This window comes from Ostrinia furnacalis, unplaced genomic scaffold, assembly GCF_004193835.3.
Source record: "Ostrinia furnacalis isolate ACB-3 unplaced genomic scaffold, ASM419383v2 OfSCF4915, whole genome shotgun sequence".
NCBI classification, from domain to species: domain Eukaryota; kingdom Metazoa; phylum Arthropoda; class Insecta; order Lepidoptera; family Crambidae; genus Ostrinia; species Ostrinia furnacalis.
Genome location: NW_021135154.1, coordinates 1,015,186 through 1,159,364, shown reverse-complemented (window position 1 = coordinate 1,159,364; position 144,179 = coordinate 1,015,186). Strand labels below are relative to the sequence as shown.

The 144,179-nt window shown below is 35.6% G+C and overlaps 2 protein-coding genes and 1 long non-coding RNA gene across 4 annotated transcripts; all 3 read left to right on the top strand.

Annotated features, from left to right (window-relative positions):
* Window positions 1–49,491: 49,491 nt before the first annotated feature.
* On the top strand, window positions 49,492–51,555 carry LOC114360271 (segmentation protein fushi tarazu). The gene is made up of 2 exons (XM_028314901.1): window positions 49,492–50,559; window positions 50,694–51,555. Exons 1-2 carry the CDS (start codon window positions 49,605–49,607, stop codon window positions 51,119–51,121), a joined length of 1,383 nt encoding a protein of 460 aa, XP_028170702.1. The 5' UTR covers window positions 49,492–49,604; the 3' UTR covers window positions 51,122–51,555.
* A 19,320-nt stretch (window positions 51,556–70,875) lies between these two features.
* Scr (homeobox sex combs reduced) lies at window positions 70,876–116,588 on the top strand. Its single transcript, XM_028314841.1, has 3 exons — window positions 70,876–71,144; window positions 74,878–75,785; window positions 114,591–116,588. Exons 2-3 carry the CDS (start codon window positions 75,023–75,025, stop codon window positions 114,893–114,895), a joined length of 1,068 nt encoding a protein of 355 aa, XP_028170642.1. The 5' UTR covers window positions 70,876–71,144; window positions 74,878–75,022; the 3' UTR covers window positions 114,896–116,588.
* A 5,149-nt stretch (window positions 116,589–121,737) lies between these two features.
* LOC114360215 (uncharacterized) lies at window positions 121,738–142,413 on the top strand. 2 transcript variants are annotated; one of them, XR_003656487.1, is made up of 5 exons: window positions 121,738–121,819; window positions 132,812–132,859; window positions 138,014–138,067; window positions 139,726–139,760; window positions 142,127–142,413. It is a non-coding gene; the product is annotated as an uncharacterized LOC114360215 (long non-coding RNA). The 2 variants fall into 2 exon arrangements; XR_003656488.1 differs by lacking the exon at window positions 121,738–121,819 and adding an exon at window positions 132,473–132,521.
* The last annotated feature ends 1,766 nt before the right edge of the window (window positions 142,414–144,179 follow it).

Below are 144,179 nucleotides of genomic sequence, written 5' to 3'. Positions count from 1 at the left end.
CACACACACACACACACACACACCACAATAACAAATCCTAGTGTTCCTTTTCCTTTTTTAATTANATCGCGTTAACTTAGAAGTTTGATTTTTTTACTTCTTAAAGGGACAATAGATCTAGGTATTTGGTATAAATTTCAATTTGATACCTTTATTCGTTCGTGAGAAATAAGATAGTAAGTTTCATTTTATTAAAATATTTTTATTATATTATATAATTAAAAAAATGAAATTTTCGCAATTTTTCCTATATTTGCATTATATGTCAATGCTTTATGCCAAATTTCAAGATTCTGAGTTTACGGGAAATATCCTGTAGGTTTTGATTCCTTTGCGAGTGTCGAAAATTTGTTGAAAATATCGACATAATCGGCTGTATCTTTTGATTGGCTTGGCTTAGAAGTTTGATATTTTCACAGCTTAAAGGGACAATAGACCTGAGTATTTCATGTGAATTTCAGCTTGATACGTTCACGTGTTCTTGAGATAAAGGGTCTTGACAGAAGGACGGACGGACAACAAAGTGATCCTATAAGGGTTCCGTTTTTTCCTTATGAGGTACGGAACCCTAAAAATGGTAGAAAGCTGAAGGAAACGGAAAAAACTACATAACATATTGTTTGCAATTTTAACATCTATATTTAAGCTATACAAGAAGGTACCTAATATGGCCTATGGCCCTTATTATGAAATTAAAATTGTATAACAATAAAATGATTAAGCAATCACAGGCTACGAGTACATATAATTTTAGTCGTTCTATTAATGATGTTTTCGTACATATAGTGAATTTCATCATTCATTCATCGTTTTTACCCGCTTACAAATTGACAAATTATGGGCATTTTTCTTTTAATTTTGTAAAAAATATATTTTTATAGCGGGTGAAAACGATGAATAAATTGACAAACACGACAAAAAATACATTCTTTCACGTAATTAAGGAGAATGGGCGTAACTGAACACTCATTAAATGGAAATTATACATTTACAGCGTCAATCATTTCCATCAACTACACTTACTACACCATACTTCTGATTGCGTGATCGATACAAATTAAACGCTTTTAATCAACTCATTAAGTGTTTTTGCGGACAATAAGTTAATTGCGTATAATAACTTCATGAAGTGAGGAAATATTGCGTCTATAATTTGAGTTTCAGTAAACTCGAAAGCGGAGTTTTTAAGGTGAAACAGTTTACATAATAATGTCTTAACAATACGTGGAGAACTAATAAACAAATAGGTCATTTTACCTACTACAATTATGAACTAGTTCCTCACACTAACATTTGACTTCCATGGGAGACAAACCCGCCAACTTAATTAGAGTTTAGTCTACACGCAGCTAACAAAATTAATGAAGAAGTAGAAGTCTAGACTGAAAAACAGACTTATCGAATACTTTTAAAACGTAGAATGAAAGAGACTGAATAATAAAACAAGGTTTTGCTGTTGCTACTCGCTTAGTCCGTACAAACACTTCAACTGCCTATGTAACCTATGTAAGTACGTAGGTACGAACACTAGTATTTTTTTAGTACAAAGCCTAGTTCAGTGCGGCTCTCAAACGCACGTAGCGTCGGCAAAAACTCCCTTTGTTGCCGCTCGGGCGAGCTGATTTCTTAAATAATGTTGGTTTGTGTAGGTAGGAGGGTTCCGGCCACATATAGGGAGACCATTGAGTCACTCATATTTCGGATAAGTTGGACAAAATTAGCTTGGAAAAACTCAGAATAAGTTTCACGAAGACGATGCGACGAGGTGATGTAATTTTAAAAGCTAGTTTTAACAGATTTATTTTTATACTTTGACTTTGTTTTGAAAATAACATAGTCAAAAACAATAAAATAATCTTTAGATTTATTAAAATAAAATATGCAAGTAATTTAATACTAATCTTGTACTCAGATACCTTTAGGTTGCTAAATGCAGGAACTCTACGTGATCCTTCAAATTATTTGTTGTAACGTTACATTTTTTATAAACTTGTTAAATTGTTCCGACTGCTAGGTATGACCGCTCGGATCATAAAAAATACAATCCCCTGGAATTTGAGAATACATTCAAGATCATTGAGTATTTTCAGTATTTGTTTGAATTTTTTATTGATTGTATATTCATTCATACTTGTAATTTTTCAGTAGAAGCTAAAATTTTGGACAAACTCCAACCCCGAATCCCGGTTTATCCTCCCATTCCCAAACCGCTGGGCACCTCAGCACATAGCAGGCAGGCATAGGCGAGTTCGCTGCAATCAGTCTTCCTCCGCGTGGACGCGCCTCGATTAGTCAACGCCTTCTGCAGAGACACCGTTCCCCTGCCTCCTCCCGTATCGATTATGGTTGCGCGGTGAAAAGTATCGATTGTTGTAATTATGGAGGTGGATTAGCACTGTTTTTGGGGTTTCAAATTATGCGTTAGGAATTAACTTTTAGGGTTAATATTCCATTATTTTTGATTGAGGAATTTGACTCCAGAAAAATCTGATGAACATTCATGTCTCTATCTTATAGAGCTAATGCACGCAACTTCTCGCTAGCTATTGTTAGAGTGTCCTTTAGTTAAGTAGTTATGAGAAATTAGGTCAAGGCAAAATCCGTGGATCGGGGTTTCATCATACCTAGTAGTCATTTAGTAGTTTTTGCCCGCGAGATTTTCCGCGAAGACTTCCGTGAAAATGTCTTCTAACAACACAAAGACACACTCGAGTCCATTCCTTGGCTATTATTTCTAACCAGCCAGCAACTTAGTTACATCCTCTGAAAAAAAGAAAACCACCAGATTCAAATTCAAATTCTTTGGAACATGATCACAAAGATTCCAAATTGTCGCTTTGGCAAAAAAAAAATTCAATTGTTTTTTACGGCTTTGAATATTATCTTCATCCAACGCCACAAAACAAATGAAAAACGTTTCTGCAAGGGTTTTTAAATGCACCTACTTTTGCTATGTATAAAGTTTTTAAAGCAATTGCCCGCCACGTCGCTATACCACGAGGTCACAACCAACGATCAAGCTAAAAGCACGGCTGAGGTACCTACAGCATTATCGGACAGTCGCCATAATAGCCTCAGCATGGACAGCAGAAAATTACTGTGGTTGAGGGCTAAACCTTAGACGCTATAAAGACGTTACAATATGGTGACGTAGATGATTGCAGTGCGCCAGGTACGGGCAAACAGATTTTATATTCTAGTATCTAAAGCGAATTAAGTTAAATACAGTGGTGTAAGCGTTTGAGTTTATGATAGTATCTATGGAAAAACCAGAGAGAAATATTATATTAGGAAATCCAAACACAATTTAAAAATGCCGATAATACAAATGTCAGACTTAGGACTGATTTTTAAATCGTCAGATAAATTTTAACTGAAGAATAAGTTTGGCATATTGACAGTTTCAGTATGGATAATATTATTATGTCAAAGTGACAAGGTTAGAAGTTATCTAACGAATGAAAATTGATTGAAAGCTTTGACAGTATTGTAATTGTTATAATTAAAAGCAAAACACTTAGACGAGCTCATATAACTTTACTATTACTCACCAGTAGCTTTACATCGATGGCATGCTACATTTAGCACATTCAATATCACCGCCCGTATCTTCGTTAGCTAGAAAATAATAAATTCCACGATTACCATAAGTGTCATGAACTATGTCTTTGTCAACGTATCCATTATCAACTGCTATCAGAACTCGTTTCCCACTTTGCGGTGTATTTAATTTATCTAGTCGAGCACTTCGCTCACCTTTATCAAAATTCATTACCTATATTTTATTCACGCGCTCATCTGTTATCGCGAGTTTTCTCACTGTGGCATTATAATGAAGAGTTTAAATTTAGGCGTAATGGTTGACCAATAAGATAAAAGCGAGAGGGCTACGCGTGCCAATCTTAGCTTGCAGTTGTAGTCAACTCTAAGGATACTGCTATAGGGGTCGTTTTAGAAGATGTCGGCGAAGGAATAAGTTGGGTATCGGGTAATGACGGACGCCTGGACGGCCGCATACAAAGCAGCCGGCTACCAGAATAAAGTTATCTCTCGATACATCCCCGAATTAATGGCCAACTCGTTACTTGGGTATTGAGACGTTTGGACCCGATGATTGGGAGTCATCGAACTTTTGAAAATAAACACGCCATGTTTCGCCAAAGGTAATATTGGTAGCTGAATTTTGAGCCAAATCGGCTCATCAGTAACGGAGTTTTGGTCAGGTAAAACATTTTGGGCTAATATTTTTCATGTCGGGTACAGCACTTTTTCGATGAGGTCTTAATTTTCTGAAAAGTCTTCTCATATTTTTTAGTTTAAAAATTCTGGGAGGTAGCATTTTAAAGTTTTAATGTTGAAAAACTTTATTTATGATTCGTTGATCAACTCACAATGCATTCGATATTTTAATCATTTAAGAAGAAGAAGAAGAAATAATATTTATTAAAAATAATAATTTATTGTGTAACAATGGTGTTTCAGTAATCTTGTAAATAATAATGCCTAAATATTCCTGATTATTATTTATTTTAGGATAATAATTATCATCATCTACATCATTAAAATAATCTTCATGCGACAGCGCAAACTGGCGCACTTGTGACTGACTGATATAATCCAAGATTGACATCTGTAATTCTTTAAATTACAGCTACGAGTCAAGGCCAATTGGCCGCATATCACAGATAATAATATCACATTTGGATTTTTCACGTTTTAAAATTACCTTACGAGTCTTTTACTTTGTCCCGCTAGACCATTATTTGGCCCAATTCGGCCAATCACGCACCGGCCACAAACACGTTTAACTGGTAAGACGTGTTGGTATCCCCGGCCTTACGACTAATATACTAGGCTGACTTTAAAATAAGAAACAGGGTGCTTTATTGGATATAAAAAGGTTCCAGCTCTTTCTTTGTTTTAATGTTTGCGCATCTCTATTATCCATAACATATAAGCTGTTGGATATAAGCTTATTCACCTAGGTTTCTCTCACTACTTAATTTCTTAAATCAGTGTCTTTTTAATTAAATTAGAGTCTTGAAATAGATACGGTGGACTATTTAAAATTCAAACAAAATGAAAAACTGTGGTAATTTTTGTAGATTTTCCGGAGTTAGCCCACCGCGCACCGTTCCACAGTCTGTCTGTCAGAGATTTTACATTTACAAATCAAGTTATCGAGCACTTAAACTAAAGTATATAAAATATTCATAAAGTAGTTATTATAAATAGTTACTTCCTCATCCCGGCCAATTTAATTCTGAAACTTATAAGGTCCGTCGTGTAATGGCTGGTTTTTTACAATAGTCGTACAATCGCCGATCGCTCGTAACCGCCGACCGCGGCCAACACTGTAATTTGCCAGTTTTCGCCGCCTAGCTGCAATTTCACAACCTCGCTTGAAGACTTCATTATGATTTAAACTTTTTGCCCTTTTCAACCCGCAATCATCGGCCTTCGCTTACGTAACCACACATTCACATGTAAATAAGACAATGTTTGGGCTGTTTATTCTACATTCAAACCTAATCTGGTAACCAAATGTTTATTCAAATGCAAAACTATTGCGATGGCTTTAAAAAATCACTATGGGCGAGCGGTCGAAATGTGCAAAGCATAAGTCGTGGCATCCAAATGAGGCATGACTCATAAACGTCAAAGAAATGTCATATAAATCATAAAGGCGTATAGACAAAAGCTCCTGCAGTAGTCCGAAGACATAATAAGGTCAGGATCACATGTGCTCCCGCGCCTTATTGTGCAATCTTCCGGGTTTCGCGGCGCTATTGTGTTATTAGCTATGCAAATTTTTTTGGCCCGTTGTTTTCGAAAAGATGACATTGTTCTGTTTTTGTCGCCAGGCCCTTAAGCGTTTTTGTTACGCCCACGTAACTTGCTTTAAAGCTAGATCTTTTGTCTGAATATAAAATAATAATATTTTATTTTCATTAACTCAGACGTACACTTTTCAAATTAACATTACCTTAATAAGTGATTTCATTTGTTATATTCGTATACTTACCCAAAATTTACGTGATGTCTTTGTTCCGAGTAAATAAATTAATTATAAGTAGAACAAAATCCCTTTGCACCTCATAAATTATGTGACTTCTATTCCAAATTGTGTATTTACATAATTATGCAGTAAGATTATTAAGTTTTATCATAATTATAATACAATTTGATTATGAAAATCTCATTACCATATCCTTNTTTTTTGGACCGTTGTTTTCCAAAAGACGACATTGTTCTGTTTTTGTCGCCAGGCCCTTGAGCGGTTTTTGTTACGCCTTCGTAACTTGCTTCAAAGCTAGGTCTTTTGTCTGAGTATAAAATAATAATTATTTTATGTTCATTAATATCAGCTTCAAATGTAAACTTTTCAAATTAACATTACCTTAATGTGATTTCATTTGTCATATTAGTACACCCAAAACTTACGTAAATAACTTTAAAAACAAAATCTCTACACCTCATACATTACGTGACTCCTATTCAAAATTGTTTATTTACATAATTATGCAGTAAGATCATTAAGTTTTATTATAATTATAATACAATTTGATGAAAATCTCATTACCATATCTTTAAATTGCATCACAACACTAAACCGAATTCGTGGGAAGTCGAACGCGTCCGTCCGGACAAATCACCGTGTCACTCCATCCATTTACTTGCAAATTTCGCGCAAAACTCGAGAAAAAAGAACCCAAGATAAAGGTACAAAAGTGTTCTATTCTAGTCGCCAAATGAATAATTACCTTTCACGTTTCTCCTTTCAATCTGCTCGGGGCGATCGATCAGCGTCCGCGAACTCTTTCAGACACCCTTGCCACTCACAGGTAAGACGCAATTAATCTGTAACATCCCGAATCAGTTTTACATTAAAAACCAAATAAAAACCCCGCAGCCTGCTTTTTTTCGCCGGAGCGTTTTCTTTTCGATTCAGATTTTTTTGACAGCACGAAAAATGAGACTCATTTATTTGACTCGTACACAATGTAGGACTGTTTGAGTACGAGTATTTGCTATAAATACGCATTTTTCTCTACATCTCCTTTCTCCGTGGGGTGAGCATTAGGCCCGGGTGCGTAGGGAGACTCACGTGTTCCCTTTGTTCGATTTGGAGATTTTAGGGGAGTACTGATGGCAGGATTCTCAGGGAATCCATCAAAATAATCGCATGCTCATGTATAATGGATTCTGGTGTCAACAAAGTTTCGTGTGATAAACTACCGTCTGAATCAAAACGGCATGAAATATCTGTTTCCACTTATAATACCTAAACAGGTAAACAGATCAATCTTGCGACGCGTCGCTCTACGTCGCGAGTGATGTAAGTATACATTTGTGAAAACGTAGCCAATTAGCTAATTAATTCTGAAAATATTTGTCGGATCTACGTAAATAACATATTAGGCACATAGTTTGATTAAAATTCCTTATTGTAGAGTCAGTAAAAAACTTAAGAAAAAAATTTTGTAGAGCGCAAAACCTTAATTTTGTGATTTTACAAAAAGAAATCCGCAAGACCGAGTTAAATGTCCTTCTTAATTCAAAAAATATTCCTGCACTTGGATCTACGAGTACATAGATATTGAATTTCCACTTCAATACTAGATGCTCCATAAATATTCACGCGGTACATTACCACACACATAAAAGGCAATTGTTTCTTTATATTTTAAGTGCCTCTTTTGTTTTACTGTGTGGCCTGCGAGGCTATGTCATAGTTTTGTCGCGCCGTCATTTGTCACGATTCACAAATAGTTTTTCTGTGCTTGATTTTAAAAGTGTGCTTTTGTTAGTTTTGTACTCCGGTCGTCCGAAACATCGTGGCTTTGTTTGATAAATTGGAGAACATAAATACAGCATTGTCTTTGCTCATTCAGTTATAATTAGGTAGCACAATTTGCTCTCGTGAATCGTTAATGAGACGGTTGTGGGCTGAAACAATAATGTGGTAAATCAATTTTACAATATGTTTAGCGTTTTTACGGTTTGAGCACCGTGCAGGACGAACGACGTGTGAATGTAAAAATGAGTTGGGCACTGTTTTACTATCCGTAGTTTATTTGATAGCTTTTGTACGAGTTGTACGTTAGCCGCATGTTAAAAACTTAAATTTGTTTACTCTTATTGATTATTTGACACACAATTAGACATAACACATTGATGAATTAATTTGAGTAATAAAAAGTTCTGGTGTCCATGCTAGGCTTAATTTTCTGAGACAAACAAGAGAGATTGATGAATTGAAATACGTTTAATACCTAAGTATTACCTAAGGTTTTAGTATTAAACGTATTTCAATAGAGCTAAGGTCTAACGTAACTACACGCTCTTCTTCTATTCTTTCAGTTTTTTCAATAATGAAAATATTTTCTCATATTTTCATCAATATTTAAAACAGTTCTTTATTGAAAATAAATTGTAAGATTNTCTAAGATATAAGAATCCATATGGCATACGTCACTCATGCCCTACATTAGATAGGCAAACAACCAGATGTTGGACCCATCCGTATCAAAATCAAGTTATCAATCAAGCTCAAAGACATTTGTTGCAACCTCCGAGCGATTTGTCCAAATGAAAAATTAATTTCGCCGATGATTAATATAATGGCAGGCAATAAAACGTAATCGTTGTTTTGAACTTTTTACATCTTCTTCTTGTCTAAACTAATTTGTTCGGGAACGGATTGTAAGCGATGCCCACGCGGATTGCGATCGGTGTTTCGGTGGGAAAATTGTTAATGTTGATTGATTGTGCAACAGTAATTAAGACTTCATTAACGTGAATTTTAAAGTGAATGATCGCTTCATTCTCACATATATCTCAATCTACTTGTTTAGATCTCATGATCATGACAAAACCTTTTGAATAATCATTACCTGAAAAAACTGTAAATCTAGAGACATTAAAAGCATTATCAAAATCCGTCGATTAGTTTTTGAGTGTAAGAGTCACAACATCATCTATTCTTACAAACTATCGAGTTTGATTACCTATAGTTGTAACTTAAATATTTTTATAATGATGTAGACTTAAGTATCTAAGTAGTATAGACTTTGTAAATACGCCTGACGTTTTTAAGCTATCCCAGCTAGAACTAGTCTGAACGAATCCCAACAAACAAATGTCTTGTCACAAACACTAGCGTAAACAGTTTTGCCGTAAACAAGATTTTCCATCTCACATAATCCGCACAATTCCAGCTCTGAGGACACCGCCATTGAAACCTGGCCCAAACAATCAGGTGACAGCATGAGATATGACGTTTCGTAAAACAATGAACGGGATCTCCCTTAATAATGGGATGAAATATCTGTGGTAACAATTTATATTCTAACACTGGATTCAACTTGACAATTTATTAATCAAACCGATTACCACCCCTGCAAACCCGGCCTATTGTGAAAATATTGTCGGGCAAAACAATCCTGTGAATAATTAAGGATTTAAATTTTCATACAACAAAGGCATAAAACAATACTCTTCAAAGTGGACAAAGGAATATCTGCGAGCGGCGTTTTGGTTCCCTTGGTGTTTTTAATTCGAGGGTCCGACTCCGGCCGCTTCTGCCAACTACACGCATTAACACGTGCTTAGCTTAATACTTGCGGCATTCTTGACATTGCCAGTCAGTGCGTGGATATTTATAGCTTGTTTGGTGCAAGGTTTATGTTTGCGCCGCCTGTAGTGATTGTGATATGTTCTGATTTGCCGCGATACTCGGCGTGAGTAAACGCTCAGATTTTAATGTAGTGTTTAAAATTACGGTTGTTATGTCGTTGAGTAAGGGCGTTTTTTAAATTAAACCCGTTAGCTGCGTAAACTTAAGGATTTTGTGTGACCAGTCAATTATTAATTTTAATGCATTTTATTTTGTTTTGTTTACATTGGTGTGTTTCTGTCGGCCGTTTGGTGTAGTGGTTCAGAACGGACCACTATGCCGAGAGGTCCCGGGTTCGATTCCCGGCCGAGCAGAAATTGAAATGATGAATTTTAATTTCTGTGACGGGTCTGGGTGTTTTCTATGTATAATATGTATGTATTTACAAAAAAAAGTATTTAAGTATGTTTATATCCGTTGTCTAGTACCCATAGTACAAGCATTGCTTAGTTTGGGGCTAGCGACGCAGTGTAAAATGTCCAAGGATATTTATTTTATTTATTTATTATTCAAATTAGTAAAAAATATTTGACCCTATTCCACAATTATTGACACAATTAATTCCTGTCAGTCTCCCACGGCTCGACTACGAAATGTAATTAAAGTGAGAACTTAATTTCTTGTTTTATACAGAAATCAATTAGGGCCACCATCGGTTTGGTTACGTCTCTGACACATGTCGGCCCCACTTCCCTCAGCTTTTTCCATAACGACCTGTGAGCCCCTCCCTTCTTTAGAGAGAAAAGCATAATCCATCACCGTACGTCACCCCTATTTTGGCATAGGCCGTCTCACGCGCGCGTACCGAGCGGGGGTATCGCTCTCCCGCTCGCACCCGCTAGGGGTAGTTTCTCTCAGTCGCCGCTTGACGGGTGATCATTTTTCTTGTGGCGCTCTCAATCATCGCGTCACTATCGCCCTCCCTTTTCGTCAAGGGCCTGTTTTGTCGCCGTCCCGTTCGCACCGGCCCTTCCTGTCTTTCTGTGTGTCCCTTATTTTCTGTTAGCGGTGCGTGCTCCACTACGTGCCTGCCGACCAAATATGGCGTCTTTTGTATTTGATTTTGACGTTTTAATTTTGTTAATAAAGTGTTCGGCCTTTTAGTTGCGAGGCATTTGTAATTTACATGCGTTGTCCATTGCGTGATTTTGAGCGAACGTTTAGGTACGTATAAAATTGTCTGAGTCACAGAGATCGTTTTCCAATACGATATTAAGCGGTGTTGTCAATAAGAGAATTAAGTTAGTACGAGGTAGGGCGTAAATCATTACGATTTCTATCAAGGCGTAATATTAAAGGACGGATCACACCACATTAATCTACTCTCATAGGTACCCAGTTCAGGAACGTATGCAAATGCATTGAATGTGCTTAACGTCTGTAGAATATGCAAAGTTTTGACATAGCGAAGACTACATTTTATGATAATCTGACTAAGGTTTACTTAATATTTTTTATTTTGATTGTAAAACTTGTTCTGTATTTTGTCTCTTTTTATACTCGTTTACCCATTTTACTGACAGTTAAATAAATCACTGAAAAAGACAATGAAAATTGCTCTCTTGTTCGCTCCGTCCGTTTACGTTTCGATCACTACGAACGAATGTTCTATAGTTACATTATTATGTATTGAGTACAATATTATTTGCCAGACGCTTAATTTAGAAGTTAATGTTTAATATGCGTTTTCTAAACGGCTTGCTAGATAATTACTGCAATAAGTATAAATAAACAAAATGAAAACTCTTTTACACATTTTTTCTTAAAAAAATCCTTGCTTTATTTTCAATTATTACGAGAGTACTGGTTAGCGTTCGAACTCTTACATTTATTAATTTTCAAGTTTTAAAACAGTAGAAGACACTGTTGTATCTACAGTTCAGAGGAACTAAAGAGGAAATTAGAACTCTACAATAGTCCAAAACATAAAATTAAAAGTTAAAAATTCTCTTTCACCAACTACTATAGCAAAAAACACGCAGTAAAATATGTCTCTAAACAAGCATCTTAGTCTTTCCCATATACTGCAGCCAGGATGGTCCACGCGGGGGCAGGACCGCCCGGGACCCGGTAGATTGACTTGTCGGAATATTTGAATTTTAATCCTGCGCATTACATAAACACTTGCTTATTTATTCATGAGCCTATGTGAGCTTTGTTCGGATTCGGTAGGGAGTTCTGATTTTAATTGCTTCGAAGCGTTTTGAGTTACGACTAGGTGCAAGTAACCGGTTAGTATATTTATTATAGAGTCACGCGTCACGTAACTAGTAAAATGTTTTATGTTAACTCAATCGCAATAAAACATAAACGTGAAAAAGCGCCAAGTTTGGTGAAAAGTTGCGTATCAATAAAAGAGTTAGATCTGATGGACATCAAGTGCCATTGCTGTTTTTAATAACAGATGAAAAATAATGAGTCCAGAGGTGTAGTTATTAGAAATTTATGCGACGCAAAAATTTATATTTTTAAAATAATTTTTACTTTACTTGACAAAAACGTAACAAAAACTTACTAATCGCTGTTCTTATTGACTCTACAAACTTGGCCCATACGCGACCGTGTCTACTATTTTAGTTAGTGTGTAGGAGCAAAGAAAAATAATTGCTGCCAATTATGTCGATACTATCTGACATAATTATTCAATGATAAATTACTCAATTTATGAGTTTATTTTTTACCGAAACACCAGAGCGATTCTTAGAAAAAACTTTTTATTGTTGAATAAATCCATCAGTAATGTGATGGTTAAATAACTAAAAAAGCATTATAAAATGGACGTCGCAAATTATACTAATCATGTTACTTGATTCTATAGATAAGTGATAGCTATTTTTTGCGGAATAAAAAGATGTAAAAAATGTACGCGCGGCACAATTTTAATTAAAATCAAATTTAATAAATACGATATCGGAGAGCAAAAACATGAGCATGAATACTGAACGATTGCATTTCACCTCGGGCGTTATAACTTGCCAGCCAGTTTGCAGCGAATACTTCTGGGTATTATGAATACGTATTCGAAATTCAAATTTTGTAATACGAATGATGTTATTATGATTTTAAAAAATGGAACGCTCGTGAATCACCCATCGGTAGTTGAAGGGTTATCAATTTAAGAGGGGTCGTGCAAGACTCATATTTTGTTTTATTTACAGATTTGTCACGATCAACCCTCGAAAATGGAATGATGGAGTCTAGAGCAAGATTTATTTTCTTTGACTGTTCGAGAAGCAGTATTTATGTAGTAAGTTTTTTTTTATAAAATAAATGACTCCGTTCAGATAGATCCCGTTGTTCCTACGTAGAGGTCGGATTTACCAATGTTTTATTAATTTCACGTGCGAGATGTGGAAGACCATTTTATTTTTGACAAAGAGTAATCTTAATCGTTTCTAATAAGACTCCTTTCTTATTTCAAACTTATTTGAAACATAAAGGAAAATTAAGGTATAATTTTTAAATGGATTTATCATAGGCAGTTTTTTTGAATTAGGGCAATTCAAATAAAGTTCAACTTCACTGTAACAACATTCTAATAAGTCGACAAGCGCGGTGTCAAAATGCATCTCATAATAAAATCGAGGGGGCCGATTCTTCACTTAATGAAGAAGACTGTACGGGAAGCGAGGTGTCCAATTCTACATTAACTTACGCTGTTGACATTTCTTATCCACTTGTTGGAACAAGTATCCCCCCTATATACCCCGTAATCAGGCCACGGGTCCAATTCTGTTTTTTGCCTTTATTTTGATAGATACCAACGGCGATAGTGGAGGCCATTAGTGATACAAGAGTGACTAAGGAGCCGACACCAGTTGTCGGGGAGTATCCTACATAATATAAATATATAAATATTCAATGGCGTTTGAATATGTTAATACAACGTCTCCTCATTGGGTTGTAGATTGCGTCCTCGTTTTTATCTTATACGACATTTAACTCCGTAATTCAATTTACTTTATTTGCATAATGTCTTGCTTTCTGATGTAGGTGAGTACGGTAATTTTTTGGGCTACGTCGATGCTGTTTTTTTGCTCTACGAATGATAGAGCGGTGTTTTTGTTTTGCCCACGATTCTTTTTAGGCTGCAGGGTTTATTATTTTCAAGATAATTTATGTCATTCTAGGTAACATTTGCTTTTTAATGCAAATAAAAGAGAGATTTATTCTCTCTTATTCTATCAAATATTATATTCCAACATATTAACGGATTTGAGAAATCTTTTGTTTTCAATCAACTAACAAATGGTATGCCAAGAACAGTTACGGGCATTAGCTTGATTAGAAATCAAGAGTAGGTACTCAGAAATCTTAACCGTTCATTTCGGAATATTTGATGACCAATTAGGATCTACCCATTTGCCTAATGCAATTTTATACCTTTGACTATAAAATATGAAAAAAAAAACTTTATTTTCGAATTAAGAACGCGGGAAGGACGAGCCCGCTCGTCAAAGGGTCATTAACATCTAAGTGCGCGAACTCAATTGAACAACGGCAACCCACGCCCGTTGTTGCCGCCATCAAAAAGGTTTCATCACGCATAGGCAAATGGAGATATCTAGAATTAATCGGCTCCAGCGCGCACAAAGCCGTGAAATATGGCTCGTTCCTCGCTCACAATGACTACGTCTTCATCATGGGCCTATTGTTTTTTTTCTTAAGCACCACACGCGGGATTGTTTTCTTGCGCGAGAGTTGGGAAACGTGTCTTTGTCTCTGTGCCCATTTGTCAGGCGCTTCGATGGTGTGGAGGTAAGAGTACTCTTAATCTTTGCCTTTGCTACATCCGTTATTGGATTATTCGATAGTTCGTGTTGGGTTTAACCAGTGTGGTTAATAACCTTTCCTATAAGTATATGAGTAGGTACTTTCGCTATCAATCAAGCTTCGTTTGAAATATTCTACTCCTTGAAAATTATCTTTGATTGTTCACAAAAACGATCGAATAAGTACATCTTTCTAAACTGTTAAAACATTATGTTACTTAGATACAGATTCTATGGAATAAAAAGTGTAAATCTAAGATACACCTGAAATAGGTACGGATCTAAGTTCAATCTATAAAGGGTAGATAAACAAACTCATACATTTCCACCTAATCCACCTGCGAGCGTACATTATACCCACACAAAAAGCGTCACAATAGAATGGCGCTCTCCATTCCCGTTATCAATCTACCATGATGCCATCTGTGACGCCGCCATTACTCAATTTCCTTTCCCGCCAAAAGAGCGGCTAAAAAGAATTCGAGGAACGAATTCAAACAAGCGTTCAGGATTGAACAACTCCAAATAAAGATGCTCTGTGACGTTTAACGATGTTATTTTTGAAATTCGAACGCTTCGGATTCGATTATAATTTTAATTGGCTGGATGAGGCGGTGCTGTTTTATTCCTTTGCCTAAAAAAAGAAAAAGAAAAATCTTCTTTTCAATTTCTAATTCAACTTTTTTTTCCATTGGCAGTGTAATTAGATTAGTAAACTACTGCAATTAATGACTTTTATGATGAATTATGTGTGTCCGACTCCATGTAGAGTCAGATATAATTATGTATCATTCATAGGTAGGTACCGTCAAAAATGAAAATTGATAATTGGGAATTCAGTTTATTAATTTTAGTAAAATTCAAATCTAATAAATATCAAAATTATGAAAATAAAAAGCATTGCATATTAAAAGTTTAATTTAAAGATTTATTTCTTCGTGTAATGGAGACGATTAATGAACGTCCATTAAATTGTGCACTTGCATAATCTTTGAGTGTCTAACGTAGCCGTCCTGTGACGAGCACCCACACAATCCCAATTTTGGGCACTGTTGCAGTATGTTGGAACCACTGAATGATAATTTAAATTCATTCTCTCCGCCGCCCGCGCCATCATTTGGACAAATGCTACGTCATTTGTCTAAGGGAATGAAACGCGGCGCGGGGAGGGTAAACCTCCACAACACAACACAAAAGTAGCTTTTATCCACAAAATAATAAGATACAATTCACTTCAAACCTCTCAGATCAGATTCCAAAAACTTCTGTTGTCGTCACGGCACGCAACATGAGTCTCTATCTTCAGGAGAAAAAGTTTATTTGGGCTTGCATCCGCGGAATCTCATTTTGTGAGCTTCCGAAAACATTTTCACAATGAAAAATGATACTTAAAAAGTATGTGCCTCGGTCGGTTTTTGATCGTCAAACTTCCCTTTCAATGACTATTGAATTAAAACTTACCGTATTTGTGCTACGTTACTAATTAATTAAATTATTTATCTCATTGTGAGCACGTTTATTCAATACACAGCGAAAACAAAATAAACATTGATAGTTTTTGCTGTAGGTACGTCTCACAATTTATATTATTTTACTATTATCTTTCTGATAAATATGAAACATATTCATATCCTGATAATTATAAACATTATTGTCAATAACAAGCTAATCTCTTGAACATTATAAGTAATATTTTACCCTTTTAAAGAAAGAGTATTCTAGCAGATCGCATGCGCATCTTTCTTCGAGACAAACATTCAGTGTACTAAATAAAGTTTATGCTTGGCAGATTACTCTAGTATTATCGTACTAGTTAGAACCTTTATCACGGACGAACTGGAGATATACCTACCATCATTAGGTAATACAATACATTTCAGTATAGGCTGGTACGTGAACATCTTAATACCTAAGCTGTTCATCAAGTCATGCAATGCATCTAACAAACAAATCATGAAATATTATTAACCAATGAAAAATATGTAATTTTTCTTTGATGAATAAAAGTGCCATACATGGAAGTTACACGCAGGCCAGCGCGGGTTAAAATAATAGGATTCCGGAGTAAAATGCTGTATTAATGATCGCCCATTTGTTCAAGTGAAATAAATTTGATGAAATTAAAGCGAAAAAACAGTATGAATAATGATGCTCGCGCAACCTCGCTTCGTTGTGTGTAAGGATATTAACGTATATAATGTACGCGAGAATATTTAAAATATTGACGAGTTATATAACTTATTATCCTTCTAAAAGTACCTAATATTCTATCGATTTTTCATTCGATTCAAAATTAAATGCAATCTTATGTGAAATCATTAGATTTTTGCTACCAATGCTACGAATTTTGCTACGTATGTGTACGACTACGGTCAAGAACACGTAGCGCTACGTCAATTCACACCTAATGATAATTGAATTTGAAGGCATTTTCGTAGAAGGGGCGTAATAAGTGATGGAAAAGTGATTGAAAATATGGCCAAATAGCATTAAAGCATGGTGCAGCCTTAAAACAAACTGAACTACGAATCGCGATCTATAGAAAAATGTAGTTATCTAGCTTCTATGTATTATTTTTCACAAAAATAAATAGAATTAATTTTGTTTATTTAAAAGATTGTTTATAGTACTAATCAGTGCACTGCTGTGTAGTGTTGTCAGTATCTTAAAAATATAAAGTTGTAAAATTAAAAAATCAAATCTCAAATAACCCCAACTTTTGACTTAATAGCCAAAATCCTTTGCGGCGTTCGACGATTAAAAAACTTTTCGCCGCTGCCCCGTTCGCCAAAGCAATCTAGTCGGGCCCGGGGATTAGCTGTTTCTTTTTTATTTCACCTAATTGTGCCCGCGATGCCCCAGAGATGGGGTGATGTGTCGCGAGGCTGGCTGGCCCACGCGGAAACCAATTTCAAAAGACCCAGAAAAGGGACAGAGACGGGTTGATGAAGGTTTTTTGAGGTTAAGAAAAACAATTGACGGTGGAAATGTGGCTGTGTGGATAAACATGCCTCGAATAGCTAATTTCTCATTATTTTTTTAATCGGTTAGTAGCTTCGATGGATAAAACTTTATTTTGTCATCATCATGGTCTCCATTGTATGAGCACTTCATCTCTAATATAGCAGAGAGAAATAGAGAGTTATACATAATTTCATAACTTGTGAAATAATTAACATTTGAGTAATTATGGCATAGCTAAGCAGCGATTACTTTTGATTTAAGAAAAGGCCATTTGTATCTTCTACGTAGGTGTATGGGGCAGAGTAATGGTCAGAGTTGCATATCAAATAGATTCAGTCAGTCATTATGTCCCCTAATGTACTCGTGTCATTGTTTTGTTACTGCTGAAATCAAAGAAACTCCTTCCCAAATTGGTTGTGTTCCTTACTTAACAACCGAAAAAGCATGTATCTAAAATCTGATTACAACCCGAAATAAAATTCATCATGTGACAAATTAAAAATCCACTCTCCGATGACTTTATCTGGCACGTATAAAATCAAACATTCCCCACTAGCTTCAAAACGCCGATTTACATATAGATACGTATCTAAAACCGAATAGGGAAAATGTTATTCTGAAAGGATACCGACCTAGCCCGGCCCTGTGCGAGTGGCGCCCCCTGCCCGCGAGTGACACTGACGGATCGCGGCACATTAGTCATAGTCGGGACTCCCCCGCTCTCCCGACCTCCTATATACCCTGTTTATTTACTTTTTGTAGCGGTATTGATGTTTAATTATAGAGCCCCTAATGTAAAATCTCCTAATTTTGGCGCGTAATGTTTTCGTTGTAATTTTTCATTGCGCTTTGATGTGGAAACTATTTCGAGTAAGCTATTTGTGTGATGCTTATTTTTGTTGGGTTTATTATAGAGTTTTGGAAACGATGCCGTATCCTGGCCGATTTGTCTTACTCTTTACCATTGATGGTCGACGTTATTTTGGTCTATGATTGTATACTGCTTGACATAAGTAAGCCGTCAAAGACAAGAAGCACTACAAAGCAAGATCTCCCACTTTTTTCTTAGAGCCTGTCTTAAAAAATAAAATCTTCTAAAAGGTAAATCTTCAAAATGCTCATTCCTAATTTATAAATTTCCTCAATAATTTCTAACTCTCTCACTAAATCCATAACCGTCCAACAGTTTTCACCTAACCCAGTTTCATTCAAAATGAATCCATCACCATCATTAGGTATATGCCGATCACTCCCATTCGTCATCACCGTACCGTTACCTGCCCCTTACACCTTATCAACCAGAGACAAGACAAACGACTCGCACCTATGTGTAAATTAAGATTTTTTTCAGATCTTTTCCTAAACTGTCCAATTTTCTTGACCTAACCCAGTTTCATTCAGAAAAAGATCATCTGAAAATGAATCCATCACCATCATTAAATCCCGATCAATCACTCCCATTCGTCATCACCGTATCGTTACCTGCCCCTTACACCTTATCACCCAGAGACAAGACAAACGACTCGCGCCTATCTGTTAATTAAGGTTTTTCCAGATCTTGTCCTAAACTGTCCAACTTTCTTGACCTAACCCAGTTTCATTCAGAAAAAGATCATCTGAAAATGAATCCATCACCATCATTAAATCCCGATCAATCACTCCCATCCGTCATCACCGTATCGTTACCTGCCTTACACCTTATCACCCAGAGACTAGACAAACGACTCGCGCCCATCTGTTGATTAAGACTTTTCCAGATCTGTCACTAAATCATAAACTCTCTAATTTTCTTGATCTAGCCCAGTTTCATTCAGAAAATGATCATCTGAAAATGAATCCATCACCAATTCACCATCATTAAATCCCAATCAATCACTCCCATCCGTCATCACCATATCGTTACCTGCCCCTTACACCTTATCACCCAGAGACAAGACAAACGACTCGCGTCCATCTGTTGGTTAAGACTTTTTCTGATGTCACTAAATCCTAAACTCTCCAATTTTCTTGATCTAACCCAGTTTCATTCAGAAAACGATCATCTGAAGATTAATCCATCACCTTCATTAAATCCCGATCAATCACTCCCATCCGTCATCACCCTATCGTTACCTGCCTTACACCTTATCACCCAGAAACAAGACAAACGACTGGCGCCTATCTGTTAATTAAGATTTTTCCAGATCTTTTCCTAAACTGTCCAACTTTCTAGACCTAAGTTATTTTTTTAATTAGTAAAAATGATCATCTGAAAATGAATCCATCATCATCATTAAATCCCGATCAATCACTCCCATCCGTCATCACCGTATCGTACCTGCTCCTTACACCTTATCACCCAGAGACAAGACAAACGACTCGCGCCTATCTGTTAATTAAGATTTTCGCAGCTCTCACGTGGAAACGGATGCCGGCAATTTAACTTGAGTTTGAGTTAAGTGACGAGTCGCGGTATCAACTGTCGAGGAATTTTTGAGGCGACAGATCCGTGTTTGTGAAATAATTAAATCGGCGATTTTGATCTTCATCAACTTACATAAAGTGCTGGGACACTTATAGGTAACTGTTTTGTAGTTTTGAACTCAATAAATATTCTATAAAATATAAGTAAGCAGAACTTAGCAATTGTTAAATTCCTCTACTAAAATTGACATCATTTTCCCTTTACTTTAATGTTCAGTGTAGTCTTTCAGTCCCTTAACTAAAATACCGTATAGATCTTGTTCGTTTGTCTCTATTTTTATCCGAAAATGAATTTTCTCTTAGAATATTTCTTTCTTTCTGAAATGAAATAACATTACCACGTGGTTACCGTTTGAACAAAAAACTTTTTATTTAATTCGGTAACTTTAGATTCCGCAAAGACTCAAAACATGTAAGCTCTACGCCAAAGATGCAATTCTGCATTAAAAAAGCATGCCCTAACCGTATCCCGCTATTTAGATCAGAGCACAGATACAAAAACGGTTTGTTTATCTTTCGTCCAGAGTCACGAAGACTATCAACCGCGCGATAGTTCGCCGATCGCCGATAGAGGGCGGGGCGCTCGTTTGTCAGGCTACGGCTTTGGACTCCGGGGGATTGGCCGGCAGTCTAGATCTGGATGCAGCGTTGTCAAGTTTTTAAAATTGTAGTTAATTTTCGTTATTAATAGGTTGAATTGATAGATCTTATAATGGTACACCACATAAAACTGTCAATTTACAAGATAATAAACAAATTGTAACTGCACAATTTAGGTCGAAGGGCCACCTCATCAGGTTCATCTCTTTCATTTAACCTAGGAAGTACAGTTATAATGAAAACTGCTAAGAGTCAAACGCTCTCTATGAAAATTAATAGCTACTCGTACCTATTCATCTGAAAATTTCTAAATAGTCTAGTAGACTGGTTGGTTAAGTCAAAACTTTCTCATATAAAAATAGAACCGTTTCAGTTACATAAACATCATTAATTCATCATTATCGAGATTTTTTCTTTTCTTCATTCTCTGCATTTTTTACTGACATTCCTTGATGATCATTTCATGGAAACTTCAGCTGTAATCATATCGCAATCTAGTACAAAACGAAATCCGTCGGGGCACGATTATAACAGCATTACCTGATAGATACAAACTTATCGCGACCGCCAATCAGAAACGAGAACTCGAAATAAATCGGTGTTACATCCAATCATTACTCTATGTCAGGATCGACTCAATTAAAATATCGTTAATGTTTCAAAACTATTCGAAAAACAACCTTATTTCGAACAAATATATGGTGCATATTTGCGTTGTACGCTTTTCACCTTGCAATGGTCATTATGGTAAATGTAGTATAGTATAAAACCACGAAATCGCCGTGTCGGAATCGGCATAAAGGTAAAATAAACAGTTCGTAAAACCGCGCCTGACGTTTAAATAAAATAAAACGGTCATTATAAAAATATCAGGCCCTGTGGACCGCGAGCCTACTAAAGCCTTAAATGTACAACTACCTTATTCGGCGCTATGTATGGCGGATATTTATTGACCTTTTTATGCGTCGGCCCACCTGTGTAAAAATATTTTTCTCACGACTTATTTTACATTAACACGAATTTTGGGAAAACTTTTTGGATTATTTCGAGAATTGTACATGTAATGAACATGACTCGATGACACGTTAAGTATATGCCTGAGGCCATAGTAGGACTTATACCTAAAGTTTCATGATTCGATTGCTTAAAAAAAGGCTCTATGTATCTAATTTTCTAAAAATTTAACATTTAATTTCTTAAGAGGCGTAAATATTTTTTAAAATAATTTTCAGCTGGTGGTACTTACCCAAACAAAGAGTAATAGCCGTGCTATATTTTTTAAAATATTTACACCGGGACCGCTATGTTATCCTGTGTACGAGGGATAAATTACTTGTAATTTTGTACTCGGGTGATACCTGAGCTCAGTGAAAAAACACCAGACATAGACGTCTTGGTGCGACGTAAATTACCGTCATCATCTTCTCATCAGAGCGTGGGTACGCGTTGATGTATAGGAGTCGAGCTGGAGGGTACGGGGGCAAAGAAGTTCGAGACTTGAAGTAGGGTTTTGTGCCTATGAGACGCAAGACGCTGGGAGACTTAGGTTGTTTGTCAGCAAGGGGAAAGTTTAAGTTTCTTTTATGGTACTTAATTTAAAACAATGGTTGTAGCAAGAAAAAGGAGACAAGCTTGACAAACTAAACTTACTTAAAGAGATAGGTATTAACTTCTAAGTTCTGACTTCAAGCTTAATACGACTACCTTTTTAGAAAACATTTTAATTGTATGTTATTAGTCTTTATCTATACACTGTTTAAATGTATAAGTTCACTATTACATGCCGTGGAAACCTATAGTTAGGGCAGCACTTAGATTAAGTTTAAATACGTTGTAAATATTTATTGTCTTCTAGTGTATGTCTTGTTGGTTGTCCTATTAAATAAATAAATAAATCATTTTAAACTTAGGTACTGTCATTCCTAAGGGCTAAATTGCTACGGAGAAAACCCTAGCTAATAATTATGTAAGTTTATGAACCACCATGCATTTAACATAGTTTGAATCTTTCTAGATACTAATTTAAAGTCTCTACATAAAATACAATTCATTATTTTAATTTCAAGTCAAAGAACTGAAACTTCTGTAACGTCGTTAAATTTTCTTTATTCTATGGCGTAAATATGAGCACCTCTGTGTCAGAGAGAGTTGGCTAAATCGTAAATGGGCGTTCAGTGTTAGGTTTTAAGCCCCACTAAAGTTCAAGCCACGCAAGAAACAAATTACAGGGAAATGGAATATGCTGTAACGTGCATTACAGATTACAGAGAGGGTTACATCATGTGTGGTGTTATAAAAGAGTTTGTGGGAGTTTACGGTACTCGTAATTATTCTACAATTGATTTCCAGAAAGAAGTAGGTATCTTGATACTTTTTACTATAAGTACTTTCAAAAGTGATTAAAAATTATTTATTAAAAAGTGGTCGAAGTTAATTTAAAGCTCTCCATAGATTAAATGTCAAAACTGTGACGTCATCAGGCAGTAAAGTTGATTGACTGATATTTATTGACTTCAAAGCTAGTAAAAATCAAATTTTAACGAAAATCATAAGTTAGTTTTCAGGTCTTTCAGGGCTGAATTGTAGTGTTTTTTTAATATTTTGTGCTTTAAAATATTGGTTGTTGATGTCAATTTTACAATAGCTTAAAATGCATTGTTGATCAAATTATCTTTGCAATGCCTAGGCCTAGTAGTAGTGATGTAGGTGAAGTAGCAGTGATTTAAAGAAACGTGCACACCGATTCGATATAACGGTTTTTTAACCGTCATATACTCGTAAAGAAGCGTGACACAGACAAATGTACCGATTTACATTTGAAGTTTAACAGATATTAGTTGGCGGTAGCGGGTGATGGGTGACTGTGACCGATTGCTGCGCATGCGCGTCAAATTGAAACGACGTGAAACAATCGCGGGTAGGAAGGTAGGCTTGATGAGAGGTAGATTCTGGGGTGGGTTCCGTAGATATGCGTCGAAAAAGTAGAATAATTGAAGAGTAAACTTATAAAAGCTTACTTACAAGGTATTTTTTTTTTATAAATTCCTCCATTTGCCTCTGTTGAATTGGAGGAGGTAGTTATGCATCCGTCAGCTCCCTCTGCTCTAGACTAAACAAGATAAGTCATCACTTTCCACTCTACAGTGTAAGCATTCGTAGAATTGTTATTCACATAAGAGATGTGTCAGCAGAACTAAATTGTAAACACCGTACTGGACGACTGCGATCGGCCACAATATTAAATCATTATTAAATCGCCTCCAACTCGGCGAGGACGTGATCACTTAGTTTAATTAAATATAATCCTTTTTAAAAAGCTTCCACCCCGCTCCCGAAATCTGACTGGCGCAGCCGTTCGGATTTATTGCTGCAAGTTTTCCTAAAGTTTACGCGATTGGTGTCAAAATCCGCCGTTTAAATTCGTGATACTACGGGAAACTAATAAATCCGCCGAACCAAATAAATTTGTCATCGAAGTACGGGTGGAACGAGTATGCAGAGAACGGTCGGTTGGTGAGTAGAACTTTTCGCCAATCCTTCCACTCCTTATCCTCTGTGTATTTTTCATGCTTTTTAAATCGTAGGGAAATATTGCTACTCCGGGATAGAACTTCTCCCAGGGTATCGCATTTTGTGTTTTCGTCATAAAACTTTATCGTTAACACTTTTCGTTTAGATTTAAGTGAATTAAATATTGAAACAAAGTAAAGAAAATAAATTGAAATAAAGTAAATAAATTGAAATAAAGTAAATAAANAAGTATCAATCATGGTATACCTACATAAATATTAATTCGTCCTAATAAATAAGTAGGTAATTAGTAATTATTTTTCTACTTTTTAGTGTACCTAGGTTTTTTGGAGTCGGTTTTATTTTTTTTAATAAAATTTTACTTATTAATTTTACTATTAATACAGGGAGTGAAGGTCTATAAATTCCTCCATTTGCCTCTGTTGAATTGGAGGAGGTAGTGCTTTTACTAGAGTAGTAGTAGAGACTGAATGATCTCATGATGATGATCACAATTCTCTCTAGTCTTTCAATCACCTGAAATGCGTCGTAGCCTCATTTCTGGTTAAGCTATTGTTTAGGACAGTTGAGTATTTGTCGTCAATGAGATTCTAGTAATTCATTTGTTTTTGTAGCAGTTAAAAAAAAATAACGTGGAGTCAGCTACGGCTAAATCCAGGTTTGTTTCAGCCCACAGAAAAAGATTAGCTTATGGGTAAATCATAAAATAAGTTCTGTAAAATGATAGTGAACTTATTTAATTAATACTGAACCGTTTTTATCCATGAAATCGTTGATGACCCAAGGTTTTTATTTCCTGTCATCCAAAAACCTTTGATTAGCCCATATTTTAGCAAGCTTTAATTTTTCGGTGAATTAACCACTTTATGTCTTATATAAAAAGCAGAATTTATACGCCGATCCCTGAATCCGCCCAAACCTAATGTCTAGTTTTTACGCGGCGCGGTAGTTGCGTAGAAAAACGTAAATTACAAAAAAGATTGACGGTGAAAAAGTGGGCCGGCCCAGCAGGTCATTAGTAGCAACCAATGGTCGTTACCTAAAAGTCATTAGCGTCAACTTTTACCGTAATTTGAGGTTCTGTATGTACATAAACATCCACGAGACGAGCATTCCCATTATAATAATTTATGTAAAAGAACCAATTTTCTGTTATTAGTACGACTCCAGATGATCGCTCGGCGGCTGATTGCGAAATTGAGCTCCTTTTGATAACGCTTTAAAAACATAATTTATCCGCATTTTCATAAGGTCTAAGAGGGGCGTGTTTTAATCACAATTTATATGCATTACAGTATTTAATGCCAGCTTTGATGTGTAGTAATTTGATGCGTTCCGCAAAAACTTAATGAGTTGGGAAAGTTATGAATTTCAATGAGTTTTGAAACGATAAAATGACAACAAATAACAATCTAACGTAGCTGCGTAGGTAGTTTAATAGTGGAAGGATATAACTATGAAGTAATGTAAGTTTAAAGGCGCCATTTTCAGTCTAGTTTTTCGAACATTCGAGAACATCACCTCTATCAGAATCAGCTAAGTTTTACTACATAGAATGTATATCTCACTCGTTTTCACAACATAATCAAATGTAATTCCACAATGCCATTTGGGTTAAGATTAGCTGGTGATGACTGAATAAATGAAATATTCAACGAAATATTTTAACAATACTGATTTTGAGTTCAACATGTAAATAGTAAAAAATCATCCCTTGTTTCTCAAGCATAAGCTAAGCCCTGACTCTTCATTTTAGCTTTTCAGTACAGACCCCCAACGCGTTAATTAAATCTGTTCTCGTCTAATAACTCAACGTGCATTCGTATCTTTGTTCCCAGTTTCTAGCATTTATTGAGCGCCTCCGGACGACTTTTTGCGGCGATATTGCGTTCAATTGTTCTAATTACGCGGTTCCATTACCGTAATGCCTTATAATCATAGGGCGATTTGTAACAGCCGTGTCGGCTCTCAATGAGGTGTGGAAATGCACCGTTTTGTGGTGTGCGCTGAAAGCAAGAAAATGTGGGCTGAGGCAGAGGCGGTAGCGAGAACGGGGATGGTATCAAAAGGCGTTCATTTGCAATATAAATTGATAATGTACATTTTTGTTCAATATTACCTATGTATTTTTCTATCGACTTTTTATTAATGAACTTACTTACTTACTTACCATAGAACATTTATTATTTTCATTTAATCCAGAAATGGATCAGAAGAATATTGAAAATCGTTAGCAATATGAATGAATGATGGAAAAGCAGCGCAGACTGAAAGGCGACGGCAAATTATTCTGCTATTATTCATAAATGAAAATGCTGATAAATCATAAAACGAGACTCGAATATTTAACAAATGTAGAGTCGACAATATAGCTAAGCCTGTAACTGGGTTTGAGCAGCGCAGGACCAGTCGTTGCGGAAATCCTTGAGGAAGGCCTTTGTCCAGCAGTAGACGTCATTTGGCTGCAACAACAAACGAACTGTAACTGGACTAAATACTGAGCTAATAGCACATAACCGAAATAAAGCCTTGAACACACGTACCGAGTAAACGGGCGAGACAGTAAAATGTTTACTCGGTCGAGACAGTTGGGTGAGCGAGTCACATACTCGAGCGCTCGGCCGAGCACTCGGCGTAATGTTCATACACACCGAGTCCTCGGCCGAGAGCACTGTCTCGCCCGTTTGCTCGGTACGTGTGATCAAGGCATTAAGCGTTAGTACTTCAGAATACGATGCCGACTGCTTTTTTCTCTCATGACTTGTACCACTCGTGAAAAGTGCATTATTGTTATATTGTCGACACCGCTGACGGTCAGTAGCCGCGTGCGGTTTAGAAATCGATGCAATGCTCATTTAACTAATACGTTTCCTGTAACTGAACTACGGTGATTAGTTCTAGTTAAATGTTCCACGAATTTTTTACTGTTGCGCAGTCATTCGAAATGATCACCTTTTTTGTGTCAACCAAAGTATACAGTGTGAGTCACGTTAAAGTGTACATATGAAAATAGATGAAACTAGACCTATTTTTATCGACAAAAAAGAGGTCAAAAAATTTTTGAGATTTTTTTTTAATTTTTTATAGAATTATTTTTCTTCCAATTACTTATTGTAAAGAAAACGTAATAACTTTTAAACTAAGCGGTATATCCTGATAAAATAAAATCAGCAATAATGTTAAATAACAGGCGATACTAAAAAAATACATAAAATACACAAAAAAGGCCAAAAAATAATAAAAAATGATACTTTTTTAAAAAAATCTGCCTTTATATTCGTGTTTTTTTTATTATTTGATAAATTTCTCCAAAAAATGCCCCTATAACCGATGGTTTTTATTGCTTTGTATTATTCCCTATTGTATTACCTTCGTAACACTAAAAATCGCATGTCTCTATCTCTATCACAACGTTTGCAATGATCGTTTGAACTAAGCCTCTCCGGGCGCGCCATTCAACGCTTCGTTAACAACGAAACTGAAAATGGCTCTAGATTTGTTATTTTGATAAAGACAAGTTAGATTTCAAATGAAAACAAAAGATTTCGAAGTAAAATAAGCATTTTAGTTAAAATTAAAATTGTCTCTAACTGTAGCGGAGAATAATGTTGTGGCAGGCCTTTGTTCAAACGATCATAGCAAATGTTGTGATAGGGATAGATACATGCGATTTTTAGTTTTACAAAGATAATATAATAGAAAATAAAACAAAGTAATAAAAACCACCTGTTATAGGGGCATTTTTTGGAGAAATTTATCAAATAACCAAAAAAACACGAATTTTAAGGCAGTTTTTTTTTCAAAAAGTATCATTTTTTATTATTTGTTGGCCTTTTTTGTATATTTTATGTATTTTTTTAGTATCGCTTGTTATTTAGCATTATTACTGTTTTTATTTTATCAGGATATACCGCTTAGTTTAAAAGTTATTACGTTTTCTTTACAATAAGTAATTGGAAGAAAAAATATTCTATAAAAAATTAAAAAAAAATCTCAAAAATTTTTTAACCTCTTTTTTGTCGATAAAAATAGGTCTAGTTTCATCTATTTTCATATGTACACTTTAACGTGACTCACACTGTATTATAGAACAGGATATTGAGAGATATTAATAATAAATAAATAATAAATCTTTTGGACAATTTCACACAGCGCCAGCTAGCCCCAAAGTAAGCAACTTAATGCTTGTGTTATGGGTGCTAGCTTAACGGATATACTACTTATATACTTTTTTTTTATTTAAATACATACATATTATACATAGTCACACCCAGACCGGTCACAGAAATTAAAATTCATCATTTCAATTTCTGCCCGGCCGGGAATCGAACCCGGGACCTCTCGGCATAGTAGTCCGTTCTGAACCACTACACCAAACGGCCGACAAGACAATATTAATCGAGATACTTTTATTTCGAAAACAATTGTTGATTTCTATCAATACCGTTATTGCTAATCTTAACTATATTTGATTACGTAAGTTAATTAGGTTCATTCCACATTCTGAATCATTTGTTTCCAGTTTAAGTATATTATTGGTTCAGTTTTTGAGTATGTATGCTAGATAGGAGTGAGATCTAACGGGCCTATCCGGCAGTTGTAGAGTTGGGCAGTTTGCTTTTCGTTTCAGTCAAATCGCGCTCACAAAGGTTTCCCCCAAGCATATCCACAACGGCAGTTAGTTTACTGCCGATTATTTATTTCAAGCTTATTTCAAAATGTTGGTTCGTACTTGCACAAGGATCTTATTTCGGAGCCACGGCAACGAGTATGCCAGTTAAATGCCAACTGTCCAATATCAATCCTGACACATTTGGCAAGAAAGGAATGCTAGCTCGAAGTATGACTCAGAGCCAAAGCACACGATGCGTTGCGGAGCCACACTGCAAAGATTTCGTCGTAGATATTTCTACGTAAGACGACGCAGCGACACCGTTCCGGCGTCGCACCGCCGCCGCATCGCATCGTGTGCTTTGGCTCTCAGTCTGCCAGTGATTGATGCTCTGAAAAATGAGATCCGCCTGCCAGCGATGAGAGTTCCTCATCTCAGGGCTGACAACAAGACATGTAATAATTATTGTGCGAAAGAGTTGCGGCGAACTTACTTTTAAGCTAGGGTTGTCAAGCTGTATGATTTTTAGTAGTTCTATTGAGTCTTTTTTCGAGGTTTTCTTCTTCATAATCTGTATTATTTTCTATTTCATTTGAGGTCGATCTTTCTCGTTCTAGGGCGCCAAGATATTTACCTAGAAATAAAAAAAATGAAATATTTGATATAAAATAGTAAGCGACCACGTCTCATCGTGTAGGTAATGTCGTTATCTCGTATGTCATTACTGGTATAGACACCGGTCAAAGACTTTTGTCTTCAGACTCTGCGGTACATTTCCGAAGCTGCCCAGCCGAGTTCGGTTCAACAATTGACCTCTTTCTCGCAGTTGGACCTACCTAACTGGGCTGTTTGCCCAGGCAACTGTCAATAATTATTTTCGAGTGTAGAGTTCAACCTTCAGAGGAGTTGATGCAGCACAGATAATGTTTTTTTTGTCTTGTCTTTGTAATTTTATGTGTTGAGAGAGGCTCTATTGAGGCTATAGGAATGCTATATAGCATAGTATGTCAATCAACGTGTTTAGCAGAAATGGAACTTAAACATATAACCATAAAACATAGAGTTAATACAATTTCATTATTATTTTATGTAGCAGCCCTAACAAGCAAGCAAGGGTTGTCACTAACGAGTCGACAGTGAGCGCCCGTTAGCCAAATGCGGGACGACCCGAAAATCCACTTAGCCTGCTGCGGGGTACGAGTTGCATGTAATATGAAGACGGGTTTATTTAATTAGGCCGGGTTTTGTTAATTAATGTAAAAAAAAGAAAAAATAATGTTATCAAAAGGTATATTTTTGAGTCGGAATAGTTACGTTTAGAAACATAATTTTCGTCACGAATTCACATGTCTCTAACTAATTACTTGCCAAATTACAAAAATCAAGAGTTAGTGTGACCCAGAGCAACAACTCTTTAATGTATACACAGAGATTCCTTGAGTAAGCATCCCTCTGAAAACTAGACTTTTTAGAGGAAATCAATGAGATGTTCAAATATAAAGGAGTCAAATCGAGTCGAGGACTAGTAAATTATATTTTAACACAGTTTCCTACGTCAGTACACTGCTTACGTAATTAATTTCATTTAGGTAAATCTTGAAAATAAATCAGCGTTGCTTAGGGACTGTTTGTTTTCATATGAAATTCCTACAGTTCTTACATGGAATTCAACGTCAATTCTTATCATCCCTTCTTAACCCGTTAATCAACTCGCAAATCAACCCAGGTCACGTACAACTAATACCGGTTCAACCAATCGTCGCATCAAAATGCTAATCACCGAAGTGCTAGAATAAACTACATTACGCTCGGATGTTCAGCTGCTCAGCTCAGTTCAGTTTTACAGCGTAACAATCCGCGCCAAGGGAGCGCGCACAAAGTTTTAATTGGCGTGCCATTAGGACGGACGGGCACACTAAACGATTTGTGGTGTACCGTGCTCTCCGAGGGTTTTAATTCCTCAAACACCTTGGGTACGGGTTACTTTATGATCCCTGATTAATGGTGGCTGACAGAAGTTTTGCTGACGCATCTTTGAGAGGTATGATATCGGTATTATCTTGGCATTATCACTCTGTTGATGTCTGTACGCTTTGATACAGATTTTTTATCGTATGGCAATCTACTTAAGACTAGCAAACTTGTTTTGTTTAAAGGCTCTTCAAGTATTCCTTGCCTAAACTATTTTTACTCTAAATATTTATTATTTCGTGAGGTGAATCTGATCATCTGATGAATACATCCTAATGGGTTCTAACTTTCAAAAACTTAGTATAATTTCCCATAGTAAATTATCGGTTTCTTTCTCACTACCAAGTGTTACGATCAATACTAAATATAATTCAAATAAAATCTCCAGCTCATAAAAGGTCAAGTTTGCAATATGAGGACTATCAGAAACGTGGAAACTGTCCATGAATAATGGATGCCAGATGAGAAGGAAAGGATCTGGTGTACCCTCAAAGGATTTTATGTGTCCTTAGGTATTGCTGCTTAGGTACTCCAGAACCTTTACATGAAGGAAATATGTAGAAGAACTTAAAAAGCATTAAAACCGCAAATTAGTACTTACTTACCTATTTCTATTGAATAAACTCGTACACCTACCAATGCCAGATTTTACATTTTAAATCAAAATAAAACGTATCACAGATTTTAAATCTATATAAATAAAAATGAATTGCTGTTCGTTAGTCTGATTAAAACTCAAGAACGGCTGGGCCGATTGAGCTGATTTTGGTTTTAAAATGTTTGCCGTAGTCCAGGGAAGGTCTAAACGGTGATCAAATAAGGAAAAATTGCGATGGCTTATTTATTGCCTTTAAGGCGGAACAGAGTTCGCGGGGTCAGCTAGTTAGTAATAATGACATTGACACACAGTTTCTAATTGAATGTAGAGCAAAATCAAATGTAAAGCGTAGTAATCGTTGCGTAGACGTTATAGTAGTACAATGAAGTTCATGAATAGTTCTAGTTAGAGGTATCAAACTAATTGTCTTATAAGAATGTTATTAGGCTNGTAGATATTCCTCGAGTATATCTCTATCTAAACTAAACTCTCTCGAGGCACAATTTATTAAGATTGCCAAATCAAAAGGAGTCAAATTCAGTCGAGGACAATAGTAAATTATATTTTAACACTTTTTTCTATATCCCACTTCTTTTATTGGGTAAATCTTGGAGTGGTCGCCATGGCCGAAATCGGTCGGATGGATCATCATCATCATCAAATCTTGATAATAAATTAGCTGCTGGGATACCATTTGTTATCATACGAAACTATTAATGGTACCTACAGTTCTTACATGGAATTCAACGTCAATTCTTATCGTCCCTTCTTAACCCGTTAATCAACTCGCAAATCAACCCAGGTCACGTACAACTAATACCGGTTCAACCAATCGTCGCATCAAAATGCTAATCACCGAAGTGCTAGAATAAACTACATTACGCTCGGATGTTCAGCTGCTCAGCTCAGCTCAGTTTTACAGCGTAACAATCCGCGCCAAGGGAGCGCGCACAAAGTTTTAATTGGCGTGCCATTAGGACGGACGGGAACACTAAACGATTTGTGGTGTACCGTGCTCTCCGAGGGTTTTAATTCCTCAAACACCTTGGGTACGGGTTACTTTATGATGCCTGATTAATGGTGGCTGGCAGAAGTTTTGCTGACGCATCTTTGAGAGGTATGATATCGGTATTATCTTGGCATTATCACTCTGTTGACAATACTATCTGATACTGATTTTTTATCGTATGGCAATTGTAAGTTTCACTGGCATACTTGTTTTGTTTAAAGGCTCTTTAAGTATTCCTTACCTAAGCTATTGTTCAAAACCTTGACCTATAATTCCCCACAGTAAATTATCGGTTTCTCACTACCGAGTGTTACAATCAATACCTAATAATAATTCAAATAAAATCTCCAGCTCATAAAAGGTCAAGTTTGCAATATGAGGACTATCAGTGTGCTTACCATGAGTTTACGTTAGGTGTGCTCGCTAGCGACTGCGTAAAAAATGACATTACTTGTATGACATATTGTTCAGCGCCCCTAGCGGATACTTTCAAGAAACAAGAGATATCATAGATCTTCATAGAGATTTTTGACGTACTCGCTAGCGAGCACACTTATTGTAAACTCATGGTAGGTACACAGAAACGTGGAAACTGTCCATGAATAATGGATACCCGGTGAGAAGGAAAGGATCTGGTGTACCCGCAAAGGGTTTTAAGGAACCTTAGATATTGCTGCTTAGGTACTCTAGAACTTTTACATGAAGGAAGTACCTACATAATTATGTAGAAGAACTTTAGAAACACTAAAATCGCATACTAACCAATAATAATTCATATTTAGTATACATTTCTACCAATGCATTTTCTGTGAGTCAAAGGGCTTGGATACATTCCAGATTTTACATTTTTAATCAAAATAAAATATGACATTGATACACATTTTCTAATTAATTGTAGAGCTATCAAACTATTTGTCTTATAAGAATGCGATTAGGTTATTTACGGAAAGCTAAATTGGACCATTCTCAAGTGAAATTAATATCTACAATTACCAGGGTTATTATAACCAAAGAGTAATAAACACATTCGAGCTGATCAAAGATATATGATCTCCCATAAAGAAAACGCCTCGCCTATAAACACAACTCAAACATTAGCTTATCTTAACGAGTGCCTATTAAAAACACCATCTGAATCACATGTCACCTTTAAGTTACCTTGGCACATGTTTCTTTTACCAAAACATATTCTCTCTACGCCAATACACAGGCTTTTGTTTCCTAACAATACCTTCGAAACTTTGGTAAATCGGTCCATTACGTTTGGTGTTTTTTCTTAAACAATCCGACTTTGTTCGTGCGCTATGTCTTCACTTAATGATGGCTCGTTACCGCCACAAATCTCAGACATTACGGCGTATTAAAACTCAAAAACTTAACTCCGTTTGCCATTTGGTTCAACAGAAAGTTTTCTTACATCACAAGATTTAAATTCAAGTCTCGGAGTTCTGGGGAAGGCCGACTGAAAAACGGGCTTTGTGTGAACACTTTTACGGCTGTGGTGAAATGTATTTATGATACGTTCTTGAGTCTAGACTCTGGAATCACTATTTATGAAATTGAATTGGTAATTAGGCAGGTACATCAAGCTACGCACTGTGACATCTATGTAGACGTAATAATTCTATTAGCTATTCTCATGGTCAGATGTACGATTTCATTTATAGAAGCAAAGTTTCACAAATATATGGCCTCTACCAATTATGCGATTTTAAGAATTGAATCCGAGAAGTAAAAATCAAGTAATTCTCGTCAGCAAAACGTTTCTTGGAAACTTGCTTATAGGTACTATTTTTATGGGAAAATTAAAAACTATGCAATGCAATTTTTTTATTACTAGTATTATGCACCTGACATCAAGAGAGTCGTGTGAAATGAATTTTCACACAAGTATGGCTCTCGAAAAAAACATAATCTGAGGAATCAACCAAAGAAGTGGCTTATTGTTGAAAAACAGATTGCCATGAAGCTGAAACATAAAAAAAATGTAGTATTATGTAAATTTAGGTCTGTGTAGAAATGTATAATTTGTAAGCAATCTTCATACATACTAGAAAAAATGAGATTCGTAAAAAAATTGATCTCGTTTTAATTTCGCGCCAATTTCCCGGTGCACAGGTACACAGTGGCGCCAATTCGCAGATTTTCTTTTGCAACCCTTAGCAAATAGGGGTTGCATTTGTTTTCGCATTCCTCGGATAGATGACGCTGACGTCCGTGTTTTTCGAAGCACGCATAAAGTTTGTTTCGGTGGGTAAACTACAGATGGCGCTACTAGGCTGAGTGATAAATAGCGCCATTTGTTACTCGATCTTGGGCTACAAACATGAATTTCAGTAGTGGTATTTACTTTTGCTTTTTCGTGCTACATTGTATTGTTTAGAAATGCGAATAAAATACCTCGGTATAAGAGTTAATTACCCTCAAACTTAACAAAAATTGCGAATAATTAGTCCTTACTTTAAAAATGTCATTTTATTTTATTTGCCCCTTGATTGACTTGGATTTAAACATTTAAATACCATGCATTTTTTTAATTAGGAAAATTGGCCAGTAACATTTGTGATTTGCAATAAAATTTAAAATTTCTATTCAGCCAGCATTCAAACAAAAAAGAATTTAAACACCTCTTTCCTTTCGTGTTCTTAATTCAAAATTCGTCGTTCGTTTGCCGCGTGAGCACCGGCTGCCAGAGATTAGACACGCTAGCCGGAACAATTTTTTAATATCCCCATACAAGGAAGCCGAGACGATCGGCCGTTTGAAGAGTGTGGATATTTTGTGCCTAAGAAAATTACACTTTTGTGGTAAATTTTAATAAATGTGCATTTAATATGTAAAGAAATAAAGAAAATGTTATGTAGTTAATATTTAATTTAATTTAAATAAAAAAATATGGTTGTCTACGGATTTTATCCACTGAAAGTGAAACTTTTTACGCATAGTGCTAGTAAAATTTAAGCCATAAGTAATTTATGATTGTAAACTTTGTTGAGGAGGAAGCGTGCTCAAAATATTTTTGTGCAAAGAGTTTGCTCTACATGTCATTTTTACTAACGTCATACTAGTATTGTGTATTGTGTACTGTGTATCAATGACAGAAGATCTTTTTCTCTATAATACAATTTCACTTTCTCCGTAATAAATAATTACATATTTTATCTCAATACCAAGCTAGTTAGGGTATGTCCACACAAAAACTTCGTAGAAAGGACATTAACAGTGCGGAGTTTGGCAGCGGCAATGTGTCGGCTGGAATTAGCATACACTTGACGCCGCACTTGCGGCCAATAACAACATGTTTCTGTCTGAACGCGGCCTTAGTGGGAATGGAGTTTAATTGTTGGGGACAAGCTTTTAAACTGTTTTAACACCCCTGTTAAGACATTTCAGTCAAAATTTAAAGCACTTCATTGAAAAAGTTGTTGTGAAACTTGAATATTTAGAAGCAACCAGGCTCATAATGCAAAACGATTACTCAAATTAGATTCAATATTTTAACAGAGATGACGAAACCTATTTTGGAAATGATACAGCAGCTTGAGTCTGAACGCGGACTTTAGTGGGATGGAATAGGACATGGGGAATCTAATGAGATAATTGTTGTGGACAGGCTAAAAGCCTGTAAAAACTGTAGATACTGGGTATGGTGCGGGATTGAAAATAGTTGAGATTTTAAAACAGAATTTCAATTTATGGAGGCTTGTGAAGAGACCTGAAAAAATATATCTTTCAGGATATTACGAAACGATTCAAATTTTAGACAAAAATGAAATAGTCGGTAATTGCTTTCGGTAATTCGGTAAATATTTAGAAGCGATATTAGGGTTTGAATCTTTAATGTTACATTCGAAGATTCATACTTAAACGGTATCACAAAATATTATGAGGTTCATTAATATCTGTCTATGAACTACTGCTGCCCTGAAATACGAGTACATATTATACAAAATTTAAGAACTATTGATAAGTAGTGGTGTAGGAAACATAATTTTTTGTTTATGGAAAAAGGCGAAGGAAAAAAGACTGGCTGAAAAATAATTTTACCTAATACCTACTTACTAGCCTAGCAAGATTCCAGCACCTAAACCGAAATAATTTAATTTTTACTGACAAAGCCTTAGAAACGGGGAGCGGTTGCAAACACGGATTTCCAATTAAGTGAGGGCCTGATTGGCAGGTCGTTACTCACTGCTACTAGCTCGCTTCCATGTTTCGTTATTGATCGATGATCGACTTTGCTTTTAACAGGTGTGGGTTCAAATGCTAAGTTTACTTGTGTTTATGTGACGTAAGCTCTAGACAATGACAGCACCTGAAGTTAATCGCTGTAGGATTGTAGGTGTCAATTTTCAGTGAAAATGTAGTCTTAAAAGAAGAAAGAAAGAGTTAAAAGTGGTTTCGCAGAACTATTTGTATTGTAATTTTCATACTATAGTCTTTTTCACGTAAGATGATCCGTATGACACTTCCAGGTTATCCATATTACGCATACTACATATGCAGAATATTTTTGAAAAAATATTCGTATTTTATTAGCAATATAATAAAAAAAAATAACTACCTTGTCTTGAAATATATAGTAAAATCTGAGTCTATTGATTATATTTTAATTAAATACGATGTAAAAATATCATTTATTTCATGTACACAATGTGTGAAACGGAATAGATTTAGTGCTGGGGTATTTCTTGTATAATAAAATCGATTATTTCCGCGGTTCATTAATCGATTGCAGTGAATACTTAGTTATTAAAAACATCACAAATATCAACTGTATTTTTCGATTATTGACTTTAATAAACGCTTTAAAAATATATTAATGGTTTTTAATTTAAAGAAACAGAACCAGTACTTTTTAGGAATCGTTTTTTTGAACATGAACCATGAAATTTGAATATTATCAATAAAAAATTGTTACAATAATATTTGTAATTGTAAAAAACATGTTTTTTGTTAAATAACACCTGTACAAAATATTTCTATAAAGTAGGTTTTACTAACTCTTCGAAAAAAATCGATAGATAAATCGCTATGGTTTAGTTATGTGACATCTCTAAATCTTTCAAACTCGAAACGTCATACGGATCATCTTAGGTGAAAAAGACTATAGATGTCTTAGTATCTCGTAGAATAACCTAGCAATTTTCTAGATACATATTTTGACAGATTCGGATCTTATATCTCTTCGGATCTACTTAAGTAGAGTGAACATTCTCTCACAAGAACATTCGTCACAAAATTAATTTCATAAAGAGATAATTACTAAAATTGAATCAGCATCTCTTCGTACTCAAAACAAACAAGGGAACATCACTCTACCAAACAATTTATTTTATTCCTTTGGTTGTAGGTGAAGGTTAGCTATATTGAATTGTAATCACAACACCATTAAAGCAATTAATCACACATGTCCGTGTACAAAAATGATTTCGTTTCTATTGCTTTTTTATTTCCCGCAACACAAGAAAATGGCTGCCGTTCGTTAATTACGATACGCACAAAGAATGTCTCCGAAGAATATGACAATATGATTGATGAGTTCAGTGAAGACATCGCGGATAGCACATTAAGTGTATTTCTATGTTGGTCCTGATATCATTTTCATAGACCCGACAAGGTAGTGCGCCTCCCCTGATTTTTGCGCACACAGCCATCTATGGAGAGGAAAAATTTTGTGAGTCTTAAAATTTTTTCTTTCAATTTTAAGACTCACAAAATTTTTCCTCTCCTCCTCTCTCTCTCTCTCCTCCAAATAAGAATACTATTATTCTTGTTTATTCTTTCAATTTTAAGACTTAATTTAAATAAACAGATAGTTCTTCGTTGAGCGAATAAATATGTTGTTAATGGAATTAAAGAGTGTTCAACTTAAATAACGATCCTCCTTATTTTATCCCAGGTTTTTAGTTTGTCAATGAAAACAAAAAGTAATTATTTTAGTTTATCTATTATTATGTCTGGTTATTTTTCCAGCCTAAACTACTGAACCAGTCCTGATGAATTTCGATATAGAGACAGATGGAATTCAGGAAGTTCCGTCGATCTCTACATGAAAATTGGTCAATAAGACAAAATCCTTATTAAGACAATGAGAAATACATAGGTGACGAAAGTTTGCATATGGTAAGAAAATAATTTCTTAATTTTTACAACAATATTCGTATTCACGTTTTAATAAAAAAAAGCAAGTGATTTTGATAACCTTAAAGACTTTCTATGACAGATCGAAATTGTAACTCATTTATAATCAATTTATTATTAAAAAATATTAAAGCAATAATTCGACTCCATTCCTTCTATGGGCTGTACACAAAATAGTGCGATATGGTAACGCGCGGGGAAAAGTGGGGACCGTTCAATCGGCCACTGCCAATCATTTTTCATAATAGACCTTGGTCCTTGGTATTAAAAATATTTTACAATAGGGAAATCCACAATTACAGATGTAATATTAAAATCGGAACGGGNCATCATCCTTTTAGACAAAAATGAAATAGTCGGTAATTGCTTTCGGTAATTCGGTAAATATTTAGAAGCGATATTAGGGTTTGAATTTTTAATGTTACATTCGAAGATTCATACTTAAATATCACAAAATATTATGAGGTTCATTAATATCTGTCTATGAACTACTGCTGCCCTGAAATACGAGTACATATTATACAAAATTTAAGAACCATTGATAAGTAGTGGTGTAGGAAACATAATTTTTTGTTTATGGAAAAAGGCGAAGGAAAAAAGACTGGCTGAAAAATAATTTTACCTAATACCTACTTACTAGCCTAGCAAGATTCCAGCACCTAAACCGAAATAATTTAATTTTTACTGACAAAGCCTTAGAAACGGGGAGCGGTTGCAAACACGGATTTCCAATTAAGTGAGGGCCTGATTGGCAGGTCGTTACTCACTGCGACTAGCTCGCTTCCATGTTTCGTTATTGATCGATGATCGACTTTGCTTTTAACAGGTGTGGGTTCAAATGCTAAGTTTACTTGTGTTTATGTGACGTAAACTGTAGACAATGACAGCACCTGAAGGTAATCGATGTAGGCTTGTAGGTGTAATTTTCAGTTAAAATGTAGTCTTAAAAGAAGAAAGAAAGACTTAAAAGTGGTTTCGCAGAGCTATTTGTATTGTAATTTTCATACTAGATGTCTTCTTAGTATCTCGTAGAATAATCTAGCAATTTTCTAGATCCATATTTTGACAGATTCGGATCTTATATCTCTTCGGATCTACTTAAGTAGAGTGAACATTCTCTCACAAGAACATTCGTCACAAAATTAATTTCATAAAGACATAATTACTAAAATTGAATCAGCATCTCTTCATACTCAAAACAAACAAGGGAACATCACACTACCAAATAATTTTATTTCTTAGTTGTAGGTGAAGGTTAGCTATATTGAATTGTAATCACAACACCATTAAAGCAATTAATCACACATGTCCGTATACAAAAATGATTTCGTTTCTATTGCTTTTTTATTTCCCGCTACAGAAGAAAATGGCTGCCGTTCGTTAATTACGATACGCACAAAGAATGTCTCCGAAGAATATGACAATATGATTGATGAGTTCAGTGAAGACATCGCGGATAGCACATTAAGTGTATTTCTATGTTGGTCCTGATATCATTTTCATAGACCCGACAAGGTAGTGCGCCTCCCCTGATTTTTGCGCACACAGCCATCTATGGAGAGGAAAAATTTTGTGAGTCTTAAAATTGAAAGAAAACCAAATAAGAATACTATTATTCTTATTTTTTCTTTCAATTTTAAAACTTAATTTAAATAAACAGATAGTTCTTCAATGAGCGAATAGGAATTAAGGAGTGTTCAACTTAAATAACGATCCTCCTTATTTTATCCCAGGTTTTTAGTGTGTCAATGAAAACAAAAAGTAATTATTTTAGTTTATCCATTATTATGTCTGGTTATTTTTCCAGCCTAAACTACTGAACCAGTCCTGATGAATTTCGATATAGAAACAGATGGAATTTAGGAATCTCCGTCGATCTCTACATGAAAATTGGTCAATAAGACAAAATCCTAAGTAAGACAATGAGAAATACATAGGTGACGAAAGTTTGCATGGTAAGAAAATAATTTCTTAATTTTTACAACAATATTCGTGCTCACGTTTTAATAAAAAAAAAACAAGTGATTTTGATAACCTTAAAGACTTTCTGTGACAGATCGAAATTGTAACTCATTTATAATCAATTTATTATTAAAAAATATTAAAGCAATAATTCGACTCCATTCCTCCTATGGGCTGTACACAAAATAGTGCGATATGGTAACGCGCGGGGAAAAGTGGGGACCGTTCAATCGGCCACTGCCAATCATTTTTCATAATAGACCTTGATCCTTGGTATCAAAAATCTTTTACAATAGGGAAAATTTTCCTCAATTACAGATGTAATATTAAAATCGGAACGGGAAATATTTGTTGTCAATAATTATAATTAACAAGAGCTTACAATTTTCTATGTCATTGTAGAGCATATCAATGTCTATCCTACCTGAAAAAATCATCAGATCATTAGGGGTACCACACCTACCTTACCTTAGTAGGTTCTTTAAGCTAGTCTGATGCAAGACAGGGTTAGGCTCTAATTAAGCCTTCACGTCAACAGTTTTAAATAATTGTAAAAACCTACATATTGTCTACGCAAATTGAAATAATAATGATGTAACAAACATTTTCTCAAAAAACAAAAAACGATCTAAAAATAATAATTGAATAAATAACCGACATAAAATGCGACAGAGCCAAAATTTATGTGTGACGATTTCACAATTTTCCATGCAAATGTTAGGTTTCCCGTTTAATTTTATATATCGCGTAAATCAGTCGTCGTTGTTGCTCTTGGACGACCGCTTGTTTTGTTTAGGATCACGCACACCCTGTCGTGGAGACTATAGTGATTTACTATGGATTCGTGTTTCTTGCTTTTTCAGTTTTTTTTTTATTTAAAGATTAATTTCGAGCAGGAAAACAGGCTAATGATTGTCGCATAGTTTTGAATTATTTGATGATGTGCTGACGAGGTCACAGTAAGGTAAACATTGTGGCATTTATGTAGTTTTTCGTGTAACTTCGCGACAAGAATCTGAATAATTTAACTATGTCTGAAATGAGTTACCTACTTACTGATCTTCTTGATTTTTGTAGACAAGATATTTATTTTAGTTTAGCATTTTTTATACGATTCCATTTCTTCCAATTTCAATCAAACTGAATTACGATTCCGAGATTTTATTATGTCTAAGCATGAGCTATTGATAGGTAGGAACTATCACGAATGGTCATGACGTGTTGCAAGTTCTACACCACTATCAGGCTTGATCCAAATCAAATGTCAGATGACTCATTGTGTTAGAAACTAGGTTTGTGTCCTTATTACAACCCACATGATAGAAGAAGATAAGTCATACGCTAATCATATTCCAATCTATCCTCCACCAAACTCTGTACCATCACGTTTACACACTGACCGTTCTTTGGAACTTTTAATCCGACGTCCCGAACAAAATCCTTATGACGTTGCGCGTGGAAGAGTAATTATTGTTATTCTAATGGATCGCGCTCTGAGCAAGCCCCATTGTGAGGAGTCGAGGATCGAAGCGGTGATTAATGGTGGTGCAACGAGGGAACATTAAGGGCACACTTTCACTGGGTTCGGTGCTGGATAGGTGGAAGTACGGGTATAATACGGATGCTGCCGAGATATTTTTGAGCTTGAGAAAAATATCATTCAATTCGTATTATGACTATTTATAACACAAAAACATTGACATATTTTAAAAACTATAAGGCCCGATTCGACCAAATTTTAATCCAAGAATAACTCCTGGTATAACTGGCACATTGACAGTTTCAGTATGTGAAATATTTCAAAACTGACGATTTATTCTGAGATTAATATTAACTCTTGTTTGGTCGTATCCACCCTAAACCCTAAATCAAAGATATGTTTTTTATCTAACAACTAAACTTACTCTATTCGTCTTTTGGTATCGTCTCTTACGACATGCTGGTGACAGTTTTATGCAATGAAGATTCCAACGACCAAATATTTTAAAAAATCTTCAGAAGGTGCTCCTATATTGCTATTACGTTACCTTACTGCCGACTTTCCGTCGTAAGCGTGCGATTTTCGACTTACCATCGTAAACGTGCGATTTTCTTCAAAAAACGCTACAGCTAAGAATCGGAAGACATCAACAATAATTTGAATCTTTTCAAGGCAAGAGTGAATAAGCACCGAGTATGAGTTCCATCCTAAACTGGAACTATGTTTGAAATAACTATAGGGGATGAATGCTGTTTACGTTGTTACCATCCCAGTACACGTCGCCCCTACCGATGCTATCGGGGCATAATGCCACAGCGAGAGATTATGCCCGTACAGTTGACCGGCTGATATTTGTTTGCCAAAATCAAGCCATGGCGACCTGGGGGCACGAGTGTGATAAAAGTTGTACCGGTGAATAAGGTAACAATACTTCTTACTGAGGCCGCATACAATCTTTTAAGTCGCGGGACTGGCCACTTAGAAAAAAAATTTTTCACCGAACGATTTCGATCGTCTATTGTTTTTATCTCACACGATATTTTCCACGACTTGATTTTGAATAAAATATGCATTTATGCAGCCGCATATTAACTTCTCAGTCGGTGGACTGGCAACTAACAAAATCAATAATATTGATCGTCTATTGTTTTTACCTTTTTATGCGATATTTTTCATAACTTGATTTTGAACTTAAATAATATGCATACAAATTTCTTGGTGGCGTAATAATTGGTCACCTAGAGAGTAGTTTTTTTTTCATCGAACAATTTCGATGTTACATTGTTCTTATTCCTGTACTTAACTTTACACGTAAAATTTCCCACGACTCAATTTTGAACTTTAATCCATAATAACCACTTGAATCTAGTATTACAGTATCAAATCACGCATCCATGAAATACCTTGAAGCTATATGTAGACACACCTGTCATTGGAAGAACTTAATGCAGGTGTTGTATATTTTTGAAGACTTTGAAACTGTGACAGGGGTGAAGTAAGTATGATGTGGTATTAACATGAACTTACATAAGAGTAGCATACAGCATCGGGTGTTGATTTTGAATTTATTTATTGGCCACCGTAATAAAATTAATGCCTGCTACTAAGCAAATCACACATTACTAAGCGTATTGTTTTATGTATCAAATAAAGTTTCTATAAATTGCAATGAGTAACTCTATGCAACCGGCAAGACGCACTAACCTTCCTGTGACATTCCAAGAAAATCTTCGGCACGCGTTTCATAAGTGTGACGGATGCTCAAACAAACTATAACCAAGCTTATTACAGCAACAAAAATAACAAAAAGTCGAAACAGGCAATTCTATTCGCTTAAAAAGTCTCAATACAACTTTGTTACTTTGTACCTCACCGACTATTGTTTAGGACAGTGTTAATTTTTTACAGATTTAAAAGTCCTAACTACCCTAAAATCGTATTGTTCCATTTTTAGAAGGCTTGTCGTAAAATTTCGGCAAACAATAGGTTCGCAAGTTTTTTGCAAAAAGGGATGAAAGAAGACTGATAAAAATATTTACAGTATTAGGTACCTACTTGCGCCAAAGGTTTGCTGATACAACTTTATTACGATCAGTTTTGCAAAAAAATGCTAATAAACTTGTCAATAGCTAAAAATACGAATGCATGACTTACTGGTCAAAGGAAAAAAATGTATTTGTGTGACGTTATTAATGCGCCAGGCTCCCCAATTGAACATAAAATAAATTCGCAAAACATACAATAAATTCGCAACTAAAAAATTGATTAGGTCATCAATATTTTGACCGCGAAAGCTAAAAAAACAAAATATGAAGCTAGAAAATTGTTTATAATTCATTATTTGACAGCGAAAGCTAAAAAAAGGAAAATAAAACTAATTTGCCATGGTAATAACATAACTTTATATCCTTCAAAAGTCTTGACTTATTTTTCACTACGGATGACACCAAATTGAATGATGACTATGTTGTTCAGAACAAAATTCACCATGATAAAATAACAGAAGGAGTTTTCCAGTTTTTGATGCGTGCTTTTTGTTTTATAAAATTGCATTTTCGATTTTACATAATATTAGATTTTAAATCATCAAAAGCTTACACAAGCAGGACATTCTTTAATAAAGCTGGCTTACAAGTTCATGAGATACGCAAGTGAACAAAACCTGTCGGCATGGACCACCTCAAAAGGACCACGCTTGACTCTATCGTATCTGTAGCACTGATAACGAAAAATTTTGACTGCAGAAGCTTAGCCATTGTTGAGAAATAAACAAAAGAATAAAACATTGTTCTATATTGTGTTCCTTTATTCTAAATTTCCTAGTTATCAAAACAGGAGGCGGCTCCTTGTAAAACAAACATGCTTTTTGGCTTTTATAGGGGCTGTAAAATAATAAAGTAATTCCTAGCCGCTTTGAAGTGCCGCCGCCATAAACTGACGACTACCTGCGAATTTCGTTACAAGGAATGTTGGTGGGAAACTACCACTTGCGAATATTGCAATATACACGATATACTTCACTTCAATGTTATCTGTATTTTTCATTCCAAATATCTGAAAGAATAGAAAGTTCCACAGCTGAAAATTACTCTTATGATATTTTGTTGAACTAGAGATATCTTCTTATTTTCGACACCCTTCCTCACAAGTACCTACTTGTTTAGTTGTAAAATGAGATACCTACAGATTTCAAGGGCCCTATAATTCTAGCGTAACCCTATAATTCTTTAAATCTAGCGTTTAACTGAGTCAATGGCTGAGGTATGGAAGCGACACGGGAGGGTGTTTTTGTGACGGTCAAACGGCAGCGAGACTTTATACAGNAATAAAAAACCACCGGTTATAAGGGCATTTTTTGGAGAAATTTATCAAATAACCAAAAAAACACGAATTTTAAAGCAGATTTTTTTCAAAAAGTATCATTTTTTATTATTTGTTGTCCTTTTTTGTGTATTTTATGTAGATTTGTACCTATGCTCTGTCACATCTTAATAATGTCAATGTCACCTCTCCCGTGCCGCTTCCATACCTCAGGCACATACCCTAATGCATTTTTTTTTCTTACGCTACTACATCGCATACTACATCAGGTATTTGCTTAATAATGTTTTAAAATGCACTTGCGCTACTCATACGTTTGCAGTCAGCAAAATACATTTCATGAATTTTTCCACGAACCGTGACGTGTCGTCAGCATAGCCCTTCGGCAGAGTAAAACAAAACCAAACACGACGTCTCAAAACAAACAATTATCGCGGGACTTTGTCTTGTCCATTATTTTGTCAACACGGTTCAGTTAAATGGTGAATTCGAGATTTATGACCGTACAACGGGACTAAGAAGCCGTTCGTCAATTGTTTACCACGGTGAATTAGGAACCAGTATTTCACATTGGAACGGTTGCAGGGTCCACAAAACTGACAAGAATTGAACTGGTCACAGCTGAGTTGTACATGTGACTTGCAAGTGAAACCTGTGTTTTAAAACAACATGATTATGTTCCAAGGAGAATGATTGTGAGTGATCCTAAATAGGCAATCTTTACATTTGCGGACCTCTAGATACTTGGTGAACGTGTGAAGAAAAAGTGAATTTTATTGTGATTGGTCTACCATAAGTTTCATACTCTTAACGCTACTTTATTTATTCGGCTACTGCTGGTAGCTCTCTTATAAGTATGTTACACTGCTTTCCTACTAATTTAATGGACCTTCAAAGCCAGAAAAGAAAATTGAAATATGCACTAGAATTGCGCAACAACATTTGATTTTTAAATGTTAGATTTTTAAGTCGAGTTACGACTTTTGCAGTGAATTCGGAGTTCCTTAAAAAAATGGTCAATGATCAATACCAAAGATTCTTTGCACATTTTACCTACCAACAATAAAAGCGACAGATGTCGATTTTTTTGGCAAATCATAAATTAGAGAAAAAGATCCAAAGTAAATATGAACAGAAAAGCCCCGCGGCAAAACCAAATACGATATTCTGAATAAGCCATCGATTGATTTCGCAAGATTAATGGTGGCACATTGTCAGCGCCACAGTATGACGAGAGTTCAACCAAACCACCACAAAAATACACTTTATTTCACATGTAATAAGATCCAACAAATTGCATTTTCGAATTCTTTTTGACTTGACACATCAATGAATGATGTTTTTATTTCTTAATCCAAACTTCAGCTTGTAGCAGAACAAATAGAGTTCAAACTTGATTGACAAATTGTGATCCCTTTTGACCTTTTAGTTTTGTGTAGTAAAAGTTAGGGTACGTTTAAAATTGATTTTAGAATTCAGTGTGAAATTGAAATAAAAGTTTTTTATTTGAAATCACACAGGCATAACGAGTGCTTTACGGTTAATCTGGTCATTAAACATTTATTTGTTTGGTTTTAAAATGCAATAATATTTGAGGTCAAATATTAATATTTGACTATAAATGGGTTGAATTTAGCGAAATGATTAATGCTTGTATAATTTTGGGCACTTATGTTGCAGTATAGCAAAATAGTCATTACTTTCTCTTACAGTTGAATTAGAACTTACCTACTAGTGTGTAATTTATCATTTTTATAATTTTGATATTTCATGACTTTTTCAGGATTCAACATATTAAATTTTGATTTTATTGGCCCATTTGTATATGCCCACAGCAACAAATCCCCTACCAAATCTGGGTATTAAACCAGTGGGTGTACAATTGTAGACAGATGGGTGATCGGTAGGTGTGTACTGCGCACATACGGTGCATATGTCGCCTTACCCGCGCTTGCTATTGGGCGAAGTATTGTGCGAACGTAGTATGACTCTGCAGAAGTTACGCAGTTTTCTACCTATGTCGGGAAGCCAGTGAGAAAGAGTGATTCAGCAATAATATTATACCTAAATGTAGCATGTAGAATTTGACGACAATGAATTAATGTAGGTACAATCTATATAATACAATAATGACTCTACTAATTATACTTTTCTGCCAAAAAGGCCACCTTTTTGTTCAGATAGAGAAGACTAGATTAGGCTAGACTTAGACTAGAGAACTAGGGATATTTTCCTAATTTATAGAGGGTACTTCTGCTACTGGTAACTGTTCAGTTCATCCTTTCCAATGGAAATTTTTACATAGTGCGCAGTATTTAAAGAGGCAAATACAGAATTTAATCTACTAACCCTAATAAGCTAGCTAGATGGAATGCGAGTTCATATTAAGCTACAGCGTTAAGCTTCATGTGAGTTTTATGTAGTTGTAATAAGTCTGAGTTTGTAACAAAAATGTAGAGTCGTCTGTGCTGCCTACTGTATGCACAGACGACGGCACACAACAGTCTCTTATTGAGGTTAGAATAGGTGCTAAATTGCAGCAACAATGTAGAGTCTAATGTGCTGCATACCTACTGCATGAATATCTGCAGGTTTCAATCACAGATCAAATAAAAATTGCCCTATTTAGCCTTAACTACATATTATTTTTTATGCAAAACAAGGCAGGTATTTGACCACAATCGTACCTGATGTTAAGTGGGATGCAGTCTAGGATGGTACATAAAATATCTGCCCTGTAAGTGCCTATACACTCTCGCCTTGAAAAAGAAAAGGCCCTATATTCATCCTACGAAGCTGATTGGGCGCATCTATTCGCTTTCTTTATCTCACCTTAAAAGTATTGGCGTTTAAATTTAATGTATTTTATTTTAGGATATTCTTACCCTAATTAGGTAAGAATATCTTAAAATAAAATATTTCTTTCAATATTTTAATACTGAATTCCAATAAATTAAAACCAAAATGCAACAATAATAACCAAAACAATTCAGTTTATAAATCTTTCGCTGTATCAATCATACAGTCAGTATGTTAGTCGCTTGCGCACAGCCGCACGCGCAGCGCCTTTGTCTCCACCCCGATTGAACTGTTACAGGGCAGCGTGAGTTATGTTCTAGCCACGACTCGGTGTTATACAGGGTGTAAGTTCTTTTCACGGTTAAAACGAAAGTAGTTTGTTTTTTATTTTTTTATTTATTAATTTGGACCACAAACAGATTCACAATATGTATTCTTAAAAGCTAGTTTTATGGATAGTACTTAGCATGAATCCAACAACGCTGGTCACAATTTAAGATTGCAAATGTTTAATGGGGCGGAGCCTGTCTAGGCATCCGGCGCATACTCTAGTTCTACTAAATGTATCTTGTTGTTGAAAACATTAAGGCTGAGTTGCACCACCTCACTTTGACCGTAACTTAAAGATAACCGGAGTTTTTTGAATGGAGCTTGACAGATTTTTGACGTTTGCCAAAGTTAAAGTATGATGGTGCAAGCCTTAGTAATATACATTTTTTATTTATTTATTATTTAATACAACTTACAATAAATACTGCGAAAATAAATGCCATACGGCATTCTCAGTCTATATTTTTTATCTTTATTGGGGACATTTTTTGATTTGGAAAAGCGAACATAGCTTAAAACAAAAGAAATTCGTCATTTTCAAAGTTTCTATAACATTTCGTACCTACTAAAATACTTCACAAAGGTGCCATGTTATCAATTACTGGCAAAATGCATATTGAACAACTTCGAATATCGGAAACTATGTAGTTGCCAATTCTAGTACAGACAGACGACAGCACATCAAGGTAAACACAATTGCATTTTAGTATGTAGTGGTAAAAGGGGGTGATATTGAAATAAAAATGGATAGTCTGATGTATACCTATGCATAATGTTGAACAAACTGATATTAAAACTAATACAAAATTCTTTATTAAGAACCAAGTCATCAGAATAATAAAAAGGGTAAATAACTCCCCCTGTATACTTGCAGCCTTGCACAGTGACACACATACGCGGCTTTACACTAAACCAATAATAGAATAAAATCAATCTATACCACCCTCTATAACCCACACATGCGCAAACCAATCAATGATTTACAAATGCCCACGCGCACGCACACATGTGCAAAATATTGGGAATATTGGCATTGTAAACATTCATAGATATTTGCGAACTATGCCGACAAACGTTTAATGTTTCCGTCTCTTTCTCGCTCCTTGCAGTAAATGGATCGAGATAAGGATAGAGAGGGATAGCGCACCCGATTTTACAGCTTTGCGAAGGGACAATAGCGTCGCTATTGTTGTAAGTACCCCAAACTTTTTTTAGGTCAAATAAAAGTATTACATTTGTTAGGGACGTGCTGTCCGTATGCACTTACTGCATTCGTTTCGCAGTCAACCTAGGAGACGGAGGGCCGTCTCCCACGCAGTCCAGTCTGAGCGATAATTGTGATTTCTGTGTTTGTGTGTGTCGATGCAACATGTCGTCAGTAGCTGCTACTAATCGTGCTAGTGAAATGTGGAACAATTGTGCTGATGTGAACACTCCAAGTGCCCGAGAAGTGAAACAGTACGGATATGCACAGTATCCGATGGTATCACCAGACTCCTATAACTATCAAAATAACTACTATCCACCAAATGGTGATTATTCTAATACAGTAAGTGCTAGTTACGGTGGCAGGCCATATGGAAACAACAATCAGTGCGATGGAATAGTGAAATCAGAACCGAATAATTGGCATGGTTATCCAACGAGTTACATGCATGATAATCACACTAATTTTGACATGATAAATAAATGGAGAGAAATGAATTACTACGGTCAACACGGACAGCAACTAGCCAATTATGGATTTGATCAAAGAATGAACCAATTACGAAATCAACCTACTCCAGATAATAGGAGCGATGACGCTAGGTCACTCAATTCTCCAAATGTAGGCGATGTAAACTATGGATCACCACAGAGTGCTTCAAGTAACGTAAAACCAGGTTTGGACCATCCAGTGTCAGAAGAGGAAGATTCTCCTAATCTCCGATCCTTATTGACGAAGCCTAAAACAAAGAAGCCGCTGCCGTATTTTGTGAAATGTGATAAACCGTATGCGCAAGAAATGATGCAGCGTATGATGTACCACGCAGATGATGGTGCGGATTGGGAAAAAAGTAATGAAGTTTCGCCGTCGAAGGAATGCAATTTGTCGCAATTTCATGGTGGTTTCGAGAATGGTAAGGGTCAAACGTCAATCAAGAGCGAAGGTGTGGGTGGAGCGCCCGCGAAAGACGCCGCGCCGTCCTCGCTGGAGTCTGCGGAGCCCTGTCAGGACGTGACGAGGGTCGAAGCAGGCGGGGACAATGCGGATTACGCCGAGAATAAAATGGCCGCTACAGCCGATATGCAAGGATATTATCCGTGGATGAAAGGTGTTGGAGGTAAGCTTAAGCAAACAATGCTCTATGTATTTGCTTGATTATTATTTACACAGATCCTACGAACATAATACGTTGCTTTAGCTCTATAGAAATCAGATAGAGTATTGACATGTGTATTTTTTTCTATTTTTCAGGTGACGACAAAAAAGAAGGATCAAAGAGGACGCGCCAAACGTACACTCGCTTCCAGACCTTGGAGTTGGAAAAGGAATTTCATTTCAACAAGTACCTATCCAGGAGGCGCAGGATAGAAGTATCCCATGCCCTGGGACTGACCGAACGACAGATCAAGATTTGGTTTCAGAACAGGAGGATGAAGGCGAAGAAGGATGGAAAGCTTACGACGTCTCCTGATCCTTATGCTGCTGAAGACATGGGTGCTACGAAGATTCCTGGTATGCCTGAGTACATGGAGTCCAGACCACAGATGCCTGGTATAGCAGAGTACCCTAATTTTCCAATGGCTCCAGTATCAGGTAATGTAGGTCACGGAACCATACCCAACGGCATGCCTCCAAATTATATGATGCCCAATTATGGACCCATGATACCCAAAATGTGACCATAACGATATTTTTTATGTTGATTATTTGTACATAGTTATAAATTATTATTTTTTTAAGACTTCATAGAAGGTTTATTTAGGACACTTTTTAAATATAGCGGAGGATTTATTAACCAGTTAACTAAAATTACGATATTGTTTTCTCTCTTCATTTCATACTTCATTAATTTAGCGTCTGAAACTCTGTTCATGTTAAGATGAATGCTTTAGTTTTTATTTCTATTTTGTTTATCTCTCTTGATCAGGTATAGGTAGGTACCTAGGTAAGAAGTAGGTACTTCAATCAAAATATTCAGCGAATGTTATGTATTACAATATGATTAGATTTTTTATATTTTACATTTTATTAAATCCACAATATTAATACTTAACAAAATAGTTCTTTTCTATTTCTGTAATGCGACATATTACTAATATAATTTAATTTCCTTGTAAATATTTGTTGTAAGTAATAAGTTCCTATGTATTGATAAGTTTAGTCATATTAAGAGAATTTACTACTGAATTAGTATTAAGGTTAATTATTTATCAAAATTTTTGCACTTCTCTAGTCAATCAAAGGGCGCTAATTATAAAGAGGAGTTTTGATTCCTGATTATACAAATTACAACGAAATTGGAGTTTATCATTTTCCTTGCTACAATTTCAAATACATTCTTATTTAATAATCATAGAATGTCTAAAGACAAGAAGCTATAAAATAATAATCTGGCTGTATGATAAATTACAAACTTTCCAAAATGAAATATTACTTGATGAAACTATAATTTAAGCAAAATTAAGAAAAAAATACCATCCTTTGTTTTTAGACATTCCAGAATTTCCAGATCAGCTAAAATTACTACGGAATAAATTAATTACCCAGAAAAATATAACAACTGGATAAAATTAAGTATGTATGTACATTTTTTTTTAGAAAATCAAAGTTACAGAATGAATTCTTTCTTTAGTTCCAGAGTTAACTTTGAAAAAAGTAACATACATAAAAAACGGCGTCAATCCTCTCAACAATACACAAACAGACAAACAACGAACCCTTTCTCTGGGCTTAACAGACTCCTTGCATGACTCCCTCGGGACTACTCGGGAGCAACGCGCAAATGTTGACACTTAGTCAGCAATCTTGACATGTTTTGACTGCTCATCGGATTTGGGCGGCGCTTTTAGCAAATCTGCTGAGTAATCCTATTTGAGGATATCTACCTGTTTGGTTTTTGATGGATTTTGACTACTTGTTGTTTGCGGGTGAGCTTCAGTCTGTTTAGACTTTAGATCCTTTTTGGAGAAATGAGGCGCTATTTTTTTTAGGATTGGCTGACCAAGTTATTTTTTATTAAGATCTTGTTAGTACATGAATAGCAAAGAGTTTAAAGCCCGTTTTCACTATCAATCCCTAATTTTTAAGTGACCCCTATGGTAACAAATAACAGGAATTTTGATTTCAAAGGGGTCACTTAAAAATTAGGGATTGATGGTGAAAACGGGCAAAAGTCACATTAAAATCTAAGACCACCTATCGTGGTGTTTCGCGTACCGGACTACGTCAGCTGCAGTTTGCGCGTCTAAACTGCAGGGGGCCAATTTTAGTGTGATAATGATGTTCAGTATTTAAACTTGGGGTCAATGGACCTTGAGGTATGTTCATAATAAGCGTGGTAATTATAAGTGACATTAGGTGACCTATTTAAAAAAAAATACTTAGACCATAATCTTTGGTAACCCCCCAGCCCCAGCTAAGCGTCTAATAATTTTGTTTGGTTTTCAAATTTTGTTCTAAACACCACTAATGTCAAACTCGCTGCTAACTTCACACCGGTTCGTACCCCAATTTTCAAAACTAGACCCTCTTGCATCTGAATAGAGATACACAAAAGGTTCGTTGCGATAGAGATGGGAGATACATCCCATGATGGGTAAGAAAGAGCACGCAACACAATCATCCCTTAGCAGAGGGGTGAGTCAAAAGGACGCATGCGTGGCCGACATTTATCCAAGATGGCTGCTTGTGTTTAGAACGTGTTTTGTTTACTGTAAGTAAAATAGTGATTTTGTTTAATATTTTGAATTAACTCGTGGTTGAAACTAGTAAGGAATATTATTATGTTATGGTAAGTAACTGATGACTGCTAAAGAGTTATGGTAAGTCCTCCAAATCCATGGTCCAAATCCAATCTCGTGTCACTTTTAAATGCAGAGTGAGTGGTAGTGTGAAATCGGTTTTTGTTGACTGTAAAATTATTTCTGTACTGGTTATATTTCTGTCTGATTCATAGACAAACCTAAACGAAGTGTTTCATGTGAATGACAATGAATAAACTTTAAAATCGTATAATCAAGCAATCATAGACTCATGTACAGACAACAGCACTTCGAGGTTAACACTGCAGCATCTTAAGTAGTTGTAATACGTGCGCTGATACTACAAAAATGTAAATCTTGACGTGCTTTCGTCAGTACCTAATTAATGGCGGACAAACTAATTCATTAACGCCCGTATTCACAAACATTACTATGAGGTCTCACAGTGCGCGTGGACACACAGTATGACACGAACCAATCACAGAGCGCTATTCAACGCTGTGCGTTCGTTTTGCTGCTTCACATAAGCAAGCACCGTTTGTGAATACGGGCGTAAGAAGCTGTTTCAAAATCAGGTTTAAAGTTAATTTCAGATTATGTAGTAAAATAAATAATACCTTCTAATTACTTATGAAAACTTGCATTTTTTTGCCATGATGCCATGTTTATTGTGTAATTAGATCCAGAGCTTATAGATTGAACATTCCTTAATCACTGAAGCAAACCAAATATCAACTATTACTCATCACCTGTTAAAAACCAAAATTGGTTCACTAACGACTGCATGGTTTGGAACTGAATGTTGCGCTACGTTTCAGAGCAATCTAATTCCTTTTCTAACACCAGCATCTTAAAGCTCAATTTAATTTTAGGTTAAGATCAGTCCGTACACAGAACGTTTGAATGGAAAGACTAATTAATCCAATGTCGAAGTCTCATTGAAGACGGATGTAAAGAAACCTCCTAATGTATATTTGAATGCCGCATAGTATTAACCTTTGAACGAATCGACTTCGAATCGAAAGGGCTCAGAAACTGTCGAACTAGAAACCATTTTACCTTTGTACAGATTCGTGACCTAACTTCGATTTCAGTTGACTTTGATTTTGAAATCTATTGTACGAAATTTAGAATCAAGTCACTATGTTACGTTAAATTCCACGTACTAGTAAAGTGACTCTACAATCTTTCAGGTAACACATTTTTTGTTAAAAATAGAATTTATATTTTTCTTTTTTTTAAAACAAATTTATAAGGCGAAGATATGGGACCAGTATTTAGAGAGAGCGCTGAGCTAATGAATTAAAGTAACTCGACAAAGTATCGTATTGGATCTAATCTAACTTTGACATATTTTTGAAATGTAAATACGAGTATATTACAGTTTATTCAAGTAATGATTTAATGGATGATTCAACGTTGAAAAACTGGAGGGAGATGACGTTCACTTTCCTTGTGTTTTAGTAAAATTGTGACACATCAATAGGAGCTCACACGGACATTTAGAAACTAAATACTTATCACGTATGATGTGCCTACACCTAGAAGTAGCTCATCAATAGATCTCTTATGCCCGTTTTCACCATCAATCCCTAATTTTTAAGTGACCCCTATGAAAACAAAATTCCTGTTATGTGTTACCATTAGAAACGGGCGTTAGTCTCTTACTACATCGATCCGAATATTTATTATAACGATTACGAAGTAAGGGCTCTTTAAAATTACCTTTTGAGCCGGACGAATCGTGCGTTTGCGAGTTTGTGAATACGGGCGACTTACTATGACTACGAGTCTATGAAAATGTTTTCGTTAGTTACAATATTGCTAATGTATAAACATAACACGATCGCGGCCGTCACCACCACGTCACGTTGCGAGCATGTCCACAAAAAGCGACACAAAGGAATTTGTAGCGCATTGTCAACGTCCATTTGTCAATAACGCTCCAGCGCCGCGCTCGCTGCAGACCTGATCAATGGTGGGGTGATTTGCTTGAGGTCGATTAAAATTTTTGCATCCGACTTCTGCTATTTCCATACTAATATTATAAAGCTTTTAACTTTCAACTTTTAACTTTATAAGATACTGGCAGAGAATGCCTAATGACATAGTTCACCTAATTTACCAAAGTGGCATAAAAGTATAAATAAAGCTAAAGGGTTTTTTGTTTGTTTGAACGCATTAATATCAGGAACTACTAGTCTGATTTAAATAAATCCTTTTGTGTTGGATAGCCCATTTATCGAGGAAGGCTATAAGCTATACATCATTACGCTATTACTAATAGGAGCAGAGTATCAATGAAAAAGTTGTGAAAACGGGAAAAAACATTAAAACTGTTTCTAAATGTTAGTCCGAAATAATGGTGTCATGAAAGTGACCCCCATAGCTTCAAATGAAAAATAAAAGATGCAAAAGTATTTTTGTTACATTCATTTTAATATTATTTCGTTAAATAAAAACGTTTAGAATAAAACGTTTAGATTTTTACAAAAAACATTACGTCAAAATTAAAACTACCTATATTTTAATACAGTTGAAACTCTCCTACAAGGCATAGGGATACCTATAATAATCGCTCGTAATGAAACATCTGAAGGGCTCATCAATTCCCTTTCATCTTATTTGATGGGCAATTATCTTCTTATCACTCTTCATGCTCCTTCAGTACTTGACCTTAACAAGTTAAAATTAATAATGTCACTCCTTATCGCTAAACGGTTTGTTCTCTCACATTAAAATTAATTGCTCACCGCTTTGTAATTACAAATTAATTTATGTATACTGATAACGGTTTACTTTGATCATTTATACACTTGTTCATATGGTTTGAATAATATTATTGTTGTATGAGTAGGAGATAATTTTAAGTACAAATTGCATGATAAAATTCAGATATATCATTCTGTTTGTGTTCTTTCAGAATATTATTTTCCTACTTAAAATAACTGATTTTATGTTGAATAAGGGTCTTTTTTCTAATTACTAATAAATAGGTAAATTAGGCACTATTACAACATTGGAGTCTCAAAATATGATAAATTAAAACTTGGAGATACAAGAATGGTTATTTTTATGTATCATTATTTTTACGTATCATATTTTTTATCACCACAGAGTCGAAATTGATACAAACATGAGTGACGGATCGAAAATCACACTGAAAAATAAGTAGCTTTAACAGCAAGGATCATAGGTAGCGGGGAGACCTAGAAGAGTTGTGCCAGAGGAGAGTTGTGACGTTGTCGATTTTTGTAAACTTATTACTATCAGCGAGTTCGCAATAGCGCATATTTGTTAGCTCAAGACTTGAACTACAAACGCGCGCTGTTACGGAGCTCACAAGTAGTTAAAAAGTTCCAAAAAATTTACAATGTCACAACTCTCCTCTGTCACAGGTTCACAACTCTCCTCGGTCTCCCCTACGCTAGCATTGCAACTGATTTACAAGGTTCGTCATAGCCAGTTCACATTGGAGGTGTACCAGCCATACATGGGCAATTATGGTGGTACCACGCCACCGTATAATGGGCGTTATTAAGCCACTGTAATTTAACGCCTTGCGAAATTCATAATGACTCAATTTGTGTTTTTGCGAAGCAATAGGCTTCCGTTGAGTGGCTCATTATATAAATTCGATTTCGATCGTGTCGTTTACAGTTGCATTCCAGCTTTTGAGCGAAATTACGTGGTGTATTTAGCTGTGCATGTATGACATTTTTAACTGTATTAACATATGCTTTAAAATTTTAAAAGATACCTACCTATTTAATATAATTACCTAATAGTATCAGGCGTTACTTTGCCGAAATCCATAATTGGATTTAAGAAGATAACATTTTATAATTTTTGATAATTCTAAAATATTTTCTCTAAGATATTTTTTAAATATCTGCTTAAGAAAATATTTTAGAAAATAATTGTCCAATATTGGCAAAGTTGGACCAAAATATGAAAAAATAGCCACTTAAAATTATGTTTGCCCATACTTACACTAGGTACTTGTTTTTATAAGAGTAGGCTACTGAAAAGGTGTTTCAGTTAAGAAAATAAATTTTCATGCTGAAAGTTTGAACGAATATCTTCATAGAGTCTATTTCAGGGACCAAAAAGAAACGAGTCACAATTAAGACACTTTTATTTCGGCTTTTCCTAATTTAATCATCCAAGCCTTTCCCATAACTGTGGTACCAGGATATCATTGTCACTCACAGTTCGAATCAAAACATAACGTCATTTACCTGACCCTAACGTAACACGACTTGTTCAGAAACGGCAGAAATGTCGATTGACCGACCAGTTTGTTGGGAGCTCTGGCGTTAAAGACAAAGTGGTGAATCGTGCGGANATCCCCCACATCAGGCGTCTATCCCACTTTTTAGAGGTCAATTAAAATGGTATTTACTCAGAATCGGTATAACTTAAACTAAAATAATTATAGTAATATCATAGACGAAAGACCAAAGTTTACAGATACTAAGGTCAAATTGTTGATAAAAACTTACTGACTGAGTTACAGAGCTGTTTAAAAAAGTGGGGCATCTATCCTGGACTTACCCTATATCATTCTGTTTGTGTTCTTTCAGAATGTTATTTTCTTAATTAAAATAACTAATTTTATGTTGATTATGGGTCTTTTTTTCTAATTACTAACATTTAAGTAAATTCGGCAATATAACAACATTTGGAGTCTCAAAATATGATAATTAAACTTGGAGATACAAGAATGGTTATTTTTATGTATCAATATGGTTATTTTTATGTATTCTTAATGTGTGACAGAGCCGAATAGCTATGTCACACATTAAGAAATTGATACAAACATGATTGACGGATCGAAAATCACATTGAAAAATAAGTAGCTTTAACCGCTAGGATCATAGGTAGGGGAGTGAAATTGGCGAAATCATGGTTCTCAAAACCAAGTCGTGGCCAAAATAAAAGAAGAAAAAGAAGTAGGTAAGGGAGACCGAGGAGAGTTGTGCCATAGGAGAGTTGTGCCATAGGAGAGTTGTGACGTTGTCGATTTTATCAGCGAGTTCGCAATAGCGCATATTTGTTAGCTTGAGACTTGAACTAAAAACGCGCAATGTTACGGAGCTTACAACTACTCACAAGTAGTTAAGAAGTTCCAAAAAATTTACAACGTCACAACTCTCCTCTGTCACAACTCTCCTCGTTCTCCCCTATCGTAGCATTGCAACTGATTTACAAGGTTCGTCATAGCCAGTTCACATTGGAGGTACCAGCCATACATGGGCAATTATGGTGGTACCACGCCACCGTATAATGGGCGTTATTAAGCCACTGTAATTTAACGCCTTGCGAAATTCATAATGACTCAATTTGTGTTTTTGCGAAGCAATAGGCTTCCGTTGAGTGGCTCATTATATAAATTCGATTTCGATCGTGTCGTTTTTTACAGTTGCATTTCAGCTTTTGAGCGAAATTACGTAGTGTATTTAGCTGTGCACGTACCTATGAAAATTTTTAACTGTATTAACTTTGAAAGCAGCAACTGAAAATATTGAATTATATTCCGGGCATAGATATTTCCAAAAATAACGCTACAATTAGAAGGCAAAATTGGACCAAAACATGAAAGAAACTAGCTACTTAAAATTACGTTTTTCCCTACGTATTATATTCAATATGCCACTTGTTTTTATAAAAGTAAGCCACTGAAGGAAATTACATTACTCCATGCTGCTAGTTTGACAAAGAGTCTATTTTAGGGAACAAAAAGAAACGTGTCACGATTAAGACACTTTTATTTCGGCTTTTCCTAATTTAATCATCCAAGCCTTTCTCGTAACTGTGGTACCAGGATATCATTGTCACTCACAGTTCGAATCAAAACATAACGTCATTTACCTGACCCTAACGTAACACGACTTGTTCAGAAACGGCAGAAATGTCGATTGACCGACCAGTTTTTTGGGAGCTCTGGCGTTAAAGACAAAGTGGTGAATCGTGCGGGGTGTAAAGTTCAAGTGGCGCTGGTAGAATCGGCGTCAATGTCACTTATGTGTTCAACCCGGCGAGTGGATGGAGGAAATGATGGATGGCAGAACAAGCGGGCTCGTGGTGTAACTGCTGGGGATTGTAGAGAGCTGTTAACACCCCCTTAGTAAAATAATTGCGTCCAAATCCAAAAGCATTTCAAGATAACTATTGTAAAGCATGTGGAGGAGTCTTGCGTCATGACACTCCTATTATTCTGTAAAATCAATATGTATTATTTAACACTAGGTATTCGTTTCATATCATTTTGTTTTTTACAATGAAGATAACTAAAATAAATAAAGGAATTATTTTGTGGTTAAAAGTTTGTGTGACTTACCATACCTATGTATACAGTACTCATTTAAGATTGTGTGTGGTTTTTTTATAACAACTTTGTTAATTTTCATAAAATAACACAGATTTATCATTTGAAATAAAATAAGTAATCGAAAATGGAATACTATTTTATTAATAGTCTTTTATTTTTGCAAATAAGCTTTATAGCGCTTGTAAGATAGTATTTCAGCACTTGCCCTCCAATTTCAAAACCTAAGATCCCGATGGTTAAAACATCTCTATACAAGTCCCAATTTTCCGGCGCGCCCGCCGACCCTCCGCGCGCACAAATTCCAAATTGTTTTTGACTGACAGCTAAATGTAAGTTAGCATTGTTTGACGCACCAGCCTTCGGTTACCCGGCTCTTTCTATAATTATTTCTGGAGCAATGTGGGGTAACCCGGAGTTAAGTCGAAGTTATTTAGGCTATTTTTAGTTCAAAATGCAGCAATGACGTTTGAACAGGTGAATGTTGGAATGAAAGCTAATATGGTTGTAAATATGTAAGTACATCAAAGAAGAATCAATTTACTATGATACAAACGTCTCTCTACGTTTGTATCTATGTTACGGTCAAAGTGATAAATGTGAAAATTATGAATAATCGCCGGTTATTATGAATAATTACCGCATGATTTGGTAAATGTGATTAATATGAGGTCATTTATGTGTGTATAAAACTAAATAGGCGGCTTAGGGGTGGCCCAAGGGCCACCCCCGCCGCACCTTAACCTATTTTTCACTTTAAATCAAAACATTATGTTATAGGCATCATGGAAAAGTAATATTATGCAAGAAACATTCCAAACTCATTATGCCAAATTATATTAATATATGATATCAAAACGTTCAAAAGTTTGGCTGTACACGAACACGTACACAAGATGTTGTTCTCTTTTATGAAATTTGTTAGTACTAAGGTTGAATTATTAAATAATTACTGTTAAATGTGATTAATTTATCACTTTCACCGCGACTGTCGGGAATTATTCATAATAACCGGTTATTATTAATAATTTTCAATTTATCACATTAACCGTAACATCTATACTAATAAAGATGATTTGGAAAGTCAAACATCGTTGAAACAACATTTTTGACTGACAGCTAAATGTAAGTACCTAAGCATTGTTTGACGGCCTTCGGTTACCTGGCTCTTTCTATAACTGGAGCAATGTGGGGTAACCCGGAGTTATTTAGGCTTTTTTTAGTTCAAATTGTGGCAATGACGTTTTGGTGAACAGGTACCATAACCTAGCTATATTGGAAGTCAATAGAGCTAATAGAGTCGGTATGTTTTGATACTGTTTAAATATGAGTAAAACTTACATACAGTAGAAGATTCGGGAATTCGAACATTTTAGGATTGACAAAAACAAACGTATCCCAAAAATCTTAACTATATAATAAGTAGGTATTTTAACTAAACCGAGCATATCGTGAAAGAAAATTCCCAATACCTTAAGATCTTTAATTGATCTTTAATAATCGGTGTACATACATAGAAAAAAAATACCAATCGAATTGAGAACCTCCTCATTTTGTTGAAGTCGGTTAAAAATAGACCACGATTTTAACTCTCAGCAAAAATTTAACTATCTCCAGCAAAATTCCTCGCAGATTGAACTCCGTTCGGAAATTAATTAAAGCAAGTGTCCATTCTTCAGATTCCCTACAAAAGTCGGGATAACTCCCGGATCCAAACAAAACAAACGCTCCCCTGAAAATACTAGGGAACTTCCTTCGCTTTTTATTTACCAAAGAAATCTAATTAAAGTAACTCTTGTTCTTGCCAGTTTCATTAGACACCTAATACGGAGTGAATTTGTTTGGTTTCTTTACAGGTTTTTGCTTTGATGACCTTTTAGTTGTGTTTGAGATTTAGAGTCATTTGTAACCCTTTTATTAGTGTCTCAAATCAATCCCTATTAAGGTAACACAAGCTAAGCTAATGTAATAGGAACAACGTGGTAATTTTTACCACTAATGATTGTGTCCAATAAGTTAAGATTTTACAATAAATAAATAAATTAAATTACTCACCCGTCAAAGTGATGTACTTAGTTAATAATTTAATTAAATATGTATTAAATAAATGTTTTTACTTTCAGGTACTTCTCGAGTGTTACTTCATGGAACACCGTCTTCATAAATAGAACAACCAACACATTATAATAATTGTATTACTGGCATAAATGTACAAGATATTAATTTGAAATAAATAATTTGGGTTTTGAAAATGTTTTTGATTGATTTTTTGATAAGCTTCAAAGTTCTCCAAAGTTATTTAAAACAAGTGGATCTGTTCAGTTGTTCTTTAAGAACACTTTTTTTTAAGTTAAGTGTTATATCCTATCATATTAGGCGTAAAATAAATAATCTAGAAACTAAAAACCATGGCGTCTATTTATTTATTTACACTCCCCAAACCCTACAACTACAAACACGGCCACTAACCCTACACAAACATTCCGTCACACCCAAAAAGATACCGGAATGCCATTAAGTTCACATGTACCTAATAACACCGCTCTGTCAGCGCTAAGCGGTATTGGCAAGGTCTCGACTCCTGACAGGGGCCGACAGTTTGACTAATGGACCAACTCTTACTTTCCTGGAGACGTTTCCGATTTCAGTCTTGCTGAAATTAAAAACAATTGACGGTTGCGCGAGTGGGGAACCATTTGTAATATTGTACTTTGACGTCAAAGTATTTCTTAGTAATAGAATTCGCAAGACTCATTCATGTCATGGTAAGAAGAATAATCTACGTGTAAAGTTGGTAAGTAGGTACATTATCATAGACAAAATTAATACAAGGAAAGAATACTACAAAAAACTTATCAAATATTATAGCTGTTGATTTCGATATCACAGCCTTGGTAAAGCTAAATTAGCTCGATGAAAGAAGTAATAAAATAATAATATAAAAAATGTCAAACATAGATTGAGCCTTTTGATTGGTTGAAATCACTATTTAGACCAATCAAAAGACTAAATCTAATTGAGCATTGTTATGCAATATGTACCTTAGAATATCAATAGAGTATGGGCGTTCCTATCACTGTGCCAAATCACAAATGCAACCAACGAAGGTGACACCAATATCTTGGATGACATCTATGACAGCGTAAGTATCTATACGAGTTCGAGAAGACAAAACTAATTTTACGAAGTTGTAAAAATGTTTTACTCACTGCCACTAACCAGATATATCCTTTCTAGTTTTCGATTTATAACCATTACAACCAATTATTTTATTTTATAGATAAACTACATAATTTTTATTATTTCTTTCTACAATAAAATACATAACTTTCAAAATTCTTATAAGTAACCTTAGAAATGATAAAAAGCGCCATCTAGACAAACTTGTTGCACGCAACAAGAAGTTTTACATCTGAAACCGCTACGGTGCTTCTGGCGCTAGTGTGTCGGAAAGGCAATACGTTTAATACACGAAAATAATCACTGAAAATATGATTTTGGGATCAGATTCGTAATAATTAGAATTAGGTATCATTTTATATTTAAATAGAAACAATTTTTCTTCCCTAGGAAATTATTTAAGTAGGTAATAAAGTTTTCAACATAAAAAGAAATCTGGTTTTAAGAAAGTTAGAGATCGAGAATCAGAATAATTTTGAACTAGGTGTAGTCAACAGGATTTCTTTTTAATTTTAAATTACATTCCAATGTAATCTATTGCATTTTATAGAAATACATCATTGGTTTTACCTAAAAGTAACATTCATTCATCAACAACATTATTAATCTAGTTTTTAAAATATTAGTATAATACTTATGACGGTATAAAATATTATTTCCTTGCCTATGTAGGTATACTTACTACATTCTGTTAAGTTAGATAATAAAATCAAGCCATCACTGATGATCTTACGAGGAAATTATTAATGAGAACTACCTACTTACTCCAAGGTTTTCCAACAGTGGACGTCATTTGGCTGAAACGAACGAACCTACTTACTCGTAGTCGTACCTACTGAATTCTTATAAGATGTCTTATGGACTCAATGAAATATTACACGAAACTTTTCTTTTTCACTTGTTGATCTTAATTTTAAGAATAATAAAATGTGAGCTCTTTCATATTTATTTAGGTATTGATTTTAACTACCCAAGCAAGCTTAAAGCTTCTTCTAACAATAACAAGTTTGATTAAGGATAATTATACCTATAGTAGGTACTTAAAAAAAATATTATCTGAATGTAGCGTATCTACAAGTGGCTAGTAGGAAAAATGTCGTATTGTGTAGTTTAAAGGTATAGTTATTATTAAACGCCAGAAACTAGATTGTTTTTAGATATGAATTTACTTCTTTTATCTTCTGGTACTTAGAACAGTACTTTCTTGTAGGTAAATCTATACTCGTAAGGAAAAAAATACATGAAAAACATTAGTTATTAAGTATTTTTTTAAGCCTAGAAACCTGTAAATGTAAAATTGAATTAACAAACAAAATTGAAGAGGTAGAGTACTCGTAGGTATACACGTACCTACTGTATTCACTTACCTACTTAATCCGATTTTAACACCCTGGATCTTCAATCTGAAGGGCGCTGAAAGTCTCAAAAATGCCGATCACGTAAAACAAACGAGATCAAAAAAGGAAAATTGTATAATTTTGGAAAAGTTCGAACTATGAAAACTTTCAAGTTTCTGTAGCTCGTTGGTACCCCTCTTTACCAACTCCAATCGACCAATCAGAGGGCTTCGTTTCACGCAACAAGCCCCTCCCACCGCCGCTGCACTACGCTTGCTTCTATTGCAGCGCAACACCGTGCACTCGCCGTCTCGCTCTACCCCATACTAATCTCACCCGAGCGATAGAGACAGCAATACACTATGATTATGATATCATGCAAATTTTTTTATTCACTTGCAAATTGCATAAAGTAATTATGTGTTATTATGTGAGACCATGCGTTGTTCGGCATGTTAAAGAAAAGCGTGACACGGGAGCTGCAACTTGAGGGTTAATTATAACTAATAACATAATAAGGTAAATAACATTGATCTAGGGCTTAACTAAACGTATGGCTAAACCCATTAAATTTAACGATGTGAGGTGTGAAATTAAAGTTTAATGACTATAAATTGGCGTAGGTGTTGTTGCTAGTTATAAAGTATCATATTTTTCATGCCCTATGATTTTTTTGCATTTCAAATGGGTCTGGAAAATGGGAGTAAATAAAAAATATTAAAGCTGTTTTATAAATATTATGTTCCATAATTACATTTTTAGCTAGAGTTTTAGTGCGTTCAGAGTCTTTGTTAGTCTTTTAATGGGAATACAAACTCCAATAAGAATTTCACCTTTTCAGTCTATGAGAGTCCACTGTTGGACATAAGTCTCCCAGGGAATGTCAAGAAACAAGAGAATCAACTTCAGGCTTTTTTTATCTAGCCGCTACCAGTCATCTTCCTGAGATCGTCGGTTCATCAAGCAGGTGATGATCCTACGCCACGCTTACCAAGACTTAGTCTTGATTGAAGTCTCCGTTTACTCCACCGTGCATCAAAGTTAATTAAATTAATATTTATTATTATTAAGTATCATAGTCCATCAGTCCAATAGTAGAGACCAATTTTCGCAGAGTTTTCTAGTCCTTGGACGTTATTCAAGAACTTTTTTCCACATCTATTAGTTATGCCAGTAATGAAGTCAATTTTTAACTGGTTTATTAAAAAGGTACTACAGGTATTTTCAATGTAAATCCTTATCTTGTAATTGGCACGCTCCTTAGATGTAGAGGTACTTGTTTTCAACATGATTATGAAAACCAATAAGTGGTTATTTTATCAGGAACATCGCCATGAAATATCAATTATTCTTCGTATAGTTTCCCACACATAATAACGAGGTTGCTTCCCAGTAGCATCATCTAGCTAATTGTATAAGGAATTAGTTGATATGGAAATAAAGCTCAATTCGTTCGTTTCAGCCGAATGAAGTCCACAGATGGACAAAGGCCTCCCCCAAGGATATCCACAACGAAAAACTCAGAGTTGGGCGCCAATGTGTCATGTTGATGGCGAACTTTCAATGAAGTCTAATAGTTGGAGATCGACTCTATCAATCTGGAGATCCTGGGTTCAGTACTCTGATGTTGATGTTTACTAGTACCTAGTTTAATTAGGACCTTAGAAATCTGATTTCCTGTGTCTGCAGGCATGGTAAGCTATCGGTGCTATAGAGCCATGTCAAATGCCGGAGGTACGAGTAGCTTATAAAGTTCATGGTTGTATCCTCAGTTGTACCACGTTTTACAAAAAGGAAGCTTAAGTATTTTTATTATGAAACAATCAATTCCAAGGATATCTAGGATCAACATGCTCTACCAATTCCTCTAATTTATATCAGGTCCCAAGAATAAGTGAAGTAATAGATTGATCTATGTTTCGTTATATTAAATGTTGCGATTTACCTTTACAATGTTACATGAACGAGCCATTTTGGCAAATCATTAAAATATTAAAATTAATTATTTAGTTATGTAGAGCGCTGATTCGACAGCTCATTGATTAAATGACCATGAAAATACTGACACAAATATCTATTAGAGGTGTCAAACACATAATTTAATGTCAGATTCTAAATAATATTTGCACAAATTAACACTTCGATGTTAATAATGTTCCACATTTGCGTAAATTCAGAAGAAATATACAACTACCTATTAATTATTTTTGGATGAATTATATCAAATTAGTATTAATGTCATTCATATTTTAGGACCCAATGCTACCAAATGCGTATGCAACTACTAATTTGATATAAGTAATTCATGCAAAATTAATTAGTAGGTAGTTGCATACGCATTTGGTAGCATTGGGTCCTAAAATATGAATGACATATTACGTCGCTCTACTTAAATTGTTTTGTCGATTAAACTTTTCTGTTAAATTTATGCGATTTTTATCAAAACAATAGTGTCATAACTAGGTAAAAACTACTTTTTAAGTTTCGTTTCATTTAATAAAATCTAGTCGATATGACATTAGATATTTTTCATACAACGCTAAAGTCAATCGATTGGAGACGACTCAATAATGCTATTTGTAAAACACGACATAGAATTAATAAATACCGCAATGCATTTCTAAAAGCTACAACCTCTTTAAGGAATCATTGTACGATGCAAATGTAACTTGTAACCGATTAGTAAACTGTCCAAAATGGCATACTAACGACAAAGTTTCCAACGAATAAATTTTCTATAAGAAATTTATCAGCGACTACAAACATTTTCAGAATTCCATAGTCGTTGTTTAGTTGAAAAAATAAACCCGTTTGGAGCCTATGGACATAATTAAATACCAATAAACGATTTTTAAATAAACATTTGTGTTTCGTCCTGCTTGTTTTGGTGGGGTGAGAAAGAGATGTCGGAGGTAACCCTTAGGTCGTAAATTACGTTGAATGGTAAGGTGGTGGTTGGATTAGTTGACTTATGTGTCGGTAACATGTGCGAGTCTGTCGCGTGACCGACTCATTATTAAGTCGTAATAAATTTTGAGACTGCGGGACAGGGAGCTGTCTTTTGGGAAATCGACGATCTTTTGAATATATTTGGGGTTTGGTAATTTTAATAATTTGATTCCAATTATTACTTCTTTTAACAACATACACAATGAAATGTAGTAACTATTAACAGTTATTTGATATTTTGTAAATATTTATGTACAAAGTTAGATGTACGTACAAGTAAGTAAGATGAAAGCTCTACGATACAGTTGCAGTAGACTGAAGCGCTGAAACGTCTAAAGCGCAGCATCCGGTTTCGATTGACGGTTGGATCAAGTCAGTTGCTCTACAAAAATCGATTACAGTCTGCGTATTTTTTTATTTTAATATAAGTTTTTAATACACCAAAAATGAATTAGACAAAAGTACGTTTATCACTCATTTATAAAAAAAACCATTGAACATCGTTGGGCAAATCGTCACAGCATAGTAAAAAGTACTAATTCTCCAGGCTTCTGATATAGCTTTAAGGTTTACTAAACACGGACTTCTTTCATTATCATCAGAAATTCAGGTACATCTAAGATCAGATTAAATGAGAAATCACGGACATTCACAATAAAAACAATTTGAATTAGACTTTTAAAACTTCGTATACTTTACCTAGAGTACTAATGTATACGAGTACTTTACTCTACGACAAGTATCAATTTTAATCACTACACTAGGTTGAGGTTTGTGCAATGGCCAAAATCTTCAACTGGCATCTTAAAAAAGATGTTTCCCCACTACTAAGTAGCGCCATTCCAATCTGTCACCACTTCTTATTGCGCCATTTCTTCAAGCAACAGACTCTAATAAATGACTGGCTGTTATGTTTATGTAAATGCTTACGTTTTCTTTGCCATCTATTGAATTTAATAAAAAATGTCGTAAAAGTTTTGGCCATTACTGTGTAAGATCTTGTTCGAAGAAAGCTCAACTTTGTAGAGTCACCTAAGTCATTACAGTATCAACCCTTTAAAATCATACTATAAACAATGGTCGTTCAATTTGAGTTGCTTTTTGTTGTCGCTAAAATTAACATCATGCAGTCCACTGTCCATGCCAGAACCCAATTTTATCATCGAACCACTGCCACCACTATCTTCAGTCCATCAAACAGGCGTGAGTCCTACAGTATTACCACATTATACGTCTTCAAGACCTCTGATTACTGAAAACTGACTGAAAACCTGTATTTTTTCGTTATGTAAGACAAATTATCAAATCAAATCAGAAAGTACTGATAACGATGAATTAAAGCAGCAGTTACAGTTGCTAGTCTAAGTCAAAAATGTATAAGAGTTTGACTACGACGTCAACTTTACCTACTGCCTACTCCGAAAAAACGAGCACTTAAAAGTCCACACACACACACCACAATTTTATGTAACCATTTTTTATACTATAAGAGATTAATCCCACCACCTTCTGAGGAAATCAGGCAACCAAGTCATAATCAAATTATAGAAGCAAAAAGTTTAGCTACCAGAGCCAATATTGTACTCTAATTATGAGAACAGTAGGTACTTTTTGCCAAAAAGTCCACAATAAAAATCACACAGGCAGCAATCAGTCACCGCGGTTCCTCAGTAGGTACAGTCCGTGTCAAATAGTTCGGTACACTAAAAGTAACCAAAAAGTTCGCAATACGTCTTTGTTACAATTGGAATAAGGTTGTGTTGTCAACTTTTTGGCCACTTTGGGTGTCACGAACTGTTTGAAGCCGAATGTACCAGTAATTAACACTTAATTATAATTAAGCGCTGTAAGACAAATGCGAGTCGTTAAGTCTGATTAACAGTGCTCCTGATAACTACTTGCCGCAATCAAAATATTTTTAAGAGCTATTGTTCAGTTATATTGCTATCTCTGCTATTTTAAAGTTACTTGTAAGTGGTTTTAATCTCTGAAATCAGTGATTCTATTTAGGAAATTATTTTAATTTTATAATTAGAAAGCTTCATACATTCTAATGTTTTAATCGTATTTATAATAATTGCTCAGTTTAGATTTAAGTTCAATGGAACTTTGTATACAGTTATAGGTTTTTTAAAAAGAAAATCAAATACACATTTTCCAGATTCGACTACTCTCTGGCAGTTCAGATTGGACTGAAAAATTATTTTTTTCACAATTACACAACTTTACAATCTTGCAATCTACTAAGAAAACTCTTTTTATATCGACCAAGATTTGGCACTTTTATTGAAGTAGGAAATAAGGTAGCGCTTAGGGGCCTTTTCACAGAGGAGAGCCAGTGGAAGTCGAATTAGGGCTCCAACTCTCATGTAAGTTCATTATACCTATCTATCAGGTTCTGTCAATGAAAACATTGCTTTATTAGGACTGCATGATGGTAAAAATCATACTTTTCAGCCATGGTATAATATGATCCCTATTGAACTTGCTAGTAATAGGGGACTATTACTAGCAAGTTCTAGGAGGGATCCTACTAAATCGCTGCACAGGCTGCACTCTTAAGTCATTCACTAAAAGAACATCCATTATTTTTAAAAGTCCGTTAATTTTGTTTTAAACACTAGTTCCCTGACCGTTTTATTACCATAATTATAAAACAGATAATCTAGCAATATTTTAGAGCGTGCAATTTTTACGGCCCTCGAGACGTCACGTCATACTGATGCATGTCCCGTGTCCGCCATTCTAGACTTGGACTAAGTGCGTCCCTATGAAGAGTTATGACCGCTTTTGACGTCTGTGTGTGTATTAATACGCAGTCTTTGTTATAAGGTAAGTAGGCCGTAATGTGTCCAAGGAGTTGAGTGCAGTATTAAAATTGAGGGGTGTGTTGATGGCGCATTTGTCAATGATAAGCATGATTTTGAAATTCAGTGGATAATTTAGAAGTGGAAATTTATTATTAGTATTAAAATCCGAACTCATACTGTAAAGGTCTTTCTTCTTAGATAAAGCTACTAATAATACCTAACATAAAACACTTTGGGCAACGAGGGACCGTTTGTTGTGGAAAACCTTGGAGGTGGCCTTTGTCCAGCGGTGGACGTCATTTGGCTGAAACGAACGAACGAACGAAAAACACTACTGAAAAGTTTTATTGTGTGCCTAGATCTAATGAGTATGATCTGAAAGATGTGTTTCATTTCAGGTCTGACTACTATGGCTCGTAGTCGGAAAGGACGTGCAAAATAAATCTAACTCGAGCAAAACATCAAGGCTGCGTTTGGCTGAATTTCAGTATTCAGATCAATCTCGAACTTGAATCCATTCTTTACTGGAGATTCATTGTAGAGCATAGTTTTAACAGACTTAAGACTATCTTTAAACTAAAAATAATAAAAAATACAAAATTAATTACAAAGATCATATTTGGAAATCAAGAACATTAATGACAATTATATTACATGTATACGTTACACGCAGGCCTAATGCCTACCTATAGGATTTATTTAAGAATTTATATTATTTAAAAATAAATAAATTATTTAAACAAATCAATTCCGTAACTTACCTTGTTCTTACAGACTGAAGTTCAAGAAACTCGTAATCGGAAGGAAAACCGTAGCCTTCCGATAATCGTTTCACCAAAACAAAAATCGACGATCCATAATCATCAATCGGCCCATTGAAATCGGATACGTGACGTTTCGCGGCCCTACCTAATTACTGATCGCTCGAGCGGGAGCGGGAGCGGGCGCGGGAGCGGGCGCGTCACGTGGCGAGACGGCCCAGGTGCGCCCCGCCCCCCGCCCTCCGCTCCGCTCGCTTGACGCGCGTCAACGCGACCGCTCACCTCATCGTCAGAAGCGCGCTGCACTCGACGCCGGAACGCCGGGAAAACAACGTTTTCCGCCGCGACGAACCGCGCCGAAGTTTTCGGAATTCGAACGCGCTCGATTTTTTCTTTTTCACACTGGCCGTTAAGGTTTGCTTAGTTTGAAAAAGTATTTTGTTTTTTGTTGTTGAGGTGAAAGTGTATGAAATAAACTTGTGGGATAATAGTGATTTTTTCGACTCTATCGGTTGTGATTTTATGTATTGTTTGCTGTTCAGACTTTTGGTCAATCTTTAAAATATTACTGGAGTAAGTATAACAACTTATTTTTATTTAAAAACTTTATTTGTCAAATTATAAGTCTATTAAAAACCTATTGAAAATCATCTTCAATTGACACAGTCCTAATTGAAAAGGCGAATGTCGTAAAATCAAAGCGTGTCGCAGTAAATCTCCTGAACTCTGTGGATTTAAAGTGTCCACTTGTCACGGGGCATTAAATGTTATTATATCCTGAGCTTTCCGTATCACCGGCTATTAAAATATGAATAATTACCGAGAGTTTCTGATTTAGAATCGTTTGAAATAGCTAATCTGAAAATAAGACAAGACATTGTAGATAAATAAAACATTTTCTGCAAACTTTGGTGGAGTTTTAAAGTTCAGTAAAAATAATAGAGCCAAATCAATTAGGAATAGGAAAAACAAGAGATAATTGTTTTGTTATGTAAGCAATTCAAAAGTTTTTACAAATTTTCTTATTAATTGTTTTTCAAACCAAAAAGTTCTCAATTTGAAAAGTCAATTGACTTCGGCGCGACGCAAAACTTTCCGCGCTCAACTCTACATTCTAAATTCGAATTTCAAAATCCAAATAGAACGCACAAAACAAAGCAATAAAAGCTATCACAGTACCGAATTAAAATTAAAGTCGTCGCCCAAAACGTCATCAAAGGATGTCTGGGAATACACGGAGGAAAAAGAGGGAAAAACGACCGCAGCCGAATCGCACGGGCCATTTAGTGCGCACCGGACGGGAGTGACAAAATTTTGAACTGAAATAACTGGCACATGTGTTGAACAACAATGACGGTTGTTTTGAACATAAGCACATAATAAGGAATTGCAGATGAATATAAAGGGATATGTAATTAATCGTTTCCTTGCAGTTTGCGACTGTCAAAATAATTTCAGTAGATGAAAAGTGCTGAAAATTATTTATCTACGTAATCTACTGATAGCTAATATTTTATTTTAGTTGATTTAGATATTACCTGCCTTAGTAAAAAAGACTAACGTATTATTGTTCGACTTCTCAGTGTACAGATTTTTTATTTACTTTTGGTTTGGTTGTAAATATTACCTAAACCTAGATATTGTGTTTTAATCCGCATAGATAAATAAAAATGTTGTACTATATTACCTACGAGTACTTTGAAAAAATAAATGTTGTGATTAATAGCATCATTATGATTATTAAACAGATTTGCCAAATCGAGAATCATAATTTATGTTTAGATTCAGATAGTAACTTAAAATAGAAAAGAAAGAAAACCAATGATTAACGGGCATAATATTTATGTCCCATTAGTTAGATCTTACTTATTATTATTGTCGTTCAAAACATACATAGGTATCTTTAATGTTATGAAGATAAGTGTGTATTTCTTTATTGCTTTTCTCTACTAAACTATAACCAGGAGAATGTCATACAATGTACTCAAAACTGCTCTAACAAAAAGAACAAAAGTTTCCGATGACTAATAAATTGATGCTTGTTTTTTGCTTTTGTTCAAAACAACTTCTCTAATTCAATTAGCTAAATTAATTCAATTAAGTGTTAATTTAAAACAAAATTAACTAAAATGTAAGTGTAGTTTGCTTATGTTTTCGCATAGGTGACGTGCTATGACCGCAGATAATGGCTAAAGTCATTGAATATCAGGCCATAAATTTAACATTTCACAAAAAAAATGAAACATAACACGTGTAAAACGAATGTCTCGAATAAATGCAAAACGCACTGCACCGTTGCATAAGAAATCCAGAAAAATAACAAAATCGCATCGCGTTGAATTTTAAAATTCGAATTCTCACATTCATCACGCGATGCGCGTCGAATAAATCGAGCACAATGACTGCTAATTTGCTCAAAAAGATGTATGCACTGGTGGTCTTCATAAATTGGTGAAGTCGCATTCAGCTAGTGATGTTAAGCGGATCCGAGAAGTCGTAATCGGGAAGGATCATGACTCGAGATTGAGGAAATGTATTTAGAGCTGACTCTACAGTAAAGCTTGTAATAACTATTATAATAGAGGTAATATAAAATATATAGCTTTAGTAAAACAGATTATTGTTTAGAGAAGAGATTACCTATATCACATGATTCAATATTCAAGCTAAATCAAAATAATATTTTGATGCAATGATCACAGAGTACTTACCTATTTAAAATATTTTAGTTTCATGCAACCTAAGATGATTGACAGCAAAATAATAAATTTTCGATTAAAAAGTGTTTATCAGTCGTTTAATTTTAAGTTTAAATCAGGTACGTTTCGTCAAATTGACATTGTCTTAAATTGAATAAAATTAGAAGCAAAAGTCGTCGCAGTAAAAATTTCCTGAAGTTTAAAAAAGACAGTCACACTTCATCTGCTACCAAAAATGGTTTTACCGGAATCAATAAATCAGTCGAGTTGAATTCCTCAACGTTTAAAAAATGGCTTCAACTTTGACATATTAAAATAAATAGATGGTAAACTCATAAATTCAAGGTTTGTGGATAGAGAATCAATTAAACTTGAGTTTTTCCAGGTTTGTGAACTGTAGAACTTTTAGGTCTAGATTATAATTTCCGACCTATCACTAACAAGCCTTGTAGGCTATAATATAAATTTTGTAAAATGTTGCAATACTCGTATAATGTTATCATTTGGGAGCTTCTTTTGTAAATAAAACTTCAGGCAAAGTACATTATTATTTTGAATGGCGTGAAAAGGTTTGACTGCCTTGTAACAATTTTGAAAGAGTTTGTGCTTGTTGTTGTTGTTATAATAATGTTTCAGCTAATAACAGACAAAACAGTAATTATGTAATACTTAATCAAATTAAAAACAGAAACTCTCGGTTCATTGAAATTACATATTACAAAGACAGGTTGCTCATAAATCAGAGAAGTCACCTTGATCTACCTTAAAATACTTTAATTAATTGACGACCACAAAATATTAAATTAAAACCTGTTTAATTGTGATTATATAAACATAAATTCAAACGAAATCGTCATAATCGAGTAAATCGATTTTAAAGTGTTCAGCACATCGCTACAAGAAGTCGAGTTCATAAATCGAAGGAGCCAAAACCTACCGCTTACACCATAAAGCTTCGTGGACACTTTTATGGCTCAACCACGTGTCGGGATTTTTTCCGCACTTGTCTTGACATGTGCACCGCGCTTTAGACCGCCCGAAATTAATTTATTGTTTTAGAATAGACCCCCGGCGGTAGTCTAATAGCTGTTCGGTAATTGCCATAAACGTATGGTAATAAAACGCGTTTATTTGATGAGCCCCCTTTAAAATAGTTATTGGTTTATGCAGTGTTTTTATGATAAACAAATTAAAGTAGTTATTACACACTATTATTTGGCACTAGTAACTGGATTTATTTGAGAAGCACAATCTTGAAGTAGATTAAAGATAAATCGATTTGAAGTTAATTAGAAATCAATTTCATGCTTAATAAATGAATAACCTTAAATGGACCGACAAGACATTTACTATCTATTGCAAACTAAGTAATGATATTCAAAAACTTTACATCTATTACAGTGACACTCTAAACACCATCCTAATAGACAATTAATATTGCAATTCAATTATCCACTTAAATTGCCAGCAAACCTAATATCAGTTTCAATTCGCCACTTTTTCAATGCACGCAAAATGAAATACGGCTCTATTATCTGTAAAACCACATTCATCACCAATAACGAGGCGACGCTCTTGACCAACTAATGTGTCTCATTTTATCACAGGACCATCAATCAAGCCCCACTCCCGAGGACAATTGAAGCGGGCAGCATCAGCACTTAACATGTCCAACTAGCCCATTCAGAGCTCGTCCGAGCGATGACACGCGCCGACTGAACTTGAGAAAGAGGACACACAACACTGTTATCGATGAACGAGTTAAACTACAACGCAGGGATGAGCTCCTACCAATTCGTCAACTCCCTCGCCTCGTGCTATGGGAACCAGGCCCCAGGGCGCACCGGTACGCCGGTTGAGCAGTCCGGGCACCCTGGACTACCAACCCCAGGGGCGGATTATTACAATCCAAATGCCGCGGCGTCGGCTTACCCGAATGCCTGCTACTCCCCGCCCCAGGTCGGCCATCATTACCCACAACATCCGTACGCGACACCCGCGAGTGGAGCTCACATGCAACCGCAAACGATGATCGATTACACTCAACTACATCCGCAGAGACTCGGCAGTACCGCGAGCCATTTGCATCAGCATTCGAACCCGAGCCCTGGTGCGCTATCCCCGAACCTCATGTCCACGCCGTCCAGCCAAGCCGCTGGAGCTAGCTGTAAATTCGCTGACTCTACATCCACTACTGGAGTTGCATCTCCCCAGGACTTGTCCACATCCTCTGGGCCGGGGAGAACGTCCCCTGGATTCGGGACTGTCGGACAAAACTCTAGTGGAAGTACAAGCACCAAACTCGGACTGACTACGCCCATTGCGTCGCCAGTGGAGCACAAAGCTAACGTGAATCAAAACATCTCCAGCCCGGCTTCGAGTACGTCGAGCAACGATAGCAACGAGGCCAACAATTCTAGTTCAAATACCAACAAGAATTCAAAATCGGCTTCGAACACGCAAGCTAATCCGCCGCAGATATACCCGTGGATGAAGCGAGTGCATCTAGGACAGAGTGAGTATTTTTCTTATTTTATAACCTTTATCAAATTCGCAGTGGAATTTATGCGTAGCGGTATTTTTAATGAATTTCTTGACGCGAAGACAATCAATTTCATAAACGGCTCGATTCACACCTTTTTTAGTGGCGGCGTGAAATCGTAAAGTAGTTCGGCTTCCTCGTCTAAACTAACTCGCCGGGCGTGACCACGCCTCCGTTGAAAACCAACAGTTTGACGTAATAGAAGTAAGACAATCCATCAATTGGTTGCCGAGGTGGAGACAAAACAAATTATATATCTATTTATAAAGCATTAGCATGCATTAATGTCAGATCGATATGACTGGCTGATGGATGGTGTCCATAATAAGGCATAATGGCTTTGTTGGCGGGCGCTTACAAGTGAACATCCGAAGTCTTTTTTCACCAGTCTCTTAATGACGGGGAAATGCTCCGTCATCGGGACGTGTGATTTGACGGATCCTCACCTTCTGGTATTTAGCGTGAATTGGCCTTTTTAAGGGTTAATCTCTTTTTAATTTAAGGCTCTAACTTGGCTATTCATAATCAAGTCATTATTTTGAAGAAAACTAACCATAAACTGCTGCCCATCATAGATGTTCCTTCATATAAAAATGAACGAATACATGCATAGATAGTACAAGTATGTTATCATAGATCTAGTGGCTCATTCCTCGATACATACTCTCATTCAAAAGGCCAAGAATAGTCCACAACATTCTGCCCTTTAGACAAAAAGACAACGGACAAATACGACACATGCAAACAGCAGCTTGTACCATAGTATAAGTTACAGCGGTAGGTTAACTTCTCGAAAAACCTGCTAATAGTGCAACAGGTGACGCAGGCAACAGTTTCATGTTTGAAAATTCCTCAAGATATTATTGATACATAACAGTTAAGACACTATTGACAAATATCGCATTAAAAATCTCTTATTGAAGCACTTTCAGGGTCAGTAACCAGTTATAATAATCGAGTAAGATCACTTATCGTTTCCACCCTATATAAAATGTATAGAGAAAGTAAAGTATTTAAGCCATATCTATATTATTTTATAGGCATTACCTTTATTTATATTATGTGTTGTCTTTGAGGTAGAATTTAGTATTTTTTTCGGTAGATGATGATACAAAAATATTGCAGTGAAATAGCGTATTAAAACTGCTAGAAACTAGTAGTGGTTTAATGTTAAGTTTGCTGTTGGAAATCATCAATTTTCTTATTTTCTTTAACCTTCAGAATTAAACTACTACATTTAGCTATACTGTGGCTTATAGTAGATGTCACAGATAAAGACAAGCACAGATGTGCCGTTCCGGGAAACAGATGAAATAGTATTGTTTCTGTGATGTAGATTGGATGTGACCTTGCCGACGTTTAATTGGCTCCAAACAGGTGCACGTGTTTAAAATCCCGATGAAAGAAGAGTCACTTCTGTAAAATACTTGAGAAGTTAATAGGCGGGATAATCTAAATTTACAGTAGAAGTCCATGTGAATGAAAGCTTTTTTAATGTTTAAACATTTTAAAGAATAATTGGTACAGATTTTAAATTTAAATCAATTTAAAATGTAGGCATGATATTTTTTATTAAATTGTACAAAGACCATGAGTTACATTATTATAAATTGGATTGTTATTGGTGAATATTTGTTCTTTGAATCTTTGTTCGATTCAAACTATGCGCAAATTTAAAATTGCTTTCTGACAAGTAATTTATTGTTAACGAAGTAACTGAATCGTTGATATTAAACACGTTTAAGGCAGAAAATTTTATTTCACACAATATGTTCGTGTATGACGCAGCTTTGTTATTAAAATGTAAAATTCAGTTATAAGGCCTATCCCACACAAGTCGTAGTTTCAGTTTTAGTTATATACTAGCGGCCGCCCGCGACTTCGTACGCGTGGATCCCGTTTTACCCCCTTCATCTATCTTACGCAGTTTAGATTTTTTCATACAAATGTTTTTTCCCGCTAACTCCCGTTCCCGTGGGAATTTTGCAATATCCTGTTGTAACTAAGCTTTACATTTACTAAGGTACCTGCATGCCAAATTTCAAGCGTCTAAATTAAGCGGTTTAGATTTTTCATACAAAAGGATTTTCCCGCTAATTCCCGTTCCCGTGGGAATTCCTAAGTATACTATAACCTGCCAAGGAGTATGAAGAATAATTGTACCCAGTTTCGTTAAAATCCGTCAAGCAGTTTTTGTTTCTATAAGGAACATACAGACAGACAGACAGACAGACAGACGGACAGACAGACAGACAGACAAAAATTTTACTGATTGCATTTTTGGCATCAGTATCGATCACTAATCACCCCCTGATAGTTATTTTGAAAATATATTTCATGTACAGAATTGACCTCTCTACAGATTTATTATAAGTATATAGATCAGCGAACTAAGGTGTTTAATTAATCGTAAAGGTCCTAATACATAGAAAGATAGCACTTGTTAATACTCATAATTATGTTGAAGAAAGTGAATTAACTAAAGCCCTGTAAAATTACCTTGTTGAATTTCATAACTCCAAAACACATGCTTGTGTAGTCACATGCGCTGAAAGATTGCTTTGATAACAGGTTTTCTATCAGATGCGTCAGAGGGCGTAAACATTTTTCATCAATTCCAAAAAAACTCATAAAGCTCATTTATATTTGCAAGTAGGCTTTTAAAAAGCGCTTTTAAGCGTCCCAGTATTAACCTACCACTGCTTCGGGACAGTGCTAAAAAGAAGCAGCGCAAGAAAATCAGTCACCTAAATTTTAAACCATTGGCTGAGTTTGTATCACCTTATTTTACACGGTGCTTTTTGTATGCAATTTGACAGATTTTTGACGTTTGTCAAAGTTAAAATAAGATGGTGCAACTCAGCCATAGTAATTTCAATATATTATTAAATAGGTAGCTAGTATTTAATCAATCGTTTGTACTAAGCCTACTATGCAAAAGAGGTCGCGAACCTTCCATGCCGGCGGGCCATAACTCGCCGGTGCGTGTCGACGGCGACTTGTAAGATCCAACTATTCGCTCCCGCAGGAACTTCCTCGTGATATAGTTGTCAGGAGTCGTTCGATAGGTTGAGGCATATGTTAGAAAGACATTAAAAAGCTTAACTAAGTCAACAATCGATATGTATGCAAAAACATAGAGGTCGCAAACCTTTTATGCCGGCGGGCCATAACTCACCGGTGCGTGTCGACGGCGACTGTAAGATCCAACTATTCGCTCCCGCAGGAACTCCTCGTGATATAGTTGTCAGCAGTTNCAGGAGTCGTTCGATAGGTGAAGGCACAGGTTGAGGGAGATGTTAAAAAGACATTAAAAAGCTTAACTAAGTCAACAATCGATATCTATGCAAAAATACAGCGGTCGCGAACATTTCATGCAGGCGGGCCAAAACTCGCCGGTGCGTGTCGAAGGCGACTCGTAAGATTCAAGTTGTTCAATAGGTGGAAGATGTAGGGTGGAGTTAAAAGCTTAACTAAGTCAACAATCAATACTTCATAGGGTCAATAAGCTATACTTAGGCTGGAACGTTAACGATAACGCTGGAAGAACTTGGATGCGGGCAGCGCAGGACCGATAGTTGTGGAATTCCTTGGGAGGCCATTGTCTAACATTGGACGTCATTTGGCTGAAACGAACGAACGAATTTATTTTTCAAGGCAGCTGGTAACTTCAAGGTTACTTTCAGTAACATTAACACAAAACACTAAAACAGGTAATGTAGAGGTACCCCTAGAGGTAATAAAATAATCTTATAAAATTGATAAATCTGCTTTTAGGAATTCTTCAAGTTCATTCGTTGAAACGAACGTCACCGTCGCCCACGGCTGGACAAAGAGCTTCCAAGTAGCTGCAAAAAGTTACCTTTAAAGAAAATTAAAAACCTTTTCGTCTGATTTTAAAAACTAGACCTAAATCAGAGTGAAATATAGCTTTCTTTTTTTTTTCTTTTTAATAAACGTAGTAGCAAAATGTTTGTAAAAGCAATATTTTTACGCGAACACCAACAATTTCAGCTTTCTCTGCAACAAGCCGCATTGCTTCCTACACTGAAGATAACACTGTTTATGCGATGCACAGTGTTCCGACCACCCGGCGATAAAGACGAAAAACACGCGAATCAGAATTGGAATAAAGTATTTCATACTACTCGTAGTTTGTGGCTTCTTTCAAATACTTTGTTGTAGAGTTCAAGTTTGAAGTAAAATAATAATATTATACAAGTAGGTAAAGCACACAGTTTAAATTATCAATAGTCATACGTATACGAATACCAGACGATAATTTAGAAATAGGACAGGGTGCTTACCATGAGTTTACGTTACGTGTGCTCGCTAGTAGTGCGTCAAAAATTGTAGTTCTCGAAAGTAGCCGCAAGGGGCGCTGTACAATTTGTTAAATATTAAATGTATTTTTTACGCAGTTTCTAGCGAGCACACCTAACATAAACTCATGGTAAGCTCATAGAAGTCAAGTTAGACACCTACCTTAAACACAGTGAAACGGGACAGAAAAGTTAGGATTCTTCTTTACTGTACTGGTTACAGAAAATTATCATCAATACCTTTTCTTTTGTCTACATTTTAGACTGCATTTTCGGAAAAGCATAGAGCTATAAAAATTTTCAATGTACCCAAATTATTTTAACTGTTATACAACAATAAATGTGTTCAAGAGAAATAACAAGATTAGTTACTTTTTTACCGATGCATAAATAATAATGTCAAAATTAAATGTCAAATGATATTTCATAAAAAATCTACATATTTGATAAGAAAAACAATATAGCAATATTAATTGTGTTTTTTTTATGAGTGATCTAATGGTAATCCAATAACAATCACTGTAGAACACAAACAAAACACAACACAGACAGAACCAATTACTATGATAGCGCAAAACCAGCCCGTAACCGACTATTAAGCGCAATTTATGATTCAATTTATGAACATACCTACGTGTATCATAATAGAAGTTACCGGTCTGTTAACTTAATTTATTCGTTTTTAATTGAATATCGCGGGCCAGACTGATAAGGCAAAAAACGTATAAGTCATTTTGTTACTTTGTAATAATTTTTGGTGTGAGATAAAAATATTAAACAAAGTACACCACCCAATTTTAAATAAACATATTAGTATGCTTAAAATATAAATTAACATCTACCGATTCAGCGTAAATTCATCACCACTATTTAAACACTGTTTAGTAGGTACTGCAGTACTTACTGCACTCTACATTTATTTTATTCCCATGATAAGGTACAGGCCCCATTAAAACGCCATAAGTTTCTGTGCTACGTTCACTAAATGGTTTCCACAAGAACTTGCATAGAACATTAACGCCCGTATTCACAAACTACTATGAGGTCTCACAGTGCGCGTGGACGCACAGGGTGACATACGAACCAATCACAGAGCTCTATTCAACGCTATGCGTTCGATTTGCTGCTTCACTCAAGGTATAGACTAGAGCATTTACTTGTAACAGAACAACGAGCCGCTCTACGAAATGTCTAGTGTATCACCCTGTCACGATCCGAACGTCATACATTTTACCTGTATTGTACCATTCACTAGAACGTTACATTACAATAGAAATGCTCTAGTCTATATTCACCTTTAAGAAAGCATCGTTTGTGAATACGGGCGTAATACAATGATATTTATGAAAGTTTTGATATTACATAATTTCCCATTCTAGACTCTTTCTGAAGTCTGCCATATTAAATGCTTATAAATAGAGCATCGAAAGTGCATGTACAGGAAATAAACCATATTTAAGCCTTCAACGCTTCTGTGCCGTCCCAAAGTCCATCCATCGTCCATACCTGAGAAGAGTTACTAGCAGCGATTAGTAAATAAATAACAAATTAAATTCCACTAAAGATTAGTGGCGGAGTCACCGTTCCCTCATAAATAAATCAAGCCGTTCGCCGGTGGACGGTAAATTACGGTTCAAATAATATTATGCTAACCTAGGGCCTCCCTATCACTCCCAATCGACAGGACATGTACCACGAAATTACTTAAATCAACCATATCGAAAATCCATAATTATGCACATAATTTGTATCATGTTGTGAAGAAAATTATATACCAGTATGTAAGGTACGTTCGCCAATTAAATTACTTTTTTGAAGATGATCTTGAATATCGATTTTGCATAAGAATTCACAGGAGATGGAGATTAGGCACTTAACTGAAATTACTATTATTTTTATACATTAACCTTTATCGGTACATAATTTTCTTTTAAATGAAAAAAGTTAACCTGCTTAGTATTTCGCTTTATAAATTATGAAGCTAGTACCTATAGGTTTTAATATTATTATTTTTGAATTAATTTACTAACACAAGTTTTGTAAATTATGCTTTTTAACTTTAGCTACTGTTGAAAAATATACTGTCTTCAAATTTTTTATTCCACTTTTCCAATCAGCATTGATCACCATTTGCAGTATTTGCTCGCAATTTATTGGTCTTCCGACCTTTGTTCCTTTTTGCGGAATCATTACTGCTTTCAAACTTCTTCTTCTCATAGTCTTGTCCATTATTATTGTCCATTATTGTCACCTGTAAAAGAAAAATAAGTAATATTATAAACTTACTTTCTAATAAACAAGAGATCTGGCTTGCCTTAAAAAGTCTCAACTGGTAACTCTATGTTCAGCTATATTCATTGTGTTATCGATTTAATTTCTGTTTGATTCAATCGATTATATTTGCTAAAAAAGGCACAGCGAAAGTATTTTGATTTAACTTTAGGAGGTTGTCCTAATATTTCCCATAGTTTGGTGGCCCTACACTAAAGACATGCTGCATGTTATGGCCGCCACTTTAATATACAGTTCTTGCTTATACTTTGACGCTTTTTATAATTACATACCTATTATACAGGGCCAAAAGCGGTTTGCAATTGCTTCAAGCATTTATTATGGATCGCTCGTAGGGATCTGCCAGTTGATTCTTGTAAATTGATAATTAAAGACCTTATGATTCTTGCGTAAAATATAGCTAAAGATGCTAAAAGTTGAATTTAATGCTTTAAATTTTCGTGTATAAAGTTGAAATTGATAGATGTAACCTTTTACGTTGTCTTTAATTCAATCTTTGAGACTTTTATTTGCGACTGTACTGCGTCTACGATCAGTATTGCTTATTAGCGTTGCTAATACGTATATACTGAGCTTTATAATAATATATTTAATTCGCGATCCGTACAGAGATAACGTCGCAGCACGAACAGCGGCAAGGCAAATTCCTGAATAACCCCGCCTGATACAAAACGTTGAAGTAATAAGATTATTGCTCCTATTTTTAATGGACAAAGTCGAAAATCGTTTAAAAGATCGGAACATAGGCATTCTGATATAAACCTGGCCTTAAGACTTGAATATACAGGATGTTCTATGTTACTTATGATTTTTTTAGAATACATTTTATTGGGTAATTGACTCCGTTATTCGTTAATTATTAATCGTGTAACATAATAATTTACACACCCAATTGAAATGACCAATGTTATTATTATAAAAAAAAAGATGTTTTTAGCTAAACCTAACTGGTTAGTTGTTTAAAGTTTCACTTAAGTTAGTGACAGTGTTAAAGTTTACCTGTAAAATAATCTTTTTACTGAATCTATTTCAATTGATTTAACGTACTTTGAAAAATAATGGTTCACGAGAGGAGGAGAGGAGTTTCATATTTTTCATATTTTCTTCACATAATATTATTAAAACCATGATGTATTTCTGCTTATCGCTTCAACATACCGGTCTCGTAGATACATAATTAATAAGCCTCTTAAAAAGAATTCAAAATTAATTACAAAACCTATTTTACTGCAATCTGCATTAACACATGCCTGCACCCCGCCTACCAAACGCGGCCAATTATGTACTCGCCCAAACCAGTTCTACGGCTTTAAAATATGCACAAAGGGTTAGCAAAATAAAGGTCCAAGAATGGCGGACAAAAAAGTAAATAACTGTCAGGATTAGTCCAGATTAGTTCGTGGAAGAGCAATGGCGACGATGACTGGCGAATACGCCATGTGTTAGTACATTGCCGCGTTGAGAATTTTTTGTGACAGCGTACAATGGGCTATGTGCAGATAGGCGGTTTTTCGTGGCTATTGTGTGCACTTCCAGGCATTGCGCTTGTAAGGTTAGCAAAGAAACAAAATATTATCTATTTATTAAATTTTTAGTGTCATTTTTTCCTACTATGTAAATCAATATCAATTTAAAGCAGTCTTTCCCAAAGTGGGCGATAACGCCCCCTTGTGGGCGCTGCAGGCTTAAAGGGGGGGCGGTAAGAGACCCAGAAAAAAATCGGGACGTTGTGTAGAGGCTTGGGAGGCGTCATCTACTAGGAGGACTCTTAGACATCGACTGAGTTCGACTCTTGACTACAAAAATGGGGGGCGCTAAAAATAATTTATTCTCAAAGTGGGCAGTAGACTAAATACGTTTGGGAACTACTGATTTAAAGTGTAGTACATTTATGCAACTGATACTGTATTCCAAAAACCATATTTATTTGATTTTAATTCTGTTTACTTTTAATTCTGTTAGTTTTCATAAAAGTTTCGACAGCAAACTTTTTAAGAGTCTTCTGAAACAAATATTAGAAATCAATGACAGAACTACTTATGGACGTCCGAAGTCCGTCCCGACGCCGTAAGCCCCGCTCTCTAGGGATGTTCCAACTTCAATTATTGATGGCAACTTTAGCCTATAAAATATATGGGGGAGATACACTATTTTTCATCTGGTTTAGCTTTAAATAACTTGTACCGTTTTTTCCCGAGTAATTTATGAACGATGTTTTGAAACGAAATGGTGTTTGCACGCAATTTTAAACTCATGTAGACGATGAGCATTAAAGTGTTAACTGCAGTGTAATGTGCAGTGCAGGTGCAGTATGTAGATCGATTATTTACCTACTGGTTTATTGAAAGCTGCGGGTATTTTCAATGTAAATCGTTATCTTGTAATTGGCACCGTCCTTAGATGTGCGCAGCTATTTTAATTTATAAATAAATAAACTTGTTTTAAGCGTGATCATGAAAACCTATAAGTGGTTTTTTTTATCAGGAACATTGCTATTAAGTGTAAATTATTCTGTACATAGTTTCCCACACACGGTTTACATAAAATCATCATCATGCAAATATTGTCTTGCCATGCTAATAAAAGATTAAGTTATTTAAACAAAATAACTAGAATTCTTGTTGTAATTAAAACCATAATAACAGTATTCGCATTTTAATTCCATTGCAATAATCCATGTCGGTGCGCAGACACTGATTAAGCTTCACAAAGGGTCTCCTATGCGCGCGCGCAGCGTATTCCGAATTAGCATAGCCGCGCCGTTATTCATACAATGTGGACGTCTCCAGTGTAAAAGGATTATGAAATTCTAACAAGCATTGTTCATGTCAGGTTAATTTGGTTTCTTGATCGCATCGACGTATAAGTCCCTATTAATAGACTGCATACCATCACGTGATATATTGTTAGAGATGTCAACTGCACTTGCAAATATGTTAAAGATTTATTAAAACTCATCTGAAATCGTCATGGTTGAAATGATCTTCCACAACACACATTGAAACCTTAGCCAAGTACCAAAGGACTTTTTAGTTAACCCACTGGCAACATTGTTGAAGTTTTTTCAGTCGCTTTAGAGCTTTTTAGAGACATACAATGAGTCAATTGGTCTGAATGTGACTTTGATAAGTCAATATCATATTTTTTTTAAACAAAACCCGTTTTTCTTTAACCAAAAAACTTTATAACGGAATCAAACCGCGCACCGTCCAATTGTTACAGAAATCAATGAACTGGGACGACTTCATCTCGTTGACAAAAAACAATAAAATAATACTGTTATTGCTGTCAAATGTGATATAATGGTAACACTGCAATTGTTTTCGGACCCATAAATAACTTTTTACAAAGCATTCGCGGTTTCCTTAAAAGTTAAACGGGCTGATAAACATTTTTTTTCTTCCGATCCGGGCCGTCTTTCCTCCGGCGGAGCCTATAAATATTAATACAATCAAATGTTTTGACGTGGGCCTTTTTTAAGCTTTATCTTGTACCTTCGCTTATTTTTTGTACGTCGATTTCGTTTTTATTTCGTGTTAATTTGGACAGCGAATTCGGTCTTTTAACAGGTTGTAAAGTAGAGCCGGGCCTGGCGCCAGCTGACTTGGTAACAATCGCCCAATTTTTGGGGTGAAATTGAATCTGCACATTAATTGTTAAATTGGCGTATTTTTAATACGACAGCGATTTTGAACAGCGGTTGCGATACTTTCTTACTAACTACTTATGCTGTTTTATTGGTATACTATTACTTTTTATAATGAATTTTTGCCATCTTCAGGGAGCCTATTTTCACTGTAGTAGCTTCGCTGAGAAGACAGAAGATTCCGTAATTCAGTAGGCATATTTGGCACTGGTCGTAGGCCACTTTATTAGTACTTATTAGTACCTACTTATTATTTCCATATCCACAGAGATTTTCCATAAATATGCTTAAATATTATCTTTTTTCCTCTATTGCTCTCACACTACGCCTGACTAAAACTACAAAAACAAATATTAATAAAATTCTGACCACTTTTATTTCTCCAAAAAGTAAAGGAGTGAAACAAATTTTAATGTGATGTTTATAAAATATAAACTGCGTAAATTAGCATAGCTGTGAAGACCAACATTCATTAATTTTTAAATAAAAACATAAATCTATGCGGCAACTCGCTCTGTGGTAGAGACACCCACTATCACGGTTTATTTTCAAACTATTATAAACTTTATACCTAGTTTCTTCTCTAAGATTTAAAGTTTCTTTTCATATTTTTATCATGTTAAGTTTCGACAAAATCTGATCAAAGCATCTAAAATGGTCACAGTTAGTGGGTTAACCACTTTAAATTGTCATCTGGTTGATTTATTTCTGTATCTTTTGGCGGCCAACACATTTTTGTGCGTTCTTTAGTTTAATCTACTGCTTTGATATATTTAGATACGGGCTTAAACGGGATTTTGTGATCCGTATGAGAATCGTAGGTTTTAAGATGTCCCAAATTTAAGTAGTTCCGGAGCAAAATATTTTGATATAACGCAAAATAATATTTTTTTTGCTACACGAGTATTTATTCCAATTCAAATTTAAATCACACTGCCTCAATATGGAGCATTAAATAGGGATAAGGAGTTTCACCATCATCATCATCAGGTGATGTAGTGTCCTTTGCAGGTGGACGACCCTCTTCAACTTACCACAAACAAAATGAAATAAAAATGATTATCCATAATTTAAAATTAAAATTCAAAAGCAGCCATTACATCTTACATGACAAAATTTCGCAATTCGCACTATCTTACCTAAAGGCGTAGCTCCTGACCGTAAACTATAATCATTCGAACCATAAATAATTGCTGACTCCGGCCCTGGTTTTTGTCTGCGCGCGCGCAGGTAATATAGTCATAAATTTCCATAACCGCCACTCGATCTTATCAAATGTAATTTTAATTTGATTTCGGAACCACACGTGTTGAGACCGTTTAACGCGAGTTACGATGGTAGGTATAACACTTAATAGCTAGTTCGGTACATAAGCATTCCATTCATGTTTTTTGCTAACCTATTCAAAGGCTATCTAAATGTTAAGGCACTTTGGTTAATTGATTCGATATGATTTTCAATTTAAAATTTTGAACTTAATGTTTGATGAAACCTTTAGTTAACCTACAATTAAAAGTCGCTGTTTATGAGGTATAGCTTCCGATTTTCGAATTCAAATCCTATACTAAATCTACTATAATCATGTGAAAAAGCTGCAAAGCAAATCGAAAAATGACAAAAGAGACTCACAAAAATAACACAACTGCAATTGTCTACAAACAAATGACAGTCTAAGATAGCGATTATCTTTTGTTCACGAGCAAAAATGATAATAAAAAAATACACATCATTGGCGAAAGTCACAGATAAAGATACGAATACATTGACGAATATTAATACCTCTGACACGATTCCCACCGAAATCAAAAGCTTATCACAAATTATTGTCATGCTCTATCAATCACACAAATCGAGCGCTAATGATAGCTATAACAAAACGCGTGACGCCTTTGCTGTATCAAGTATATCGGACAATAATATATCATTAAATTCATGGCATTACAGTGATATAAGACTGTGGATGGCTGTTACACCGAAGTGTGATGTGAATCATGCTTTGATTGTTAAACTTTCAATTGTTTTTATGATATTACAATTTTTTTTTGGGGATGTTTAGCTTAGATCTTTGAAAGATTTATAAAAGATGTTTACAACTTTTTCATGTGTATTAATATTTGCAGACGAAAATCAAAAAACTTTCAATTTAAAATGTCTCTCCAAATCTTCAAAAAGTATCGTATGTCATTACTGTGGGATAATATCAAACACGGTGTCTTTCGTCGGCGAATATACTATCTGCAAAATAAACGTATCGACTCACGGGACTATCCGTATGCAACTCATGTCTAGCCATAGTCTACCTACAGCTTAATCGCCAATAAAAAACCCAACAAGTGAAGGTATCGGCTCACTTAAAATTGCGTAAGCAACCATGTAACAGTCGGCCACTCATGCCTCTGACTGACCATCGGTTACGAAACCACGATTTACAACCCACAGTTCCTATTATCTGGTATCAAACTTTAATCCATTTATCACCGCTTTTGTTTACGATACTCGCGTATCATCGACTATTAATTATCGTTCTCTTCACCTCCAACTTTGACGTTCTTGCTGTGTGACAGACCAGAGATAAGAATTTTAATGTTACTCGATACCAATGATATCGACGCCCACCTGTTTTACGAAAATACACCTTAACATGACCCTTTTAGACTTACATCTACTTAACGGGAACATTCTAAAGCTACAACAGAATTTCAACTCTATTGATCAGGAGTTAGAAACATTTCTTGAGAAATGGACATAAAAAGTACAGGTTTGAAATCGAAAATGTTGATAGATGCGCTTATAATTGTTTCTGTATCGATTATGCCATTGATAAATACTTCAACTATAGCTCATTTTATTAATGACGTGGAAGCGGAAGAGTTTGGGCGAGGCCCTAACGTCAGTAACGTCACAATTAATATTGGAGCTGTCAAAACATCTGTCAGCGGTGTCAGATGTTCTACATTTCATTGGAGGATAAAATTCACTAATGGGTTTGAACTTGACTTTAAAGACATTGATCAACGTTGTCCTTTTTGTTCTTGTCATTTGAATCGTAATATCCGCCTTTAGACAATTCGACATTCTTTATAGATTGCGATCCTTTTATGTTTAGTTGCTGCACATTTATTGGTTTTTGATTATTTTAATGTTAAAGACGTAGCAAACTTTCGTAATCTTTTTCATCAATTTTATATTGTCTGGGGCTTTAGTTTAAAACACTATGAAGTTACTAAATTCTTCGAAATACCTGTACCTGCTTATAAACTTTAAAATAATAGTTTGTCATTTTATTTGTCACATAAAATGATAACTTCTAAATTATTTGGTTTACAACTGAAAAAAAAAATTCTTTTTGAAAGATAAGTTTTTAATCCCTAGTTCTATAATAAGAGCAGCACTGTAAAGGAAAGCCAAGCCAATATGGCCCCTTAGTTAATTTTCGCCAAAATTAACGGCTCCGTATAAACCAGGCGAGCAACGAACCGTAACGGAATTTAAATAGTCCAAGTCTTCAGCCGCGGCGAACAGTTGGCATTCCCTGGCGAACCGCAGAAGATAATATACCAACAGCACCTCCTTTCTAATAAGCACCTTATCACCCAAGCAGTAGAGATCGTTATGGATAAACAGGAACTGGGTTTGTAGCACGTTCGAATTGAGAGTATTGTAAGTTTTAGCGAAAAGCGTAGAAAAGGTTAAAAACGCGAGCATAGTTTGGAAATTCGTTCTTGTGCAGTCTAGACTTAAAAGATATTTAAAATATCATTGAAAGAAAGAAAGAAAGAAAGAAAGAAAGAAAGAAAGAAAAAATTGAACGGTATTACGACACTTTCATAAATACTACTTTCAATAGGTGTCGTCCAGTCAAATGTATGATAAATATTTAATTGCTTTGAAGGATATCGCCCGTATTCACAAACATGAAGTCTCACAGTGCACATGGATGCATAGGGTCACACACGAGCGAATCATTCACAGAGCTCTATTCAACGCTGTGCATTCTATTTGTTGCTTCACCTAAAGTAAGTATCGTTTGTGGTCACACTGGATGCAGTCTGTGGTCAGATCAAAGTATGTAATCGTACATACTGCGGGCTGCGTTCACTTTGCCCTGACCGCAGACCGCATCCAGTGTGACAATTCCTTGTATTTGCTGCTAAGGTCATCAAGACGATTACAATTAGCATACAAATACAGACGTCATTATTAACAGCATCATGTTAAATCAGTCGTACCTATTATTCTTCATAAATTGGAAGAAAATCGAGACTTTCCTCAGTCACTTTTTGCAGTTGATTGTACGCGAGAGATTTGAAACGTGGGTGTGCGGGGAACTGATTAAAAATTAACTTCTCGGTTAGTCTGGCGGGTTATCCAGCCGAGTATCGGGTTTGACCCGGTCTTAAGTTTGATAACACTACCTAAGAAAGTTTCATTTTAGCGTGAAATGCACGGGCCGTACCATAAACTTGAGTTTTTCTTTTGTTTAAATGAAAAGATAAACTCTTCAATAACTTCTTGATGCAAGTGTTAGGTATATTTTCTTATTGACATTTTCTTTGCAAATTTTAGTTTACCAACATTTTAGAATATTTAACTTTAAATTCTTAAATTTTGTATGTGACAGATTTGTAGTTTATGTGTAGAGGATACGTTCATTATTATGTAAGACTCGTTAAGTGTCCTTCATCATCATCATCAGAAAATTTATTCTGCAGGAATACTATCCTTTTAAGGGTTCCGTAGTCCTGACAAGGAACTCTTATAGTTTCTATATGTCTGTCTGTCTGTCCGAGGTTTTGCTTGGAAACTACTGGCACTAGAGAGCTGTAATTTTTATTATCTTGGTTTTCCATACTAAATAACTACACTAATAATTTTAAAAATTAAGAATATAAAAAACAAAACTGTCTCCTCTCTCAAAAGAGTCTCAAGTCCAGCAGTGTAAATATCAATGGAATTTGTAGGTAAATTGTTTAACGGACATGCCCCGAGTCGTTCGGGACAGCCGTGACGGGGGTCGACATGCCACTTCATTAATTCTTGAACAGCGCTGATCAATAGCATATTGCTGGACTGGAAACATGTGATGGTATAGCTCATTGTTGTTTGGGAAAATTTCGCTAGAATTATAGGAAAATATAAGTGTGACCATAATCTTATCAAGTATTTTGACAGTGAAGTTGTTTGTGCACTAAGATATTCAGTTCAATTATTTTTCTATATGACAGCATTATCAGATGTAGCATGTTGATTCTGAAGTCACCCTTATTCCCCTCATCATTAAATCAACTTTTGCAGTACTTGCCGTACAATTGCTTCGCTTCAAAATACTTTTATGTTGTGCTGGGTATAGTGTAGGTACTCACTACAAGTTCTTGATTATTTACTAAATTAAAATGAAAAACATAAGATGTGATGTGTTTCACGCTCTATTTCAACTAAAATAGAGAAACATGGAGAAATAGAAAATATCAGAGAGAAATACCTATGTACCTAAATAATATAGAAAATGTCGCATTGAGACCTGTGTTTAAGTGAAAAACAATTTATAGCACAGTCACATTCTGAAGAATAACCTATAAATTAAATACACTATCATTTTAAAATATGCATGTGTGCATAAATAATCCATACACCTTAAAATTAATTTTAAACGCCTAAAATTAAGCATTTTCAACAGCAAACTCGCTAAACTGCTCAAAACTCGTATTAAAATTACTAAGTTCTTTTCGCTCATTACAATAATAACTACCAATAACACGCTTTATACTAATATGGTCGTAACTGCATACAATTACACTAAAGTTGATATTATTTAAAGGTCAGTTACAGCCTTTGTGCCTAGAACTTGTATTAAACATTGGAATCGACAGAGCATTGTTATTCAAGCATTCGACTTCGTGGTCACAGTAAACGTTAATAGTAAAATGGATTGATTGATTTTACAATAGACCTAAGGTAAAAATCTCCCCTACCTAAATGAAACAAATATTTATGAAGCAACAAATAATAATGGGAGTATTATAGCCTGAGTCCAACATAAAGTGTAACAATAGAGTTACGTGCGTAAAGTAAATTTGTAATATTTCACTACTTTTTACCCGTCTGCGCGACGCAAAGGAGTGGTTTGTAGATTGAAACCTTAGACCCTAACTACAGAATGTATTTAATTAGCAATACTAGAAACCCTGTTGAATATTCAACTTAGTATCCTGTTGGAGGCGTCTGGCGTTGAATTATGACTCCGCAAAGTGATTTATATGGTGTCATTGATACAGCACTAACAACCTAAAGGTTGTGGCATGCAATCTAAGAAGCTCGTGGCTCGCCGTTTTTACTGCTGTGTAACATTGTAAACTGCGCTGTCTTTTTTGAGTTAATTTATTTGGGTAGTATGAACTTAGTGGTTCGCTAATTTATTGCTTTTACGGCTAGGATTATAAAGACATGGTAGTAACTTTCCTAATACTTTTTGATTTTGAAGTTCTGCCAGATGATTGCATGATGTTGCGATTGGGTAAAATTTCTCATATTTCAGAATTAAAAAAAATAGAATTTTGACAAAAAAGATCCTCAACTATATTTAGTTAAATAATAACATTTTCCAAAATTTAGAGACTAGCACTACTCGTAATTCTTGTGTTTATTCATATTAAGCATCACTCGAGAATACGGGCTGTAGCAATATTTCGTAATACGCGTTACTGGTTTAAATTTGACTATGACACAACTACCCCCGACCGCACACTGGGGCGAAATGCGTTCGCGGAGGAAACCAACTGACGTTTATTAATGGTTATATGGAAAAAATATTGTTGCGTTTTCGTTTCCCCCGCTTTTAAAGCGCAATAAACAGTCTGCAATTAAAACGCCAATAACAGATTGATGGCTTGATTAATTGAAAAACATATTTTTGTTTTTCATAATTTCTTTCAAATATTTTTCGAAGATGGATCTTTCAAGCTTCATACATTTTCCCTGTCCAAATAAAGGTTCTTTCTACTAAAAGCAACTTTTGACTGTATTAGATACAAATTACTGAAAGCTACCTTATGCAGGTCGGTACATATTTCATTGGGTTCATACCTATCTATTACCATATACCTAAGACTATAATGACTACTACTACTATGAGAAACCAGTTAAAGCTCTCTATCTTCCAATAATCTTCTCTATTAGATAAAAACATTCCCTAGTACACGACCATGACGGTGTAGCAAGAAACGGTTCTAAAAGTTTAATTATAAGATACAAGATTTTAATAAAGCTCGTAGTCAACACAATTGCAAAACCCTATCTGATAGATTTATGGATCGGTGCATACGACTATACAGGATGTTGTCGATGAGAAAAAGTATAGGCAGTTATTGATTGATCGCATTAAAATATTGCTACAGTGTAGAAATCTTTGAACTAAAAAGAATCTATAAAGAGATATTCTTCGTCAGCTGTAGTAAAAAAAAACCTTTTTTTTCCGCAAATTATTCATCATAATTTTGGGAAAGCATTAGTTTCTCAGTTTTGATTAATTAAAAAATGACTATTATCTTCTAAACTATACTATAATAGAGGATCTTGGATTCTTTCTATTGTATTAATTTGGGTATTCTATTGAATACTTACCATAATAATATTATTATATGTTTTCAAAATGGTATCAATGTATGAGTAATTTGTCAAAAAAAACTTTGTTTATCCCGATAGGTGGTACCGTGTTCTTATTAACTCTTCAAGCAATCCAACATCCAATATCAGGGACACACCCTGTACAACTAACCATGCAACTCTACACGGTAGTCTATACTCTATAGGCTTGCATAGAATGGCGGACCAATTAAAATGGCGCGATGGGTTGTCATTCTGTAATTGGTTAATTATTATCAGCTGGGGTGGGCGGGGCAACCACGTGCGGCTACCTAGGTGTTGTAGTGCTTGTAGCTGTATAGTGCTAACGAGACAACCTATAGAGCCAATGGCTTTTGTGTAGCCATACGTCGTGGGGCACTGATCCGATTCAGTGGGTGGCAGTCGCTTCGCTTTTGTTTTTTGGTAGCTTGACACTCTTGAATGATTAGACAAAACTGTTGACGTACTCGTAGGTATAAGTAACAGCTTTTTGGTGAGGATGAGTTACGCTCATAAACATAAATCTCATTATTTTGAGGTCTCAACTTTGGTATCAGACTTTGTGAACTATCAAAGATTTCTGAAAGGCCAATATACAGGGTGTCCCAAAAAGTTACCTCTGGGCTTCGGCTTGACACTACTTGTTGGGACACCCTGTATGGGGTGTTTTNTGGTTCATGGAGTACAGAACAGCTCTTGGATGCTGAGCTGGTTTTTGGAGAACAGAACAGCTCTTGGATTATGAGCTGGTTCATGGAGTGCAGAACAGCTCTTGGATGAAGAGCTGGTTGGAGGAGCTGAACCGAGCTGAGGCAAGCAAGGAGTTCCTGGTTGTGGCCTGCTGCAGGCTCAGCTTGATCAGCTACTGAGGACAACGAGATCTACGGGCTTCACTACACATCGACAAAGAAGGTTTTTAGTGCATCTATGTGTGAGTGAAGTGCGAACCGTGAGTACTTTGACGTTTACTAAGCAGGCAAATTTCAACCTTATTTCAAGGAACTTTATAACTTTAAAATATTTGGAACTTTAGTTTATTTTCATAGGATTTTTGGAACTTAGAATAATTTTAGAAGTAGTTAGGACTTAGAATTTAAGTGAAAAAAACGGAGGTACGGGGACTCTATGCCCGATTTTCCATAGGATTGTTCAAAGTTCAAACACTTGTAAAATTTTCATGAAGTGAACTCAGAAAAACTTGTAAGTTATTTTTTCGGTTTTAACTTTTTACTTTATTTTTGCTTTGTAATCATTTATTCAACAATGGCTACTATGGAATCTCTAATTAACTATCAGGATGATTTATCATCCAGGATTTTCAAAGCTGAAGTTAATTACAAAAAGTCTCCCAAAGAACGCTTGACTAGAGATTACATAGATAACAGGTTACAGGCATTGATAGAGATGTGGGCTGAATTTAGACAAGGGCATAAGGGGTTATTACAGACTTCAGATCCAAAATTGTTAAAAAAAGACAGATTACATGGTTAAGGACGTTTACGAACAAACAGAACAAATGGTTTTGAGTTACAAGGGTGAATTGNTTCTACTAAAAGCAACTTTTGACTGTATTAGATACAAATTACTGAAAGCTACCTTATGCAGGTCGGTACATATTTCATTGGGTTCATACCTATCTATTACCATATACCTAAGACTATAATGACTACTACTACTATGAGAAACCAGTTAAAGCTCTCTATCTTCCAATAATCTTCTCTATTAGATAAAAACATTCCCTAGTACACGACCATGACGGTGTAGCAAGAAACGGTTCTAAAAGTTTAATTATAAGATACAAGATTTTAATAAAGCTCGTAGTCAACACAATTGCAAAACCCTATCTGATAGATTTATGGATCGGTGCATACGACTATACAGGATGTTGTCGATGAGAAAAAGTATAGGCAGTTATTGATTGATCGCATTAAAATATTGCTACAGTGTAGAAATCTTTGAACTAAAAAGAATCTATAAAGAGATATTCTTCGTCAGCTGTAGTAAAAAAAAACCTTTTTTTTCCGCAAATTATTCATCATAATTTTGGGAAAGCATTAGTTTCTCAGTTTTCATTAATTAAAAAATGACTATTATCTTCTAAACTATACTATAATAGAGGATCTTGGATTCTTTCTATTGTATTAATTTGGGTATTCTATTGAATACTTACCATAATAATATTATTATATGTTTTCAAAATGGTATCAATGTATGAGTAATTTGTCAAAAAAAACTTTGTTTATCCCGATAGGTGGTACCGTGTTCTTATTAACTCTTCAAGCAATCCAACATCCAATATCAGGGACACACCCTGTACAACTAACCATGCAACTCTACACGGTAGTCTATACTCTATAGGCTTGCATAGAATGGCGGACCAATTAAAATGGCGCGATGGGTTGTCATTCTGTAATTGGTTAATTATTATCAGCTGGGGTGGGCGGGGCAACCACGTGCGGCTACCTAGGTGTTGTAGTGCTTGTAGCTGTATAGTGCTAACGAGACAACCTATAGAGCCAATGGCTTTTGTGTAGCCATACGTCGTGGGGCACTGATCCGATTCAGTGGGTGGCAGTCGCTTCGCTTTTGTTTTTTGGTAGCTTGACACTCTTGAATGATTAGACAAAACTGTTGACGTACTCGTAGGTATAAGTAACAGCTTTTTGGTGAGGATGAGTTACGCTCATAAACATAAATCTCATTATTTTGAGGTCTCAACTTTGGTATCAGACTTTGTGAACTATCAAAGATTTCTGAAAGGCCAATATACAGGGTGTCCCAAAAAGTTACCTCTGGGCTTCGGCTTGACACTACTTGTTGGGACACCCTGTATGGGGTGTTTTCTTTCCATTTTCATAACTGTGATGCAGCCTGTAATATACTTTTTAACTTCTACGTTTCTCGTTTGTCCTTTTCAGATAGGTTTCACCATCATAGTTTAACTATAACAAACGTCAAAAATTTCACAAACTCTATACAAAAAACACCGGTTATCTATACTTCTATACTTTTTAATAATAAAGAGGAAAACTTTGTTTGTTTGGTTGTAATGAATAGGCTCAAAAACTACTGGACCGTTTTTAAAAACTCTTTCACCATCCGAAAGCTACATTATTCACGAGTATCATAGGCTAAATTTTATTTTGGAAAAAAATAGGGTTCTGGGGTCCACGCGCGCGAAGCCGCGGGTGGAAAGCTAGCAGTTAATAATGTGGTGCAACTTAGCCTTACATATTATTACTTTAGAGCTCATATATGCCCATACGAGGCTACTCAAAAGCTGTCTTAAATGTCTCCTAAACAAGATGCAGACACTTTCTAAGCAAGCCGACACTTTAGAAGTAATTGCCATTGCGCTTGTTATAATGAGCAATCAACAGCACCTGCTTATTATAAGTTAGCGATTATAGCACCGACTAATTGTTGGGTAGACATAATTCAAAAGCTACGAAGCCTGTTGGCTCTCATGATAAGGTAGGAGGTGTAACTGGCTGGCTTACCTAGAAGGTAACGAGCAGTGTGAAAATATGGGAGCTAAACAAGCTAATACTATTTAGCGTTTTATTTAGTCGTAACATAAGTGCTATTTTGCTACAAAACTGTGTATAGTTTTCTGTGTCTGTAAAAGTTTGAAATTTTCCTAAAGATATTTATTTATACAAAAATGAAAAAAGTTTTGATGAAGAAAAAAATAATAAAAGCTTCCTAAAATAAAAGCCTTGCCCTATGGAGCTTTTGAATGTTTTGCCTCACCAACGGTTGTATTAAGAAGCAGAATAGAGTCGTAAGTCTCCTAATGACAAAGAAAACGTAAACACCAATTATTTCGGTCAATATTTACGACATGTCAACATTAGAGAGGTCAAAATAGTTTTACTTTCAATAAGATGGATGGTTTTAATTAAAATGCAAAGGGAATGTCATCGATGCCAAATCAATAAATAGATCGAGATCAAATCATTCTGCAAATGCCAAATACGCAACGAAACAACAATGTTGCTTTATTTATAGTATCAAACCTAATTTTACGACGAAGATTTACCGACGGATTAGCAAGCTGAAGTGGCAATGGGCAGGGCACATAGTACGTAGAACTGACGGCCGATGGGGCAGAAAGGTTCTGGAATGGAGGCCGCGTACCGGAAAACGCAGCGTGGGACGTCCACCTACAAGGTGGACCGACGACATCGTAAAGGTAGCAGGGAAGCGCTGGACGCAGGCCGCTACCAATCGATCAACATGGAAAGCATTGGGGGAGGCCTATGTTCAGCAGTGGACGTCCTGTGGCTGAAATGATGATGATGATGATGAACCTAATTTTAAAGGGTTAAGACACTGTGCCCATTTAAGATTTTTCGTTCGTTAATTCGTTTCAGCCAAATGACGTCCACTGCTGGACTAAGGTCTCCCCCAAAACGACCGGTTCTGCTCCTAGGCTTTGCCAGATCTTCGGTCCACTTAGTGGGGGGCCTGCCCACGCTACGTCCTGTGGTCGCCACTCGAAAACTTTTCTACCCCAACGACCATCATCTCTACGAGCTATGTCCACTGTCACTTGGACTTTAGCTGGAATTTCTTTAGATTTTTACATGAATTAAATTACTTTTGTTTTCGCCAATTACGGGTTAGATTCTTGGCGTGTCCAGATGACGAACGTCATACTTAGTAATTTATAGTTTCACCAATGACACACGACGTGTCTCAGTTTCTTGCGCTGCTTTTTCTCAGCACTGTCCCATTTATTGTCCCGAAGCAGTGGTGGGGTTAATACTGGGACGTGTAAAAGTGCTTTTTAAAAGCCTACTTGTAAAAATATGAGTTTTTCTTTGTGTCCAGTCTCCTGTGTCGAGTTGATGAAATATATTTTTTTTGTAGTCCCAATTAATTAGAGTGCAGTTTAATTCAAGCATTAAAAGTCCTGATTAAGCCATGACTCATTTTTACACGGTACTAAATAAAGCATATTAAGCTAAACACTGAAGCACTTTATGTCATTGTAACAAGTGCTTTTTTACAACAGAAATGTATGGTTTGATGTGCAGTCGCTTCCGTCATCGACAGTGTGATACAGTTGGGTTGGTAAAAATGTTTTGCTTTGCATTTTCAATTGAAAAACTGCTTGTAGCTATGTCTGATCGTGGAGGTATACAAATAATTTATCAAATTATGAATAAGTACAATATTATAGTCTCTAGCTAAAATAAAATATTATAATCATTGATTTTGAAAAATCTAATTGTCATCAAATAATTAAATAGGCTCCACGGTAAAATTAAGAAGTAAATATAGAAATCGAACACACTTTTAAACTTTGACCTTACAAATTATATCAATAAGTAACCGTTGAATTAAAAAGGGAACCAGTTCATGACGTGGACTGTACCATCGCATCATTACTAATATGATTAATGCCCAAATCCAAGGGGCTAGGTGGCGACGTAATGCTCATTCAATTCGTAATTATGCATTTATCATTATTTTTTTATACCAAGCTATTAATAACTGCTTTAAAACAACCCTCCTGTTAGCGTTAAATGAAAATAAAACACAAATAACAAAAGACAATCGTTGAAATCAACTGTTTTAAAAAAAATTGAGTCAGACAATACTGTAGTTGAGTGTTGTTGTGAAAGTAATTGGTAGCACAAAAAGGATAATTAAATAGGTAGTTTTGTTAATTAAAAAGATTGTAGTGTCGCACTTCAATGTAAATCGTAGATAATATCCAGATGTCCCAAAATTAGCTCGTGGCGGTAAATGTTGTAAAAAGAGTGTTTAAGTAAGATGCATCGATGTCAACTTTTAAAAATTAATAAAATTAATCATACAGTTTTTATTTCAAAACTAATGACACTTTTCTTCTTATAGATGGTTTGTTCGATATGCCTTAGGCATATCTACCTTCAGTAGGTTGGTGACGTGCTAATTTTGGGACCTGTATTTTTCCTAGAGATAGAATAGAGTTGCATCTTCGCAAAATGTCAAACCTGCTTTATTAAATCTTTTATCTTTTACATTGTTGCTTCTCTTGAAGTGATTAATCAGCCGCCCACTGCTCATTGATTGACTCATTAACGGTCTGAAACGACCTACATCCAAATAGTTCCTGCAACCTTTAACAAATCTTCCGTACACCTTTGATCTTATTTTTGATAAATCTATTAATGCATACGATGGTACTAAATTATTACTACATTGAAATAATTGCTTAATTATTTCATGAAAAAATTAGATGAAAATCCTAAGAATTGAATCCATCAATATCTATCACCATCATCAAGCTATCTCATAGTTTCTACTGCAGAAGTTCGACCCCCTCTAGTTAACCAAAGACATCCACGGGAAGAGTCCTATTCCAGTCTGCCAGAAACACACCGCACACATCTTTATCTGAGGATTAACCAGTAAAATATTCGAAAAAGAACTGCATTCGACGAAATAGACTGTTAAATTTAACTGTCAGTGCTGATCACTGGCATAAAACGAGCGGATCAGTCAACATTGTTACACTAAACTCTATCGCAGATCGGTCAAAATATTTCCATATTATTTCCAAAGTGTATCTCGTTCGACGCATCTCCGCGCATCTCCGGAGTTGGTTTATTTTGATATGTCCCGTCCCGATAGCCGCTTCATACCATGATGAATGCGCTGTTTATAAAACATCATATGAAATTAACCGTTTGTAGGAATTGCTTTTTGGAATGTGGGTGAAGATTGCGTGTGTCGTCACGCGTTTTTATAAGAGTAACAGAATCATTACAGGTGCATAAGTGCGACTAAGGAATGTGTATTTGCATTTTCAACGTAAAAAAACTAAAGAAGAAACAATACTACTTCAATGAACATGAAAATAAATAGAATTGTAGAGAGACACTTCAGTCCTTGCTTGCTTAAAAACGGCTTACTACTTATAAAAAGTGTATGTAGGAAATATATCTGAAATTAAAAATAGCAACATACCATCACGAAACAAAACAACATATTTGAATGAACCGCCTTTTCACAGTTTAACATGCTTTCGTATTACTACTGTCTTACGAAATGAAGGGAAGCGCGGCTGCGCTGTCAGCCGACGACAGGGCTGCGCTCGCGCATCTGACCTGTCAGCGGCAGAAGTATCAACATTTCTCACCCTTATCGCCATTGAAATAAGGACAACAAAACAACCGACTCATGTTGCTCGACAGATCAAATAAATCCACACGCTAATATGAAAATCCAGCATAATATGGATAAGATCCGCAGTTATTACTCTATTAATCGTATTATCCACCAATAGATTATGTTATTACAGCAGTTTATATCAATATTACGACTGCTAATAGCTAACATTTGCGCAGATTAGTTTTAATATACAGGGTGTTTCTTGTAAGGTGTCAAGCCGAAGGCAGGTGATAGGTGAGGACCAGACCTATCGATTTCACCCCCATGTATGTTCTACGATTTTTCGTAGTTTAGAAGTTATCGTTAATTTTGTGATTTTTTCACATTTCATGACCTAGTGGCTTAATTTTTTTTTAATCTTTTTTTTGGGTTGACTTTTCTCAGATTTCTTTTTTTTTACAGATTCCCTATTAGTTGCAGATATTTGAAAAAAATAATCACCTTCCTATCTTTGATGCAAGATACAAAATTTTTGCTAGAAACATAATAAATATGCTTTTAGCAGAACATTCTAAAATTTTCAACTGAAATGTATGAGAAAAAAAAAGAATTTCCATAGGTCCAAAATAATTTTAAAAACTGCGCAGTTTTCTAAACTTTCATAATAACACAAAAAAACATGTACTTAATAGGCCATTATTTTCTGTAATCGCTCTATAGAACACTTAAATCAAGCACCGTCGGGCTGATTTAAAACACTCGGCAATAAGAATACGTCGGCCGAGTACACACAGCGCATTCGTTAATTCTATCTTCGTAAGAGTTAATAAAGTAGCAATCTCTAAACATAAACCATCTCTTTCCCCGCAGTGGGCTCATCAGTCGGCCAACAAATTAGTCGGTGTCACTACAATAATATACAATAAGGAGCGCCCAGTGCTTCCCAGCGCCGGCGCGTCACATAAATCCCTCAACACACCGGAGTAATGTTTTGTATGGAGATTTCTTTCGACGGTAACCCGCTTGCCGTGTAGTGGCCTTTATCTAGTCTTAAATTAATGGTTGAAATTGATAAACGCACCCTCTTTTTCAAACCTGCACAACGTTTACTCGATTGTTTTACCGCTCTATTATTATCTCGTTCTTTTGCGTTTACTTCAACTTTGTCATTCAGACACCAAGGTATCGATTTTAACAAAACAGGATGAGTAGTACTCGCCTCGTCAATCTTAACTATAGACTCTGTCCTGTAATTAACCTTAACATTGAAATTTAACCCCAATCTATGCTTGAGATTAAATCTAATTTTGAGCGTCGTCGTAAGGACCTTAATCCCACATCAGATTATAACCGAATTGCCTTGTAGGTATTATGATATCATGATCTATTCTCAGCCTATTGAGGCGCACACTTACATCCGTGCTAGCCGAGGTCTTTATACTCTACTCGTATATAAACACGTTCCTATTGTTTGCGTCAATACGCCGATGTTCTGCATTCATTATCTCTTCATTGTGAGCTTTCTTGCTCCGACGTGGATTCTTTTCAGCATTGTTACAAATTCACCGCAAGAGGTCTTTAAAACAACAAGGTTTTAAGTTGTAAAGTAACAAAGCGTCCCACAGACGATATAAATCAAAGTCTGTGCGAAAATCGCCAAATGTTGCAAAACGTTTGCGTGCATAGCCCACAAGGTCACTTGCATTGAATTGGGCAAAAAATTGTGCGTCGACTATTGTTGAGCGAAGAAAGTAAGAAAAGACTTTCTTAGAGATGTCACAGCAATTAATTTCGTAATGTCCCATTAGAAGGGCTATTATACTTTTACTTTCTGCAAAAGGAGCAATAATGAGGCATTTTCTTGTGTAAGGTTTTGGAAATTTGCATGGGTCGGACCCACCGCGGGCAGGTAGTGTCTGGTAATCGGTCGATTTGTCTTATTGTCGAGATGTCGTTTGTTTGTGCGCAGTGACCGCGACTGTGCTCGAGATAAAAGCCATAAATTACTGGAGGCGGAAGGTGTTTGTATGCCGCCGCCAGAGGTGTGGCCCACAAAAATTAGGAGATGCACTCAGAATTCGTTTAAGTGCGTGTTCTGAAACAATGTTGCATGTCTTACATGCCTTTGCCGTGAGATTAGTTTGGGAGAATTAATTTTATTGTAGGACGTGTGATTCAAGAGCAATAGTTATGAAGATCAACTTATCAAACTATTTTGTCAAGTAACATGACCTTCAGCGATGGGAACGAGCGATGGGAATAGTCCCGTTATTCAAGTAAAAATTGTTATTAATAAGAGCTTAGCTTAGAAGCCCTATAATTTGATATGGATAATGTCATTTAATTAACCTCTTATTTTGAACATAAATACTCAAATATTGTATTAAATACAAATATTGAAGTAATAAATTGTTCACACTTACAAAAGAGACATAAACAACAAGAACACAAACAGAAAAGAACAAATTGTGAATAATTTAAATCTATTAACATGGTCACTATTGCCAAAGAGTTAAGTTATAAATAAAAAGGCTACAATAACTCGTTCTGCCAGATTTATTATGAAATTAATATTCAATTAGCTTTCCGCACATGATGCCTTGCGCAGGGCGTATGTATTATTAAATTTAATTTATGGCATCATTTACGGGCGATATTTTTAAAATTATTGCCGGCCTCACGGCGTCCGTGGTAATTGTACGATCAATTTAGGAAGCGATGGAACGACGTCTAGATTTATCTTTTAATGGTTCTTCAACTATGTTGCATTGTGCTGCCTTAGTCTATGGATAGAATACTTCTACTCTTCAGTACTATTATTGNTGCGTGTTGGGAAACAATGTTGCATGTCGTACATGCCTTTGCCGTGAGATTAGTTTGGGAGTAGGAATTTTATTGAGGGAAATGTGATTTGGCTAAAAGTTTTATTCAAGAGCAATAGTCCGGGCAACATGGAAAGCATTGGAGGAGGCCTATATTCAGCAGTGGATGTCCTATGGCGGAAATGATGATGATGATGAATAGTTATGAAGATCAACTTAACTATCAAACTATTTTGTCAAGTAACTTGACCTTAACTGGTTATGTTTTTATAGGCGATCAAGCTGTAGATCTTGGCTACACAGGATTTGCAGCGTTGGGAACGAGCGGTGAGAATAGTCCCGTTTTTCCAGTAACAATTGTTATTAATAAGAGCAATAGTTTAGAGCACTATAATTTGATGTGTGTGTATTAAATATAAATATTGAAGTAATAAATCGTTCACACTTACAAAAGAGACATAAACAAAAAAGAACAAATTGTGAATAATTTAAATCTATTAACATGGTCACTATTGCCAAAGAGTTAAGTTATAAATAAAAAGGCTACGATAACTCGTTCTGCCAGATTTATTATGAAATTAATATTCAATTAGCTTTCCGCACATGATGCCTTGCGCAGGGCGTATGTATTATTAAATTTAATTTATGGCATCATTTACGGGCGATATTTTTAAAATTATTGCCGGTCTCACGACGTCCGTGGTAATTGTGCGATCAATTTAGGAAGCGATGGAACGACGTTTAGATTTATCTTTTAATAGTTCTTCAACTATGTTGCATTGTGCTGCATTAGTATAAAGATAGAATACTTCTACTCTTCAGTACTATTATTGTAATGAATGCTTATTAAAAGCTTTCAGACTAGGGTCGTCTCCATCATTATCAGACCCCCTAGACAAAATGCACTTTTTGATCGAATCGAAAATCGAACCCATCAAAACTCCATACAAAAAAAAGGATTTTTGACCACTTTTCGACTGATTTGCGATTAAAATGTGCACTTTGACTAGACTCACAGGTCATTTAGTCTCCACTGCTGGAACACGACCCTCTCCAATTTACCAGAGGCAAATGAAGGATTTGGCCTTCACTCCCCAGACTGGCCAGACGGGTTGGGGAGTAAAGACTAGAGTATTTCTATGTAACGTAACGTTCTTACGAATGGTACAATACAAGTAGACGTTTGGTTCGTAAATGGGTGACACTGACACTAGAATATTTCAAAAAGTGGCTCGTTGATCTGTTACAAGTCAATACTCTAGTTTATACTCACCTTTATGTTCTGTCTAATAACGTTACTATGAACGTTATTGAAAAGGACCAAATGAATATGTGGGACATATCGTCGCTTGCCTCTCTAATTGACATTATGCAAAATTTTCAGGCGATTAGACGGATCGATTCGTCTTGCGAAATTGATTAAGATGGTGTAGATAACTCATTTTCGAAAAAAATGTCAGATACGTCAGTTAGAGAGGCAAGCAGTTATTTTCGCCGTACTTTGGTGTTTACAGCAACTTTCGAAAGTTGACGGTTAAATTAAACGATTTTCAGATTAAACTCTACCACAAACCGTGTACTCAAAGTAGGATTAATTTATATCAATCCGATATATTTATATTCATGCAACTAATTTGAATATCAGATTGAATTAATATTTACCTAGATCCTGGAAATCATTGGTACAAAGTTATTTGTCTGCATATGCAATTAAAATTATTGCCTACTGAGACACGGTAATAAATCACAATCTATAGGCATTTCTTCATACCAAGGTTTGTTGTTACTTCCTACAGAAATACGTTAATCCGACGTTTAAATTCGACTAGTTTAATACTCGACTTTAAGTTCTAAAGCAGAGAGATCATGTTGGTAGCAGGTAGGGAATGCAAAGACCACCGGTTTGGTAAGTAGAACTAAACGTAGATAGATAGGTCATTAGTCTTCGAGATAAGCGATCTGCGCTATACATAATATAATCAACCAGGCTGTACGGCATTAGACTAATATATGTCTACGGCATGAGTGCGACAACTTGTCACGAGTAATTTGATTCAAAGTTATGGATGTGGCTTTGGGATTTTAGTCGAAATATTTTTTCGGTTTAGCCTGTCCTGTTGTAAAGTTTCAGACGCAATACAAGAGACTTGCTATAAATTATTATTTTTCTTTACTATGCTGTGCGTGCATTCATCGATTGTACGAAGATTATTGTTGTGTTTCGGCAGTTAGACGTAAGATAGCCAGTTCCTCAGTGGTTGAGGATTCCGGGTGAAGCTCGCTTCCACCTTCGGCCTGATCATTACTTACCATCAGGTGAGATAGAAGCCAAGAGCTTCCTCGTTGTGGACAAAAAAAGAGGTATTTTTTTTAGAAACAGAACTACGAAATAAAAACGAGAAATAACTAAATAACTTTTGCGTTCTAATTTTTCAAGTTTGATCTTGTTTGGAATTACAAAATACGCGCTACGATTCAAGGTTTTCTAGTTCAATCTGCAAATACTTTTGCAAGACGCAAAAATCAGCATTGACAAACTCTGAATTATCGAATCTCTACAAACACATCTGGTACAGTCAGGTTTGAGACTGTCAAATAGTTCGTGACATCCAAAGTAGCCAAAAAGTTCGCAACGCGTCATTGTTACGATTGGAATAAGATTGTGTTATCACCTTTTTGGTTACTTTGGGTGGCTGACTGTACAAGATTTCTTCTATCACTATTATACAGCGTCCCGAACCAGGCGCACGTTTGTTACAAAACGCAAGATTAAGAGCACGACTCCTAAATAGACCAGTGAAAAACCACCAATAAGAATTTATCAACGGCGCCGAACGAAACGCGTCGGTGCGCACGCGCTGATTTATTGCGTGTTATGTAAATGTGTACGCGATATTAGTGTCCTTAATATTTCCACGTCGTGATTAGCTCACTGAAGACGGCCAGCGATTCATGGATCGGATTACTGGTCTACCTGACTGTGGTTTTGGATTAGGGGATCTTTTTCTTATGTAATACAATGTTAGCAATTATTGCTGTTATGAAATGGCACTCAAATGTCTCAAACTTGTGGATTATATTCAAGCTTGTGGTTGATTGTAGAATATGCTCCAAGATTTAGGCATGCGTCTATGCTAGAGTTTGGACAGTTATTAGCATCGTTTTAACACTAGACAACATGCTCGTTAATTTTTCAATATTAGGTAGGTAATATCAGATTAAAGCCCATTTTTTTTTCTCAGACACTGATTTTCGTTTTAATGAATTTAATACTTGAAAGAATACAATCAATGTTCACCAATTCTACGAGTATAGAGACCGTCTCATAGACAGGTACTTATGATGATGAAATATAAACATATAAATCAAACAAATAATTTGTAGGCTAACTGTTATAAATATGTTAATCCATTTAATAGGTCAGAGTAACGTTTAAATAATATCAAAGTTCATTAGTTAAATTGTATATGGCCTTGAATATTCTTTGATGGCTTGAGGCTATGTAGTTAAGCCACCATGAAACCGTTCTCGTAATGAACTGGTTTCTCGATACAAGAGATTTATCCTATTCGGACGGTCGTGCGCTCTCGGTCGCAATCGGTAATCTTCAGATTCTCTTTATGGATTGAAAGTTGCGCACGATCATCAGGACTAGGTATTTAAAAGAGATGAATATATGCCCGTTCGTATTCTTTAAGGTAGTTTTATTTTCAAATAAGAAAGAGACATAGAGCTAAATTCAATATGGTTTTCATGAACCTCAGGTATCTTATTTGAGAAGAGGCAAGATGCATGCTTTCGCACACTGATGAAAACCACATTTTAATATTACAAAATATCAGCGTACTGTTGAACTTAATAATCATAAGGCACCGAGCCAAAACATAACGAGCGGCGACTATGAACTGACATTTGGGGAACGCTCGTGACAGTCATGACCCAGTGATGACATAATTTGTAACAAGCGTAAGACTTTGTGGCAGTGTATCATCTTATTAGAGCCAAGACACACGATGCGCTGCGGCGTACCACCAAGTTTTTACTATATCGCACGACACTGCTCATGTTTCCACGGGCCTCCTACATAGTTTTGAATGTTACTGTAGCGACGAACGCTGTTGCGATTTTTTCCACTACCTCATAGTTTTGAAACCTTATGGTCGCGAGCAACAATTTTTCGAATAAAAAATTTCTATGAACGACGAACACGACGCAGCGACACCGCTCCGTGGTCGTAACGTCGCCGCAACGTATCGTGTGCTTTGGCTCTCAAACAGGCGACAGCACATCAAGCTAAACACTGACATCTTATGCAGTCTTAATAAGCGCTATTTTGAAACAAAAATGAAGTCTAGTGTTGAATCTACTTCGGAGTTTCCAGCTGTATGCGATCGCAGTATGGATAAGTAGAGTTCTTGTCATTTTTGCATAATATTTTATGTTCACTTTTGGAATAGAATTTCTTTATAAATATTGGATTATGTATTACAGTCGCTATCACATAGTATTTAAGCATCACAATTACTTACTCAAGTAAAATGAATTGCCAATTGCCATGATGTTTAGTTCGATGTACAATAATGTAACTAACATACTCTTATTAAAGTCAGTAAAGCTACTTAAATAAGTAGTGAAAAGTTGTTCAGGACTTGAGCTTTTATTTGAGTTTCAGGAGCATTTGCTTTTTATAACATTTAAGAATATCGAGAAGACCAAACCAAACATTTTTTTTTACTAAAGAAAGTCAGAGTTCTAACTAGATTTTAATGAACTAGTTTCATATGTAGATCAAACGAGTGATTAACGCTTTAAAATACATACGCAATTTAATTTTGTAGCGTACAAATTGAGTATTGAGGCAATTAAATAACATCCTGTCAGACGTAATTTCGAAAATATAAATTAGATCAAATTGCATAACATTATGTAATTAAGTAGGTATTAGCTAATCAAAACTTAAAAATTGAATTTTTATTGCACACCAAGGTCCGTAACTTATAAATGACACTAAAGTCTAAATACTAAAGTATTTTAAAGATCATAGGCCTCAAACAGTGACAGGCCTAAATCTATGCTTGAGCTTAAATCGCAGGTTGTTTGGGAAAAAGTGTTTTTAATCATTTCAAAATTACTCAGAACATATTATTTTTGTCACAGTTAGTCGAACTCAAAATTTTGCTACGTTACTTGGCGCATCGCTACTAGAACGGGCTGCGCTTAAAGACCGATAGACGACACTTAAAAATAATTACATGGTTTTATAGACTGCTTAATGCCGACGCCGTTTTAAAATGCACCTTAATACCGTGCTATTAAGTCTTTACTTGTTACGCAAGAGTTGCCCAAGTCACGACAAGGGCTCCTTGCGAGCTATGCAAGCAAATTGCTGGTTCGCAGCAGCAACTACTTGAAAGGTTCGAATTACTGAAAAAAGGCAAAAATAACATATCATTGTGCTGTGTTTTTCCATTTAATAAGATTACGGTATTGGGTAACAAGCGGAGGCTAGTGATTTATAAACCGACTGTTGGATTGTAGAATCCATTGTTCGATACTTTGATATTCCTTACGCAATAAGGATGAGCTTTAGGAGACTGTAAAGTTTACTATGTTGCCTTTAGAAGGTGATGCCTTCACGTAATAGAATTATAGTATCACTAGCTTTCCGCCCGCGGCTTCGCCCGCGTGGAATTTTGTCTGTCACAGAAAAACTTTATCGCGCGCGTCCCTGTTTCAAAAACCGGGATAAAAACTATCCTATGTTCTTTCCCGGGACTCAAACTATCTCTATGCCAAATTTCATCAAAATCGGTTGCGAGGTTTAAGCGGGAAAGCGTAACAGACAGACAGACAGACAGACAGACAGACAGACAGACAGACAGACAGACAGAGTTACTTTCGCATTTATAATATTAGTTGGGATGGGATTTTGATCTCGATCTTTTCAATGAAAGTTAGTGTGTCGATACAAATGAAACGCGCACAAGTCCTTTGATGTATACCCATGTTTATGAATACAAAGAGCAATTCGCATTAGTGTTATTGTACTTTCGTTTCAGCCAAATGACGTCCACTGCTGGACAAAGGCCTCCCCCAAGGTTTTCCACAATGAACGGTCCTGCGCTGCCCGCATCCAGGCTCTTCCCGCGACCTTCATTGTACTTTATCTAAGTCTAACTACAGACTTCAAATATTGTATCGGTAAATGAAAAACCTATCGACTCTACCTCCCGGGTTCTTTACTTTCATAAAAAGTTGTGAGCATACGTTTTCTTCTAATGTGGCATTACGTAGCATTTTAGAATGTTTAGTTTTAAAATTACAACTCGAAAGTTTCAGCTCTGTAATACCTGAAAATGAGTATAACAGTTCTCATTAATTGCTAGAATTGATTAAACAATATAATTTTTACTTGAATATTCATCGGCATTAGCTACACCTCAAACTAATAGATAATAGAACAGTAAATAAACCTAAAGGGCGCGTGTCACAATCCTAAAACAGCTGACTGTCACAGTGCCACGAGTTATGAAGTGTCAAGCTACGTTCGAATTCCTCACGAAGCACCTTGCGAACGTCAGTCCGTCAGTCGAATGACAGCGCGTGACTGCTTTGTCACAGGTGAGGCTTACAGCTCATGATTCATGGACTCCGTTTTGCATATTTAACTGTTTTGACAGTTTTATTAAAAGTATAAAGCGTTGTAAATTATATTATGTTTATTTCGCGACTTGACTTGACTTGAAGTAGGTATTTGTTTTTCTAACTTTCGTTGACTTTTTTGACCCATAAAATTTCAATTTTCGTATAAGTAACAGTCGGCTATTAAAGTTTAAAAAAAAAGCTAAGCTAAATTTTTGTATGTTTTTCGATATTTTCTGGCAAATACCTCTCATTTATTTGACATTATAAAAGTCAACTACACAACAGGAATATCCTGCATAATTCTAAAATAATTAAACTCTTAACTCAAATGGTTAGGTATATATTTTTGATAGCCATCAAATAAATACCTATAGATTTTCCCCACTAGGTGGACCGGCGATCTGGTGAAGGTCACGGGAGGTGCCTGAATACGGGAGGCACAGGACCGGTCATTGTGGAAATCATTGCGGGAGACCTTTGTCCAGCAGTAGATGTTATTTGGCTGAAACGAATATACGATACCTATAAATTTTGCTGCATAGACTTTAATATAACAGTACCACTTCCTCTCTGTTAGGTAACAGGTTTGGAAGCTGTCGATTGGTTGCTAACTCTTAATAGATGCTCATGAATGGTCAACAGCACTCATTGACAGTCCCATTTGCGATTTAGAAGCCGCATCGCGCTGTCAAGAGGTTCAAATGCAAAACCTTATTCTGAATTCAGTGAGACAGTGATGAATGTCTGATGGCGCATTGAATTTTACAGGATGACCTGTTTGACGACGCACCGACTGTCAGTAATGGGCAGTTATTATACATTCTAGACGACCTAGACGCTATGGCAACTGTATCTATTAAACGATTGCGACGTTTTTTTGGTTTCAGATGGCGTGATTTTTTTCTACTTTTAAAATAGGTATTTTAGTAAAATTGTTTTATTACATAACGCCGTATATGGCGTGCCAGTCTTAATATTATATTGGCTCTACTTTGGAGGTCATGCTCTACTCTAGAGCTTCTTAAGCTACCACTAGTATCTATATTTGGAATAACGTATAATAATGATATAATTAAAGAACCTATTTTAAAAAATCTATCCTGTATAATAATACATATTATGTTGCGTCATTATTCCTAAAGATCTAACATATTCTGCCATCTAAATTTACCGCGTGTTTCGTATATTATAGTTAATTTTAATAAAATCACGTATATCTTTCTTCACGTCAATCCAGCGTAATTAACTTACCAAAAAAATAATTGGCATTAAATTTTTACGTCTCATTTACTAACAAATGTTGACTCAGAAGTTCAGAACCAAATATTTTTGAACTAAAATGTGCGCAGTAAACTACAAATCTAATTTTAATTTAATAATCTTTAATTTATTACCCCGACGATACACTGGATTATGACATTAAAACTATCATAAATGATAAAAAAACAATTACTAAATCAGTTAAAGCAGGCATATAAAGTATATGTGACATTTTTATTGCATGTATTCTGTATTTCTGTATTCATGTAGATACCATTAGTCATGTAAGCTTTGATGTTTTATCGACAAACATTTTTATTCTGGCATATCTGAAGCTGTTATTTAAGAAGCCACGTTGATGGAATGATCTAAATGGTAGATGGTATTAAATTAAAAAACATTCGTAAATACTTTGGGTTTTGGGTCAAGCTCCTTACTCACACACTCTACTTCCAGACTACTTTATTCGTTTTCAAGGGCTAATTTCTCAATATAATAAAATTTAACTTTGATGTTACAGAATTAGGCTGAGTTGCACCACCTAACTTAAACCGTAACATTAGCGATAACCAGTGATTTTTTATGACGTCTGACATATTTTTGACGTTTGTCAAAATCAAAGTAAGGTGGTGCAGCGCAGCCTTAGCCTAACAACTTTGGTGTGGAAAGTTTTTTCACTACACTGAGGTCCGAAATTGGCTACTTTTAAGTCAAAACTTTGGTTTTGGTAACGATTGACAGTTACTTGATTACGGACGAAAGGGCAATGGCATTCCAAGTAAAACAATGTGCTATCTTATGCCATCACATTAGGTGTGATTTTGCAACGAAAATGTTAAGAGATGTGCTGGCGACTACCTACTGTATAGCTCATTGGCCAATAAATAAGCTTCAGCGATCGCTATTGGTTGTCTCTGAAAATCTTTCTTTCATGATTCGAATTATAAACTGTAGCGAACTGAATAGCAGCTGCCTTTACAGTTTTTTGCTACCGGTCTTTTAAGGCTGAATTTTATTAACTTACTTTAACTGTACTAACTATAACAATAATCGGTGTGTTTGTTCGATTACGGGAGTTTTCTATTTTTGACGTTTGTTAAATTAAAGTAAGATGGTGCATTTCATCAAAAGTACCAATATTTTTGGTTTTTAGATTTTCATAACCAAAGAAAGAAAAGAAATATGTTTCAGATGTCGATAAAATTACATTATTGCCCTGTTACCCTAATAATTGTACAAATTCAGCCGTCAATTTTATCCTTGAAAAATTGTAGGACCTGCATTTTAAAATTAGGCTCATGGAGTATAATATGGGCATATGTCACGGATCTGTCTCCAGACAGTGGCTACTTTAGCTTTCAAATTTTAGGTCTCATACATAGGTAATGCGATGTCATTCGTTTAAAATTCGACCATGCAATATGTCTAGACTAGAGTCGGAATATCAATCGCCTGTGACCTAGAATCACTTACTTTAGGCATACGGGTGCTAGTTTCTTCAAAACTTGAAGTAACACAATTGTTAGTATTTTAGTAATATTTTGCTGTCCAGCTATTCGTTGAACGTTGACTATGCTAGACATTTCTATGAAGGATAAGTATCATGGGCGTATATCTAGGGAGGTGAAACAATCTCTTGTTTCTGCATTAAAATAAAAATAATTTTAATAAAATATTTTCTATTGATGACCCATGACTTGAACAAGCTTTTTAGTTCTATAAAATAATCAAACCATTTGCTCCAAATAAAATAATACCTACACATAAAACAGGCACCAACTAGTTTACTGGTGCTGATGTATACTCATTTTTACTATTTGACAGTAAATGATTCGTTCTACAGGTTTCAACTTATCACGTGAATTTAAGCACATTCAAATTTGGGACTTGATGTGAGCGCTTAATCAATATCACAGTACTATTCGTGAATTCACATTGAAATTCTAATGTGCTCGTATTGCGTCCATTCGTTTCGTTTCTGTACAAGGATTATGTTAAAATAATGCTGTCAGCCTGTTGTTTGTGCATCAAGCTGTCACTAACATCTCAATCGCGTAGGGTTTTTGCCGCGGCTTCACTTGTAGTCCCTTGCCCAGCATCGAATATTTATACTCTCTTAAACATCTTTATTGACACAGACCTGACAACTCGGACCGCATAAGTTAAAGTATTGGACGCTTCACCTGAATCTATTACCTTTTTTCACATCATCCAATTGTTTCAATGAATAATGCGATCCTGCAGCTTTCGTAGTCGATGAGTTCGGTGTATCAAATGGACATATTAGTAGCAGAGCTGATTTTATCGTTAGCTGCTTAGAGGAAAGTAATAAATGACACAGTTTAATTTGGTAGACACACCCGAGACAGGCCGCGTATCGATCATGAGGCACTGGCGGCCGTCCAAACCGGACCAAGTGGTGGGCCGAGCGCCGACGCGGCGCGACAGGTGCGGCATGCAACCCATGACTTAAACGCCGCTGCCGAGCCCACTACATGTCCCTTTCTGATTCCCAACTGACAACTCTACTACACTCGCCATTCTTGAAACGCCTGTCAATCAATAGAGAACATTCCAGAACCACCACTAGTGCAGCCCATCGAAATAGCATCACCCACCGCTCTCCTGACCTATTAATCAAATTAAACATCACTACTCCCTGGTACATTTACACGCACAAACAGGAACACGCTCGTGCCAAGACAATCACTAGCGAAGGTGTCATAATGTGGCGAGCACACGATATAAATAAAGAAAAATGAGACAGCTCGGGGAAATAAATTTAAATTAATTGCGCAACACTATTCGAGTTTCTGCATAGAAATCTTGTTCTGAATCGAGCGTGTTGCCGCGAGCTGTACATCACAATCGAGCAACCGTGGCAAGCCACGAAGTCGATCGAGCCAAGTATTCATTGGCGCTCAAACGAACATTCAGATCTAAATATTAACGTGGCTAACATTTGTGACTAGAATAATCCTTAACGAATTTATGCAATGAAATTGCGCTCGATCATGCTGTCCTTTGACGTAGACTAATGTATTGCATTGTGTATTTTCAGGTACGGTGAATGCGAATGGGGAGACGAAGCGCCAGAGGACGTCGTACACGCGGTACCAGACGCTGGAGTTAGAAAAGGAGTTCCACTTCAACCGGTACCTGACGCGGAGGAGACGGATCGAGATCGCGCACGCGCTGTGCCTCACCGAGCGGCAGATCAAGATCTGGTTCCAGAACCGCCGCATGAAGTGGAAGAAGGAGCACAAGATGGCTTCCATGAACATAGTCCCGTACCATATGAATCCGTACGGCCACCCCTACCAGTTTGACCTTCACCCGAGCCAGTTTGCGCACCTCTCCGCATAGGATCAGTGGAATTTTTCGAACAGCGGATAACTGATTTACTGAACTAGACAGTCGTCCGTCTATCGGGGTTGTGTGTGACGCGAATATTTCAATGAAACCTTCGACGTTACAGCAACCAGACTGGATCAGTTATTCGCTGCTTGAAAAATTTCCCTAGTCTAGCCTAATTTTGTTAAAGTTGTTATTGTGACTTTACAAATGACTATAAAGACAAAGTGTTTGCTTCAAGGTGTGTGTGAACGTGAAGACTAACATGAAGACGTAAGAAGATAACTCACAGTGATCATGGACGTTACAAACTCAACTATTTATTGTCAGCTTAATAGCCACATAAGATAAAATATCATAAAATACTTTTGTATCATTATCCTTTAAAGATCTGAGTTGAATTAATCTTTAATATGCATAATGAAATGTAATTTGTAATGATTACATTGTAAACAAAGTATACGATAATGAGTTTAAACTTGAAGTAGAAAGAATTTTACCTAGTCATAAGCTGTAATTGGATTTGCATATTATTCCTAAATTCTAAGATAAAGAATGGATATCGGATAGTGTACATTGTGATGGCTAGATTTAAGAGTATCATGTTTAATTATTACCAGTTATCGTACAATTCAAAATGAAGCTATAGCCGTCACGTTAATAACAAATTCGGAGATGTACAGGGATAGTTTAAAACTTGGTGAATCCAAACTCATAAATTAAAAACAAAGAATGTATCAAAAGTTTTAGATCATGTAACTATTGACGATTATAAAATAGTAAGGGCTTGTAAGCTAAGTAATAATAGATACTGTGAATAGATAGATACTTCTTCATAGTAATTGTAAATAAATGATTGTGGTTTAGTAGGCACGACGAAAGTTTAATATATTTCAGTAAACTTCCCGAAGAACTGTTTTATGTTCCTGTCCTTAGTTGTAAATAACAAAATATTTATCATATACACTATACGATGTAATTTAACTTTGATAAGGTACCTATAAATACAAATAGTAATTTTTCTAAAGTTTCCACAACGCTACCAAGTAAACATAAATTGTGGCGCTAGCTGCGTACTTTGAAATATTTAATGTCGTATTTGTAAAATGTACTTAATATGCTAAGTGGTTAGTTTCATTTCTTCCATAAACACGGTTGTTTCAGTATCATTGACGATATGAATTTACGTTTGCTTAATTTGTTGTCACGTTTTTTTTTAAATGTCGTAGTCAACTGTGATATTTTGTTAAATTTTGTATTCTTAAGTGAAACAGCACGATTTGAGTTCAAGTTTTTTTATTTTCACTTGTCTGGCTAAAGTGCTATTTTTGGTTAACTTGACTGGTACATTTGTTGTATTATTTATTGTTTGTAAATATTAGATATGTCACTTAGTGTAACTGAATTAAATAATGTTCAAATCTTAACGTGTAATAACTTTAAATCATCACTAATTGAATTTTGCTTGTATGTAAATTTTACTGTGCAATAGGACGTGGCCTATTTTTCAACTCCTCCGTATTTCTCGTGTAAATAAATTCTTTGTTTAGTTATGTTATTTCTTTTTAACTGATTTATTATAAAATATGTTTATCGTTCATTCCAATTTAAATGAGGACTCTAGGAAAGTAGCAACTTGATCATTTAAATTATTGTATTGTATTAATAAAGTGTATTAAATTTGAAAAATTGGTGAAGATGATAAAATAAAATATGAGGATAACTTGTGTTTTACTTATTGTTTCTATTAACAAATATAATAATAATATGACTAGCAACATTATCAAAACCATCTAGTTTTATTCAACTAAAAAGTTGAAATTTTTTACACTATACGTTTTACATTAAAAATTCAAAATCAACTTTTGTAAGCATCATAAAGTTGTAAAAACGTTTCTCTCTTTTAGTGGTTGATTCAAAGGACCTTAGAAACATTTTTAAATAATATTTAAAACTACCTAAATTGAATTCTGAAACCAGTATTGTAACCTCAATAGTTGCAGCCCGCAAATTAAAAGAAAATCGGTAGAGCTATTTAGCACAACAACATTTCTTTGAACAAGCTAAATCTTACGTCACAACAAAGANAACAAAGATATAAAACATTAAAGAATAGCTTAATGAATTTAATGAGCATGTTAGACTACGGCCTCATTATATCTGCCTACGGCTACTACAGGCAAGGTCTTGTAACGTAGCGCCTTAGAAGTTAAGCAGCGCCATCTGGCACAAATGTGTTGTATCATCTACTGCGTAGCACAAAAAGGAACTGGTCGTGCTGAAACTCACAGTTCTTGGAGATAATTTTCTTTGATAAACTAATATTTTTGTCAATAAATATATATGGCGTATACAAATAGCAAATACATGGCGTTATAGAGTCGTTTTAAACAACTCTACTATACTAGAACCATATGAAGTAGCCTGCTGTGTCAAAGTATGTCAATATATGCACTCAGGGTTATCGTATTTGAGCTCATCAGTTGGCGCCACTGTCTTAACTTACTAGTAAGTGACAGGACCTTACTCTACAGTGGCGCCATCTGGACAAAGCTAATATGGTAGCCATCATTATCAGATTGTTTGGCGTCCATGTAGTTTAATGACTTGTGTACATGGTGGACTGCTAAGGACGGTTTTGAATACCGCATGAGGCCAAAATGTTAGTGGAAAAACGTCATTTTAAAGTAAATCAACCTTCAACGGCTTTGGCATGCAAGGTTACCCGATAACTAGACAAGCTTTGCACATCTAAAGATATATATTAGTTTTTACAAATTTGACCGAACTAAGATACGCTATTTAAAATATCCGATAGCCTAGGATTAGGAGTGCTTATTGCCAGGCAAAGCCTAACTATCACTAGGCAATAATATGTATAACCTTGACTCCATCTCCAACTATGATTTGATCGCTCACAATCGGCAGCAAATGGATGTTGCTTGGCTGCAAGCGCCAGCGCGACGCCTCGGCCTGTATTGAGCGATGATAAACGACCGGCATCGCAATGACATAACAGCCGAACCTGCGAGGGTACCACGTGCTCACAAAAGAGGCGAAAAATGCGAAGGTTGCCTTAGTTTGTAGGTCGGAGCTGCGTATCGGAGGCTGGACCTATAAATCATTCTGTCTGAATATTTCGCTTTATGTTATGATACGGACGTTGGCACGAAAATGCGTTGAAACTTTAATAAAACGCTTTTTCAATGTGTGTATCAAAATAGAATTGATTGATGGATGGTGCGGAGTGAAATCCTACTTCAGTATACCCAGCTAAGTTCAGTAGTTTTTCCAATTTTCTTATTTGGAAGTACGGGATCTGAACTGCGGTTACTAAGTTGAAATTCACCAAATGTTACTTAGTTCTTTAATAGCAGTAAAATCATAAGTAGGTTCGTATTTATTTTTTGATAAAACTGGATAATATTCGTGGATTAGTGAAAACAACATAGCGTAAATCCCAGGACCAGGCTATGTTATTTTCACTAACATTTTTGCTGAAATTTTTGTACCACTTCAAAAATGACTCCATATTGGCTAAGGTTATAATGCTGCCTTATAGTAAAATAAATGTTTCTAGTGCTACTTACTGCCCAAAAGTTAACTTTCAATAATAACTAAACTGTTAAATTATTAATGTTTTAGTTTTTACTGTATCTCCAGGTATTTCTTTTACCAAAGATCCAATTCATTTCGCAAAGCATCACATTACAAACAGGTTTTGTTCCATTTGTCGGCAGAACAAGCGGGCAACATAAATATCCATTACAGTATCGACTATCAAGGTGTACTTAGATCAATAGTAATGAACGCATGATTGATGGCACCCACGATTGTATTGCTATCTCCTTGTGTAACGTTTTCTTTAGTGGAATTAGTATGAGGCTGTTTTGTACAGACGTAGGTATAATTTTATAGAGATTTTTGTAGTCTATTGGAAGAGAAAATAGTTACTGGAGAAGTTTTAAGATATCAAAAATATCTGAATGTGTGAAAATCATTCCTTTAATTTTAAAATTCTTCTCTCCTTCTGATGGAAAATGACTGAGGGATATTTTCTGCTCTCTTTAGTTGGATGCTCGTTTGTAGGACATTAAATTTCGCCTAATCAGCTACTACCATCATACACTATCGCTATAACAACAATGTTCTCTTTCGGCAGTTGCAGATAGTTACCTAGCCAATTCCTCTGTGGTTGAGGATTCCGTGTGAAGCTTGCTTCGTTTTGGCACATCATAATATGAGGTGCAGGCAAAATCAAGCTTCCTGGTTGTTGTTTAAAAAATAAATAATCCTCAACAAAACTGCACTGACTCGAATTTTTTTTTTAAAAATCAACAAAACTGCACCTACTTAACAGAATTTAAAAATACTAACCACCAACAAAATCTCCGAAAGTGCAAGCATCCCAACAATCCGCTAAGTTGAATGCGTTCTTACATACCTCGATGTGTATCGTCCTGTCCTGTCGCATACAATGAGTAATATTATTAATGTTAGTCTGTCCATCCGATTGTGGACGAGAGAGAATCGAGATACCCCGCATTAAGGTGTGTTCGGAATCGCGAATCATTTCTCACTCCGTGTGACCGTTTTGACAATTGTGATAAAATTCCTTGCATTAGTTTTTGAGAGATCATGTCCTGTGTCTCGGATGAAGGCTGGCAATGTTAGAGGATTAATCATCAGTTTGGATTGGGATCATCATTCATTGTTTTCTTGACAGTTACAATGCGAATTATTAAATTAGATGAGAGTTAATTCAGAACAAGCGGAGGTTTGATGCAAAAGTATCATTAGTTGTGTTAATTACACACCTTTTTTAATCGCAACGATCTAAAATATGTGAAATCTAAAATATTTATGTTTTATTCTGTAGTACCTTCATCATCATTATTTCAGCCATAGGAAGTCCACTGCTGAACATAGGCCTCCCCCAATGCTTTCCATGTTGATTGATTGGTAGCGGCCTGCGTCCAGGCTTTCCCTGATACCTTTATGAAGTCATCGGTCCACCTTGTGGGTGGACGTCCCACGCTGCGTTTCCCGGTACGCGGCCTCCATTCCAGAACCTTGCTCCTTGTAGTACCTTATAACAACTGAATTTAAAAAACTTCAGAATTTCCAGATAAGTAGCTGATTTTATCTTTAACTGGAAGATTTACCGATGGTAAGTATGGTATGTATCATTTGAATCATGTATTACACACTTTTTTAGATCTCTAGAGCTATATCTTGTACATTCAATTGAATACCCACTTGTAAAACAATATTTGCGTTATTTGTCGCCATCTAATACCACTATTGTATGTAGTGCATAAAGTTCTTTTTGCATTAGCTAGCTAGCAACTTTGGGGACACAAATTTTGTTCTCACTCATAAACCACCAAGTGGTGAAAACTATCGCGTCTAGGACATCATCACATCGGCGGCAGCTTAGCTCAACTACAAGGTAAGTACGAGTATTAACTTGGCATTGATAACAGCTAGAAGAGATAGCGAAAGGATGAGGGCACAAATGTATGGAAAGTGGTACCCGCTCCAATAGCCAAAACCAATATATATTTTAAAAGGCCTATAGATGTAGGAAAATGTCTGCTATGGGGCCAGTTCTAATTCACGTTTTGAAAGCAGTAATTCCACTAAGTATTATAATGAAAGTATAACACAATCATCCATGTATACGAGTATGTATTATGACTACAATCTATTAATATAACTAAAAGAAGCATTGAAAAGGAAAGGATTATACATACGATGAACTACCCAAGCTATTAGCCCTTTATTCGCTTTCATCATCATCATCATGATCATTTTAGCCATAGGACGTCCAGTTGAACATAGGCCTCCCCCAATTATTTCCACAATGGCCGGTTGGTGGCGGCCTGCATTCAGCGCTTTCCCGCTACCTTTATGAGGTCGTCGGTCCATCTTGTGGGTGGACTTATTGGGTCTTGTGGGTTTATTCGCTTTAGCAACCCATAATAAAACCCTTATGAAGTAATAAAACTTTAACCCCTTTATTATGGGACTATTCCCACCTCTCGTTCCCACCACTGCAACTCCTGTGTAGCCAGGATCTACAGCTTTATTAATAAAAGTTGAATAATCTAATGATTTAAATAGCGTTTTTCAAGATTTCGGGTGCCTCGAGACCCTCTCCATAATCTTTGAAACTACCGGGATACCGTAGCGAGTTCGATTCTCGCCTAATGGAAATATGTTTGAACATATAAGCGATATCATATAGAACCGGGTAAAAATATCGTTTTATTATAAACATATTTAAGTGGTTACTAGGTAACTTCTTTTAGACTCTAGGAAAATTTAGCAGGAACATAAAAATTAACAAAAAATTCATAAAACTCAGTGTTATTTTCACTGACATCTAGCCAGTCACTTACCAAGCTTACTCTTTCAAAAGCACACTCTTCAGAGCTTTCAAAGCACAACCATTCACCCGAGCGCCACCTAGCCGTTTCAAAGAGAGTTACAACAGAGCCTAGTTTCGCTTTTGTTTCGTCAACCAACTCTACAAAAAATAATGGCATTTTTCTGTAGATGCCGTTCTGGTATTTCTTCAACCAAATGTCTTCAAAACATGCATAAAACTTTGGAAAAAGATTTGCTAATACCTACTAACAAATATTAATTTTATTGCAAACAAATGACAATCTAAAACAAATGCCTCAAAATGTCACTGAAATTGTCAAGCTACAGAATCGTAGCGCTACGAAAACCATGGTTCGTACAAAAGCCTTACTAGTGTCGCTATTCCCCGACAGATGGCGGTAGAGTAGCGGCGTAGGTAAAGCAGTCGATAGCAAGCTCGAGTGAGCTTTCAAAGCTCCACCAACCACCGTAGAGTACGCGTTGCATTTTGTATTGATATTTTTCACCACCCGGCTTGATTCTACGGCTTTTGGAGGCAAAATGGTAAGTTATTTTGTTATTTGTACCTCTTTGTAGACTCTACAAATGATAAATCAGCAATGAGAAGGTAAATTACATGAGGATATGTAATGAATTCTTTTAAAAATTTGTTAAATCAATCTTGGGTGTGTATTGATTTTTAGTAACCTGAGTCTCAATAATTTTAAATTTTGATTGATAATGATTTAAGATATTTATTTATTTTATACATAATTAAACGTAATGATCTTAGCTACGGCCAGTTGCGTTGTAGGTAAGTAATTAAATTTTGAGTTTTAAAACCACCTTACTTACATTAAATACCATTCAAACATTAACATTTTTAATGCCGTGTATGTGACTAAAACCTCAATAAGACGTCAAAAATGGAATTACTTATTTATATTATATTGAGATGCCTTTGACGGTTCAATAAGTATTTACTGTTGATTGAAAACTTGGGGTTTTAATATTACTTGAAATAAATAGGGTCTCAACAATATTCATCTATATGATCTTATACTCCATAGACCAGAAGACATTAAGCTTTTTAAGGAAATAGTATTTAAACCTATCTTTAAAAAGATAATATAATTCAAACAGTCATTTACCTCCCTACATTGAACCACTTTAAAATGTAACAAACCTTATGACTTCCAAATCCTTTACTGCATTTTAGATCTACATGTTAAATTTATTACTAAACTCTTTTTTCTAACACTACTGCATTTTATGTAAGGTACATACAGGCCTAACGCATTAGTGAAAGCGTTTTGTGTTTGTGCACAACCGACTGCCTTTTAGTAAAATAATCCCATATTATGACCATAATCCTATAGAGCGAAATCATAATCCTATTTGCAGCAAAAAACGCTTCTCAGAAACTCAGTCAACTCCTATAATCTGTTGTTGAGTAGCGATTGCGTTATTCTCATAAAAACCGTTTCGAAATTTATACCTGGCTTCCATGAATGGCGATATTTTAGTTTAAGGTCCGTTTAAAAAAGGAAGAATCAAAGATGGCCGCAAAGGCACCTTTGCGCCTGCGCCAGCCGATGGAGTTGCGCATTTTGATTGAACGAATGCAGGCTGGCTGCGTGGTTACAAAGTACTATGGGTTCTCGATTCGGAATCGCTCTTTCTGTACGAAAAAAAAAACTGTTAAATTAATAAGCACCTTTAGAGAACTGTCATTAAACATCATACAGCAATATTTCATGCTACAAAAGAAGACTTTGTGTTTGTTACATGAAGTTTTTTGGTACGGTATAAAAATGTGGAGTCCCTACTCCTCGAATGCATTGAAAGTAAATTTTGCAACACATTTAAAAAAGAACAATAATCGCACGGTGTAAATCTAGGATCTCAAAATATAAGTCTAATCAAAAGTTAAAATTCTATCAATTCTTATCTTTTGGATTCCTTTCTAAAGCATTTGCCCCTTATTTTATTCAAAATCAAAATCAAAATCAAAAATNAACAAAGACAATGTATTAAAGAATATCTTAATTTAATGAGCATGTTAGACTACGGCCTCATTATAATCTGCCTACGGCTACTACGGGCAAGGCCTTGTAACGTAGCGCCTTAGAAGTTGAGCAGCGCCATCTAACACAAATGCGTTGTACCATCTACTGCGTAGTACAAAAAGGAACTGGTCGTGCTAAAACTCACAGTTCTTGGAGACAGTTTTCTTTGATAAACTAATATTTTTGTCAATAAATATTATATGGCGTATACAAATAGCAAATACAATCATGGCGTTATAGAGTCGTTTTATACAACTCTACTAGGTATACTAGAACCATATGAAATAGCCAGCTGTGTCAAAGTATGTCAATATTTGCACTCAGGGTTATCGTATTTGAGCTCATCAGTTGGCGCCACTGTCTTAACTTACTAGCAAGTGACAGGACCTTACTCTACAGTGGCGCCAACTGGACAAAGCTAATATGGTAGTCATCATTATCAGGTTGGCGTCCATGTAGTTTAAGACATGTGTACATAGTGGACTGCTAAGGACGGTTTCGAATACCGCAGGAGGCAAAAATGTTAGTGGAAAAACGTCATTTTAAAGCAAATCAACATACAACGGCTTTAGCATGCAAGGTTAATCGGGTAACTTTATTCGGGTCGATATCTAGACAAGCTTAGACAGCTAATGAAATTAGTGAAATAGTTTTAACAAGTTTAGCCGAACTAAGATACGCTTTAAAATATCCAATAGCCTAGGATTATTAGTGCGTATTACCAGGCAAAGCCTAACTCAACTATCACTAGGCAATAATATAACCTTGACTCCATCTCCAACTATGATTTGATCGCTCACAATCGGCAGCAAATGGATGTTGCTTGGCTGCAAGCGCCAGCGCGACGCCTCGGCCTGTATTGAGCGATGATAAACGACCGGCATCGCAATGACATGACAGCCGAACCTGCGAGGGTACCACGTGCTCACAAAAGAGGCGAAAAATGCGAAGGTTGCCTTAGTTTGTAGGTCGGAGCTGCGTATCGGAGGCTGGACCTATAAATCATTCTGTCTGAATATTTCGCTTTATGTTATGATACGGACGTTGGCACGAAAATGCGTTGAAACTTTAATAAAACGCTTTTTCAATGTGTGTATCAAAATAGAATTGATTGATGGATGGTGCGGAGTGAAATCCTACTTCAGTATACCCAGCTAAGTTCAGTAGTTTTTCCAATTTTCTTATTTGGAAATACGAGATCTGAACTGCGGTTACTAAGTTGATATTCACCAAATGTTACATTAGTTATTCACTAATCTTTAATAGCAGTAAAATTCTTAAGTAGGTACGTACATATTTATTTTTTGATAAAACTAGATATTAATAGGTACTCGTGGATTAGAGAAAATAACATAGCGTAAATCCCAGGACCAGGCTATGTTATTTTCACCAACATTTTTGCTGAAATTTTTGCACCACTTCAAAAATGACTCCATATTGGCTAAGGTTATGATGCTGCCTTATAGTAAAATAAATGTTTCTAGTGCTACCTACTGCCCAAAAGTTAACTTTCAATACTAACTAAACTGTTAAATTATTAATGTTTTAGTTTTTACTGCATCTCCAGGTATTTCTTTTACCAAAGATCCAATTCATTCCGCAAAGCATCACATTACAAACAGGTTTTGTTCCATTTGTCGGCAGAACAAGCGGGCAACATAAATATCCATTACAGTATCGACTATCAAGGTGTACTTAGATCAATAGTAATGAACGCATGATTGATGGTACCCACGATTGTATTGCTATCTCCTTGTGTAACGTTTTCTTTAGCGGAATTAGTATGAGGCTGTTTTGTACAGACGTAGGTATAATTTTATAGAGATTTTTGCAGTCTATTGGAAAAGAAAACAGTTATTGGAGAATAGTTTTAAGATTTCAAAAACATTTTTTATAAAAAAAAAATCTGCATAAGTGAAAATCTTTCCTTCAATTTTAAAATTCTTCTCTCCTACTGATGGAAAATGACTGAAATCTGTGTGGACGAATGGTAATACCACCTGGTCTAAAATTCAGAGTTCCCGGGTTCGATTCCCAGAAAGGGAACATTTTGTGCTCTCTTTAGTTTGTGGTAGGAATTGTTTTATGTTCGCTTATGTAACTACCACCCTCTTACTCTGTCATCATGACATCTGTCGCCTTAATGTTATTAATGTTGTGAAAAGGCAATGCAGCAAGTTCCTCTGTGATTGAGGATTCCGGGTGACGCTCGGTTCCACTATCGGCTTATCATCACTTTTCATCAGGTGAGATGCATGGCAAAACAGGGAAGCCGTTGTGTCCATAAAAAAATCTTAACAAGACTGTGCCGGGTGAAAATACAAAAAAAAATATATAAAAAAACTGCACCCATTTTGAGCAGAATTTAAAAATACTTACGCAAACAAAATATCCGAAAGTGCAAGCATCCCAACAATCCGCTAAGTTGAATGCGTTCTTACTTCTTACATACCTCGATGTGTATCGTCCTGTCCTGTCGCATACAATGAGTAATATTATTAATGTTAGTCTGTCCATCCGATTGTGGACGAGAGAGAATCGAGATACCCCGCATTAAGGTGTGTTCGGAATCGCGAATCATTTCTCACTCCGTGTGATCGTTTTGACAATTGTGATAAAATTCCTTGCATTAGTTTTTGAGAGATCATGTCCTGTGTCTCGGATGAAGGCTGGCAATGTTAGAGGATTAATCATCAGTTTGGATTGGGATCATCATTCATTGTTTTCTTGACAGTTACAATGCGAATTATTAAATTAGATGAGAGTTAATTCAGAACAAGCTGAGGTTTGATGCAATAGTATCATTAGTTGTGTTAATTTCACGCCATTTTCATCGCAACAATTTAAAACATGTGAAATCTAAAATATTTTTGTTTTACTCTGTAGTACCTTCATCATCACCATTTCAGCTATAGGACGTCCAATGCTGAACATAGGCCTCCCCCAATGCTTTCCATGTTGATTGATTGGTAGTGGCCTGCGTCTAGGCTTTCCCTGATACCTTTATGATGTCATCAGTCCACCTTGTGGGTGGACGTCCCACGCTGCGTTTCCCGGTACGCGGCCTCCATTCCAGAACCTTGCTCCTTGTAGTACCTTATAACAACTGAATTTTAGAAACTTCAGACTTTCCAGATAAGTAGCTGATCTGATTTTTAGCTGGAGGAGTTTCCGATGGTAAAGTATGTATTTTTTTAATTAATGATTTAAATGGCAATTTTCAAGATTTCGGGTGCCTCGTGACCCTCTTCATAATCTTTGAAATTTACCGGGATACCGTAGCGGGTTCGATTCTCGCCTAATGCAAATATTTTTGAACATATCATATAGAACCGGGTAAAAATATCGTTTTATTATAAACATATTTAAGTGGTTACTAGGTAACTTCTTTTAGACTCTAGGAAAATTTAGCAAGAACATAAAAATTAACAAACATAAAACTCAGTGCTATTTTCACTGACATCTAGCCAGTCACTTACCAAGCTTACTCTTTCAAAAGCACACTCTTCAGAGCTATCAAAGCACAACCATTCATTCACCCGAGCGCCACCTAGCCGTTTCAAAGAGAGTTACAACAGAGCCTCGTTTCAATTTTGTTTGGTAAACCAGCTCTACAAAAAATTATGGCATTTTCCTGTAGATGCCGTTCTGATATTTATTCAACTAAAAATGTATTCAAAACATGCATAAAATTTTGGAAAAAGATTTGCTAATCCTAACAAATAAGTTATTTCAATGCAAACAAAATTAAATGACAATCTAAAACATATGCCTAAAAATGTCACTGAAAACAGAATTGTAGCACAACGAAAACCATGGTTCGTACAAAAGCCTTACTAGTGTCGCTATTCCCCGACAGATGGCGGTAGAGTAGCGGCGTAGGTAAAGCAGTCGATAGCAAGCTCCAGTGAGCTTTCAAAGCTCTACCAACCACCGCAGAGTACGCGTTGCATTTTGTATTGATATTTTTACCACCCGGCTTGATTCTACGGCTTTTGGAGGCTAAATGGTAAGTTATTTTGTTATTTATACCTCTTTGTAGACTCTACAAATGTTAAATCAGCATAATATGAGAAGGTAAATTACATGGAGATATGTAAAGATATCATTTAAAAATTTGTTAAATCAATCTTGGGTGTGTATTGATTTTAGTAACCTTAGCTTCAATGATTTTGGGGTTTTGACAGTAGTGAATAGTAGTGATACATACTAAGAATATTTTAATTTATCCCGTTTGTATTGCCTATCTACTTAGTTTTGAATTTTAATAAACCACCACTACCACGTTAAATAAATACCATTCAGATAATGATTTTTTAAATATCGTATAAATTACTTAAAAAATCACAAATAACAGTTAAAAAATATAATTTATTTTTTAAATATTGAGATATTGACGTCACGGTTCAAAAAGTATCTACTTTTAATGGTTTGGAATAGTAATAAGCGTGTAAGGGTTAATTGAAGACTTCTAGGTTTTAATATTACTTGAATTAGGTAAGTCTCTACAAATACAATACTCGTCTCTAACATTTTATACTCCGCTAGAGCAATAGAAATTATTGTGTTTTATAAGAAAATTGTATTTACAGATATGTAATGTAAATAGTTTTTAACATTCATTTACCTCCCTACATTGAACCACTTTAAAATGTAACAAAACCTTAAAACTTCAAAATCCCATATTGCAATTATTTAGGCCTACACTTATTGTCACATTTATGCATAAACCCTTTTTTCCAACACTACTGCATTTTATGTAAAATTTTATGTATAGGCCTAACGCATTAGTGAAAGCGTTTTGTGTTTGTGCACAACCGACTGCCTTTTAGTAAAATAATCCCATATTATGACCATAATCCTATAGAGCAAAATCATAATCCTATTTGCTGCAAAAAACGCTTCTCAGAAACTCAGTTAACTCCTATAATCTGTTGTTGAGTAGCGATTGCGTTATTCTCATAAAAACCGTTTCGAAATTTATACCTGGCTTCCATGAATGGCGATATTTTAGTTTAAGGTCCGTTTAAAAAGGGAAGAATCAAAGATGGCCGCAAAGGCACCTTTGCGCCTGCGCCAGCCGATGGAGTTGCGCATTTTGATTGAACGAATGCAGGCTGGCTGCGTGGTTACAAACTACTATGGGTTCTCGATTCGGAATCGCCCTTTTTTTTCTTTCGAAAAACTGTTAAATGAATAATTAACATATAGATTTGTTTGTTACAATGAAGATTTAAGGTCATTCACATAAAAATGTAGAGCCCTTGTAAAATGGACAAGATAGAATGAAAATTAAGTAGTTTTGTATTTTTGGTCCTTTTTTGTAAAAGTTCATCTTCAATTACTTAAAATAACAAGTAAAATCCCACGTGTAATTTTATATAAAGAAATAATAGTAGTGAATGGTATTAAACTATCACTCGAAAATATTTTGAAGACTATCTAAATGAATCAATATTTGAGTTTAATATTTCTTTGGATTCCTTTCTAAAGCATTTGCCATTTATTGAATAAATTTTAACCTTTGTAAGGGCAACAAATTACAATTAGATGCTAACAAATTACTTTCGAACCCCATTGCTAAAAAAGTTATCATGTAAAGACTATGCGTTTATTTAATTAGTTTATTTAATTATCAAAATCATTACTTAATAACTATTATAATGTAGCAAGTAACCAGATGTGAAGCCCAGCCAGATACGTTCGCTTAAACTGTTGATTGTGCATGACATAGTACCAGTTCATGACTCACATTATTCGATGTTAAAAATAACACTTTCCACTACCTAATAAAAGTAGCAGTGAATAGAATATTAAAAAATCTACAGCAATACTTTATCTTTTCAAAAAGCTAATTTCAAAACCAACTGGCCAGTTTAATTCTAAAATAAAAAATAAATCTCAAGGAATTTCTTTTCAAAATTCAAATTCAGAATGAACACTAAACGAAATGCTGGCCGGTTATACAATTTAAAAATACAATGTCAATATTGAACGCAAAGTCAGTTAAGACCGGCTGTTTTGTTCGAGGGGAGAGATTAAATTGAAATTCCTTTTTTGAATTCACCAATAGGGGGAGGGGTGACGCGGATTGGCTCTGCGCGTCCGAGCAAAATAATCCGTCGGCTGATTGACGTGGGGCATGCACTACAGTGGAGAGCTTTGTATCGATTTTGTGTTCGTTTATTTTTGGTACATAAAGTTTTTTGGACTAGGTACTTTTGTTGATATAGAAATCACTCTCCGAATCAGATTTACGAGTACATACCTAATAATACGTTTAATTATGTATATTTTAATCTTCCATGTAGCTTAGGTCGCGATAGAGAATGTTGACTCCCAAAAAATTACACAATCTAATTTTGAATGTTAGTTGGTAGTCAAATACTTGAGTAGCAAGAACTCTATAATAAATTGGATGAATAGTCTAGACAAAAAATAGGTATTGCATTCAAATAGTCTGCTTGCAATGGAACAAGCACCCAATGCAATTTACTAGTCGAAAAATGTCGAGTGCAAAAATAATAAGTAAAACCAAATTCACACGTTTCAAATTCTATCACAAACATCGAAGGAAAATTCAACACGAACACAATCCAATAACTTTGGGTGTTATAGAGTTCTTTAGCACGCGACTGTACTCGAAATTGATCTACAACGAGATGTTCGAACTTTAAAATAAATTCGATTTCGTTCGTTCGGTCGTTCGAGTGTAATGAACTTTAGGATTTGAGTTATAATTTTATTCTATTCATGTTCGATAAGGTTTCGTTAACCTTTTAAATTCAAAGTCAGACGTATAAAACCTTTTTTTTATTTTTTTTTTAATAAAAGAAAGCACTGTGAAATAAGGGATTGGTATCCAACCCAAGTTTTACTTCTAATAATAGGTAATGTAACGACGAAAACATATTGGTTGCTCCAAAATAGATCAATTGAAGACCCGACCACGCCTTAACATGTATTAATAAGTCCTAGATAGCCCAATCTCAATGATTAAAACACATTTAGTTACTGGGCGTAGTTCGGAATAATTGTCTAAGTTTGGCCTTACTCCATACACAATAGAGCTCAATTTCGCGGGNTTCGCAGGACGTTGTTGATTATGGAATAGTACGTGTTGAGTCAGAGACCGTGAACACGAGACAACATATGGCATCTTGTTAGTCGGACACAGGGTATTAGTGAGGTAGGTAGAGACGATTATAGAATCTGTAGTGGCTTAATCGATTGTCTAAGGATCGACTTCATTAATTAATTAGGCCCTGAATGTAAAACATGAATTTCTATAAGTACAATCAAAAATACGTCATCTTTGCGTGTGATACGTTCATAGAACTAAGTTTATGAAAAAGATGTTGCATTGCGTAACATAAGTAAATAAATTAGTGTTTCACTAGCTCGCTACTGTCGAAACTCTATAATTATGACATTGACTCTTTATCAATTAAACCATTTTAAATTTAACTAGGTACATCACGAATCGAATCCAAAGACAAAAGCTCTATGCCACACAGTAGTAACTTGTAGAGAAAACATACGTAAATTTTTCAAAAGCTCCTTACTTCAGTTCAGTGTTACTTACTGTAAAGAATTGTAGAGCCAATGTTAATTCTATGAAAAAAATTATCGATCCTAAAATCGACTATAAATCGATTATAACACTCGCATCGACGGCAACGACTACGCATAGGGTATCAGCACATCGCTACCGGATGTGTCTTGTCGGATCTGTAAGGCGTTGTTCACACTGGTACTTTTATTTTAACTATTCAATCACGTTAAAGACAACGAGTCACGACGACTTGATACATTGTAACGAAATAAATAAATAATAATAAAGTATAATACGTTAATTTGTAACCAGAATTTAACTCGTGAATTAACCAAACATTATATTAGTTGCTTTACGTGATCTTTTGCAGTTGATTTGCGATTTTTTACTTTATAAATAGCGAGTGTTACCAATGATAATTTTAATTCCGGAACATTAATTATTTTCCTCAATATATTATTTGTCACCTATAAGTACTAAGTACTCGTACCATACGAGTACCAATTTTACACGTTGCGTAGTTTCCAGTACTAGATCCTTTTGGTGGTCAGTGTGAACGCCGCGCTACCAACTCCTACAAACGAGTTTGGTTACGTCATCCGCGACTCTAGCTAACGGTTCAACTGTCAATACTTTGTAATATTTTTATGATGCTAAACAGGTTTTTTATTTGATAGTCTAGAAAGAATAGGCAATCAAAGTTGTGACTTTTATTTCGCGATATTTTAATTATTTTTTAAACATGCGTAGGAATGAAAAGCTTAAATATGGACATTATTTCACTAGTTTTATGTTGGTTTTACACGAAAAATAAAAAAAATGGAATTTTCAACTATGCTAATTGCTAACCCCTTTAGAAAAATTCAAAATATTTGCTAAAATCTAAACGTCCTTAATTAAAAAGCTACAAAATTGAGTAAATAATTTTAAAACTTCAGCATGTTAAAGTGTTGAATTCGAAATGTTACAAAACCGTGTGTAGTGGTAATAAGTGTTATTTTTCACTGTACCTCAACTTCCAAACAAACTCAATTACAAGAAACCTTTTTATCTCGAGTATTTCCATTCAAAATAACGTGTTTTCAAAAAGTTTTCACACAATCTCACCAGCCTAACTTCATACAGTAGTACCTTTTGTAGTTATTATCGGATTTCGGAAAAGCATCCCCCCGTTATTATTAGGTCTCGCGGAGCTTGTTAGCCCCGGGTAGGGTTGCCAGGCATCCGGATAAAGCCGGACATAGTTAGGCTTTTTGATTGCGTGTCCGGCCAAAATAACCGATGTCCGGCCTGTCCGGCTTTTGTTAGGCTTTTTATTTGGCTGCCGCGCCAGGCAATAGTTGAGCCACAGAATAAGGCACGCACGCATCAGGACGTTAGGCAACCGATGATGATAGTACTCACTCGTGAGCTCACTAATTGCATGTCCGGCTTTTAGTGTAAAATGTCCGGCCAAATGAAGCACATAGTCCGGCTTTTGTGTTATTGGACCTGGCAACCCTAGCCCCGGGTATGGGGTAAGCAAATCTGGGGAGTTGGGGAAGTGGGAAGAGGGCGGGGGGCGAGGGTGTGACGTAGGCCTGTCTGTCGCCGGTCGCACTTCCCTACGCGCACTGTCGCTGCCCCACGCTTCGCGCCTCCGGTGAGTTCCATTTTCAAATGGTTCTTTTTTTTCTCATTGATAGCGAGAATATTTTCAAAATGTGCCAGTATTTTTATGGAATTTAGAACGGGTATTATTTGTTTTAAATAATTTGACGTTAGGTTATTGCTAAATTGATCTGAAAAAAAACCGTACCAATTCTGCGATGTCAGAGAAAAATGTAACTACCTACATACTTTTCTAACGTACTTTAAGTTATTTGTACAAGTATTTATTTACGTAACAGGGTCTTATTTTATGATAACGTTTTATTTTACTTTGTATTGCAGAACCCTCATCCAGTTCACCGAGGGAGACACCAGATCGATGTTGCCATGGTGAGTTTTGTAAATAAGTAATTATTTTGCATTTTATGACCGACGAAGAACATTTAATTATGTAGTATCGTCGTGCCTGGATAGAGTTTGTAAAAGTATTGATTATCATGATACGACTATTATGTACTTTTTGATATAATTAATTGAGCTCAACGTCGTATCGTCGTCAATAACCAATATTTAATTTTGTAATAAGTTATTGAGAAACAAAATTGACTTTATCAAGTTATCGATTTTGAGGCGCCCAAGTATTAAGCGNGTATAGTATTGGACGAGAATCTAAACTTTGTCGGCCATATTGATAAAGTGTGCAGCAAAATCAATAGATTTGTCTTCGTTTTAAGGCGACTAAGAAAGGTGACGTCTCTCAAAGTAACCTTGGCTGCCTATTATGGATATGTCGCCTCCAATATCAATTATGGTCTTCTTCTATGGGGCAATAGTATCCATATAAATCGGGTATTTATCGCACAGAAAAAGTGCATACGAGCAATTTGTGGTAAGGGTCCATTTGAATCATGCAAACCTTTGTTCCTTAAGCTGAACATACTTTCCGTCCCGGGTATGTATATCTTGGAAGTATTCAAATTTGTCAAGCAACATCCAGAACTATTTAAAACGGCCGCCGAGGTCTATCCTCGACACACAAGAAATAGCGACAGGCTTGTTCTGGATCGTCAATTACGAACGACTTTTTGCCAGAAAGGTTGTTACTGCATGTGTGTAAAACTGTTTAATAGGATCCCAAAGCAATTCAAACAAGGATGTTTAAAACTGATGACCAAGAATCTACGAGATTGGCTGATAAAAAAATGCTATTATAGTATTACGGAATTCCAAAATGATAATGTATGTTGACTTTTTGTGATTTGACTATTTCATAATTTGACATTATATTATTTGTTCTATGAAAATACTGTTAAGGATAATAAATTTTAAATTGACATGATAAATAATTACCTAATACGGAATACAATTATATATGAGTGGTAATCGTTAATTTAATAATATTGTACTATCTAATTGAAAACTTATTGTAATTTATAAAAAGTCGTTTTAAGACGAAAATTTGCATGCTGTGTCATCATAGTTAAATAGGTGAAAGCAACATTTATCTCTTTGAAACACCTTTTTGTAAACCCTATTTATTGCAAATAAATAATTTGAATTTGAATTTGAATTTGTAGAGCGAGTAAATTTATATCCTGGACGCTGCAGGTTATGCCTTGTAGGTATATATACTGAAAGGTTGTTTTTCCCATAATGTTAATATTTAATAAGTTATAATTAGTGATTACCCAAATTGAATCATTATAGACTCGGTAATTAATTACGAAAAATATGAATACTGATTAATTCCACTTAAACTTGATCGGACGGAGCTGATAACATACCTACTACTTGTGCATACTTTTTAATTTAATTAAAATTATCGTTCGATTCTGAACTCAAAACCTAAGTAATATGTACTGCTGAATATAGAACACCACTACTAGTCGCTTCAGAAGAAATAACGTCTTTTTTTTCAATCTCTACCTTTCAGAACTTACGGCATACAGAAACACGGTGGTATATTATTATGTTTACCGCTATTTTTGTACAAAATTAATCGTAAAAGGTACACTTTTGGAAATGCCAGATTCGCGGGGCTCGACAAATGACAAATGATGACATTTAGGACGGGTGTAGACAGGCGTGTTATGACAAATGAAACCAGCCGGGGAAATCTGTTATCGTTGAAGTTAAGATTTTTGATATTGTACGTTTTCTATTTATTTGTAGTACTTTTTCTTACATTTAAAAATATATAAAAATTCTTTAAATAGCCTTTTGATATTAGATACTTATCTTGTGGAAATCATTGGGGGATGTTGCCTATGTTCAGCAGTGGACGTCCTATGACTAAAATGATGATGATGATGAATTGATACTTAGGTAGTTTGAAACCATTCAAGCTTACTAGTTTTTTATGCTAATGAGGAATTAAAGTACCTAATATTTTTATTAATAGGCTATTTTCAATGACCTTTCGAAATGAAAATAACTAAAACGACATAACGAATCTTATTCGGGTCCTCCGTAAGTAGCAAAGCAAACTAACCCGACGCGTGTAATCCACCGAAATCTCTCCGCCAATATTGACAAGCTACCGAGTCAACCTTCGATCAATTACTCCGTCCTCGTAAAAGACCGCAGCCTGTATCGAGGGCCAGCTCTCCATCAACCCAACCAATCCTAGAACACATTCAAATCGAGGATTGTATTATTTTTATTGTATTATTTATGTTATTGGGCCATGACGGAGTCTGCGCGAGCCGCCGCGTCGATAACAAGCCCCGCACTACGCATGTGCGGAACCCAGCCTTTGATAATATTCTGATTTCTCCTTTTATGCATGCTAATGCGTTTTATCAAAAAGGCCTGACCTTTCTGTCTCCCCTTCTCCATTAAAGGCGTTTGACAAATACGCATTACTCGTATCTAAGGACCGTTTCAACGACTTGCCACTTGCGGGAGTTAATGGCGCACCTTATCAAAATAAAAGCCGTAATTTTCATTTACGATTGGGTCCTTAGTACTGGAATTATTATCGTGGTAATCTTTATGTGCCTAGATGAATCGTAATCTTCCTTATCTTTGAGATCATGCATCTATAAAATTGTGCATAGGGCAGGATTTTATTGGATCAGACTATAAAGTGAGCTTACGCAAATAAGCTAGTTTTGCTAGCTTTATATTCTATTAAATACGTCGTCTCATACTTTACTAGAAACGGTGTTTGAGATTCAGTCAAAGTCTCAAAGATTCAGAGTTATAACAATAAGTTCTAATGCATAGAAACACACCAATGCATAAAAATAAACAAACCAATAAAAGAGTAAGTAGGACTTTCTGCAATAAATTGTCTTTTAAAGAACAATTACTCCAATCACAAGACACAAATGAGAAGTTAGAAATTAATTAATTATTGTGCCGTTAACGGTATTATTAACCTGCCACATTCAATGGGAGGCTATAACTCAAATTTATGGTCGTAATAATGGTACCTACCGATAAAGCGAAAGCACATGTACTAAATATTCATTGACGTAATCCTGCACAGGCTTTACCTCACATTCAGTCAAATAAATAACAAAATAAACATCAAGGAGTAAATTTTGCGTTTCGTATAAACGAAATTCGTACAGCAAATGGTGAAAAAGTGAGGATTTTAAAAGTAATATTTCAGGGAAAAGCAGCGGCCCCAAAACTCCCCCTTGGGAGAGTCGCGTGACAAACTTGTATCAGAATTAATGTATTTTTATTACTTGCCAAGTTATTTTCATTGTCATTAAAACTTCCAAAGTTCATAAACTGGCCTGTAAATAAATAATACGTTCTCAAGCATCGCGTGTCTCTCTGAATTATTGTTCAGCGATGGCACATCAGACTGCCTTTTTGTTGCAAAATTGTCTTTATTACCACTACATAAGATGCTAGTGCTTTACTTGATGTGCCGTAGTCTCTACTTCTAGCTTTAACTCCACGCTGAATTTGTAGATTTACTTTTGTTTATTGCAGAAAGTAAAAGTAGGTAGTTATAAATATTCAGTTCTTCTAAATCATATTTAAAAATTATACTGCATTCGAAACCAAGGGCACTAATGAATACACATAGGTTACATGAATATGTGCCCTTGGCTTATGTTAAGTATCATTATGCTTCTCTTGAGCAACGTCTTTTTCTTTATTCTTGCAGTAAAAAGGTTTTAAGTTACTTGACAAAAATCTGGGAAATTTCAAATTTGGCTACACAGTGTTCACTGTTGCCTCAGCTAACAAGGACAATAAATTCTATAGATAATCCGGTTATCTTCCTCAAATAGCTTTATCAGCCTCTACAGGTGACAAACAAGAATAATCTTCCTGATACGATATTATAATGTGAACGCAAACATTTGGTGCGGCAGCTTCCGTTGCCTTAATCTGTTATCTGATAGATAATGCTCAGTTGGGTGGAAAGGAGGTTACTATAATATTATCAGTAATCTTGACTAAAACTTAAAAAAAGATTTAATAACCTACTAAACATTATAACGACTTTTTAAAATTTAATCACGTCTTTATTGCCACGCCTTATTTCTCACACCTTTTCTGCTATAACATTGCATAACATTAAAGATTTGGCGAAATCAATGATATGGGAGTTATAAAAGAGCTGCGCATGGGCAAAATCAATTTCATGATAAAAACGAACCTCAAATCTTGCATCTTAACGTCTTTAAGACTTTCTCCCCTTATCCAAGCAACAGATTGTAAAAGGGCAAAGCGCTTGCCAGAACAAACACAACTACATAATAAGAAGCGGAAGATGAATTTGGCGAACGACTCATGTTTAGGAAAATTATATATGAAGTTTAATAAAAAGGCAGGAAGCGGACAATAAATCCTGTGTCGCTGACCCCGTGACTTGAATACGTTACGTTAAACATACCAAACGTGTTTCGATGCATAAAAAATGTGCCATATGGCGTTCTACTGATAGCGCAAAATGTAAAACCTATCCTGAATTTATTACAAAAATTTAAATACATTTAGGGGCTACAGATACAGATAGTCCCAGAATGGTGAAAGCGAAATTCAATTTTGTGTCTGCAAAAATTCAGTTATGCTCTGAAGGATGAAATGTTTCGGCGTCCACTCCCAAGAAGGACGGTCGCAGAGCAATGTGGCAAAAATGTCGTTCAATTTATGCCCAAATTTTAGTCGGGACTGGTCCCTTTTTGTTGCCATCTGCGCGCCTCGACCCGAATCTCCAGACAGCTCCACCCTAAAAACCGTTTAGACGTGATTCTTATCCTTTCACTCGCCCGTCAAATCGCATAACGTTATCTCTGTCTAAAAGTTTGAACAGCCAGGACCTGTCGCCCGTCCCTTTTTTGCACACGCGGACAGATTGTTCTATCCTTTCTGACTCGTAGTAATTCGTGTATTTCCGCTTCCCACACGAATGGCAGCCATGTTTGGCGGGACTATCAAGTCAACGCCAGTTTGGCGCGTATCAAGCAGGACGAACAAGGTCGGTTTCCATCGGTGGAAGCTTTTTGTACAAAATTCAGTGCTTCTACAGTTTATTCTGAGTCATGACTTATGATTCCATAAAAATCGTTTCAGATGGTGCTCCATAGAGCGAGAGGGCCTGGAAAGATCAAAGGCAGCTGCGAAATGGTGAGCGCTTTCTAATACGAGAGACGTATAATTACATTATTTATTAATATTTTATGAGTAAAAGCGCCAGATCTCTTTAATAAAACATGTAAATCTTGCCCTTTGCGAGTTATTGAGATTCTCTTGGCGCCTTTCCAAAGAAAATTTTATCGCTCGTTTTTAGAGGCAATTTTCCGCCTATGTTATTAGCTTCTGGTTGGCAAAGTAGGTATAATAAAATATTCTGTTCGCGATATATCATTAACATAACAGTACATAGTGGCCTGATATTAAGGAATTATAATGAAGAAATTCTCTGAGGAGAAAAGTTCAAGTATGCCTGTCTGACGTCAAAAAAATCTACAGACAACTTTGCAATTCTAATGAAAGTCTGTCTTTACAGACAATGAGTTTTTGTTGGAAAGGCATATTTAACTTTTAATTGTTTTTCTTTTGGTTATTGAATTCCCAGAGCAATAAAACTATGACAAAAGGTATTCTCTACAAACGTTGTAAAATGCACGTAGAACAGGTAGTAGAAATCTTCTGCAGTCAAGTTTTTATTTAGATTTTTAGGTAGTTAATAAATTCTATATCTGTATAATAATTCTGATCTTTGGTGACAATTTCTCTAAGAATTTTCAACCAAAGTAATTCATACCTTCTTAATATCATTTGTTAAAACCAACAGCTGTGCAAGCAAACATTGTTCGTCTAACTAATATCATTGTCTAGACTCAAGCATATTCAAAGGCAAATGCAAATGACGTTCACAAGTAGTCACCCACATAAAATTGAATACACGATACTGTCATAGATCCTATCTTCGCGTGTAGTACGGCCACTGCGGGTTATGGAAATTTATTATTTTCTTTTACACCGTAATAGTAAAAATTTGTAAAAATTATACCTCTCATGACTTTATGTGGTAGTCGTCGGTAACAGAAGCTCACAGCCATTTTTTTTAGTTTTTAAAAAGATTAACTAATACTACTGTGCAATAACAAATTACTAATACTTAGTCCCGTTAGCTCCTCGTACTAAGCTAATAATATGTTTGTATATTTTACTAGTATTTTATAAATCAAATTTAAAAATTGTCTAAGAAACAATGCTTACGTTTAGAAACTGACAATGGCGTTATAGGTTTTAAAGTAGTACGTAATAATTTCTACAGGACATTTTAGCAAAAATCAAAGGAAGTGGACTTATGAAATCACAAGCATAACATTTCTCGTCTTTCATAGTTTCATTAGCAAGTACTAAAACAAAAGAACTGGCGCTTCTTCAGTTCCAATTATCAGCCACAGCGTATAATTTGTTCATTGGCACCTTAGACTCATCAGCTCCATCAAAGTTTCCCGCATTCCTCATGTATGAGTTCCTAATGTATGCTCTGTTCGTGGCTCGCACATTCGTATCGTAAACAGCCGACAATTATGCTGAACGGACTAACAAAATGTGTAAATGGAGCAATTACCGCTATGAATGTAGGCCTTCGTACAATTAGTGGCTTGCTAATAGTTTTCATCACCAAGCTTCGAGCGATACGCTCTATGAGAACACATCATACCGAGATCGGCTCTCGTGGTGGCTACATCGCTCCATTGTATTAATTTTATTTAAAATTTTCGCCGAATTGTTTGGAAGTTTCATTTTTTATTTTGGTTTCATTTCAGTTTTGGACAATCGGTGCGTCACAGGATTTCGAACGGTGAGCTTTTAATCGATTTTATTTTTAATTATAAGAAAGTACAAATATGTATTTCAGTTCTTAGTACTACTCCTTTTTTCGTGACAATGAGGCGCGGGTTCAACGGGGTCAGCTTCAGATGTCTTCGACTCAACAACAAGTCTTGAATATTGCGCAAAATTACAAAATATTTTACATTATTTAAATATTACTGTTCATAAATAACGTGATAGTAGTACCTAGTCTGTGTTGTTAGATTTATTTGACGTAACTAGGTCACAAGTGCAGGCTTCCTCTGTGGAAGGCTATTATGTGTCTGAAAAAGTGCAACGCTAAGTTTAAAATATTATATTTAAACGAGAGACGAGACTCGCTTATTATACTTTAAAACTATAATGGGTTTATAACGTGCCTTTTTTAAGTACAAAATGTCCTCTTACGCGTACTTTCTCTCATCTGATAATTTAATTATGGTGAGGGCATTGTAATTATTTTATTCCTTTCGTAGAAAAATAGCATAAATTTACAGAATACACGTCAAAATATGTGTAGATTTATTCGGTTCATAAAATACTCGTAAGTACTCATTCATTCCCTAATAAAATAAATGAATCCATTAATGACTATTGAATTTTGTAAGTTAAAATCTAAGATTCGCTTAGCAACTAGTGGGCCGAGCGCTCAACAGATTCGTCCAACAGCTGCTTCGATCGCCAGCCTAAACAGAGCTGTCAATTTCTTCGGAGTCTCAGAGTTTCGTTCTTGTTGGTCCATAGCTAGCTGGGTAGGGGAGGTCTAGTTAGCCTGGTCGAAGGGTCTAGACAATTCATTCCGTCCCGGGGGCGGCGCTCATTGCTGGCGTCCGGAGCGCGCATGCGTCCCCGCGCCCTCTGACCCAATTGCCAGTATGGCGGCCTCGCTCCACCAAGGTTGCCAAACTGACGAATTCGCACAGCACAGACGTAGTGACGCGACGCCATGCTCAGTGTTTAAAATTAGAATCGATTATTTGACGTGGGTCGCACGCTCATTTGTTTTAATCGATGGAGCCAGGACGCTGGAGGCAAGTGAATTTTAGTTGTGTAAGGACTTTTTATTTCATTATCAGTTCTATTTTAGTCTTTAATATTCTAAATATAGAATCCTTTAGAGTATTATAAGCATCATTGACTTTGTGTCACTATCCTCGATTTGATTCAATAGTCAGTTAATCGTTTTTAAATAGCCACACCCAATTTTCAAAATTAAAGTTATCAAAATTTTCTGATATACTACTCGTATCCAATAATGGTTATCTTTTTTGTTTCCTATATCAAGAATCCTGTTAAAAATGACGCAACGGTTGAGAAATGCACTCGTAACAATTGTTGGTGTGCACGAAAAATTAGCATACGCTATCTAAAACGTGAACTACCTTCCGTTGTTATACGCAATGGAATTTTTAGCACCACTTTCCCGATATCACTTTCAACTTGATCACGATTTATCCATTACTCATGTGGACATTGTGTAAGGTCTGATTCACAAGAACGATGAGGCAAGGATTTTTGCATGTCTTGTGCTTGTGAAATTTACATTCACACAATGAATTCAAAGTAAAGAGGAAATTTTATTTTGAACTTAGTTGTTGTGGATTTCAACTTCTGTCTCTCTCATTTTCACTGCACCACTCTTAACTATTAATGCTTTAAATTATAAATCTCTTTATTTGTAAAAATCTCGTAACGATTGACTGTACCTACTATATTTTTCATGATATGATCATTGATCAAAATTATCCAACAATTTATTAAAATATCATAATCTTTGTCGTTGCCACCGTCACAATCTGATCTCATGTGTACCGTACCTAAACTTGTTCAAACAACGTCGTCCTCACTTGTCTCCGGGGTTTACTCAAGTCCACACCAACACAATTACAATGATGGATTACGACAGCCAGCTACCGTCTGCCTCACGGTTAATAAGGAACAATCGGTGGGTGGCGATTCGATTATACAACAATCGATTAAATTCCGCGCGTGACACATTACCGTTTCATTTTGACCGATCGGTGTTTTGACAATTAGGTAACAAGTGTTTGATCTATTAGAGGTTTTGAATAGAGCCATGAATACGTATAATTTGTTTCTTATTTTTGGTAGAGATTGGCGTTATTTTTAAACTTTCCATTCCGCTATAAATTAGGTATTAGATATTTATCATGGTAATACCAGTCAGTATTGTTCGAGCTGAAACAATGTCATGTTGTGCCACTAGGGTTACAGTGTCCTTACTCTGTCTGAGATTTTGTTCATGATTAGACAAATAATCTGAGTATTTTAATTTATCTAATAGAGATTATTTATTCTTATTTTTTATTTAATTTGCTGTATGTTTCATTTCAGGTAGAGACTACTGGACCTTGCCGAGCTGTAAAAGAAGCATGGAAGACAGAGAAGTTTCATTTTTAAATTTCATACACGTTCAATCAATAGCTCTTCATCCAAAACCTTAAAAGCATACCTTACATTCGTGCTGTCGACTAGCAACAAGATCTAAAAGTTTGTCTATCGATGACATAAATCATCTTACCTTGATATAAAATTCCGTGAACCATTCATCTAAAATTCTAAATCATAGCACATGGCCCAAGTCTTAAAAGAAAACATAAAATGTATTACATACACATAAGTAGGTAGGTACCTAACTCACACATCCTATAGCACAGTAACCTTGTATGACGTTGTTATGACGTCTATTAAGTAAGTACGTCAATTGAAAAAATTAGTTGTTTTTAAATATCGTTAATATTATTATACCTACATTTGAAAAATGTCGCAACATGTTCTACTAAGTTCCTATTTGCAAATACTTATATGTAATTTAGGTATCATTAATTTAAAAACTTCTCTTACTTAATACTTCATCATTAACATCTCCTGTATTAATAAAGTTCATAGTTAATTCAACCACACCATATGGTATGGATAAACCGCCACCAGTCCGATACTGAACATCAGAAATATCTGGTTTTGTTTTGCCGACATCCATTGCTTTCCTTTGAGAACTGTAATCTACACTAATAACTATTATGTAGAGGAAAAAACTGATTATTTCTTTGTATGGAAAAGGCTCCGAAACTACAGTACCGATTTGAAAAATTCTTTCACCATTAGAATCCTAAATTGTTTCCAATGAACATAGGTTGTACGAAGTTCGCCAGGTCGGCTAGTTTTGTAAAAGATTTATGTACCTACATTCTAGCGGCCGCCCGCAACTTCGTACGTGTGGATCCCGTTTTACCCCTTTAGGGGTGGAGTTTCGTAAAATCCTTTCTTAGCGGATCTACGTCGTAACATCTACCTACATGCCAAATTTCAGCCCGATCCGTCAAGTGGTTTGGGCTGTGCGTTGATAGATCACTCAGTCAGTCACCTTTGAGTTATATAAAAAGATTTATTTTCCTTAAGCCCTTAGCTAGCTGCTTAGAACTCAATTTGGTGCCCATCGGCATCAATATTAGTGCCCTACATCTACCCTGTAGATCCGAATTTGTTTGAAGTGAGGCGACAAATTCGGTTCTAGAGAGGTTTGTGTGGTGCATGCACGGCAACGGTTCAAGACCACGAGATGAAGAAGATGAAGAACAGGATACTGGAACAAAGAAGAACAAAAGAAGCTTCTGGAATTTAGAATTTGTCTCTGTGATAGATTCGTTTTCAAGAGGCAAATGAGACGTAGATTTCGGAATATAAGTTTTCCCGTTTACTGAAAATATGCGTTACTTCTAAAACAAAAACGCTACTTTTGATAATGTTCTCTCATTATTGCATTTGATATTTTAAATTTATTTAAACAGTTTTTATTACACATAGTTAATATAATATTTTCATCACTATTTTACCTTGAAATATTTGGCTGTTAAACATTGCTGTGTGTTTTGGAACTAAAATGGGGATATATTCGTAGTCTAAACGTTGTTGACTTGTCATTTTTGCAAGCTGTTTAGTGTTTATTTGGGATTTTTTCAAATATATTTGTATTTTGCTTGGTTTTTTAAACTAATCACATCACTCTAAGGGTGATTTGAACCACGTAACTTTAACAATAACGATAACTGGCATTTTTTGTATGGAGTTAGACAGATTTTTGACGTTTGTTAAAGTCAAAAAATGTTGTAAATGTTATTATCTCATGTAAGTGAACTACCTGTTCTTATGAATAAGGATTCTTTAAACCGAAAATAAAGATGGTGCAACCCAGCTTAAAATGTAAACTGCACGTCTACAGTAATTTGCGTTTTATCTCCAGTACCTCTAGTAGGAAAAACTTTCGAGTTCGTTTCGTTGCGTATTCAAAGTGTCATCGAAAAATTTTGTATGAAAAATTAAACAGCGCCCCCTATATTATAGCCGCCCTAGGGGGCGCTGTTTAATTTTTCATACAAAATTTTTCCAA

What these genes read in the sequence shown, in the direction of transcription:
- LOC114360271 (XM_028314901.1), top strand. Translation starts at nt 49,605, where the DNA reads ATGTCGTCAGTAGCTGCTACTAATCGTGCTAGTGAAATGTGGAACAAT. An exon ending in GTGGATGAAAGGTGTTGGAG is followed by an intron (nt 50,560 to 50,693) that starts GTAAGCTTAAGC and finishes TCTATTTTTCAG; the next exon opens with GTGACGACAAAAAAGAAGGA.
- Scr (XM_028314841.1), top strand. Translation starts at nt 75,023, where the DNA reads ATGAACGAGTTAAACTACAACGCAGGGATGAGCTCCTACCAATTCGTC. An exon ending in GCGAGTGCATCTAGGACAGA is followed by an intron (nt 75,786 to 114,590) that starts GTGAGTATTTTT and finishes GTGTATTTTCAG; the next exon opens with GTACGGTGAATGCGAATGGG.